This window comes from Fundulus heteroclitus, chromosome 13 (assembly GCF_011125445.2).
Source record: "Fundulus heteroclitus isolate FHET01 chromosome 13, MU-UCD_Fhet_4.1, whole genome shotgun sequence".
NCBI lineage: Eukaryota > Metazoa > Chordata > Actinopteri > Cyprinodontiformes > Fundulidae > Fundulus > Fundulus heteroclitus.
In genome coordinates, this window is record NC_046373.1 from 23088490 (window position 1) to 23218478 (window position 129989).

Genomic DNA, 129989 nt, shown 5'->3' on the forward strand with positions numbered 1-129989 from the left:
TTGTCTTAATTTTCAGCTCATCTCCACCTGATTGCTCTCACCTATTTCTGTCTCATCTTTCTCCACACATTCCTCTGTATTTCAGCTTCCTGGTTTTAAGTATTTATTGGTGATTTCTGCCTGTTGCTCTGTAGCTCTGCCTATTTTTTTCCCCAGTTTTTCCCCCCATGGCTTGTTTCCATGCCCTGTTCCTCGTTTCTGCTGTTAGTTTTTTTTTTTTCATTATTAACATCCTGCACTTACCATATAACTGGTAAGTGCAGGATGTATTTGGGTTGTTTCTAAACCAAATGTGACGACCTAATCTGAAAAGCAGGGCAAGTAGCGCGTTAATCTTTAAAAGTATTTGTGTTTTTTTATATATATAAAGAACTACTTTATGTTGCTCTGTCACATACAAATTAATCAGATACACATAAGTTTGTGGTTGTAACATGACAATGCTTGAAAATGCTCAAGGGGTATGAAAACTTTTACAAGGTACTGAAAATGTGTGTCAGTTTAAGCCTTCTTCTTGCTGTTTCTCAACCAGCGGTCTAGGTGTTGGATCCAGTAATTACTCCATCTTATCTCTGAGGGCTGGAAGCTGGAAGCTAAATGCCATCCTGTTCCTGATTCTGGTTGATAAAGCCACGCCTGTCTGAACGACATATTAAAGGTTCTCTTAATCAGACCCAGCTCACTCTGATTGGACGATTCGGGTAATGGAAACACAGCTGGAGGTGAGCATTTCCAGAGAATGATGACATCTATGCAGGTTGTCCTCACTAGAACGAGAGAAAAAACAACAACACAGAAACATGCCCAGATGAGAAAATTGCAGGAGATTTAAATTTCTGGACTGGGCAGTATTTTATTTCCAAACAACTATTCTGAGCTAGTGAAAGCTATTTTAGTGAAAACATCTTTTCAAACATTGAGCCATAGTGAGATTCTTACAGCACAATAGTTAATCTAACTAAATGAGGAAATAAAAATAATGCCTATCTCGAGCGGCCATTGGATGAGAGGTCAATAACACCCTGGACCATCATCCACTGTTTCATTAACGAATTAGGGCTGAAAGGGATGTTGTTCTGAGAAAACCAGCTGATCAAGCAATCTATCTATTTATAATTATGTTTGTACTTAAGACAATAGAGGCTAAAAAGAGCATTGTTATTATTTTTATCACAGTATTATTAAGGACATTCACTCACGTTAATCAACTCTGCTCAGCGGCTTTAGCTTCCACTTCAGTGAAAGCTTACAGTCTTTTCCCTCTTGGAACCATGTATTTTTTTTTGCTGGGAGATGCTAATAGCTGTTAGCCGCTTCCTTGTTTATCCCCTGCTGCACATGCGCAGTATCGTACTTCGGTTGTTATGATAAATATACACAAAAGGCTTTATTTAATAACATATTGAGCAAAAACAAAGCATAAAACAACAAAACAACTAATACAGCAGCAGATTGTGATAATCTTTTATAAAAAAAACCTTGTGTGACACCAGAGTGAGCTACTGACGTGTGAATTTAAAAAAAGTTAAATAACGTGGCTTTGTACCTTTAAAGAACAAATTGTGGACACTGATAAAACAGATGTGATAGCAGTAGCTACGTGTGTATACTCCTGCGCTGCTGTTTATCTTGGTTTAGCTGTGGGCTAAGCAGCTCTGGCGTTCGTCACAGCTGTATTTCTCACCTTAAACCGTAAAACTGCAACGTGATAGGCCCAAACCATTTTTGTGTTCAGTGATTGAGGCAGGGTGGAACCAGCATTGCCAACGTAGTGAATTTTTTGTTATATTTAGTGACTTTTCCAACCCCTTTCACAATTTTCTTTAAAAAAAAAAAAAAAAAAAAAAAAGCAACAACCGACAAGTCTAGCAACTTTTTTGTGTGTTATTGCCGATTTTAGCAACTTCACGTGAAAACACCAATCAAACTTGGGTTACTGTCTCACAGGCACAGAAAGTTACAGCTGTTTTGTCCTGAATGCTCAACCTGCAGTCAGAGCAGAGAGGAGACATATTCTGCTCCCTTTTCACATTGCAAATGAATAACCTGTGCAAAGCGTTTGGTGATCATGCCCTGGATTACAAAGAAGGATATAAATATAATGTAAATATAGTTTTTAATCTAGGCAAGGCAAATTTATTTGTAAAGCACATTTCAGTACAGATACAATGCAAAGTGCTTACATGATTAAAATATAGGAAAATAAAACAGAATGCTGCTTCTCCGTGTTTGGTTCTGGTTCTGGTTCTAGGTATGCAGAGCAGGCGGGAGCCAGAAGACCTTAGTGGTCTGGAGGGTTGATGCACTGATAACAAGTCTGTGATGTATTTAGGTGCTAAGCCATTCAGGGATTTATAGACTAACAGAAGGATTTTAAAGTCTATTCTCTGAGATACAAGGAGCCAGTGGAAGGACTTTAGAACTGGGGTGATGTGCTCTACTTTCTTAGTCTTAGTGAGGACGCAGGCAGCAGCGTTCTGGATCAGCTGCAGCTGTCTGATCCACTTTTTAGGCAGACCTGTGAAAACACCGTTGCAATAATCAATTCTACTAAAGATAAACGCATGGATTAGTTTTTCCAGATCCTGCTGAGACATCAGTCCTTTAATCCTGGAAATGTTCTTCAGGTGATAGAAAGCCGACCTTGTAACTGTCTGTAAATGCTTTTGGAGGTTCAGGTCTGAGTCCATCACTACATTCAGATTTCGGGCCTGATCAGTGGTTCCTAGCTGAAGCAGCTGAAGTTGTGTGCTAACTTTTGATCTTTCCTCTATTGGTCCAAATATTATTACTTCAGTTTTGTTTTTATTCAATTGAAGAAAATTAAGGCACATCCATGCATTGATTCCTTCTAAGCATTTACTCAGTGTTTGAACTGGTCTATAGTCACCTAGTGACAGGGTGATGTAGAGCTGTGTGTCGTCTACATAGTTATGGTAGCTGATGTTTTTTATGATCTCAGCATGTAGCATCTAGTCTATTTTATATCTGAAACTGCACTAAAATAATTCCCTGAATTTGATTTACACACTGCCTGATCACTTATTCACCCAGTTCACTGTGTGTGCCTCTGATAGGTTCTGATGTATGTTGAGTGGATGGCAATGTATAAACATTCATGAATTATTTCATAAAGTTTGTTTGTAGTGAGAGCAGGACATGATGGGCTCCTAAATACTTCTTTTGAGTGAGGACTCTTCCGCCAAAGCGTAAGTGTGTCAGCGGTCGCCATGATAGGTGCTGTCCGAATAGTGCAGTCAGTGAGGAAGGAGGTAGGAAAGGGAGTCTGTGTGTTTCCTCTCACAGCAACTTTAGCATAGAAACCTCACGACGTCCCTTACCAGCACCAAGGAAGGATAAGTAATCCCACAATCCTTTGCGAGCAGGAGCTAGGAGCTATAATTAGACCTATTTGGATGGAGCCATTGATTCTTGTGTGTTTGTGAACGCACAAATACTGCGAGAATTCAGCTTGCAGGCAAGGTTAGGCTGACTGACTCTCTAAAGAACAGTAAATCTCTGGACAGGGCACAAATCTCTTACATAAGGTACTTCTGTGTGAAAATATTTCTCCACTGGACAAATTACAATATAAAAGTTGATTGTTAAAGTGCACATATGTGCTGGACTCTGCTGTTACGACTCTTGTATTAGGTAGTGATTTTATAATGTATTGTTGCATAAGTTCAATGTTCTAAATGTGAAAATTGTGCTTGCCTGGTTTGTTGGTTTTATATTTTTGACTTTGGGAATTTGAATGAAAGCTAATATGGTACAAAAATCATAATGTTTGGACTTTGGTGCTGTTTATAAAGGGTCATAATGCGTATTTTTCTTATTCAGCGATATACATACACATGGGTGCCACACAAAAGGCTGTTATTATGAAAAAAACTCAGCATATGGCAAGAAGGATGGACTGAAATAAATAAAAATAATATTAAAAGGCAACTGTATTTTTATAACCTGGGTTGGTTAGATTTACTTTTCAAGCTCTTTAGGAGTCAAATCTACTGCACAATTCTTTTTTTCTCTTAACTTCACTGGAAAAATAATAAGTTTAAACAAGTAATGCATGTGTGCTCTTATTCTGTTGAAAAGAGTGTAATATTCATGTAAATTTAGAAATGATTTAAGTATGTAGGATGACACAAAAACAATGCAGTTTAGAAAACCAGAGGTCTTTGTACTGAGCTTTGTGGTACACCACCTTTTTATTTAACTGCAAAAAGATGAAGATTCACAGACAAAAACATACATATAGGCAAGGTAAAGTATTTCTAAACTCATTTAATTCTCTGATTCTACTCTCAGGAGGTGTTACCAATAAAACACATCAATAATTCCCTCTATAACATTCACCTGTTTCAAATAATATTATTATTAACTTCAAATGACAGACAAATAAACCATATACTCTTAAACATTGCATTTCAGATTTAAAAAAATTATTTACAACAAATAGAGAAAGACTTTAAACTTGAAATCAAAATAAAGATTTGACAACGTCTACTGCTGTGCTTCAAGCCTTAATACATTTATGTGTTAAAGACACAGTTTTAGGTTTATCTGACAATTATTTGCTGCTTCAACAGTCTGTGTTTGACCTGTCAGGTGAATAAATGACCTGAGATGTGGTATGAAAATCATAAAATCATTGGAGTCATGAAGCATTGTAAAGAATCTTTATTAACAAAAATAAATCCATCTGAATTACAGACACAGAAACCTTAAAACAAAGAGCAAACACACAGAGAAATCTGGGAGTGTGTGTCAGTGCGCACTTTTATCTTTGTGAGGACAGTTAATTAGGTCTGTTTGAACGCTACAGACCTGATTATAATTTAACAGGTAGATTTTACCTCCTCACAAGGATAGAAGTAAGTAAGTTTAAATGTTCAGTAGCAGCGCAGGAAGAAGGTGTTGCAGGCCGTTCCTCTCAGACAGTCACAGAGCCGACCGATCCGAGGTCCGTGCTTCATAGCACAGCGCTCGCCCACGTCACACTAAGAAAATCAATAACAGAATTATTTAAATAAGATTACATTTATGTCATGTAAAAAATATATAACTCACAAGAAATGTAAGGAAATTTTAGTTAAGAGGCTAAAAAAAACAACAATAGAATGAGACATTTTACCCTGTTTTGACTTATTGATTCAGGATTTCTCTTTTGTCCACCACAAAAGACAGCTTTTCTTATAAATTTATTTGTATGCTGTGTTTATCAAAGCACAGATTTAACACAATTGTGTCCTATGCGTGAGGGTTTGCAGACATTGTTACAAAGAAGAAAGAATGGGGAAAGGCCACGCATGAGATAACCTTTATATAATGAACACCTAATTCCGGAATGAGTCATATAGTTACTGTTGCAATTGTTACACAACAGTGCAAATGTCCCTTTTTAGCAAAGTCATCAACCCTTTTAAGTGACTACTAGTAAATGTAAATTTATTTGGTGCCTTTCGGGGCTATTTTTTTTTTACGATATTGTAACTATCAGGATCACATTTCTCTTCTCTTGCATTGACACGGGTATCTGGTATCTTCTTCTTCTTCTTTTATTAAACCTAAGGTTCCCAAACTTTTCATCCAGACAATAACAGTTGCAGGGACTTACAAGACAAATAAAGATCTGGTGGATAAATAAACTAAGATTTGCATTTAATACTAATATTGAGGTGACAGTAGCTGCCGTATCACTTTTGAAAGTTATCAGTCATGTTCTCACCCTTGGGATGACGCTGGCCTTCTTCTCCACAGAGAGACCAACTCTGCTGTCAGCTTCATCCAGGAGACCCTGCAGAGCTTCAGCCTGCTCGTGCAAATGCACAGAGTGACACAGAAATGCTGTCAGTGACACAAATAGACCTTGTTCACACTTGCAGCTGGCATGTGTCTGAGGTGTTCTGATCTCATATGGGCAGCTCGGACTATGTCTGTTAACACTGAAAACTTGTGGCATATTAAACACAAAATTATTTTCTTAAGCGCTGGACAAAAAACAGGTAACTCAACAATTCGTTACACATGTTTTGATCTGTTATACTTAGCAGGAACATCTAATTTAGTTCTCTAGAGGTGGCAAGAGAAAGAAAAAAGTTTGTTCTGCCTGAGCCATTTCACACACATTCACAGTAAGTCCTCATGGGGCCATCGCACAGCTGGAGAATTTTGATCAGTAACCCTTCAAATCTTTGAGCAATCAAACAATATTTGTTGGACACAACACAAGGAAGGTTTTGCCCAGATATGCCAGGCTGCAATATCTCCCAAATCAGAGCTGCAGAATGGCATTTTTTTAATTATTTTAGTCCTTATCTCTCTGTTGTTGTGGAGTATAACCATGTTTTGGCCGATATTTCAGAACAATTTAATTAGTAACACCTTGTCACATCCACTCCTATAGTCAACATGCAACCAGATACAAGCTTAATCAATTGCGACAGTAGCAGGTCATTTCTGCTAACAATGCCCTTTTAGGGTGATTGATGGACAGACATTTACTATTGACTTTTTCATTACTTAAGATAAGATAAGAGATAAGATAAGATAGTCTTTATTGATCTCACAATGGAGAAATTCACTCGTCACATCATCACATCGGCTCATACAAGAAGAAGGTGTACAAGAATACTTGAGAATTTCCTTGAGTCTTAAAAAAATATTAGTTATATTTCTTTATTTTGCAATTACTTTTGGACAAATTGTAGGCCTATTTATTTTTTAACACGGCACCTACTTTAAAATAGACAAATTAAAGTTTGTAGGTTGTAGGTTAAGTTACCTACTAACTTGCTAATTTTCAGTTCTTAAGAGCTGGAGTTGGTAGTTAGCTTAAACTGCCTGCAGAAAGACTCACAGATAACGGATCAAGTTGGAAACTTACTTTTTTTAACTTTTAACTACTATCCAGTTAAAATTTAACAATCAGAACTGACTGACTGAGTGTCAGAATAGGTTGACTTCTATAAAGCCAAGTGCTAACTCTGACTGCCAGGATTAGTTAGCATTTAACTCAAACTACCAACCAACTGCTTGAATAACAGCTAAACTTGGCAGTTTGCTTGATAAACTGTTAACTGCTAACAAGCTAAGAGTTAATTTAAGCTAACTCCCATCTCTAGACCTAAAAATTGACAATTAGCTAGTTTTCAGCTAACCTAAACTAATCACTGACTGCTTTGCTAACTGCATGAGTTAGCAGTTTGCTAACTCCTAACAAGCTATCAGTTCATTGTTTAAACTGGTAATTAGTTTAAGGTTACTGCTAACAAGCTAACATAGATTAGCTTGAACTGGTAATTAGTTAGGCTAACTGCTAACAAGTCAACTGTTAACTCAAACTACAACATGAGGCTAATACTTAAGCTAATCTTGAATAACCTAAAGAAAGATTTTCTCTAACTGACAAAATCTTTAAAAAATTGCCTATAAATTGAATCTACCATTTAGTCATTAAATCACAATGGTTTAATTTTTAAACCATTGTGATATAATTCTTAACAGAATATTGTTTTGTCAGAAGACAAGACAAGGCAAGTTTATTTGTATTTCACATTTCAGTAACAAGACAATTCAAAGTGCTGTAAATGGAAGGTCCGCATTCATGTAAATAGTTTAAAGATTGGAAATCATATTTAATTCAAATCATCTGATTGAAATGCTATCACCTAGAGATGTATTTCTAAAGGTCTTATATATCCATATTTTTTATTCTACAGTCTAATAGAGTATCTTACTGAAACCTAACATATGCTATGTTAGGTTTCAGTAACTCGTGACGAATATGAGATGTAGTTGAGCTAAACTTGGAGCCACTCCTTACAGACTGAATATACAAATTAAGTTTAGAAAGTATAGCATGACAACAAAAAACAAGGAAAACCTGTGATTAAAAGAGTGAACAGTTTATGTCATATACAGTTAATTAGAATATGCAATTCTAAGAGGCTTGCTTGTCAGAGTAAAAGTACTTTTTGAAAAAAAGCAACCTGTACGCCGTTCTTTTTTCTTTTTTGCTGCATGTTCTACTGCAACAACACATAGTATGTTTGGGATGCTACACTTTTGTGAGATTTTTAAGTTATTTATACCTGCAGCTTGGAATATTTGAATATTTAAAAAGATTATCACTAGGGGACAATGAAGATTATCCAATCTTAAACATACTTTTAATAAGGCCCCATTTCTGTATGAAAAATATTGCTTTTTTTATTGGTCTGATACAATATTCTAATCTTAAATGTTATATTTTTATTAGCTGGAGGTGGGAGGAGATCATAATTACTCAATTAACTTTTCAATAATATTCTTACTTATGGAATATAATAAACCAGTTCGCAGAAAAAAGTATTTCTGTACAAAAGCGAAACTGACAAATCAAACCACCATATTCTAAATATTTTCCAAAACAATAATTGGATTTTGTCTTATCTGCCTCATCCAATCACACCACCATGACCTTTTAATGACATTTACTTAACTAAATTTGAATCTTTGCTAAAAAAAAAAAAACATTGTCTGATAAAACATCAGTTTTCAGTCTTAGACTTGAATCTCAATGATTTTCGGTTTAAATATTTTGAGTTTCGTTGGTCTAACATAAAATAAGTTACGTTAATTATGTTTTATACATGTTAAATGTACATAACATCTTAGTCTAATCCTCCCTATTTATCACTCATTACTAATTCTGTCATTAAGGCAAACATTCATTTATAATTCACTCTTTCTAATATGATATATATATTTTTGTTATTTTACTACCTCAATTTACTTTAAATCCATTATTTTGTTTTCTATTTACCTCCGTATTATTCTCTTTATATATTTTTTCACAACCAGAGCTCCAGTCTGAGGGGGAAAAACTCACCAGTTCAAGCCCAAAGGTCGGCTCGTCCGGGGCAGAAGGCAGCTGATTCTCAGCAGACCTTTCACCCTGGCAAGCGGATGTCATCACTGACAAGAAGATGGACAGATAGACGACTGTTCGTAGGCTCTCCATCTTCAAGGACCTGTTAGAATTCCTGGAAAGTCAAGAACTGAAATGAAAATCGCACATTAAACCGATGCCAAATACGGTACATTTTCAAACCTTAAATCTAGGCAATAACTTACTTCAAATGCAACAAATAATTCAGAACTGCTAAGTTCCTGTGGTCCTGCTAAGCTCTGTGGTGTCTGATTTCACCTCCGTTTACTTATATCTTTCTGTCTTCAGGTTTTTTTGGCTTCTTCCTGCTCTTCACCTTCTTTCTCGTGACTTCCAGCTTCTCCCGCTCCTTTATTTATACAGTCTCCTCGTCCTCCTGCTCCTCCTCCTACTGCTGCTGTGATGCTCCTCACTCAAATTATTCATGTATTCGGCTCATCAGATAAAGCGTAACCCTGTGTTGTCCTGTGATTGATGCTCTGTGGCTTTTCTAAGTTATTATTAAACAGCTTGAATCCAGGCCTATATGGAGGTCAGTGGGGGGGGGGGGTCTTACAGCTGATGACGAGAACTAGTTGAGGGAAGCCGAACTCCATCTGCAATGATCACACAGACTGAACAAAGTGTCTGTTGATTGTTGCTGAGCACAATAACATAAAGTTGCTCTAAGTAGAAAAACACACAGGTGTTCATGTGATTTTTTTTTTTAGACCCTTTTTCACTTTATTGCCAGAGACGACCAGATTTTCATTCAAATTCGGTCTTAACAAGCTTGCCAGGGGCTTAGGAAGAGAAAACAGTCCCACAGCATCATAGTTCTTTCACCGTGCATAACAATGGGGACAAGACGCTTTTTAAGTGATACATTAGTCCAATGGCTGCAAATAGCCCTTGGGACACACTTTGGACAACCTTGCCTTTAGATAGAAACTTTTTTACTAATATTCATAATGACCTAACCTTGACTGCATTGTTTTCTCACTAGGATTGAATGTATGTCATTTGACTCGGACAATGGTTTTGATTAAACTCACTATATATTTTTGTATTGGCTCTGTTTGTTTTACAATGTGTCTCAGGATGGCATTTGTTGTGAATTGGTGCTACATAAATTAAACAAATGGAAAATTAAAATTATACACATATTGTTTAAGTGCATGAACGCAACTAAACGTTTGTTTAGTGGTACAAAATGGAAGCTGGCTGCCATGAAATGACACTACAGGAGAATGAAACTTATAATGGGTTGCATTGACCAGGTGCTTTCTATGTTAGTCATTTTAATTTATGATTATATTGTGGCCCTTTTTGAAAGTTTTTTTTTCTGTATGAGCCACTGACTGCACAGTAATTTAGTTAATTAGTATTACAAATTATTTTTGTTGCTTTTTTTTCTGTGATTGAGCCGAGTCTCTTTATTTAAATTTATTTAAAAGTTTTCAGTTAATTTTTGTCTATATTTCAATTAATGTTTTGTTTTTGGTGAGTAGCTTCATGTATTTTCCAGACCTTTTGGTCATCATGTGTCTTTGCTGTTGCTTTGCCTCTTGCACTCGTCTCTAGTAATTGTTTTTAAGGCTTTATCCTTTTAGGTCTCATTTCACCAGATCTGAACTGTATTATTGAAGTTATTCTTTCACTGTAAATGTGTTTAGGCAATAATTACAAATAGATATAGGTTGCAGCATATTAAAGTTTTTTTTTTAGTTATTTGTAAAATTACCAACAACACTAGAAAAGGTGAATTAGAAGCAGTAGGACACGTAGAGTGAGTCTCTGTGGGCTTGGTCTAATACCTAGAAACAAAGAGAGAAATCGTAACAGCAGAGACCTCAGTTTTCACCTGCTCATTAGACAACAGCAGAAGGTCAGAGGTCATCAGCCTGAGGACTCTCTGTTTGTCATATGAATGCTCCGTGTTGATAAAGTCACATCATGCAGCCCTGTTAATAGCAATTGGTTCGATTCGGCTGCCCTCAGGTCAGCTCTGAGGTTAATAATGACTCAGGAGGAAAAGGTTTGTGCCCTTTTCTTCGTCTGATTTGCATCGTGCTTCCACCTGCAGCTCGACCGGTTCGGTCACTGCTTTCATCTCAACTTTCATTAACGGCTAAATGTCATAGCACTGACAAACTTGTATCTCCAAACCAGCTCAGCTGTGGCTCTTCTCTCATTCGACAGTGTATTTCAAGCAAGGTTGAACGGTCGCTTTCCACCAGTGACAATCCAGAGAAATGTGAATATTATAAAAATCTAGTTAAAAAATATATGTGTTATACATTTAAAGCAGCATTAAACTTTGTAGTTTCGACTTTCCTAGGTATGAAACTAGCGTCTTGAATTCACCTATCTGGAGCAGCCAGAAACCACGTTTTATAACTTGTTTTGGTTGTGCAGAAAATAGCGAGCTAGTAGGAGGTGTGGAACAAGTCTTTCAGACCTTGTGGTGTCAGTTCAAGGCTTATTGATTCACTAAATTAGGCTGCGGCAATTAAGTAAACCCTGAAGGGCTCGGATGTGTCGATTTGCTAAGAAACATTTATAACACTAATTAATCAAACATGATGAGCTGTGTTAATACATAGTCTCTGAAGCACAATGCCCCAGAACATTAGACTTAAACGAAATGCATAAACAGGAACTAACTTTCATGCCAACCAACAAAATCCAGTGAATAACTTTAAACAGGACGGCTGACCTCTGAGTGCCGTCCTAAGGACTATAAATCATAAAAATCAAATAAAACCTTCTAATCAGAGATATTTTTGATAAGCAGTCATGTGAAAAAAGTCAGTGTTTACCATCAAATGTTAATATTTTTATGTCTGATCCTTTCCTTATTTATCTCTGGAGAGGTAAATGATTTAACTTGTCAAAAAAAATAAAAGCCCACATTATTGTACTCATTCACACAAAACATAAAAAACATACCAAAATTCTGTCTGAAGAAATGATAAAGACACCCGACCGCCTAAAAGCTACTCTTTCCCTCTTTGGTTAAGGTAACTTCACTCAGATGCTTTTTGCAGCCGTCTAGTCTCTGACCTCATGGCTGACAAAAGCTCCTGATCTTTATTTTTGAGATGTTTGAGACGTTTCCTGGATGTCCAGCCCCCTTGAAGTCACCCACAGCATCTCACAGTGAGATCAAGATCTGGGCTTTGAGCCGGCAGCAGGGCTTAGTGTCTGTAATTCTCTGCCAGCCTGACTTACTGCTGTCATTTTCATGTTTCAGGTTCTTGTTGTCCTGATGCACCCTCTGCTATACGAGCAAATTTACGATGTATTCTGTGATGGCGAGGTGCTTTTGGTTTAATTCAAATAGCCAGTGTCCAAATAACTCAGTTTTACACTAATTTGTTCTAAGCATTAGACTTAGACTTAGACAACTTTATTTGTCATTTTGTATGCACAGAGTGCGTACAGAACGAAATTTCGTTTGAATAAAGCTTGAAAATGACAGTAAATTACAGGATAAAGTGCAGCAGTGATTTGACAATAAACAATTTAAATGTAAACAATGCAGGAATAAGGGACAGTGTGCGTACACAGTGTACAGGTGAGTATTTTTAAAAACCATTTGTATTTGCAGAAATGATGCAATGAAGAATGCATTTTAGAAACTGAGAGTTCGGCAGCATTTGTCATGCTAGATAAGGATGCGATGATTCTAATGTGCAAATATGCGAATGTGGTACAGAGTCCAGTTTATAGTTCAGCAGTTCAACAGTCTGATGTCAAAAGGGAAAAAGCTTTTGCAGAACCTGGTGGACCTGCAGCGGATGCTGCGGAACCTCTTCCCAGAGGGCAGCAGGGACGTTATTGTAGAAGTCCAGGTGTTTGTCTAAATTTTCCGTGGCAAACTTCATTACTGGAGCCATGTTTCCCAATCCCATGAAAGTTACACCTCTGTAGGCTCTTTCTGATTGTACAGACATGTTTATTAAGGTCAACACCAGCGGGGGTCTGCTGTGGGTCCGATGGTGACATTTAGGGAGTTTGGAGACTTCTTTCAGCATCTTATGTCCTGCTTTCAGGGTTAACTTGCTAGAAGGATCAGACCTGGGAACGCTGGCATTTGCTTTAAATCTCTTCTTGAACAGTATTTTCCAGACAGTGGAATTCCTGACTTGTAGTGATTCCCATTTGTCCTCGGTAGTCGGAATTCCCGACCTCCGTGTTGGAAAGTTTAACTGGAACGACTCCTAAAGTCGGTATTAGGAGGCGGAAAGTCGGTGCAGCAGCATGGTAGCCGATAGTATTGTAGTACTCGAGTCCGAGTCATAAGCTAAATTTAGAGACTCGGACTTGACTTGGACTTGAGCACTGATGACTCGAACTTGGACTCGGACTCCTACATTCAGATCATTCTGACTCGGAAATTGAGAAAAAGACTCAACTTTTTTAATATCATTAGGCTATAATTTGAATATGTCATTAGAATATTATTTGGTGTATGATCTAAATTATTAGTGCGATGTGGTGGAGTGTGGATTTTTTTTTTTAGTTTAAAAACGTGTAGGCTATGCTTACTTTAGTGCGGAACTTGGACTCGGCTTGATCAATAAGGACTCGACTTGGATCAATAGTGACTTGACTTTGATGAGTAGTGGACTCGACTCTGATTTTTTTTTAATGACTTGGACTTGACTCGGACTTGAACACTGGAGACTCGAACCTGGACTCGGACTCGAGGCATAGTGACTTAACTACAACACTGGTAGCCGACATCGGCATTCATGATGGCTGCTACTTGCAGCATAATTGAGTAAAACCTCCTACTTTGACTGTTTGTAGCAGCTCTCTATTATTTTTGTAACATTTAGTCAGTCGTACAGGTGCTATCTTTCACTGGTCATCAGACGGGGTGTTTCAGCTCTGTTTATTTGCACAAAATATAGCCTAGAACAGCGTTATTGTCACTGTTATTGGTCCAAGCGTCCATATTTTTCACTACTGTCCGACGGAGGGAAACTGGGATGCAAACAGGCGGAGACGACGTAATCTGTGACTCCTGAGTTCGGCTCTCCAAGGCAAAAGGAACACATTAAAGTTCCCTGGAGGATTTTTTAAATCTCTTACCCTTCGTAAACGGCTCGTCTTCTTTTTGAAGCCCCCAGACAGCTCTTAGCATCTCACCATGGTGTTTGCTCTGACTTCAACATTCAGGAGCACCAAACTAAATATCCGAGGTTTTAAACGGTCGACCTCCAGCAAAATGCAGGATAGTGATGTTCTCATGATGTGCACCCGATGTGATTCGTTTATGTCATTTCAAATGAGAAGTCTTAGGATGTCCTAATTTATTCATCTCCATGGATGCGTTCTACGGAAAATTTTACAATGTATTTGGTTCAGTTTTTATTGTTTATTACGTAATATCACCTTAAAATCGATATTGATATTTTCACGCTTTTTACAAGCCCTGCATTGTAAAGTGCTAAAGTTTTGGAATTTATTCTGGTATCTTGAAAATCAGTGTTAGAACAGTTCATCGGTAGCATCTGTTTAGTCAAAAACGACAACGGAGACTGAGTAATTATAAATATAAGAAAAAAATTCAGTTGCTAGTTTGTAGTTTGAACTTTTCCTATTTGTATCCAGTAGTAGATGAATATCAGGCAAAGGGAAACTGCACCGAAGTCGTCGCTAAGTTTTTATCGGAGTCAGAATTAGTACAAACCCCTACAGTCAGAGATAAATCTCCACCTGACAGCGGAGGCTGAAGGTGACGTCACAAATGCGCTGTTTATTCAGGAAAAGCCAGGGAAGGAGAGGACGAAGCGACCTCCAGCTTCAGCCTTTCAGCTTCTGTCACCTTCAGAAGAAAAATGAGAGCTGCAGCTGCAGAACAAACTAAAAAAAAAAAAAAACACAGCAGCCGCAGCAGCAGCAAGGGATTCACTGACTCTTTAACAAAAACAGATAAAAGCCAGAACTTGTCAGAACTCTTCCATAATCCTCCTGAAAACTATTTCTTTATAATGATTTAGATCAATGAGCGTCAGTAAGATAAGTTCAGATCACCTGATTGGGAGGAGAGTTTGACTTTTTTGTCCTCTTTGGACTTAAGGTTGTGATCTCGTGCTCTGATATGTGTTCACGTCATTATTTTTGCTTTGAAAGATGCATTTTATTACAGACTCTCTGGATAAATCATTGAAAAAATACCAAATGCTCGTTTAATAGATAGAAAAATGTTCAGTAGCACCAACGAGGTGGTTACCCACACTGCAAAAACGGATCCAAAAACAAGTAAAATGTTCTCAAAGTTAGTCTATTTATCCTTAATTTGAGCAGTTAAATAAGATCATCTGCCAATGGAATGAGTATCTTTACCCCTAGAATAAGATAAATAGACATCCTGCACTTGAAATAAGATGATAGAGCTGAATTGTTCCTATTTTAAGTGAAAAAATCTTATTCCATTGGCAAATAGTCTTATTTAGCTGCTCAAATCAAGGACAAATACACTCATTTTATGAAAATTGTACTTATTTTTAGTTCTGTTTTTGCAGTGCAGGAGCTTCAGCTGCTCATTGTGCATGTTTCCTTGATAATTCTGGGTCTTTGTTCAGCTTTATTTGCTACAGTTCCAGGTTAATTATCCCCTGGACCGGTCTGTGTGGACAACTTAAGGCCCAAAGCTCAGTTTATGCACACTGAACCAAATGTCACATCAAGGTGCTTCGCAGGACAAATAAGCCCAGTTCACGCCCAGAAGCATTAAATAAATACAATCCAATCATATGAGACAGATTTAAATGCAACTAAACACTTTCTAATAAAAATCCAGGTTGGAATACAAAGAAGTCAAACTAAAAGTAAGTAAAATGTTCTTAAAATTAGTATATATTTCCTTGATTTCAGCAGCTAAATAAGACTATCTGCCAAGGGAATGAGAATTTCTACCCCTAAAATAAGATAATTAGACATCCTGCACTTGGAATAAGGTGATGGAGATGAATTGTTCTTATTTTAAGTGCAAAAATCTTATTCCATTGGCAGATAATCTGATTTACCAGCTCAAATCAATGAAAAATACGTTAATTTCAAGACGATTTTACCTACTTTAAGTTCCCTTTTTGCAGTGCAGGTGTCCAATCTGTTTTTGTGAACCGGTCCAGTTTCGCTCTAACTCTGACTCAAACTTAAAGCCGATTTAGAAATATTCATCCGAGTTGATGTAAAAAAAAAGAAGAAAAAAGCAACTGTGTGCCACACTTCTTGGCTCACTCCGTGACGACGTTTCACACGCACCGGCGATGTAATCCCTCCTGCCACCATGTTTGTCGTCTCAGTTTATCATCTTCATCAGAAGAACCCGTCATTGCCGTGCGATGAAACTTTGGGCTCCGTTTTAGCGTCTGGGAGCATCACGAGTCTGTGATGCTGATGTTGGTGTTTAATCAGCTGACGGGCAAGTTTCACCGAAGGTCACAGACGACCAAAAGCTTCAAACAAACCTTTCATCCTTTGCTCGGCAGTCACCGCTGCACGTTAGTTTGAGTCTGGAAGTCAAATCAGACTTTGAAGGTCGTTTCTGTGTTAGGAACTGAAATCTTTTTTATATATATATATATATATACACTGCAAAAACAGAACTAAAAATAAGTAAAATTATCTTAAAATTAGTGTATTTGTCCTTGATTTGAGCAGGTAAATAAGACTATTTGCCAATGGAATAAGATTTTTGCACTTAAAATAGGAACAATTCATCACCATCATCTTATTTTAAGTGTAGGATGTCTAATTATCTTATTTTAGGGGTCAAAATACTCATTCTATTGGTAGATAATGTTATTTACCTGCTCAAATCAAGGATAAATACACTAACTTTAAGAACATTTTACTTATTTTTAGATCCATTTTTGCACTGTAATCTTACCATCAGGGAGCTGAAGCAGGTGGAAAGAGGCTCATTTATAAATTTCCCCAATTAATGTAAACAAGTTCTGATTAAATATAATAAAGATTTAAAAATCTGACATTTAACAGTGGTAGAGTATGTTTTTGTTTTATCTTGTCGTGTAAATTTCTCCTGGACTGAAATAGCTCGCTCAGCCCTGAGGCGTCCATCACTTCCTGCTGTCTCTTGTTAAATAACATCTGCTGCCAGTTTTTGACACTGATGGACTCTTTCTCGTTAGAAGACACCTCAGATCACGATCAAACCCTCATCAAGCTGCAAACGTATCAACAATTGAAAGACCAGAAATAAACCTTTAACGTGAGAAGCAGCAGGGCTCCGAGCCGACTCTGACAGGAAGTCACGCTCAGTTTAAAATGAGGAAAATGGGATTTAAATAGAGAAAAATGTCAAGTTTTTGTCCCTGAGTCTGCTCTAGTAATGGTCTCAAACTTTATGGAGAGGAAAAATAGTTACTGACAGACTTGAAATTCATGTTTTCTAAATTTATGATTCAGTTAATAGAGACATTAGTTCATCAATAAATTAAATTTATGAGGACAAAATTCCATCTTACAGTAGAAACATTTTGTTCATAATCAGTCGACAACAATTCATCCTTGTTTTAGAGACAGTAGAAAAAGTTTTCTTATCATACGTTCAATATTTTATATTTATGCATTCTGATCACAATATCTTAGAAAAATAATTTAAAACGACGACCATTATTGAAACTTATGCCTCAATCTACTTATTTTTTTGTAATATTTGTGTGCGGTCCTTGGAACCCTGCAATGGTAAGCAGGTATACATAACTCTTAGTCTCATAAATATCTTTATCCTTTACTTTTTATCTATTTTTGTTATTTTTTGTTGCAATGCTATTTAAAGACAAACTTAAAAAGGGATTAATTTCAATAAAGTAGCAGACTGAACCTTACTGTAATTAACTAATAAACATCCATCCAAATCTGGTAAAAAAAACACATAAATAATTAACGGCACAGTAAAATAGAGCTTCAAAGACCAGAATTAAAACCAAAAATGAAAATCATCATGTAGAAAACCTGTGATCATTTAAAAAACATTATTAGTTATTTACTTTGTCAGCATTTGAACCATGTAAAACATTTATTTTTGTGTGTCTGATTCATGCTACACCAGTTCTCCCAGAGGATGGTCATTCAGTTCTTTTTAGAAAATGCCACAAAACTGTTTTATTTTTATTGCTGAGCATTGTAAAGCAATTCTTTTTTAACAGATAAAGTAGAGAAAATAATCACGTGTATAATGAGAGCATCGTTGGTATTAAGTTCTTTAATCTGTGTAAAAATATGATCAAAATGAAACTCAAACATCCTGGTCTTTGTTGCTGTGTACAAATCTAACGTTACGTCGTCAAAAGGTTTTAATTAAAGGTTGAAAAGTTTATTCGATAAAAATAAATTGTGTACATGCTTCAATTTGTACCGCTTGCTGAATTAAATAACGTGGAGTCTGTTATTTTGTATATTTTACTTCAAAAAACAGATAACAAATAAAGCACATAAACCTCTTTATTTTATCACATTTAAAACCAGTATTGCTTTTTTTATCACTTCAGCTAAATAACATTTTTAGATCAATCTTGTTTACAGACTCCCCCCCCCCCCACCCCCACCCCATCATGACTTTCCTGTTTGTTTTTTCATAAAGCTCTTTTAACAAGAATGTCTTTTATTAACACGTTTTGCAGCACTTTCACAGATGCTTTTATTTTGACAGGGCAAGGCATTTAATGTATATAAAAAATGCAAACCAAATAATGCAGAACGGTGCAAAAAATAAAGATTCTGAATAATATTTGAACATATTAATCTCTGCTTTAAATACAAACGTGTAGCAGAAAGACAAAAATGTGGCAGAGTGATGCTAATTGCATAAAAACTATAGAATCATACAGAAACAGCAGGAAAATTGGGATTTTTGAGTTAATATAATCCTAGTGAACAGTATTTTTTTAATTATCAGAAGTCAGAGCTGAAAAACAGGAAATGAAATGTTTTATATTTTTGCTTAAAGCTGAAACTTAAATCAATGTTTGGAGCCTTCGATAGCCAGATATTTGACTTTCCTTTACATCAGATCAATATTTAAGCTCATAATAGAGAAAACCTTGTCACATTCTTTGCTGTATATTTTCACACACGGTCACCGTTTAATCTCCAGGTCCTCATGAGCTGCATCAGAGTCCCCAGAAGGAGGTCATACGGTGTCCTTGGCCAGATTCATCAACAATATTTTCCCCGCATGCCTTCCCTCGCACACAATCCGGCGTTCAAAACAGCAACAAGGTGCTTAGAGATCGCCTGGATCGCTTACACCATTCATCTAACGCCTCCCTGAACAATTTAATCCCAGTATGATGAAGTGGAAAAGGAGAAGATAAGATATCTTTATTTATGGAAGCTGTAACTGCAGCCCTGAACCTGACTTCCTGCTTTAAGTTGTAACTTTCTTTATTCGCCTTTTAAAAGAAAATAATTTGGTTTCTTAGCACATTTATTGGTAGGCTTGCTTGTGACTATGTAAAAAAATGTTTTTATCTTTTATTGAGTAGCACAATCTAGCACTAAAAAATACTACCTTTACGTAATTCTAGTACAAGCATTCAGTGGGAAAATAGATCCCACATTAAGAAATTTGTTTTACTAAATTCGAATTATTGACACCACCATTGATTCCTATGTAATAAAAGTAAAATAAAATGTTTCATTTTTATTTGATCTTTTTAACTTTATCAGATGGTGGCACATTGCTAGTTCTTCAAAACGGGAAATACAAGAGACCATGCATTTCAATTATGTCTGATATGTAAATCCCTACAATAAAAATAGCTTCTCATGTTATCTGGGCCATATTACACCATTATGGTTTGGCTAATCCACAAAACAGAGTTTGTTCAAGCTACAACAAATAATCGCAGTCATAAAGCTGATTGTGATGTTGTCACAACAGTAGTTGGAACGTTTAAAGCAATTGAAACCAATAATGGGGAGAGCGCTGTGACTTATTTCCATTTTGTAGTTTTTCCTCCTGCTCAAGACTATGTATCCAAATAAAACAAATTATTTTTCATTCAAAAAACAAGATTCTATTTTAGGCAGAAATGTGCTTCCTCTTTGCAGTTACTTTCATTAAAGAGCATTTGTGTTTTTGCAGGGGAAATAAGATGTTCTAGATGCAGATCTTTATCAGACTTGTGCACGTGTGCATAAAAGAAAAGAGATCCAGGAAGAAAACAGTCACAACAGCTTGAGAGATTCTTACAATTGTGCCCATAATTATGGTTTGATGCATCCGGCTCCAGGGTTATGACAATAGACCAGGTTCATGTTTAGATGCAACAAAAAGCTCTTTGGATCTGTTTGTTGTGTGTTTTTCATTTCCATGACAATAACCTTGTTTCCCTATTTGCAAAACAACTATAAGTAGGAATAAGCTCATTTGAACAATAAGGACATTTCTCCTGGTGGGTGTTTAGTAAAATCTTAAAATTTAAAGCATTTTGTCTGTTTAATACTTGCAGCAAAGTTTTATATTTTTCCTGATGAAATGTTGTTTTTGTGGGGCATATTTCCAGTAACATGGTGTCCTTGAAAACAATAAAAAGCCTGATGGCTGTATGATATATCGAATACAAAACCGTAAAATAAGGGTTTTCAGGTGAAAACTTAACTAACGGCACAACATTTGGTTTTAGGATTTTAGCTCTTGATAAATATGTTCTTAAAAATAAAGTCCAGACCTCTTCACTCTAAAATACAAATGATGTTTGGTTACAAATTTAACATCTAGAAGTCCAGGTTCATGCAGCAGCATGTGGCATTATCAAAAATCCATACTTTTAAATATTTCTAAAACGCTCCCACAAAGAGAAAATCGTGCTAAAAAATTAGGCCGATTTCCCTTTTAAACGATTCAACTTGAGCTGCGGTTCAGTTGTTTTGGAGTCGATGACAAAACTCTGCTGCTGAGTGAGTGAAGCGGGTCTGAGACTGGCAGACGTCCAGCCTGACCAACCAGAGCGACGGGCCGTCCTGTTCGGATCAGGCAGGGCGGTCCGGGTTCGGCTGAAATCAAAGGGACCCCACCCACCGCGCTTCAGGTGCACCAGCAGAGCCGCCAAGACCTGGAAAACACAAACGATCCATCAAAACAACCATCTGGTGAAACTTTCAGCCAAGTTCAGAGCAGTTCAACCTCATTTAGACACACATGTCCAACTGTAAGTCAAACTTAAACATAAATCAGCTGCCATGCACTTTATATCTGCCTCACTCACACACAAAAGGGTAAATGTTAGAGGGCCAGTTGTTATGCTGTCAAACCGGACATTTTTTTATATTATTTTGAACAGTAATTTTTTTTATTTCTGTTTACGTCAAACGCGCTCATTGATGAGGTTTTTCAGATTCCATACAGTTAATATTTCAAATTATAATCTCTGCCTGAGATCACAGCCATCCTGAAATGAGGTTCATGCTTAAACTTTCATAAAAAAGATTTCTGCAAATTGCTGTTAAATTTAAATAAATAAATAAAAACAATCAGTCTAGGCAAATGACCGTTTATACTGAGCCTGGTTCTGGTTCTGCTGGAGGTTTTCCTCCCTGTTAAAGGGGAGTTTTCCTCTCCACTGTCGCCTCATGCTTGCTCAGTATGAATTATTGCTGAAAAGCCATGGACAATGCAGACGACTGTCACTGTGGCTCTATGTTATTTCAGGAGGAGTGAAGGCTGCTTAGAGAGACTTGATGCAACCTGCTGGGTTTCCTTAGAGAGGAAACTTTTTGACCAATCTGTATAATCTGATTGATTTTTACTTTGGAAAGTGCCTTGAGATGACATGTATCATGAACTGGCGCTATATAAATAAAATTGAATTGAAAAATTAATAAAGTGCTCATACTACCTGTGATTTTTTCTCATTAGCTTAAAAAAATCTACTTGTGCTTAATACCAGCCAGCTAACAAAATCCTGAATCCCATTTTTGCTCCACATGTCTCTGCAGACAAACTTTCGTATGAGTCTTCTGTCATGAAGCAGCAGCAGCAGCATCTGATAGTTTTTTTCGCCCCCCAAATGTCAAGAATATCCAGGATTTTTGTTCAAAAAGTGAATATGTCAGCTCAAAATGGTAACTACAGAATGAACTGATTAGATGCATGGAAACATTTAGTGAAAATCATTTAAACTTTTCACTTATAACATGACTTTTTGTTATCTGTCCAGCCGAACAGAGAAAAATGACCTCCTCTGATTCATATCGAACATTCAGTGACTCGGTTTCATGCAGATATACGCGTCCAGATGTATATTGTTGAAATAATACTGCATTTCTCCGAATGAAGTGAGTTATATGAAACAAAAAAAAGGCAGAGTGGCTTTAAGACGGCTTTAAAGTTAACTGTTGTTGCCAAAAATGTTATTTAGAAGGAGCTAAATTACGTCTTTGAATCTATTATTTGAGAGTAATGTTTGTGGCTGTAAAATGTCTGCATTGCCGCATCTAAAGGAGTTCCTGTTGTGTGGGAGAGCATTTTCCTTTGGGAGGACTGGGAAAATTATGAAACAAAACCTGTGGGAAAACTTTTTGTTTTCATAATGATTTTATCCTGGAGACGCTGGATTAAATTATGACCTGTAAACAAAGAATATCACGAGCTATTTAAATCTGAAACGCACGTTTCTTCTTCTGTTGTGGAAAAAGCGTGAAAACCAGAACATAAATAAAACCAGTTATAAAATGAGAGAGACGCAAATGTTTTATGGCAGATGTGAAACAACTATTTACAGAAATAAATGATTCAATTTGCATAACTTTGAGGCTGAATCATAGGTTGTACTCTGATTGGATTTACAAAAATATCAAATTCCCCTTGTTTTCATCTTGTGATAAAATGTGTGTCTGAAAACCTCTGAGGCTGAATTTCAGGATGAAGATGCTGTGGTAGTTTTTATTTTGCAAAGATATCTCTAAAGGTGACCAAAGTGCATCAAAGCCCAGAGTCTGTCTAATCTTCATCAGCATATTTTGCTGCCAAACATTAATTTGTATGTGCAGCAATTTCCAACTTTATATTAGTTATCTCAGCAGAGGGACATTTTTAATTTGCATTACAATCTGACTGAACAGGTTATTGAAAACCATTTCCTGGGTTCTTAGTAGAGTCTTGTGCTTCGCAGGGATCAGTGCAGATGTTTTAAAACAGAAACTATCAGAGAAAAGCAATTATAATAAATCTGAATTGGATCTGATTCACCGGTTTACCTTTAATGGTGAAGCTCAGACTCAGTCAGACTATTTTCTTTTGTACGACACTGAAGATCATCAGTAGCACCCTAATTTTAAACTTACAGTTTTCTGTAACTCATCTTTCAATGACTAAAAAAAAACTAAATTAACAAAAAGTAAATTTTAATTTATATTTACCACATTTTTAAACAGTCAGTTGTTTTTTTTTATTTTATGTTGTGGCTTACAGCATGAATGAGTATTAATAGGGGACAGCAGTGTTACAGAAGTGTGGGAGTTTTTCCTGCAATTGGCAGATTGCCGGTTCAATCCCCCTGTTCCTACCATCTAGATCATTATGTCATTGGACAAGACACTTCACCCGCATAGCCTGCTGCCGGTGGTCAGAGGGCCCAGTGGCAACATTGTATGGCAGCCTCGCCTCTGTAGGTCTGCCCCAGGGCAGCTGTGGCTACTAACATAGCTCACCACCGTCAGGGTGTGAATGGGTGAAAGTGGGACTAGTCATTTACCATTTAATAGCCCCTCTTGCTGTTTTTTATTTGGAAAAAAGTATGTTTTCTTACAGTAACATTAAAACTGTTTTTTGTTTTTTTTAACTTTAAGTAAAAACCTTTAATGTGAGCAGATTCAGTCATGGGAGAGAAAGAAAATCCCCTTTCACTTAATTATTCTTTCTATTTAACTAAGCCCCTTTGAAACTGATGCAGCTTCAGTATTGTTTAAATATAGAGATCCTTTCTCTCAGGGAGTTTAGTTCATTAAATAACATTACTGACGTTTTCAGCAGAAACTGTCCAGGTTAGTTTGAGCGGCGTGACAGGAAGGATAAACATGTGGAGCTGCATCTGGTGCCATCTGACTTTAGATTAAACTATTTTAAAAAAATCACAACAGAGGTGGTTTAAAACTCACACGCGATGCTTTTTGTGTCTCGTGTTTGTGTTTCACCTGGAAGTTTAGATTTCCTCCGTGAGTTTGTGTCACAGCTGCTGTAAGTTCAGAGCCATCAGGAACATGGAAGTCCAGAGCAGCTTCCTGAGATCCTGCAGACAGTAAATGCATCACCACCACACCAAGAAACCACAAACAAAACAACAACCAACTGATCAGGGTAAATATATAAAGTGTAAATTCAGCCTAACGAACAACACTTCATAGCAAAGGGTGTTAAGAAACTAAACAAATCTCTAAATCGGGTTAATTATGTGTTAATTAAATCTTTTCTCTAACTCTGACGTTTGCTCCACGTGGTCATATTCTGCCCCCTGCTGGTAGACTCCTAAAAGTCTCTTTACTATCCCAAATGTTTTCAAGTCTGTGAAGTTTAAAAGCAAACAGTGAGTTATTGCAACAATAAGAAGTGTTTCTAAAACATGTAAACGGTGCCTGTCATAGACCCTTCATTAGCTTCGTTCTTTACTAAAACCTTAAACAGACAGCTTCAGTGTTCCCTCCAGTGAACACGTGTCCTCCTCCTGCAGACTGCTGGGGTCTGTTTTGGGACAAAACCCCTTAGAAGAGACCAAACTCAACCCTTTTGTTGAAGGCAAATGTTGTTATAATTAAGTTGCCACGTCTGCAGTTTATAAAAACACTTCCTAAACAATTATTTTTCCCCTTCTGCGGCATGGAGAGAATTCATATTCTTTGACTGAACAGTGAGAATCATTTATCTACCAGACAATGCTGAATGCCAGACTGATTCAACCCAGAAGGCCCAAAAAAAAAACCCACAGCACTACATCCAATTCAATCTGGGTTACTTATATTAAAAACAAACATAGCTAGAGTGGATATATGCAACATGATGAGGGATCAACAGATGTCCAAGACTCTCCTTTGTTTTTAATAACCCAGTTAATGTTTCCTTGTCCTTTTATTCCCTTTAATCCTGATCCTTCTCAGTCTCACGCTGAGCCTGCTTGATGATATTTATTTGGCCCGTCCAGAGGACTGCTGTTTGTTGATGCTGGCAGAGATGGGCTCCACAATCGCAGAGAGCAGATGAACTCTCTGTGTTAACAGAAGCCACCTGCAAGCAGCTGCTGAATCAGCACTCTGACGAACAACACGAGCGCAGCTTTGATCCGGACCGTCCGCTGCTGCGGTCCGAGTTTGTCTTTGCTGCTGCTGGATCTCACAGGAAATCTCCAGGGAGGAAACAACGCGAAGAGCTCGACTGGAGACTGAGGTTTGAATCAGAGCCGACGTGTCTTCAGAGACTTCAGGTGAAGATCTACTTCATGTAAATCAGGTTTAATTATGCTGCAAAATGGCTTTAAATTGCATTTAGCTGGGTTTTAAAAACGGCATAGGCAGGATGAGTTCTTTCTTTTTAAATATACTTTATTTAAATTTGCATGGGCTGCGTGTTGCACTGTTGCCTTGCAGAAAGAAGGTCCCTGGTTCAAATCCTGGCCTAGTGCCTTTATGGATGGCGTTTGCATGTTCAGCTGGAGATAGGCACCAGCCGCCCACGGATAAAAAGTGACTTTCTCGCTGTTTTAAAATGAGCTTTTAATATTGTATTAAGCCATAAAATGGACTTTGTACCACATTCGTATATTGCGGTTTTAATAATACTCTCCTGGATACCGTGAATAGCACACTGTCTATTTCCCCTGCATTGTTTACATTGTTTTACATTGTTTACATTTCAATTGTTTAAATGAATCGCTGCTGCATCTTTATCCTGAAATTTAGTGCAATGTACAGTGATTTTTCAAGCTGTATGCAAACAAAATTTCGTTCTGTACGCACTTTGTGCATACAAAATGACAAATAAAGTTCTTCAAGTCTAAGGCTAAGTATTTGAACTTCTTCTCTCGGTCTGATATTAATATTTGTTTGATGATCTGAAAACATTTAAGTGGGACAAAAAAAAAAAAGAAGAAATCTGTAAGGAGGCAGATGTTTTTTTTCTTCTTACTTTCAAGATGTCGAAGCAGAATTTCTCAACCATGATTTCTAATGATCCGTTCAGCTAACCAGAGCGTAGATCCCTCCACATGCGGGGTCAAAAACAGCCACATTACCTGAGCCGACCCAAGGCATAAGCAAACAAAGCGGCTTCCTGCGGCCCCAGCCCATCAAAGTCAACACCATGATCCCCTGCAGATGATGCTCAACCATTAGCTCTAATCCACAATCTCCTCCTTTTCTCCCTTTATCGGGATTATACGGGTAAACTCAAGCCGAGGATTAGCAGTCTTTACAGTAACGCTTCACTAAGGTTTAAATCAGTTCCTGTTACGCTTTTTTTAGGGTTTTTTCCTATTAAACTCAAGTCAGAGATCGTAAAAGTAGTTAATCCGGAATTTAAATTAATAGTTTAACTCCGACATCTTGACATCCGGCTTAATCTGCTGTTCTTACCAGAGACACAAGAAGAGAGGCGCTGTTATCAACCGTGTCCTTGCTCCTCTCTGTGGTTCTCCTGAACGCAGTAGCTGTAGTGACAGATGCTACCACTTCTCCTTCCTCCCCGTCCTCCTTGACCCCTTCCAGCTCATCGATAAACCTTTCCAGGTCCTCGCTGCTGCTGTTACCTGCAAAGAGAACCTCCATGAGCAGGGATTTCATTTTTCACCAGGCTCCAGATACGAGCCTTTGACCCGCTTCAGGCCGTGTGAGGGAGCCCGACTCACTGAAGAAGCTGTAGTCGAAGGTGGCGTTGTAGTCCAGCCCGTCCTCCGGAGACGACGTGACGTCGTCGTAGTACTGAGCCTCGCAGACTGAAAGCAGACAGCAGCGGTGGGGACGTTAAAAACTCACGGTTGCACCCTTCAGGTTTCTGTAAAAACGGCTAAAGCAGAGTCAGAGCACGGCAAAATCTGGAGCTGATTCTCTTCTTTCAAGCCCAGCGAGGGTCTAATGTGGAAAAATGGTCTGAAATACTAATAAAATACAAACAACACTAAAACACAACTGTTCATTCAGTCCAATCCCAGCACAGTTTGAGTCTCCAAACAGAGAAGCCATCTTTTCAACATATTCATGGTTTTGGCAATGAACCAAATTCAATCAGTACTATAGAGATAAAGTATAACCAACACAGACTGCTTATAAGCTTGTTTGCACAGTCACAACCTGTCTTTATTTAAAATAAAAAAGGAAATAATGTTGGGTGTACATTCAGATACATGCACAAATGGTTCCCAAGTTTATATATTTATACTTAATGGCTGTGCATATGACCAGGCGCTCACTAATGTGGCCAATAAATCTGATTCATATCGGAGCTGCATCATAATTACGTCATATTTAGCCCCTAACCATCCGTCTCCCACTTGATCCAGCCATATTTCAAGAACACCAAGATGTTTGAGCTTTTTATCTGTGGTTGATTTGTCTGTTTGTGGCACACTGTGGAAAGAAAGACTAACCCAAACTAATTCACAGAAGCATCAAACACTTGTGTGAGCGTTCATGGTTGAGTTTTTACCAAAGAGGATCCATTAATGAGCTCTCCCTTTCTAACGTCTTGGTGGTTAATTTAGCCTTTTATTCTATATGTGCATGTATCAAAGCTATTTTCCAGTGGCCTACAGGAGGTTATGTGGGGAGTTAGAGGATTTTCTGGCTCCACATCAACTCTCTGCATGTTTCCACTTTATTGTAGAACAGAGTTACTGCTGTTGTCTGAGGGAGACGGTGAAATTCCAGCTGCTCGCATATACAGTAGACAGTAAAACTGATGGTATGAGTCCATAATTGTTGGTTTTAATTAAGCAACTTCTTGGGTTCAGACCTCTTAAGTTTCCTCCAACCAGTCGTTTGCTTTAACTTCAACTGAGGCTAAATTGAACTTGTTTTCCGTTGCCTGGAGATTTCCCAGAGGGATGAATGCACACAACTGCTTTGGCAGATTTGTGTTTAAATCCTTCTGACAGACATTTTATCCAGGCCTTTTCTCCTGTGCGCGCAACTCATTCGTCACCTTCCACTGTTTCAAACTAAGAACTCATCTCCTGTGTAGAAAAAGGAGGTAAAGAAAGGGGAATTTTGGCCAGTTTCAACTTAAATGCGCACTGTTTTGCTGGACAAAAAGGGTTGGATATTCAGTTGAAAGCTGATCTACACAATAACCAGAGGGAATTTCAAATAAAATAAAAAAGAAAATCTTTTTTGGCTGCTCTAAAAAACAAAAATTAAAACGTCAGACTTTCACGTTTTCTTCGTATCATAATTGATACGTTAGGCCAAAAATACGTTTTCCTCAGGTTTTCTGCATTTTTATATAGGATGTGTAAAATATATTTATGTGCATGTTGTAAATTATGTATTTAGAAAAATACTGACTCTGTTGAAGAGGTCTCAGAAATATTTGTATCAAATTTGGAGTTATTAGGGTTTTTCCTGTTTTATGTCAGTTCTGACTACAAAATGAATTTGTATTTATGACTGTAGATTTAAAAAAAGATACTTTCTTATAAACTCAGGGGTTTAGACATATAAATTATGTCATGATTTTGTAAGCCTCAGACCTTGTGGCATAATGAGAAGATTATAAGAAATTTAGACAACAGAATAAATAATGGACCTGAAACGTGTGAGAATTAACCCTAAAAGACGAGCAACTTGCTTTGTGAAGATGATGTGGCTCAAATGAAGTATAGAACAACTGCAACCCTACCAAAACATGGCGGTCCACCTCAACTGAGGCTAAACAAGGAGAGAATTCATTAGAGAAGGAGCCAAGAGGCCCACGGTAACTCTGGAGGAGCTGCAGAGATCCACACCTCAGGTGGGGGCATCGGATAAGAGGAGAAGTACAAACCTGGCTTTTATGGAAGAGTCTCAAGATGAAAGTGATTGTTGAACAAAACACAAAAAGACCTAAAAGAATTGAATCTCGCTACGAGACATATAGGGAATACGGCAAGAATGATTAAAATGAAGCACATGCAAAATACTATGTATGGCAGAAAACAGAGACTGCACAACACGCTGAACACACTGAGGACTCTGAAAAATGGTGGTGGCAGCATCATGCTGTGGGGATTCTTTTGCCAAAGGGACAGAGATGCAGGTCAGGGACGATGGATAAAGCCTAATGCAGGGTAACCCTGGAAGACTTAAACCAAGAAGGCTTGCAGATGTAAGCGCATTAAAAAGTGTCTCTCCTTTCAAAACAATGTTTCTTTTTTCTTCCACTTCCCAATCATGGACTACTTTGTGTAGGTCTGTCACCACAAATACCCGTAGGAGAAGTATGCGATAAGGCGACGCTGCGTATGAACAGCAGGTGGCGCTGATTCTCCAGTGAAAACACACTGAAGCAGGTGGGTTCACCCATTGACAGAGATGTTTTAAGACTGGACACACAGAGAGGAAAAGTGATGAGAAAAGCCTTTTAGTTACAGTCTGATGGGAAAGCTGCTCCCTCAGGACCCTCTCATCCTCCCGCGCATCCATCAGCTCCACTGGAGTCCGCACCCTCACAGGCTTTCCTGGGAAAATGTTCTCTGCTCTTCGTTTGAGCTGCGCATCATAATTCTCGTTTATCAAGCCCCACGTTAGTGACTGATAAGGCCTCAGAGAGGCATTAAAAGTGTTCCTCCTCCAGAGAAACAGGATTTATTTTTGCTTTTAGCGGGATTTCGCCGTCACTGTTAATATGAACAAAATAAAGCTGATGTTGCATTTGGCCCTCGCAGACTGAAAACTATGCACTGCAAAAACGGATCTAAAAATAAGTAAAATGTTGTTAAAGTTAGTGTATTTGTCCTTGATTTGAGCAAGTAAATAAGATTATTTGCCAATGGAATGAGTATTTTGACCCCTAATATAAGATAATGAGACATCCTGCACTTGAAATAAGATGATGGAGATGAATTGTTTCTATTTTAAGTGCAAAAATCTTGTTCCATTGGCAAATCATCTTATTTACCTGCTCAAATCAAGGACAAATACACAAATTTTAAGAACATTTTACTTATTTTAAGTTCCGTTTTTGCAGTGTATGCACTGCAAAAAGGGAACTCAAAGTAAGTAAAATTTTCTTGAAATGTGTCTATTTTCCTTGATTTGAGTAGGTAAAAAAGGCCATTTGCCAATGGAATAAGATTTCTGCACTCTAAATAGAAACAATTCATCTCCATCATCTTATTTCAAGTGCAGGATGTCTAATTATCTTATTTTAGGGGTAAAACTACTCATTCCATTGGCAAATTGTCTTATTTGGCTGATTCAATCAAGGAAAAATACACTCATTTCAAGAAAATTGTACTTACTTTTAATTCCCTTTTTGCAGTGTGAATGTAGAGAACGTTCACACTGTCGTACTGGCAGCTGAGTTTATGCGATGGGGAAAGAAGAGGTTCAAGAACTGCAATAAATGCAGAAAGCTTTACATATCTCTCATTCATTGTGAGTTACATTTTAAGGGGTGCATTTGGAGGGGTTGATGTCATTCAGGTGGAGATTAACTTTAAATCTAAAATTCAGCACTGTTTATTCCTCCTTTTAATCCTTATTTTCGGTTCTCCTTCTACGCAGATGACATAATTAACATCCAGCATGGTTTGTACAGTAAGGCATGTGTGTCCCTCTGACTCTTCAGCTACCTTCACCCTCTCACTCAAGTGTAAAAACAGCTGCAGGGCTCTGCAGGTGAGTCCTGACTGCTCCCTGTGGCTTTTTTATCCTCCTGTTTCCTCCCGCACAGTGCAAACACAAACACGCCGAAGACTCGAACCCTGAACCATAAAACCATGTCTCAAACGTCAAACATCCCTTTGAAGCTCTGTCCGCAAGTGTAGCCTGGAATAAGCATCCGTGTATCGTGGAAATGTCCCCACCTTTCTACGAATACTCTCAGAGGGTTCGTTCATCCACTCATCCATCTTCTCACCCTTATCTTTATTTTTAGGCACAGGGTGCAAAGCTCTGAGCATTGATCCCATGATCTCCCTCCTCCAAACTTTTTCTTCCAGCTCTGTGGGGGGGGGGGACTCTTAGCGTTCCCGAGTCAGCCGTGAGATATGATCTCTCCTCCCGTGGAGGACATCTGGAAGGCATCCCCACCAGATGCCCAAATTACCTTGGCCCGTTCTTTTCTTTCTGGCTTAGCAGCGCTTCAAAATATCTGAGCTGCTCACCTCACCCGTCAAGGCTGAACCAAGCAAACCCTTTAGAGAAAAGATATTTTGGCTGTAGTTCTCCCAGATAACAGAGCACACTCTTTCCCAGGATACTCACTGACCCAACGGGAGCCCAGGACATAACACCACCTGTCAGCTATTCTTAAACATGAGGCTTCAATACGCCTTATAGTTTTAGTGCACCTTTTACACCACAGACAACAGTGTTTTTTGCCATTACAGTATTTTACATCCTAATTTATTAAAGTAAATCCTTATTTTACTGCTAAAATTTTAAAAATTAAACTTAAAAATGCCAAGTAGCCTCTCTTATGACACAAAAACATTGGGAAAAACAGGAAAAATACACAGTTTATGACTGTTTGAGTAACACTTGCATGAATCAAGGGGCCATTGCAATCTATCTATCTATCTATCTATCTATCTATCTATCTATCTATCTATCTATCTATCTATCTATCTATCTATCTATCTATCTATCTATCTATCTATCTATCTATCTATCTATCTATCTGTAGAAGCCTGAATGAACATTTTGTGATTTTCTTTGTATGCATTATGGTTAATGTTTTGTGTTTAGTTTTCTTGCTAAATTTATTTGTTTGTTGAAATTATTAGATATTATTGGTAATTAATATTAATTTAGGGAATTTGAATATTTAACTATTGTGGACATTTTGTTATTATTTTTATTACTTTTTGGTTTAAGGATGCATACGTGTCACCTTTGAAGGATGATGCATCATGGGAGTTTGGGGTTTGGTTGTGGATCTGACAGAGTGGAGCCAAATGGTTTTTTGACCTCTGTCGCCCTCATATATTGAATGTTTGGCACCCTTTTTTGTTTTTGTTTTTCCATCTATTCACTAAAACATTTTTAAATGCAATAACGTCTCCTTGGATTATTTTTGGACCAATCATCTGGAGAACTTGTTGGGATTGTTGAGGGCGAGTCAGGCCGGCTGCACTTGTTTTTGAACTTTACACTATCTATCTATCTATCTATCTATCTATCTATCTATCTATCTATCTATCTATCTATCTATCTATCTATCTATCTATCTATCTATCCAACCCAAAATGGTGCACCCAAACAGACTCAGCAAATGAGGTCAGATGTGGATAATCTGCCATCCTAAATCTCTCAGATCTGATCTGATTCCTTGTTGGTCAACATTTTTCCACTGGCTCTTTTACATGAAGTGTTTTTTTTTTCCAGAGCAGAAAGGACGATCTGATGCACCTCCAGTGTGTTTGTGTCGGGATCAGACGGTGATCCAGGAGTGGACCTTTCGGTTGTTGTGTCTGATGGACCCTCAGACGACTTGTGTTGGGATGCGTCAGTGTTGTTTAAACGACAGGTGGTCTACATTTTGAAGCCCATCCCTTAATTGTTTCTGTAAGACTTTCTGTCTCACGCTCATTTGTCCCCGTGTTGACACGAAGCAAAAAACCCTGCTGGTAAAAACCAATCTGACCTGGCACAAAGGGGGGGACATGTTTGGTTATTTTAAAGTCCCCACTGGGATATCAAAACACACGCGTGACTGACGGGCGGCTAATAGTGATTATAAAAGGAGGTGTGTCATCTCTGAACACCCTGCCAATCACACAGCTTCATCTGGCCAGAGGAAATGAAAACCAGCTGACCCAGGCATACAAAAACACACCGTATGATATCAGCCGTCAATCATCCAGGCGAGGCAGGGCTGGGATGAGTCCACTTTGGGGGATTAAAGCACAATACATAAAACATGAGGGGAAAATGGGATAGAACCAGATGAAATGGAGACGGAGGAGGGGGAAGGAAAGGATGTCAGAAGAAGAGGAAAGGCTTTAAGATGGGATGGTAAAACTAAAGGGCGGGAAAGATGGAAAGTCAGAAATGAAGCAAGGAGTGGAAGGAAAGGAAGATGGTTGGAGAACGAAGTTAGGAGGAAGGAAAAAAGGGGGAGGAGGGTGACAGGAAGTTAGAAAAATAAAAGCCTGAGGGGGTCTGTGAGAGTGCGGGGGTGTTTGTTGGAAAAGTCACGTGGTCCTGAGAGACACTTTCACAAAAACCCAGCTGCACAACACAAACTAACCGACACCCACATGCTCAGAGTCAAACACGTCCCGCTTGAGTTAAAACTACATGAACGTCAAGCTGGTGTGCACTTTAAGGACTGTCGGATGTTTCTGCTCCGTCAGAAAGGGAGACGTTTGGGCGGCTGAAATTGAAGGCGCCAGAGACAGCTGTGCATGTCTGTCCTGAACAGTCAGCGCTTATCCCCGTAGCCCAAGAGGAGAGGGGTCAATCACATGAGCCATCTGAGAGGAAGCAGCTTATTAAGCCACATTTGGACATCAGAGCATCCCGTCGGTTGCAATTTGATGGATCGTTGCCATTAGGAGGAAGCGTGAAGTTATGGCTGTTTGAAATTTTGACATAGAAATATGTTGTTGTGACAAATAGCTGTTTAAAAGTGTTTGTTACTCAAGTCTGGTCAAGCACATGTTTGCATCACTCACTCCAGCATTCTGCTTTTTTGGTCGTCGGAGAATATTGCGAATAAAACCCACAGTGCACAAGCAGATGAACATTATATCATAAGTGGAAATAGTAAAAATAGTAAAGCAGCTTTTTATGGAAGACAGAAAAAAAAGATCAGGTCTACACTTGATGATCATATTTATATAAATGGCATTGTTACACCTTCAGGATATCTAGTTACCAAAGGAAGTTTTAACATTTCCAGAACTCTTTGCTGTACAGTGTGCAAGATATTAAAGGACCAGCGTTTTTGTATTAAAGAAGTGCAGAAAAACAACAAAAAGCCACCTTTAAAAAAAATCTCCACTTGTTCCGGTTTGTACTCACATGCACATCTGGATGCCGCTAAATGCTAACAAAAAATGTTGCTAGCCAGTACAGTTATTGAAGAGGATTTTGAATTAATTAGGGCAGAAATAGAAAAAGACAAATCTACAACCAACTCTGGTTTTCTTAATACAATTTTTGAACACAGCATTAGAATAAACGCAAAGTTAGCCTCTAAAAGCTAGATGCTAATGAAAATGTTGGCTAGCATGTACCAAAACAACATATCTTCAAAAATATAAAGGGGAAAGAAATTAGATTAATATATTTTTTTTTAAAATACAACTGAAACTGAACATTACTTTATGTTATAGTTATAGATGAGGACAAACATAAAAATTGACATGTTTCAAAGCTATTTGGACATAAATAGAAAATTCTTGTTCCTGCAGGCAATGTTGAATTCAGTTACACAGCAAAATAGACATTCCAAAAAAAAGTAAAAAACAAAGCAACTGGACTTGTTTTCCGTAGCTGAAGACGTTTCGCTTCCTCTCCAGGAAGCTTTCTCAATTCAGGAAGCTTTCTCAATTCATGGATGACTAAGAGTCTTCACCAGCATCAGCAAAATAGACAGTTAAACTTAAAAGAGGTAGTTTTTTTTTATTTAAGGAAGATTGCAGCTTATTTTATTGTTATATGTTTTACTGTAGTTGTTTTTTTCTTTGTTCAACTGTCAAAAAGATTGGTTGAAAAGTTTGAAAACTTTCTTTTAGATTACAGGGGGGGCCCACCCACCAAGAAATGTGTGGGAACCACTGAATATTGCATTAGCACTGCACTACATTTAGCCACTACATATAAATGAAAGGTTCACGCTCCAATGAGTTACTGCTTCAAACGTTAATAACACGTTGCAGTTATTTAGCTGTATACTTAGTTTAGTAATCTGCTTAAAAGTCAACATGGATCTTGCTGAGAACATCACCTTGACAAAAGTAGCTTCCAACCATTAATTAAATGTTGACAGGGTTTCTAGTAGGTATACAAAGCTGTGAAAGTAGTAGTACAATGGGAAGCACATCCTGACTTGTCAGCGCAAGTAGGATTAAAGCCTGATTAACGCACCCTGGACAAACTGTTTCTTTGCTTTTGAGGCCACAAATAAAAGTGACATCATAAAATACAAGGGGAAATCACTGCAGCCAAGCCCAGCCTTTAAATTAGCTGCAACCAATAAGCAAAAAAAATTTAAAGAAAAATCAAAAGAGAATCATTAGTATGTTAAACCTCTCCCTAAACTCAGCCCCTGCCTGCTGTAAGATGTTTGCAGCCACCTGCCCTTCCACGCCCTCCAAACCTGTCCACAAGCTGTTTTACATTATTTGGCCTTTTTTATTCGATATAAAACCAGTTATTTTTCTTATTTCCAAACGTTTGTATGGACTCACACTTTTCAACCTATTTTAAATGTAATCCGATCCCCCCCCCCCCCCCCCCCCCCGCTGAACTCATCACTACCCTCACGCCGAGAGCCATCACAGTTAGCACTAATTCGATTATACATGGATGCAAACAGTCTTGTGAGGACAGCAAACATTACAAACAGTTTTTCCCCACAACCTTCCAATCTAAGAGGTTGGTGTGAAAGTGGAAGCCATTCTTTATTACTAACCTGAGTAATACCTAGTAGTATTAACGCAATTCTCATGCAAAAGCTATCAAAGAACGAGCTTTAAAGTTGAACTCTGTGTGCTTGTCGGGGCGTTCGGTTGGTTTTTCGCACTAACGGTCTGCATGTTAACATGTTTTTTGGAGACTTTTCTCCAAGCCAGACGTACATGTTTTTTTGATTAAAGCTCCAATTTGCTTTAATCGAATAAACTGCCAAAAAAAAAAACAACAACAAAACATCTGAGGTTGTGCAGACAGAGACAAGGGCAAACATGCATGTGCAAAAAAGTTGACATGTGCGTTGATTCTGTCCCCATACAAACTGTTAAGGAAGACTTCTGATGGCTTCAGCAGGAGGAAGAGGAGAAGTGGGGGGGGGGGGGATTCACATGTCAGGTTACAGTTAAACAGTGAAACATGTTCAGCTGAACAGGAAGTTGAACAGCTGCAAGAGTCAGATAGTTAAAAAGCTTACCAGCAGTCAGCAGCAGCAACAACGGCAGCAGCAGGGAGCCTCCAAGCAGATGGACTGTCAGAACCCTGAGACTGGACATCATTCACATGGATGGACAGAGAGGGGGTGGGGGGGGTGGATAGATGAATGAATGGATGGAGAGACAGCTGGAGAACAGAGACAAAGGACAGAGAGAAGTGTGATGATCTGAGCCACTGAGCGCTGAATGAACATGATCACATTTAGAGAAAAAGGGGGAGGAGAGAGTGCAAGAGGGGGAGGAGAGGGATGAGGAGGGGGGGGGGGGGAGTAGTGGGCTGCTCTGGTTTTCCTGCCAAGTTTATTCCCTACGTGCCAAAAAATGAAGAAAAGAGACCTTCGCACACAAAGATCCACAGAAACAGAGAGATAAAGTCTTCTTTTTTTGTTGTTGTTCACTGTCAATGAAACCGTTCCAGACCGAGTTTACTTGAAACCAGAAGGAAAATCCCAGTTTAACCTCAAACAGTCTATTGTGTCTGCATGAGTCATGCAAACCATGCACACTCACCACCTCCGCCGTTGTGATCCACAGACAAAAAGGAGTCAAGTAAAGCAGAGCATATTGGAGGAGGAGGAGGAGGAGGAGGAGGGGGGGGGGGTACATGATGGTTGGAGTTGAAGAAAAGCGAATGTCCCGCTCTGGATTTTTCTCCGAGTCCATAAAACCCACATGTTCAGAATAACACGTGTCGAACAGTTTTTTTTTTCATTAACCTGTTTCAAATAAATCTTAAAAGAGAGGGCTTAGTCGTAACTTGACACCTTTAGCCTCGTTTAAGCTGCAGAGATCTGTGATTATGCAAATTGCCTGCAGCTGCACAACCTTCCCTTGATCAATATTCAGGCCCCACTTAGAGCCTTTCACCACCAAAATTAGTGACTGGATGTGTAGTTTAAACAAGTGCTGACCCTCAAAGGCGAGCACATTGATTGATTCATGCTGCAAAGAGCTCGGTGACAGCTTCTGATGACGATAATTTCGTAGGACGGGCGAGAAATGCAGCTCCAGACTTCTCATGCTGCAAGCCCCAGCTAGTATTTACATACAGGGCCCACATGTTTAGGAAACAGGCTGAATAATGGTCCCCGTATGGGATGGTCCACAGGTTGCACTGTGAGCCCGTTCAAACAGCACTGATCATCTCTTCATTGTGTCGTCTGTCAGTGGATGTAATGTTTTCTGCAGTCAGAGAACATTTTATACACAGAGTTGATGTGCTAGCTGCAGCAGCAACGAACAAAAAAAAAGGCCCAACATCAGAACATCTCCAGAGCTGCAGCTCTTCCTGGTATGCAGCTGTCAAGCGTGACATGGTCATGGTCCAGCAAGGCTCTGGGCTCCATGTGACGATACAGGCTGGCCAGGGTGGTCCAGTCCAAAGAAGAATTTAATGCTGGTTTTAATTTTTTAATTCAATTCAATTCAATTTTATTTATATAGCGCCAAATCATGAAACATGTCATATCAAGGCACTTTACAAAGTCAAATTCAATCTGATTATACAGATTGGGTCAGATTATACAGATTGGTCAAAAAATTTCCTATATAAGGAAACCAGTTGATTGCATCAAAGTCCCGACAAGCAGTATTCACTCCTGAAGAAGCGTAGAGCTACAGGGAGAGTCGTCTGCATTGTACATGGCTTTGCTGCAATCCCTCATACTGAGCAAGCATGAAGCGACAGTGGGAAGAAAAACCACCCATTAGCGGGAAGGAAAAACCTCCAGCAGAACCGGGCTCAGTATGAACGGTCATCTGCCTCGACCGACTGGGGTTACAGAAGACAGAGCAGAGACACAACAAGAGAAACAAAAAGCACAGAAGCACACATTGATCTAGTAATCTGTTCTACATTAGATGGTAGTAGCGGGTGAGCCGTCATCTCTGGATGATGTCACAGTTAACAGAACGCCAGACCAGGTGTACCTACTATGAAGAAAAAGAGAGAGAGCAAAAAGTTAAAAGCTGAGATGACGACAAGCAATGCATAATTGAAGAACAGTAGAACTCAATAGAGTGAGAAAATTAGATCCTAAAGTCCTCCAGTAGCCTAAGCCTACAGCAGCATAACTATAGAGATAGCTCAGGGTAACATGAGCCACTCTAGTTATAAGTTTTGTCAAAAAGGAAAGTTTTAAGATTAGTCTTAAAAGTAGACGGGGTGTCTGCCTCACGGACCAAAACTGGGAGTTGGTTCCACAGGAGAGGAGCCTGATAGCTAAAGGATCTGCCTCCCATTCTACTTTTAGAGACTCTAGGAACCACCAGCAGACCAGCTCCAGACCAGCTTCTTTTTAAAAAGAAGGTGCATTAGGGTTTTATGCTGTTATGTATGAAGGTTCAATTCAATTCAATTTTATTTATATAGCGCCAATTCATGACACATGTCATCTCAAAGTACTTTCCAAAGTCAAATTCAATCAAATCATGCAGATTGGTCAGAAAGTTTCCTCTCTAAGGAAACCCAGCAGGTTGCATCAAGTCTCTCCAAGCAGCATTCACTCCTCCTGAAAGAGCGTAGAGCCACAGTGGACAGTCGTCTGCATTGTCCATGGCTTTGCAGCAATCCCTCATACTGAGCATGCATGAAGCGACAGTGGAGAGGAAAACTCTCCTTCATAGGTGAAGACTAGTCAGGGTGCTCATGGTGACCATCCACCATGTAAAGACCCAACAACAGGCACGTAAGCATCAGAACTTGACCACTGATCATGACTGAAAGAAAGGACCCTGGACAGAAGCGGCTACATTTCCTTGGTAGATTAATGGTTTCTTATAAATGTTTATGCACAGTTCAGGTAATTAGTTGGTTTAAAAGATTGAAAAAAGGTGTAAAAATTTGACATTCGTAGTACCAAAAAAAAAAAAAAAAAAAAGTACTGAAAATGTTAATTTATTAGAAGAGTTTCTTATTTATCTATTGGTAGCACTTTACTATTGGATATGCAAAATTTGAACTTATCGTGTACTAATGGGTCGTTAACCAATATTTCCTGGGGAACACACAGTTTAGCCTTATTAGGAAACTATTGGTTTATTACCAAAGAATGTGGGTTCTGTATAAACCCTGCACCAGATTACTGATTTTATTGGATTCTTTGTCTTGTAAACCTATTAATGCAATTTTATATTCTCATACTGCTGTCATCTTAACTATCACTGACTGAGTACCAAATCATTGCCTGGCTGTTATTTTGTCCATCCAGATACATTTAATCAGAACCAGACTGTTACCTACTCTTTTTGTGAGAAACGTGCCTTCAAACGTGGGACCAGCCCTGAACTGTACAAAGCCACAAAAGATTAGAGCTAAAAAGGACTACTAAACAAATCTGGAAAATAAAATGGCTGCAGACAACTTGGGCTCAGTCTGGTCAAGTATGAAATCCATTGCAGTTACTGTTATCTTGGAGAATTTTGATTCAGATGCTCTTCATATATTCTTTTTCCTGATTTGACACTTATGACTTCAGTAGAGAAATACAGGAACTCGGTCATAATTTAGTCGATCAAAATCACTTTGAAACTGACGATGGCGATGTAGATAAATCCAAATAAAAGCTGTGGTCCTGATACTATCTGTGGTAGACTGCTTAAGTTTTGTTCTAAGGAACTGTGCACAATTTTTCATCATATTTTCAATAAGTCGTCACAAACCCAGCATGTTCCAAAATGTTGGAAGGATGCTCGGCTTTTATTTGTAGATTACTCCTCTGCCTTTAACACAATGCAGCCCCACATTTCAACTGAAAGACTGTTAGAGCAATTTGTGGGCTGGGATTTAGATTTTTCTCAACTTTTAGGACACAAAGAATGCGAGTCAATGGAGTAGTGTCTGACCAGATCCGTTCCTCCACTGGCTGCCCTCAGGGCTGCTTTCTGTCCCCTTTTCTGTTCGTTCTTCACACCAAAAGCAGCAGCAAGGAGGACAGATTAATTTCAAAGCATGCAGATGATTCTGTCATCGTCAGCCTGCTACAAGGTAATGAGATCGGCCATGGCTCAGTTGTCCAGGATTTTGTAGTTTGCTTTGAGCGGTCCTTCCTACAGATGAACGTTTCCAAAACAAAAATATGTATGTAGACTTTAGGAAACTGCCCAGGATTAAGGAACCAGCCTGTATAGATGGTCAGATAGTGGACAACTACAAAGACATTGGGACCATCATGGACAGCAAACTAAGCTTTGAGGCAAACTGTGAGGCTGTGTATAAAAAAGGCGAACCAGCGCCTACATTGTCCTCCTTCCATATCGACAGAAAGATGCTCACTGTGTTTTACATCTGCTTCATTTAATCTGTAATTTTTTTTATCATTCCCTCCTTTTTATCTCCTCTTTCTTTCACCTTTTCTCCTTTTGTTTTTTCTTGTTTTTCTTTTCCTCTTCCACTTTCTTATTGTAGTATCAATATAATATAAAATACTCCCTGCATGAATTATAATAAAACTATTTACAAGCATAAATCAAGCGGAGCACTGTGGCAAAAGCCGTACTACTCCGCTTGTGAAAGTAAAATCTGTTGGCCTTTTTTTGGCATTAAGACAACAATTCTTATTCCCACATTGACAGACAGGACACTAAAAAAAAAGAAAAGAAAAAATAATCTCTAATTTCGTTTAGCCTGGTGTCCTGGTTCGGCAACCTACCTCTAAAAAATAAAAGCTCACTGAATCAGATTGTGAGGTGGGCCAGTAGGTTAATTGAAGAGAGCCACAGCTGAACCGAGAAGCCCTTTACACCAGGCAGCGACAGAGGCTTGTGTCTCCCATCATGCTTGCATGTAAAACCAAAAAGTAGAGAGGTAGCTTTATTCCTTCAGCTATTAAGACCCTGAACAACACTTGATGATCTTTTTTAAATTAGGCACAGCCTTCCTAATCTATTTATTTTATGTAAATCTTTAAGCCTGGAGCACTTGCTGTTGTTGTTGTTGCTGTTATGTCACTGTTTTCTATCAATGTTGTCAGTGTTGTTTGTGTGTAGTGTGCGTATACAGCTCGCTTTTTTCTACCTGCAACCAAATCTACCCTCAGGTACAAATAAAGTTACCTTGACCCTAAATTAAAGTGAAACATCATACCAAGTACTGACTGAGGAACCAATCAGTACCTGACCATTACCAATCATTACTCAATCAGTCTATTATGCAATATTAACCAATACCTTTTTCATCTCTTATTTATAAAATATATTCTTAAATGATGTGTTAGATACAATTTCTATTAAAGTGGTTAATAAGGTTTGGGAGTGTGTTCTCCAGTAAGTACTGGTTAATTACCCATCAGTACATGATTAGTTTCCAGGGTGTACCCTATTAGTTAATCAAACGTAGGTTTAACCCAAATCTTTATCTCCATTTTTTTTTTTTTTGCCCTCATTTTTGTTTTGTTAGTTTTTACGCTTAATTTCTTAAAAATAAAATAAAAACGTTATATTGTGGTTAATATTGGTTTGTTTTCAGCGTTTTGCTGCCTGAGAGCTAATAATTACTTTCAAGTTTTGCTGCTTACAGGTTCTTTGATTTATTATTTCTCCAAATGATCATTTTGATGGTAAAAGCCCGTCATAGACCTTGGGTATATCTAGATTAACTTTTAAAGGTAATTTCCTGTTATCTACCCTTTTAATAATCAACCTGACTGGTCCTAACGTGACCAATTAGGCATTAAAAAAGTTGCAATTTTTTTTCATGACACATTTTTATCAATCTGGCATATTTCTGATTATTAGGCATATCTATCTGCGCACAAAGCGCTGCACAGCATCAGCTTCTTAGCTCTTCGGGCTAAATTCCTGCTTTTCTCAGGGTATTTGTTTTTCATTTTATTTTTCCTGTCTGGTCTTGTCACCCCCGCCACATCACATTGTCTTTGTGGGGCAAGAAGACGCAAAGCCGCAGACGCACAACACACAGCAGAACGTGCCAATGCCTCGTGTTTCAGGGACGCTGCAGGTTCAGTCCAGCAGAAACGAAATGATACCAGCAGCATCTGAGTCAGAGAGGCGTTAAACCGGTCCGGTTGGTTTGAGCTGTGATAAGAAAACCTTTTTTTTTTTTTTTTTTTTAAATCTGCTGTGTGGTCCTTGACAGAGTAATAAAAGCTCTTTGTTTCTTCGCCCACAGCTGGACGTAGAACAATAGACTCAGGTCAGCGTTTTCAGTTCTCAGGGAAATCCACCACGGGTGTTTTCAGCGGTGATGTCAGTCTTGACCACATAAGGACATCTGAATGTTTGCTCAGTGGGAAAACATTTTCAACTGTTGCGTCTCCATCCTGTTTCAGTCTGGAGGCAAGAGCTTGGTCACAAAGTTAAAAACACTAAAAAAAAAAAAAAGCTTAAGAGTACTTAAAAACAGGGCATCTTAGTCATCAGAACAAATTCACATTTCCAGTCATACTGACCACTCAAAGCACTAATATGCATGTCAGTGGGCAACTTCTGGGTTAATTACCTTGACATGATTGTCAGATTGACATGTCAGATAAGAGAAGCAGGAAGTGAACCTACAACCTTCCAATTGCAAGACAACTACTCTACTACACTGAGCCACATTCACCCCCAACAACAGGGAGTGGCCATTCAGAGTATTTTTTTAACATGTCCTGTCTGGCAGTGTAGCACTAAGAACTGCTGTCTTAATGCCAAAGAGAGCCCAACAGATTTACTTTCACAAGTGGAGCATTAATGCTTTAGTTTTAGTGTTCTGCTTGATATATATGCAAGGCAAGGCAAGGCAAGGCAAGGCAAGGCAAATTTATTTATATAGCACAATTCAGTACAGAGACAATGCAAAGTGCTTTACATGGTTAAAATATAGGAATAAAAGCAAGTAGGGATAGAATGTAGAAACAAAAAAGAACATTAAAAACAGTAAAACAATTTAACTAGAACATTCTAGTTAAATTGGCAAAAAATGCAAAAAAAAAAAAACGTTATTCAATATTATTTTGGGATTATTTCACCATCAGTGGACACAGAAACGAAAAGGTAAAAGAGAAAGAAAGGAAGAGAAAAAGTTGAGGTAAAATGCTAAAAGCGAGGAAAGGTGACAAGAACAGAGCAGAGTAGAAGATAATATCCTCGGAGTCTGCTTCTACACCTGCAGAGAGAGATATAAAAAAATCAACAAAACCAACTAAAAATGTTTCAGGTACAACCAACCAAAGCCTTTGATAACATCACTGAAAAATATGTGGTATTACTTAATACAAGATGTATAAAGTGACAGCTAAAGCTAATTTTAGGGTTTATATGTATAGAAGTTAATCTGTAAGTACCTGGATCCAATCACCTGTGGGTGTTTTCACTTGTGTATGTCAGGTTTATCCGTAAGAAAAATGCTGAACAGTGGTTGTGAGGAGCCAAAGACTCACCCACCAGGCAGAAACCAGAACCCCAGACGCCCGAAAGGACCCCCAGAGCAAAGGAGCCCAAGAGGGACCAACCAACACAGGGAAAGCTGCCTCCTCAATCCCAGGGAAGAGCAGAGACGAGACCCAGGAAACCCCAGTCAGAAATCAGAAATTCTGACTTCCAAATCAGAAGAATCAACCGGAACAACCCCCGAAAGTTGGACTTCCTGCTAAAAAAAACTCCGGAGAAATTTTTAAGGCCAATTTTCAAATCCAACATGGCTGCGCCTCAAATCATTAAGAGCGAGCTGTGATGAAATCATGTTTATTTTACAAGACGCAGTTTTGAGAGTGTGTCTAAAATCAATGTAAAATGTCGCGGCTGGAACCGGGAACCAAACATATTAAAGGTGGTGCATATATGTGGGAAGTCGAACTTTAAACGACGTTCATAAGAGTGTTGAAGCCGTCTTGCTTCTCCGGGTCCGTTGATTCGTTGTGCAGGACTTTAAAACAAAGTCACATTCTACTTTGAAGCATATAAAAGCATATAACAGCATATAAAAGCATATAAAACATGTTAAACCTTCATAAAAGTGTATGAAAACGGATCAAAGTTAATACATTCCACAAGAGTCACTACAAACAAAAAAATCTTTCCTCGCCATTTTGGAATCCTTAACCTTTTTTAATTTTGCTTGTTCGTGTTTATTTTGTAATCCCGACTAGTTTAAAATTCGGAGGTAAATAAATTCAGATAGATAAAGACATGTGCCCCGCCTCTCGCCCATTGACAGCTGTAGAATCGTCTTGTTACTTTATAAAACTATAAACTTGCCCTTCCTTGCCTCGATAGTCACCGATAGATGACGACATGTGCTTTTAGCTGATTACTAACCATTATATAGATAATTTGTTTAACATCCAGAAGGAGGAAAGGTAGCAGACAGGGGCTGGCAATAATGGGATTGTTCAGGACAGTTTAAGTTTTAATAATTACAAGCAGCAAATACCACCTGCAGCAGATAACTATATTTGGCGTCTTCGTTTACTAGAAATCCAGAACAGTAAGTCCCTGAAGCTAAAACTAAGACCAGGTAAGGTCAAAACAACCCAGAAACAACATGAGAATATGTAAACTCTATTTTATGGACATTCATAAAATATTATCACTTTCTAGGTGGTTATTTAGACAAAAAAACTTATGGTTTTTTAAAGGGTTAGGTTAGGTTAGGAGGTGGTGCATCAATAATCATCTTCCCATATTAAACAAGGACTGAGAGTGAAACACTTAAAGTGTTTCCCAGTAAAGTCATCGTCTGATGTAAAGATAAAACAGTGTACGGATCAAGAATAGGACAGTGTTGATGTTTATGCACTTTAATTGATTTTACAGTGCTTTAGGGTAGCTACTCTGACCAGAAATATCTGTTTGGAGTACATGTTTCACATAGGAAGATTATTGGTGACGCACAACACCTCCAACCTCTATTTCCTGTGTAAAAACTGATTGGCTCTATCCGAATACCCTTAATATTAGCTCCTAGCTCTTGTTATTGGCCTTTCACGGGGTCAACAATAAGTGGTTCCTAGCAAAATTAGCCACGAGAGAAAGCTTACAGGCTCCTTTTCCTTCCTCCTTCCTTACTGACTGCACTATTCGGACACGACTTAGAGTCCTTAGTGGGCAGGAGTATTTGGATGGAGCCATTGGTTTGTCTATGAAACTTCCTGCAATGAGTTAAAGCAGTGGTGTCCAAAGCGCGGCACGGGGGCCACCTGCGGCCCTCAAAAATGATTCTTTGTGGTCCCAAGACAAATTTGTGGCCGGCAGAAATTTAATCAGCGCAGGCAGTTGATGTAGATACACTTAAAAAATAATTAAGGTGATTTTTGTACTTAGCAATCAGCCCCAAAGTCAGGCAGTGCAGTTCTAAAGGAAATATAAAACACACACAGGGTTTATCTCAGGCTGTTATAGTCTTCAGTCAACATGCTGAGTGTTGAAGTTCATCGCACTGGAGAAAGACTAAAGATGTTTGTCTTGTGTGGAGCTTTTGTTTGCAAAGTTAGATCTGAATGAGCACCAGGACTTCTGAAACAACGCCCTTTGGACGGAGGAGAACAAATTAGAGGCGTTTTGGAGAAGCAGCAGCAGATCGGCACAATCCACATGCTGACTGTCGAGCTTGGTGGTGGAAGAGTGATGATTTGGGTTTATTTTGAACCACTGGCTTCCACGACTAATCTTAAAACTTTCCTTTTTGACAAAACTTATAACTAGAGTGGCTCATGTTACCCTGAGCTACCTTTATAGTTTTATTGCTATAGGCTAAGGCTACAGGAGGACATCAGGGTCTAATTTTCTCACTCTACTGATTTCTACTGTTCTCCAGTTTTGCATTGCTTGTCGTCATTTCCGCTTTAACTTTCTGTTCTCTCTCTTTTTTCTTCATAGTAGGTACACCTGGTCTGGCGTTCTGTTAACTGTGACATTATCCAGGGAAGACAGATCATCCGCTATTACCATCCAATGTAGAACAGATTACTGGATCAATGTGTGCTTCTGTGCTTGTTTGTCTCTCTTGTTGTGTCTCTGTTCTGTCTTCTGTAACCCTCAGTCGGTCGAGGCAGATGACCGTTCATACTGAGCCTGGTTCTGCCGGAGGTTTTCCTTCCCGTTAATGGGGAGTTTTTCTTCCCACTGTCGCTTCATGCTTGCTCAGTATGAGGGATTGCTGCAAAGCCATGGACAATGCAGACGACTTCTCCAGGAGTGAATGCTGCTTGTCGGGACTTTGATGCAATCAACTGGTTTCCTTATATAGGAAATTTTTGACCAATCTGTATAATCTGACCCAATCTGTATAATATGATTGAACTTGACTTTGTAAAGTAAATTGAATTGAATTGAAATTGAAAATACATCTGGAGTCAAATTTCCCTCCCCAGTAGTTAGTGCAATATGATCTCATCAAATGTCCCATTTCTTCTTTGCCTCTGTCCCTTCCTGCTCCCCCCTTTAAAGTCGGCCACCAGCTCAAATCGGTTCAGACGGCAATCTGGAATGAGAGCTGGATTAAATCAGATTAAAGACAGACTCCCTGGCACACAGGCACAGCGAGGTTTGCTCAGACGACACAGCGGCAGAGAAAACCACACAGCGCTTTAATTTTCACATTTTTCTGTGCAAACCGAGGACAGACAGATGAGTTGCGGAGAAATTTCCTCTGTAATTATCTCAGATTAAAAGGGTTTTATCCATAACGAGGCAGCAGCAGTGATCAGATTAAAGCAGCTCTGTGCAGCAGAACATCTAGTTTAGGATAAAGTGAGTCACGACATCAAAGCCGCTGTAATCGACTCAGACACGGTTGATTTCTCTGTCCCTCGCCTCAGACTGCATGCTGGTCCACACTTTACAATGCTAATCCTGCTCAGAGGGGAGGCTAACAGATGCTAATGAATGCTAATACAGGTCTTGTGATAAATACACTGTTCCCAGATGTGCCGGTGAGGGGTCAGAGTTTTTAGATTCCCTTCTGAACATCGTCACAGACTCCTCACGCATTCGTCTGTGAGCTTTCACAAGCACTGCCGTCAAGAAAACTGTCTTGACCGTATCAAGGCACGTCAGAGGAAAGTTGAGTGGAAGGAAAAAATGTGGTAGAAGGCGCACACGATAGCAATTACTGCAGCCTTGACAGGATTTAGAAGCAATTAAGCCCCGATTAAGAGATTGTGGGAGCTTCATAAGGAACATGGGATGCAACAGGGTGGATATACATGTGCAGTTCATGGACATTCCTGTTAGTAGGCGCTCACTTTTGGATTAAAATCCTACTTTTATTGGTCTAACGTATTTTGGGAAAAATAATTTTGCAATTTTGAAACATCAACTTGTGTTAGGGCTGGACGATATAGGGAAAAAAACATATTGATAAGATAAAAATGACATTGATCGATGGCGATAATCATCAACAAATGTCATTTTATGCTGCTGCTTAGCGGTCTGTTTTTAGATGCAGAATACGCAAACCACTGAACTCAAACTTTATTCAACCAACTTTTTAGCAAACCTGCAAGTTTTTAAAAAAATTAAAAAGAATGCGCTTTTTGAACTCCCAAAAATGGGCGGAGCTTGGTGACGGAGCGTTTCTGGGTCTGATTGTGATTGGTTTGGAGGATGTAATGACTGTAATATTAACCTACATCAGGGGTTTTCAATCACTGAGCTATATAATACACTGGAGTGCTGATTTTGCCGAAAAACTGAAGTCACTGGCCGCCATCTTGCTACTCCCTACTCTCACAGAATCCCATAGGATTTGCTTGCAACAACAAGCAGTTTTCTGACTGTGTGAAAATATTTCACAGGTAATTCTACAGTCAGTGGATGTACTAACACTATTAACTACTAGGAAATTAGGTGCTGAAATATTTTACATGTTATTCATATTAAATATATATATATGTATATATAAGTATGTGTATATGTATATATATATATATATATATATATATATATATATATATATATATATATATATATATATATATATATATGTGTATACACATATGTAAATATATGTTTTTGTACATTGTTATTTATATATTTATAAATGTTAAACATATATATTTAAATGAATAAAATGCTAAATATTTCAGCACATGACTTTCTCAGTACTTCATATTTTTAGAACATAACATAAAACTATATGGCATTTGACATTTTAAAAGTCTTAAGCCCCCCCTGAACATGAGAAAATCCTCGTTATTCGATGCTGTAGCGCACATATTCCCTAGTTACTGGGGGGAAATAGGGAGTACCAATATGGCGGCTGGTGGCTTCAAAGCGACTCGTTCAAACAGACGGTGATTAGCACTCCAGTGTATAATATAGCTCAGTGTTTTCAATAGGTGAGGCTCGCCTCCCCTGGGGGGCGCGAAGAATGTGCTGGAGAAGAAGATATTTGTACCTTTTGTTTGAGCGCGCAGAAACCAATCCAAGCGCGCAGTGAGACAACACGCGCCCGCTCAAAACCGGTCTGGCACGCACTCAACTCTGAAAAACTCTTCTCAACCCACGCTCTGTCGTCGCGCTCAGTTCCATCTCTGCACGCGCACGTGACTTTGCTCGCGCGCTGGACCTGCTCACCTGGCGCGCTGGACCTGCTCATTGAACGCTTAACACCAGCTGTCTCTTTTCTTTCCAGCTTCTGGGAGGGGATGCAAAAGTTTATTCTGATCATAATCATTATCATTGTCATTTAAAGAGCACTTTAACAAAAGGTAAAACAAAGTGCCAAACATCAGAAATACATCAGATAAGAAATAATATCTAATAAAATGCTTGGTTGTTAAAATAGCAATAGGTTTAAATTGTGTATAATTAGCCTAAATATGTAAATCGGAATATGTAATATATTGACGTCTGTTAAATTCAGGTTATCTTTTTTATTATTATTATTTCAGTTGACGTCTCCTTTTGACGTGAGTTCAGTTTGACATTGGCGTCTGTTTAGTTCAGTTTGTCTGCTGCTGAAAACAATAGTTTATGAATTTGCTCTAATGACAGTTCAATTTTAAAAGTAGGCCCTCTGTCCGTGATGTGTCAGTAAAAGTAGCCTGTAAGATGGAAATATTTGAATGCATATTTTATTCATAGGCCTTTTTTTAATGAATGTACTTTGTTAAAAGAAATACAATAAAAAACATGTGTTGGGCTATCAGTTGTTTTTGAAACACAGCATTCCAGGAACACGAAAGAAAGATGCATTTACTGCAGGGACCTGTGCGGGGTAGGTTTGTGGTTGGGGGGGGGGGGCGTGGTTATCTTTACCTATTCCTAGGGGAGGCTCACCTTCAACGAATTTGAAAACCCCTGACCTACATAATAGGTTAGAATGCAAAAAGGAAAACTTATCCTATTGAATTTTTTATTGACCTTTTTTCTATTTTCGATATACGTCTATCAATTGATTTATACTGTTATTGAATTATCATCCAGTACTAACTTGTGTTTAATGTAAGTTTTCACTTAATTGAATGCAATGAACTTTCCAATTATATTCAGATTTGGACAGATGCACCTGACGATGGAGGAATGATGCATTTCTCAGGATCTGTTTCTACTGAACTGGCTCATCTTTCAGGTTCTATTTATTTTCTGCAGACAGTAATTCTTCAGTCCCACCAACTCAAACGCCCTAATATATAAACCTCACATGCCTTAATGTTGAGATATAGGAACCAAACTGAGTAACAAAAATAATCCAAAAACCCTCAGGAAGCCTGAACCATTGATCAAGACCACTTGAAAAAGTTTCCACAATGTTTGGTTCCTTGCCAGGAGATGACGAAGAAATTAGGGATTCAAAGTAAGATGAATGCGTGTTGGCCCCGTGGGTTTGGCCCAATTGGGATTTCCAAAGCCTGGTGTTCATCCTCAATCCTAAATTTAAACGGAGGACAGTCAAGGTCGTGAAATCCTTCCCATCCTGTATCCCCCCGCCGGTCAGAGCCGTCCTTGGGGGTGGAAGGGGGTCGTAGCTGGCGCTCGTAGACATGCTGGGAAACGGGTTCTGTTCTCATGGTTCTATATTTAAGTGTCAATGGGGGACGACAGGATTTAAAGAACTGCAGTAGACCCGGCTCGGCTTTATGTGGTTCTTCCTGAACATTTTAATAGAGGTAAATCAAAAAGACCTGTTTTCCAACCTTTGCTGTATGAAAGATGAACAAGTTTATAGAAAATTTCATTCAATTTTGAACGATTTATTAAATCAAAAACGTCAGAGTGAAGATAATTTCCTTTATTTCACTACAAAACATCACATATTTCATGTTACAGTAAAAAAAAGGTAACAAAAATAAAGTTTATCAACAAACAGTATCCTCAGCCAATCAGTTATTTTAACAATTATGCAATGAAAAGAGGAATTATTTCCCCCATTATGTCAGAAACAGTATTTTAATCTTTAATGTCGCCTTTTACATTCTCATTCATGATTCATTGTTTATGGTTATGGTTTTATTTTTACATTTTTAAACAATGGCATTGGCCACTATAGACATTAACAAGAAACAAAGTTTGAAACTTTTCTTTCACCTTAAAACAACAAAAACAATACTGATAGCATGATGGTAAAAAAAAAAAAAGCTTCAAAATATTGGAACGTTAAATTGCCTGATTATTTAGTGATAAATGTAATATAAAACACTTGCAGACTGTCATTTGTTAACGTTTAAATTATAAAGTACAGTTAAATAAACTGTGTTCAGTACAGGATAGAAAAGCATGACCAGAGTCTTGATTTGTTTACATATATATATACATATATTTTCTTAAAATAAAATAAAAGCTCTTCAGTTTGTGGTCATATCATGCATGAAGAACTGGTCAGTGTTTAGTTTAGTTCTTTATTGTTTCGGACAACAAATATTTTCTGACTGATACAAATAATTAGATAAATTCAAGATGCAACAAGGCGTTAGCGCCTATTTGACTTCAGATTTTTATTTCAGTTAACTTATATTTAAGACATTTCATGACTGAGATCCATATCACCACATCTAAGACAAGGAAAATGTCTTAATTTGAACATTTTTCTCGTCTTTAGTGCCATTTATTGGCGTCCGTCCTCGTTTCAGAGCCGGTTTAATACGCAGCGAGGATCTGATCTCTAGCAGCGGTTCGTGTTACAGACGTCTACATGTGCGATGCTGAGTCGGCGTCGCTGCCGCTGTTGAACAGAGCAGACGGGCTGCTGATCTCCCGCTGTATGCCTCTAAGTTTCCCCGCTTCATTCGGGCCCTGTTTCTTCTCCTCCTTGATCACCAGCAGCAGCGGCGGCGGCATTCGTTCCTGCTCCAGTCTCCGCGTTGGTAAATGTGCCGGTTTAGGTCCAGGTTCTTGTGACCCAGACTCAGGGGGCTGGGTCAGGGCTTCGGTTAGGGCTGTGATCATCCTCGCCGCCTCTCCTTGATTCTCCAAGTGCTGCAGGCTGCATGCTAACGTGAACGACCTGAAAGCAGAACATATCGTAATTAAAACGTAATTAGGTCTGGCCCACCTCAACACATGCTGGTTTGCTTTGATTTAAAGGCGACATTTCGTGCTTTTTTTGGTTCTTCATTTGCATATTGAAATCATTCAGTTCAAAGTCTTCAGCTGATCCAAAATGTTGCAGCAAGAGTTCTGATGAAAATCAACAAGAGGGATCATATTTCTCCAATTTTAGCTTCCCTTCACTGGCTTCCTGTTAAATCAAGAATAGAATTTAAAATTCTCCTTCTAACGTATAAAGCCCTTCATAATCAAACTCCATCATATATCAGAGCTCTGATTACCCCGTATGTTCCTAACAGAGCACTTCGCTCTCAGACTGCAGGTCTGCTGCTGGTTCCTAGAGTCTCTAAAAGTAGAATGGGAGGCAGATCCTTTAGCTATCAGGCTCCTCTCCTGTGGAACCAACTCCCAGTTTTGGTCCGTGAAGCAGACACCCCGTCTACTTCTAAGACTAATCTTAAAACTTTCCTTTTTGACAAAGCTTATAGTTAGAGTGGCTTATGTTACCCTGAGCTATCTCTATAGTTTTGCTGCTATAGGCTTAGGCTCCCGGAGGACATCAGGGCCTATTTTTCTCACTCTACTGAGTTCTACTGTTCTCCAGTTTTGCATTGTATTACATGAAATGACACCTGGTACACCTGGTCTGGCGTTCATTCTGACCGTTCATACTGAGCCCGGTTCTGCTGGAGGTTTTCCTCCCTGTTAAAGGGGAATTTTTCTTTCCACTGTCACTTAATACTTGCTCAGTATGAGGGATTGCAGCAAAGCCATGTACAATGCAGACGACTCTCCCTGTGGCTCTACACTTCTCCAGGAGTGAATGCTGCTTATCGGGACTTTGATGCAATCAACTGGTTTCCTTATATAGTAAATTTTTGACCAATCTGTATAATATGATTGATTTTGACTTTGGAAAGTGCCTTGAGATGACATGTTTCATGAATTGGCACTATATGAATAAAATTGAATTGAATTGGTCTATATAAAGTAGAACTACAAAGCTTTGGTGTGAATTCGTCGTTATTGTTGCCCCTTTAGTGCCCCTGTTCTGAGGTCGTTTGTGAGCAACTCGCTGTGGTGCTGTCTCTTTAAATGCAAACAAGGCTCCCCCTCAAGATCGCAGAGCGTTTCACTCCACACCGTTCAGACATTTTTGTTGTTTGCTGGGGGATGGTGTATCCGGTTAGCTTAGCGGTTAGCCGTTTCATTGTAGCATGGAGAGTCGAAAGAAGCAAACCACGTTCATGTTTATAAGAAGAAGAGGAAGGCCACAGTAGAAAGAAATAAGACCAGAGTGGATTTCGGAGATTTTTTTTCCAAAGTTCTTCAAAAAGGGACTTGGGTAAACTTCTGGAAAAATCACAGATTCTACCTTTATGCTGATGACATTCTTCCATATACAGGACTGTCTCAGAAAATTAGAATATTGTGATAAAGTTCTTTATTTTCTGTAATGCAATTAAAAAACATGAAATGTCATACATCCTGGATTCATTACAAATCACCAGAAATATTGCAAGCCTTTTATTGTTTTAATATCGCTGATTATGGCGTACAGCTGAAGAAAACTCAAAAATCCTATCTCAAAATATTAGAATATTTCCTCAGACCAAGTAAAAAAAAAATTATAACAGCAAAACAAAATCAAACATTTGAAAATGTCCATTAATGCACTCAGTACTTGGTTGGTAATCCTTTTGCACAGATTACTGCATCAATGCGGCGTGGCATGGAGGCAATCAGCCTGTGGCATTGCTGAGGTGTTATGGATGCCCAGGATGCTTCAATAGCGGCCTTTAGCTCATTTGCATTGTTGGCTCTGGTGTCTTTCAGCTTCTTCTTCACAATACCCCACAAATTCTCTATGGGCTTCAGGTCAGGGGAATTGGCAGGCCAATCAAGGACAGTAATGCCATGGTCAGTACACCAGTTACTGTGAGAATCTTATGTCGTCTCTTAACCACTACCATACTTGTGATTTAGTTTACTGAACCAAGCTGAGTGTTTTTCAAGGCTCAGGAAACCCTGCAGTGTTTCGAGTTAATTAGACGATTCAAGTGATTAGTTGAATAGCCTACTAGTATACTTTTTCACGATATTCTAATATTTTGAGATAGGATATTTGAGTTTTCTTCAGCTGTACGCCATAATCAGCGATATTAAAACAATAAAAGGCTTGCGATATTTCAGTTGATTTGTAATGAATCCAGAATGTATGACATTTCATGTTTTTTAATCGCATTACAGAAAATAAAGAACTTTATCACAATATTCTAATTTTCTGAGACAGTCCTGTATATTGTTTTGCTTGTAAGGCAGGGCGACAACGCTTGTTGCAAATTGCAGACCAAGCTTACTGAGGCTTTTGCTTTAATCAAAACACCTTTTTTCCCGTCTTTGGCTTACAGTTGTAAACCAACCATGTATTAGTGTATTTGCAGCTGTGCCACCCTCTTTCCATGTGCAGATGATGGATTTAACAAATCTCTCTAAGATGGGATGTTGTTTTACAACCTAACCCTGCTTAACTCTCCATAAGGTTCTCCCTGACCTCTCTGCTGTGCTCCTGGTCTTCAAGATGCTCGTTCACTGATGTTCTGCAACCAATCTTTGAGACCCAGCCCCCTAGAACAGCTGGACTTATCCTGGCATTAAATTGCACGCAGGCAGCCTGTATTCACTAGTTAGGTGACTTCTGGGGGTCATTGGTTGCAATGAATTGTATTTAGCAGTACCATTGTAAAGAATGTATACCACGCTTTTAGATATTTATTGTAGAAAAAAAGGGGAAAAAAAACAAAAAAAAAGGAAAAAGAGAAAAAAAGGGAAAAAATAAAAAAGGAAAAAAAAGGGAAAAAAGAAAAAAAAGGGAAAAAAAGGGAAAAAAAAGGTACAAAAGGGAAAGGAACAAAACATGACACACCCCCCCACATTTTTGTTTCCCACCCTCCACCCTTTTTCCCCCTTCCACCCGACAACTGTACCCACACCACCCCCACCACTGGGTCTTCTGCCCCCCTCTCTCCCACGTCCACCCACCTTTTCAACCTACCCCCACGCCCACCCCTGGACCCTTAGGCCCCCCCGCACACCCCCCCCCCCGGGGTGGTGCTTCCCAGACGCCCGGCCAAAAAGGGGGGGGATATTTATTGTAGAAAGAAAGTTATTATCATTCATCATCTTCCTTCAGTTGGTTAATCACAAGAAATGTGATTAACCAACCATAAAGACCATTAAAGTTTGCATTTAGAGTAACTAAATTAACCTTTTAAATAATTGTAATTAATGGAAAACCTTCTCACCTGCGCAGGATGTCTGTCTGCGAGTTGAGAGTAGAGGAAACCTCGCTGAGCCAACAGGCCATGGTCAGAGCCAGCTGATCCAGTCCCAGACCATCCAGACCGCCGTCAGACACCAGCTGAGACCACCGGGCCTGGAAAGACCAGAGCCCCCAACCAGAACACGTCGTCCGTCAATCAGAACCAGGAAATGAAACAGGAAACATGGGAAAAAGAACAGGTGGGGTAAAGCCACCTCCAGCGCACCTGCAGAAAATCCCGCAGCACTTGTGTCACGCAGATTTCCAGCGGCTGCAGGCGACAGCTGCAGCCTGCGGGGATGAAGGCGACGTCGGTGTTGACGGCGGCCAGGCCGTCTCTGAACGTTTCACTGAGGTGACCTCGATGGACGTCCATCACCAGCAGAGACTCGTCGTCCTGTTTTGACGCCACACAGGGGTCCCACACCTGCAGCGACGGGGGAAGGACAGCGACGTACGCAGAGTTACTACACAGCTCTCTTTTTTTTTACAATTCAAGACCGTTCCACACTGAAAACCTCCTGATTTGTATGTTTTAAATATTAATATAATATTATATATTTAGATATTAATAATGTTCACTAAGAAAGTGCATGGATGAGAGAGATAGACAGATAAATGAGAGATGGACGGATGGATGAGAGATGGACAAATGGATGAGAGGTGGACAAATGGATGAGAGATGAAGGGATAGATGAGAGATGGACAAATGGATGAGAGGTGGACGGATGGATGAGAGATGGACAGATGGATGAGAGATGGACGGATGGATGAGAGATGGACGGATAAATGAGAGATGGACAGATAAATGAGAGATGGACAGATAAATGAGAGGTAGACAAATGGATGAGAGATGGACGGATGGATGAGAGATGGACAGATGGATGAGAGATGGACAGATAAATGAGAGATGGACGGATAAATGAGAGATGGACAGATAAATGAGAGATGAACAGATGGATGAGAGATGGACAGATGGATGAGAGATGGACGGATGGATGAGAGATGGACAGATAAATGAGAGATGGACGGATAAATGAGAGATGGACAGATAAATGAGAGATGGACGGATGGACGAGAGATGGACAGATAAATGAGAGATGAACGGATAGATGAGAGATGGACAGATGGATGAGAGATGGACGGATGGATGAGAGATGGACAGATAAATGAGAGATGGACGGATAAATGAGAGATGGACAGATAAATGAGAGATGGACGGATGGACGAGAGATGGACAGATAAATGAGAGATGGATAAATAGATGAGAGATGGACGGATGGATGAGAGATGGACAGATAAATGAGAGATGGACGGATAGATGAGAGATGAACGGATGGATGAGAGATGGACAGATGGATGAGAGATGAACGGATGGATGAGAGATGGACAGATGGATGAGAGATGGACGGATGGATGAGAGATGGACGGATAGATGAGAGATGGACAGATAAATGAGAGATGGACGGATGGATGAGAGACGGAGAGATAGATGAGAGATGGACGGATGGATGAGAGATGGACGGATAGATGAGAGATGGACGAATAAATGAGAGGTGGACGGATAGATGAGAGATGGACGGATAGATGAGAGATGGACGGATAGATGAGAGATGGACAGATAAATGAGAGATGGACAGATAGATGAGAGATGGACAGATAGATGAGAGATGGACAGATAAATGAGAGATGGACGGATAGATGAGAGATGGACGGATAGATGAGAGATGGACAGATGGATGAGAGATGGACGGATGGATGAGAAATGGAGAGATAAATGAGAGATGGAGAAATAAATGAGAGATGGACGGAGAGATGAGAGATGGACAGATAAATGAGAGATGGACGGATGGATGAGGGATGGACAGATAAATGAGAGATGGACGGATGGATGAGGGATGGATGAGAGATGGAGAGATAAATGAGAGATGGACAGATAAATGAGAGGTGGACAGATAAATGAGAGATGGACGAATAGATGAGAGATGGACGGATAAATGAGAGATGGAAGGATGGATGGACAGACAAATGAGAGATGGACAGATAAATGAGAGATGGACGGATGGATGAGAGATGGACAGATAAATGAGAGATGGACGGATGGATGAGGGATGGATGAGAGATGGACGGATGGATGAGGGATGGACAGATAAATGAGAGATGAATGGATAAATGAGAGATGGACAGATAAATGAGAGATGGACAAATGGATGAGAGATGGACGGAAGGATGAGAGAGATGGACGGATGGATGAGAGATGGACAAATGGATGAGAGATGGACAGATGGATGGACATAAAGACATGGAAAGGAGGAATGAAGGAAACAGACGGATGATGGATGGGAAGACCAATGGATGAATGGATGTCAGTATCAGTAACTGTGTCTAAAATGATAAAATGAGCTGTCGTGGTAAACGAAGAGGATAATTTACATTTTTATTGATGCATCTTCCTCCCACTCTGATCATGAAAACCTAAAACCAGGTTTCGTCTCACTGCTCTGAGGCCGCTGACCTTATTGATCCAGATCTGCAGACGCTCCTCCTCTGTGAAGCCCTCCTCCCGGGCTTCCAGCAGCACGTTGTCAGGAAACCCGTCTGGGATGCTCGACGCGGTTCCCTTGAAGAACAGCAGAGGGGGCAGCAGGCGGCCGTCCGACAGGGCGCAGAGGACAATCTCAAAGACGGCTTCGTCCTCGGGGGACGCGAACAGCTGGAAGGCTGAGGTGTCTTGTTTGGAGAACAGGTCCAAGTTGATGAAGATGGGAAGCTCGTCCATGCAGCCCCAGCAGCTGAGAGGCAAAACCCCTTTTTGGATCTAAAACCAGGAAATTACATCAGACAAGATTTAAATGTCTCCCTTTAAGTTAGCGCTGGACCATACAGACAAGAAGCATGTCGATAAAATAGAAATCTTATTGATAGATATCGATAATTATCAACAAATTGAAAACAGCCCTGGCTACACAAACACTGAAAACAAACTCAACCATTTATTCAACCAACTTTTTATTAAAACTGCAAGTTTTTAAAAATTAAAACTAATACTCTCTGAACTCTTTGAAGGGGGCGGAGCTTCATGGGTCTGAGTTGTGATTGGTTGGGAGGATTTAATGCTAAACTCCAAAAGGAAAACTGTTATTGTATTGAACTTATCATCGACCCTGTTTTTGTATCAGATAGATAGATATATGATAGATAGATAGATAGATAGATAGATAGATGATAGATAGATATAGATATAGGATATATAGATATATATATATAGATAGATATATGATAGATATATGATAGATAGATATATGATAGATAGATAGATAGAAGATAGATAGATAATAGATATATAGATATATATATATATATATATATATATATAGATATAGGATATATAGATATATATAGATAGATAGATATATGATAGATAGATATATGATAGATATATGATAGATAGATATATGATAGATATATGATAGATAGATATATGATAGATATATGATAGATAGATATATGATAGATAGATATATGATAGATAGATATATGATAGATAGATATATGATAGATATATGATAGATAGATTGATAGATAGATAAATATATGATAGATATATGATATATATGATAGATATATGATAGATAGATAGATATATGATATATATATAGATATATGATAGATAGATGATATATGATAGATAGATGATATATGATAGATATATGATAGATAGATGATAGATGATAGATAGATGATAGATAGATGATAGATGATAGATAGATACATAGATAGATAGATAGATAGATAGATAGATAGATAGATAGATAGATAGATAGATAGATAGATAGATAGATAGATAGAAACCTGTGCGTAGATGGCGTCTATGAAGCTGCGGCTGTTGTCCCTGATGCTCTTCAGCCTGTTGTTGTTGGTGGTCTGCAGGCCGAGGTCGTGCCTCAGCATGAAGTCTATCGTCCAGCTGTAACACTCCTCCACCTGCGTGCTCTCGCCCAGCGTGGCCCTGGCCGTCAGCAGCAGGACCGTTTCCGTCACGCTCAGCTGCTGCTCTCGCCGATTCAAGACCCACTCCGCCATCTTGTCCGTTTTCCAGCCCCACCTCCTCTGCGCCAGGCCGCGCTGCTGCAACGCGATCCAGGACCGGATCATCGCGGGAGACACATTGTTGCGCCGAGCTATCTCGGATATGCCGTGGCACAGGGAGGAGAGGACGATGGCGAGCTGATCGTGCGACAGAGGACTGGCTCTTTGCTTAGGAGGAAGCGTAGAGAGAAAATATATTTAAGGATCACCACCGTCATCGACGTCTTCTCTATCAACAGCTTCACATTAGGATTTCATCTCACCTTTCCAACCCCCATAACCTTGATGGTCATGGCCGGTCTGAAGGGCGGCGAGGCGGCGGTGCTGAGGGCTTTGACCGACAGCTGGGGGGACGTCTGACCAGGAGGGAGGAGCTGAATCGGGACGAAGGATCCTTTACCGTTGCTTAGCTTCTGACTGACTGGGGCGCTGAAACACAAGATTCAAAGAGGATTAAAAAAATAACGTTTTCTGTATGAAAATGATTTAAAACCCAAAGAAACAGAAACTTTTAGCCGCTAAGATTCTGAACAAAGGATTGATGATTGTTGTTCTTACAGAAAATAGGCCTGCAGCTAACGAAAGTTTTAATAGTCGACTAATTTTTTTTTGTATGATCTCCATCATCACTTTAGTTGTTCGTAAAAAATATTTTGACTCATCTGTGACAAAAACAGGCCTCTTTATTGCCTTGTCTTGTCTCTATCCTTTATTTAATCAGCGTTATAAATGATCCTCCAAATTTAAATTTAACTCAGTTTATTGTTAATGTTTTAATAGTTGATTTATTTACCGTGAAAATGTTTTTAAAACAATCTTTCGACCTTCAAACTTTTAACATTTGCTTAATGTTTAAAAGTATTTTTAACTATAGCGTAAAAAAAAAAAAAAAGAGGAGCACATTAATATGTTTACAGACAGGTTTGTTCTCCTTAATTAGGCAACATTTCCAGCATCAATATTAAAAACTGAGAAAATTATTAATTTCCAAACAAACTCCATCGCTCTACTCAGACATTAAAGTTAAATAAAACTATCCCATCATGTAGCTTCACTTTAATTTTAACCATTCATTTTAGTGTTAAATGAAACACTGAAATAAACCCAATAATAACTGTTAGATATCATCCGGTTGAATTGCAGCGGTAGATTTAAAACAGCCACCAAGCAGATATTTCGGCTTTACAGCTACATTCTCGCCTAAAATAAAGCAAAAAGATTATTTTGTATTAAAGAAAGAATTATGTACAAAACTTTACCAACTTTAACTTATTCTTCTTCTTCTTTCAGCTGGAGCTGCAGCCAAGTGATAGAGGTGCTCTTTGCTCACCAGATAACAGACGCTATACTGCCCTCTGCTGCAGCCTCAGTGAACTGCATGTGATCTAAACTACCACTGAAAGTGAAATATTGAGACAGCAGCAACGTTTATGTATTTTTAAACGACGAGCCGACGCAGGAATTTTTGCGTTGATAATTTTTTCACAATCGACATTGTCGATAACGCTGACTAATCGCTGCAGCCCTAAAAGAAAATAAATCATCGATAAACACATTTGTTTCAGTACGTCCAAGTCAAACATTAAACTCATATATTCATTGCATTTTGCTATTTTCAGAGCAATTGCTTCTGTTCAATTGAAATTAACTTTATTTTGCTTTCAAGCTTCATTTTTCTTCCTTTTCATCAAGACATGAATCCAAGAAAAACCCAATTTTTTTTACTTTCCTGTTCAATCAATCAATATTAACAGTATTATAATTTGAAACTGTAATTATTTCTCCTCTTTTGTTTTATTGTGATGTTTTAGCTCAGAGAGGTCATTTCATTGTTTTTACCTGTCAGGGATGGGATCCTTAGAGTGTCTTAATATTCTCTCTGCGGAAAAAAAAATGCAGCCAAGATGCAATGAGACAGAAATGTTTAACAGCAGCTGGAACACATTTTGAACACAGTAGATATATTTCTAATACAGTCTTTCTATCGACACCAAGTTTACACCAGATGCCCATAATAACACAAATAATCATAACATGGAAAAAAGCTAATTAATCCATAAATGAAGGTATGTGTGATGAAATTGAGCGGTACAAGGATCAAGTTCTGAACACATGAAGAAAAAGATATGCAAAACTACATGAAAAGCCCCAAAACCAGCTCCAAACTGTTGGTATTTAGAAAGTATCTTGCTGCTGTCTGAAAATCTGCTGGTTTAATAATATTAACTGATGGCCTATAAAAAAGGTTTATAATAACAAAAGTATTGCAACAGGTTGGATGATTGGTTAAAAAAAGGAAGGAAATTATAACATAAAAGCTCTTACTGATGCAACACAAACTCAAAGGTTAAAGCTGCATTTCCAATCGTCTGAACGCTCCAGAGAGCGCTTTTAGAGCCATAATCCAGAAGTGGAAAGACCATAAGTTCATAAAGCAGCTGCTGCTGGTTGCCCCTCGTAAGATTTCTGACAGCAGAAAAAAATAAAACAACTGTCCGGAGAACTCATTACCTTCAGAATAACAGCATTACTCTTGAAAGCATGGAGTTCCAACCTAAAATGCACATTTACTATTCAAGACTCCACTGCTGAGGACAAAGACTGGTTTTGGCTTTTTGCAAAAGAGGAAGGAGAATCTGACTAGCCAGTGAACTACTGCTTATGTATGATCTGGTCAGATGGGTCCAAAGCTGAACTCTCTGGATGTCTTTGGAGGAAGAACGGTTCTGCACAACAAGCCAGAAACACTGTAACAAAAGTGAAGTTTGAAGGTGGGATCATCAGGGAGTGGGCTATCTGATGGATCATGGCCGACTTCATTAAACTGAAGGTAGGATGGAAGCAGAATGGTGCCTGGATGCTTTTAATAGGAATCTGAAGATGAGATGAGTGTAGATCTCCAAATAAGACATTATTCCCAATAAATGGAGACAAGTTAATTGGTTTCAGAGGAAGAAAGCAAAGCTGTTACAGTGGCGCACGTCAACAATCTGACTTGCATCCAACTGAAAATCTATGGAAAGAACTGAAGGTCAGGGTGCATAGAAAGGAGCCCCAGAAGACAAATTATATGGAGGAACAAGTCAAAACTCTGGGCTTCCACCACTGTTTGTAAGCCTTGCTTGTTTATTTATTTTAAATAAAAATAATTTAATACCCCAGCAACAGTTATGCCAAAGATGGTATATAGTAGGTAGTATAATCGATACCTCGATGTTTGAGAGGAACACTTATGGCTGGGCGATAAATCAATTAATTCTAATTTAAAGAATTTTAAGATTTAACTTTTGGAAAAATATGGATTTTATTACCCTAATTGTGCTGCAATGACGAGAACAGCTTGCAATGCTGAATATATGTTTATGAAAATATATCAAATTATTGAAAGGAGGAAACTTTTTCCATAATACCAGGAACTTTAATTAATTTACTTCATTTACTTTCAAGTTTAAAGTTACACCAGTGAAGCCTGTTTTAGCTCATGGTGTAAAACCACTAGCAGAAAACATTTTGTTATATTTTCATTATTTACAACGGCAGGGCGGCCATCTTGTTTTACAAGCATGTTTCACAGCTTGTATTTATTTGCACTTTAAATTCAGGTCAACTCCCAGACAAAATTCTTTACATAAAAGTAAGTTTATTTTTTATGATTTCTTTAATTTCTTTTTATGAAACAAAAATGAAGGGGGGAAAAAAAAAATCGATTAATTGGATTTGAGATTTTATTTTTAAGCCACATTGCCCAGCCTTACAAAATTGCATTGATTTCTTTGTATGTGTGGATATTTGATTTGTTACCAAAATGTGGAGTGGCTTTCATGTCAATAGAAACATTAGAAACAAATATATATACTGAGAAAAATGTTGCAGTGTTGCTGCTCTATGAACCTAAATGTAGACGGATTCATGTCCAGAGGAGACTTAATGAGCCAACTGGGCTTCACCTTCCTGCAGAGAACCTTTGCAACTATCTGCCAATTCCCATAAACAGTTACGCAGTAAATTCACTAAAAACAAACATGACCAGGGTAGATTTTACTCAAACACATTTTTTTGATGTGCTGGTCTTATACCTTTATTCGTTATGCAAACGTGATCCGGTCTCTCCGTCATGTGATTGGCCATCGCATCCCCTCTGAAGGTGGAAAATGTGCATGAATCGCATCTTAAAGCCTGCGGCAACCTGAAGAAGAAACACACACAAGCAGAAAGGGTTTCAGATTTAACTGCACTGCATCGGGTCGGACCAGGATGATTTAAACCGATCAGATTCTCGTCGCTCACCTCGGGTTCAACTCGTAGATGGCTGGAAACTGAGGCTCTTTCCATACGGTGTGATTACTGGGAAAACACACACGAAATCAATGAAGACGGGCAAAAAAAGTCAATTACCAAAGTAACACAGAGGAAATCTGACAAACCTGAAAAAATTCATAGCATGAATTTGGTCTTCTGAAGCCTTTATCAACTAAAAGAAACAATTACTGTCCTTTCTTTTTTAATTTTGAGGTTTATAACGATCCGATTCACTCTCCAGGTAAGAGATCAAGAGATTTAAACCTCTCACGTATCCCTGCATTCAACTTTAGCTCCAGTTGTGCTTCTTCTGCAGCACAAACAATGTCACAAGTTCCTCATGCTGTTGCTTTTTTATCAAAATTATAAACAAACTTTATTTTTCACTTATTTTAGTAAGAAATCTATCATGAGGCTCCGATCAGTATTTATTTCCATGGGAGAAATTTTGACTAACTTGTTTGTTTAATCTTGTCCAAACCACATGATATAAACCTTTCGATACTATTTGATTGAGGCCAAAATAAAGCCTTTCACATGTAAAGTAGATGCATATAAGCAGCAGTTTTTTTAATTATTATTATTACAGCCTCTAAATATGAAAGAAAACACACGGGAAAGGTCCCACTGTGGACTGGAGGACTGAAGACGGCAATATCTGCTATAGAAATTCGAAATGAAATTTGAATTTGTGAAAATTAAATGTGCAGTTTCTTGCAAAAGTATTCACACTCCTTGAACCTTTTAATGTCTTATCTTACACACCAACTTCAATGTATTTTTTTACAGCATTTTATGCGATAGACCAACGTAAAAGTAATGGAGTCAATACGTTGGAGAACCTCCTTTTGCTGCAAATAAATATCGACATCTTCTGGGGTAGTCTCCATCAGCTTTGTGCATTTGAACTGAAATTTTTTATTCAAACCTCAACCTACACCGCCCTGTTTCTAACATAAAACCAAAATAAATGTAACGTTTATATTGAATTAACTAACTTGGATTATTGTTGCTAGCGCATACTCTGGGTGCCTTACATGAATGCAACTTCTAGTTTAGACATTACAGTCAGGCAGTCTTGTAGACAGCTCAGGGGTCCTATCAGGTAATGACACAGTGTACCGTGATGCTCCTAATATCCATTCAGCGGAGCGGCTTTGTTGCTCATCAAAGTTGTACTTACACATTTTGACAGATTTGTTCACCTCATATAATCAGTCAGTAAGCACAACAAGTGCGGTGATCACATATAAGGCGCACCGGATTATAAGGTGCACCATCAACTTTTATGAAAATGTAAGGATTTTAAGGGAGAGACAGGTGTTTTCTTCAGTGAGGGGTGCAGGTTCCAGGCTCAGCATGGTGCGTCTCGTGACCTGAAACCTCTGAAGCGCCGTACGGGCTGACGGCCTCAATACGCTCCAGGGCACGGGGATAAGTACTGACAGTACGTACCATCAGAAAACAATGACGTATGACTGTAACCCTTATTATATTTCTGTAATTCACTAAAACCCAATTACCGTCAATCAAGTGTTGTTTTGGACACATTAACGCGAGTGAAGCGTTATTAAGGCGTATGGTGCCACTAATTCAGTCACGGAGCGTTCGTCTAACTAGATTTATCAACTTTTCTCTGTTAATCCTGGACGCGTTTCAATTATCTAATAAGTGAAGGTGAGCAAAATAACATTTCTGTCTGGTTGATTCACTGTTCTGTCTCTCTGCTCTCTTCCTCTTTTGGTTTTTGCCTACAGGGCAGCGGCCCTGAGCCTGACAGCTTCCTCAGAGTCAAGACTAGAGAGCCTAAAGAAAGATGAAGATTAGACACAATAAATGTGTGCAAAAAAAAAAAAAAAAAAACAATTTTAGTCCATCTTTTACGCCCGTCTGGATCTTTCTTTTCTGTCGGGAAAGTGAAGAGTGAACAGAGGTTTACGGCTGCATTTCTTCTTTGATTCTTTGGGTGAACCCAGTGGAGCCAAAGCAACGTGTTTTTTTCCGTTAAAGATTATAAAGTCCATATTAGAGCAGCTGAACATGGCACAAAGTGCACCGGTCATTGTACAGCACGCATATTAAGGCCTTAAAGCAGGGGTGTCAAACATGCGGCCCGCGGGCCATTTCCGGCCCGCCGAACAGTTTAGTCCGGCCCGTTGGCTAAATGCATTATCATTATTCCAAAAAAAAAAAATTTTTTTTTTTTTTTCAGTGTCCTGTCTGGCAATGGGGCAATAAGAATTGTTGTCTTAATGCCAAAAAGAGCTCATCAGATTTGACTTTCACAAGTGGAGCAGAACTGCTTTGGCCATAGTGCCCCGCTTCATTTATGAATGTGAATAGTTTTATTATGATTCATGCGGGGAATATGTCAAATGATATGGACACTACAATTGGGAAGTAGAAGAGGAAAGGAAGAACAAGAAGAAAGAAAGAAAAGGTGAAAGAAAGAGGAGATAAAAGGAAGAGAATGATAAAACAATTATTGAACAAAATATGTACTCCATTTAATTGAAATTCTGCAGTTCCTATATTGTCCACGAGGGGCGCTGTGTTTTAATCAGCAGATGGTAGCACTGAGCTTCAGATGTGGAAAATTGATTTTAAATCATTTCTTAATTTTTATCTGTTTGATGTATTTTGTCATGCAGGACAGTGTTTTTAAGTTCCAAAAAATGTGAATACATTTTTCTATTCATAATGTATTGTGTAAAAGTGAAATTCATTTAATATAAAAAACAACAAGTCCACTTTTATTAGTTCTATTTAATCTTGCAATGAGTTTACTCGTGTGGCCCTCTTGACATCAGATTAAGCTGTATGCGGCCCCTAAACCAAAATGAGTTTGACACCCCTGCCTTAAAACCAACGCCTGTGAGCCTTATGCTCACACATAATCTGACCCAATCTGTATCTGATTGAATTTGACTTTGGAAAAGTGCCTTGAGATGACATGTATCATGAATTGGCGCTATATAACTAAAATTTAATTGAACAGAAAAATGTAATCTGTTACCTGCACTCCACACAAATCACAGTGACAGCGGGGTTTGTTTGGTAGCAACATTTGCTGAACACGTATGAACCGTGCATGCGCAAATGCAACGCGCATTTCATTTATAAGGCAAAGCTTTGTGATCCATCAAATAAAATCCAAATTATAAAACTTAAATGGTCACAGTTTGCACCATCTGCTGTTGTGAACTTCAAGGCTAAAATTAAAGGCTTCCTTTATATTTGTTACGCCTGTACCAGCATCTTTAAAGGAGGAGGGTGGTCGAGTCTCCTACAGCAGCCTGAGCTGCAAAGAAATGTTTTCTCTTAGCAGGACGGCTTGCTTCAAAGGTTTCATTCGGCACACTGTGTGAACTTGTCCTCTGAAGAACGCATGCTGGATGGAGTCTACACTGAGAGGCACACATACTTGATCATGTGGTTGGCGTAGGAGTTGGAGCAGCATGTGGTGAACTTGCAGAACGAGCAGTGAACCAGTGTTGGGAAATGGACCTCCGGGTCTGGGATCGATTTCAGGCACTCGATGCAGCGCTGAGATCGGTCAAAGTCACTGAAACACAGGGAGGAAAAGGATATTTAGACGGAGACATCTTTTCTGCGCAGTTTGTTCCTATATTCAGTTAAATTTTTAGTTCAATGTATACAGTTGTGTACATATATGAATTTTCACTTGAAAAATAATCAAAATAAAAAAAAAGAATAAACACAAAATCTGTCAGAAGCCAAAAAACAAAACTGTAATCTCTTAAAATTCATACTTATGGACAGATTTATGTGGAAGAACAAGTCAAAACTCTGGGCTTCCACCACTGTTTGTAAGCCTTGCCACACGCCAAGTTAAGCATCGTTTATTTATTTTAAATAAAAATAATTTAATACACTAGCAATAGTGATGCCAAATATGGTATATAGTAGGTGTTATAATCGATACCGCAATACCATAATACCAGGCACTTTAATTTATTCATCTACTTATATTTTTTAAAGTTTAAAGTTACACCAGTGAAGCCTGTTTTAGCTCATTGTGTAAAACCACTAGCAAAAAACATTTTGTTATATTGTTTACAATGGCAGGGCGGCCATCTTGTTTTACAAGAATGTTTCACAGCTTGTATTTAGTTGCACTTTGAATTCAGTTCAAACTCCCAGACAAAATTCTTCACATACAAGTAAGTTATTTTTTTAATGATTTCTTTAATTTCTTTTTGTGAAACAAAAATGAAGGGGCGAAAAAAATCAATTAATTGGATTCGATAAAATAAAATCGGATAAAACCAGCCCTACCCTCACCTTCATTTGTATTGTAAATGCAATTTTGCAGTTTGTTCCTATATTCAGTTAAATTTTAGTTCAATGTATACAGTTGTGTACATATATGAATTTTCACTAGAAAAAAATAATCAAAACTAAAACAAGATTAAACAGAAACTCTGTCAGAAGCCAAAAAACAAAACTTTAATCTCTTAAAATTCAGACTTATGTTGATGCAGCTTTCAGCATCATCACTAATAGACTCAGTAGCAACGTCTGATATGGGCCACATGGTGCTTTGTCCAGGGTGCCATTTGTCCAGGGGCAGCAAAGATTTTTAGTTGCTCTTTGACCAACTTTGTATGGATTTAATGGCGCTGCCAGTCAGTTAAAGAGAAGTGGGAACCTCCCCTGTGTTACGGTGCACCGTGCTCGGGTTGGAAGATAATATAGCTGCCCACCCCGGCAACCTAATAATGCTCAGGTTGGTATCTGATTCCTGTTGTTTGCTAAATTAAAAGGACATTAAACAGTTTAAGACTTGACTGAATTTGGTCATCAACACAACTGTATCACTAAAAAAAAGAGATTCAAGAAGTCTTTCGTCTTTTCGTTCTCTCCTTTCACACAAAACTTCCTTTTCTCCTTTTTTTTCCCCGGCATAAATGCGACTCAGACCAGAAGAAAAACTGCAGCATACATAGACAGATCACGAATGGACTGAACACTTTATAACAACATATTCCACTTGGGTTGGGGAAACCCTTCAGAGAAAGTTTGTTTTCTCAAAAAAACTTTCAACAGTAAAAACTCTTGCTCCCATTCACAGACGTCCGGCCGCCCAGGTCGGCATTAATTCACAAACTGTCACATGAAGGGTTAGAAATAAACCAAAACAACTGTTTATACTGTTACATTTTGTTTTCATTGCATTGAAATGATCCATGTGGACATTCAAATAAACCTAACCTAACCCCAGCTGCTGACTTAAGTTTGAGAAACTGGATAAATGTCAAACAAATCTTGAAAAAAAACACAACTTGGACATTTTTGCTTCAGTCTGTAGAACAAATAGAACCAAATACAAATCAAACTTTGTGTACTCAGCGTTTAATTCTGCGTAGATATAAATTAAGCAATGTTTATAAACCTAACAGTCCGAGACTCTTCCATAGTTAAGAGTTATTAATCACAGATCTGTGATGTTTACTTTGGGAGCTGTTCATTATTAAATTAAGAAATGTTAACGTTGCAGCTGCTGGGGGAATTTACATTGGATTTTAAACTGTGTGGACGCTGAAAGAAGCTGGAGTTCACACGGGAAACAAGAGATTTGTGTGAATTAAATTAAATTATGATCAGAGGATACTGTTCACATGCTGTTTAGAGACTGTTTTATAGCAAAACATACAGAGGCATCATTTCCAGCCATCAATTATTCATGAAATGCAGCATAAGTCCTCATGATTAAAGCTCAAATAACAAACGATGTTAACCAAAAGGTTTAGTTATTTAAAAAACTAATAAGAGTAAAGCAAAATGTAAGCTTTAATTATCTGATTATCTTTTTTTGGTTATAGTTGTTTCTTCACATGTCTATTTAGTCTATTTACTGTGGCATTATTTATTTATTTATTTTTTAGAATAAGATAAGAGATAAGATAGGCTTTATTGATCTCACGTTGGAGAAATTCACTTGTCACACCGGCTCAATAATCAATCAATAGTCAGAAGAAGGTGCCAAAAGTAGGAAAAGATATATATATATATATATATATATATATATATATATATATATATATATATATATATATATATATATATATATATATATATATATATATATATATATATATATATATATATATATATATATATATAGTAATATTTCTGGTTGATACTCACACTGAGGTGACTGGGATGTAGAAACTAAAACCTCTCTTTTTCTCTTAAATTAAACTGAATACAGTTTTGAGGTTTTACTTTGGTAAAAAGATTAAGAAATCATGTTCTAGTTTATATATTTGGCAAATCCAAAATCTTTAGGTAATCCTACCCGTCAGCGCTCAGACCGGACAGAAGCGTTCCCAAACGCTCGACTGTCCTCTGCTTGGGAACCTCCTGTTCATGGGCAGGTGGGGCGACATCTACCACCTGAAAATGAAAAACCAGCGGCATCACAACAATAGCATGACATCAGGATAAGCAGAACGGGAAAGAAAAACAAAATACAATCAAAACCATCAAACACTTTAATATGTAAAAGATAACAACAGACATGTACAAATATGCACATATACACTTTGGTAAACTCACAAATTAGATACCACTGAATCAGGAAAATACTCTGTCAACCTACTGCTGGAGTACATAGCAGAAATGAAGGCACTGGATGAACATTTTGCATTTTAACGATAAAACCATACTCTGCAAAAGCGGGTCTAAAAATAAGTAAAATGTTCTTAAAGTTACTGTATTTGTCCTTGATTTGAGCAGGTAAATAAGATGATTTGCCAATGGAATGAGTATTTTGACCCCCAAAATAAGATAATTAGACATCCTGCACTTGAAATAAGGTGATGGGGATGAGTTGTTCCTATTTTAAGTGCAAAATTCTTATTCCATTGGCAAATAATCTTATTTACCTGCTCAAATCAAGGGCAAATACAATAATTTTAAGAACATTTTACTTATTTTAAATTCCGTTTTTGCAGTGTAGTTTTGTTGTTTGGGCCAAGAGTTCACGTTAACCTGGGCTCATTAAGACAACATATGACAGCTTCAGTAACAAACCTTAAATGTGATGCCTCGGTTAGCTCTGGGGTAAACTCCTGCCTTTTTATTTAAGACAACTGGCCAAAGTAAAACTATTTATTTTCCTGGTATAGAGATTTTAACCCATGGTTTTGTCACTACTCCTTCAGACTAACCCAATGCACTTTATCTGGGCTCAATCAGAAGTTTCTTACTCGACTCCATTTGGTTTTGAACGCTGCTGCTCTGCTTGTGAGTGGTACAAGGACTTCAGAGTTTTACTGTTTTATTGTGTTTTGTCATTTAGGCTTTGTCGAACTGTGTTGTTTTAAATGTGCTTTTAAAAAAAAAAAAAACAAGGTGGATTGGATTGGATGAGTCTTTCCTGAAGCAAACAGATTTGAAAACAGTGAAAATAGTTAAAATACTTTTTGAAACTTTTTGTATTAATATGTTTTTAAGAGTTGCTCCATGTCAAGCCTGTTTTCCTCTTACTTTCAACAGCTGTCACTTTGCATCCGCATGTAATTTGACTTTGGAAAGTGCCTTGAGATGACACGTTTCATGAATTGGCGCTATATAAATAAAATTGAATTGAATGTTGAAATCAGGCCTGGTCTTATATATACTGAGCAAATAAGACTAACATTTAGACATTAAAGAGTAAAAACAGGTACTTCCACATGTGATGGATGTGATAACAGTTGTGTGAGGTGTTTAAATAAATAGCTCACCTTTGAGGGAATATAAACTTTGTTCAATTCCTCCTTCCTTTCAGGTCCTCCAACTACAGAATACATCCTTACAGTTACCTGCAGAAAGAACAGAAAAGGTGAAGTCACGATGCAAAGTTTACTTTAAAAAAAACTTGACAAAGAACTTGAAGGATCCAATAATTTTTTTTTACTTTTGTGCAAGTTTTAGTAAAATAAAAACATTAAAGCTGCTGCTCTGTCACACTTTTAAAGTGACACATTTAGGCCTGCAGAGGTTTTTGTCTAAAAGTATCAAACATACTGATGACGTACAGATCGCAAATGATTCAATGGGTTCCAACTTTTTCTAAGGGAAAATACACAAATATTTTCCAGATTTCTAAATCTCTGTTTTTTGTTTTATAATGGACTTACACAAAACGTTGTTTGTAAATTTATGGGAGCTATTGCTGTAGTGGTCTGTTTTTAATAGGCCCTTAAAAAACTAAAATGAAGAAAAACCAAGGTTGAAGAATGGGCGGCTGAATAAAAAGAAGCAAACATGTAATCGATGAACGTAGGAATGGACAAACTGACAGTGGGATGAATGGGCCAATAAATAATAGATGGGTGTATGAATGAACGGATAACTCAATGGCTGTGTAAACAAATAAAAAGGGCTTGATGAATCGATGATGGACAGACAAATCGATGGTTACTGATGAATTCACAGAGTTCAGATGAACGAAGCATTGAATGAAAGACTGGTTGGCTGGATGAATGAAGTCTTTGGGTGGATGAGCGGATAGATGGGTGAACATGGAAAAACATCTTATATGCTCATCCAGAGCTGGAAAACACTATTTTATTTTGGATATGAATTAGGGCTGAACGATTTTGGAAAATAATCCAATTGCGATTTTTTATCTTAATATTGCGATTTAACGCAATTATTTATTTTCAGTTTAATTTATCATGTCTTTTTAAACATTTTAGGGCTGTACGATTTTGGCAAAAATCTATACTGCGATATATTTCAACCAAAATTGCGCTTCAATTTTGACTTTTCTCTGCATTAACCACAAGCAACAAAAATGGCCTGTAGGTAAAGATGTTTGTAAACAAGGACGATTTAAAACAAGTAATTTAACAGTTTTTATTAATCTGAATATTATCATTCAAGAGAATAGCTTGTTGAATTGGACATCAATCCTTGTGAAATCAACAAACAAGTCTATGTATTAATCGGTTTCATCGTACTTAACGCTATGGTGAGATTCCTGAAAGTTTCTGGTAAAACAGTATGATTATATAAACTCTAAAACAAATAATAAAATTAGATTATCTCACTGCTGCAACTGTCTTCCCTTCCATGTGGAGCCAAACCCACTTTAAACATATTAACAACAGCAAAAGGACGTGTCTGATCCATTAATTGTTACATTGCCAAAAGTTGCAGACCTCTGCCATTTGAAAATTGCGTTCTTTAAAATTGCGATTAATTGTTCAGCCCTAATATGAATACAGTCTAATTCACTATTTTTTCCCCAACAGCTGTTAAGTTCTTCTGGAGCCAACAGTGGGGGAAAAAAAATAGTGCAAACCGTTTATTTGCAGACCAGCTCATCCATTGGGACAAAAATCAATTTTGTTGTGGGTTAACTAAAATGTTCTTTTTGGGTCTGAATAACAGAACGATGAAAGATGACATTTAGTTGAGAAAAATGTAAAGAGATAAGTTTTCATCTCTTGGTAACTTCTTTGCAAGAACGTGAGGATTTTGAATGATAATTTGACAGATTCAGAGCAGATTGAGCAGAGACGTACCTTGGTTCCAGGTTTGAGTCCGCTAAGCTGTGGGGGTGCGACGTGAGTTTTATGACTTAATGCTTTGTGTTCTGCGCGTTCTCTGACATACAGGAAGTGAAGACGACACTTGTCGCAGCTGAGCTTCTGTTTCTTCTGAAACGCAAACAGGAATATTTTACAGTGGCAGATCTCAGAGACAGACGGATGTTTTTTTTCTCGAGTTTTCGCCGAGTGACTCTGCTGCAGTACAGGCTCTACCTGATGCCGAGCAAAGTGCTGCTGGTAGCAGGTGTTGCTGTGCAGGACTCTGAGGCAGTACGGACACAGCAGGTCTCTGGTGTCGGAGTGAGCCTCTCTAAAGTGAGACCAGACGTCCGAGTAGAAAGACGACCGAAACTCACACACCTGTGGAAAGAGAGTGGCGGACGGTAAGGAGGAGGATGAAGAAGAAGAGGAGGCATTACTATGGCCGCTCAGTGACGGACCTGACAGGCGTAGGGCATCTCCCCTGGGCAGTGGGTGCCCTTCATGTGACAGAGGAGGGCGGGTTCGCTGTCGAACGCAAGCTCACAGATCTTGCACATCACTGCAACAGCAAACAAATCATCACGAAGCATCAATGAGGAGGAGAACTGGGAGATAAACCCAAAAAAACGACATTTACGACAATAACTGACATCATTTTGCCCATGTCGGTATTTTTGGTATTAAAAAAATTAAAGAGAAAGTCTTTTTTTTTTTAAACAGGTAAAGATGGGCTGTGCTCCTGTCGCTTTAAGACGCTGTGCTACGTGTTCAGTCTATAATCATGTGACTCCACTCCGTCCCGTGTGAAAAAAGAAGCGAAGGAGACGGGGAAGTTGAGAAAATGAATCCGTACGTTAGTCTGTCTGTAGATTATATCAATGACGAATGGAGACTGCGCACCAGAGCGTTTAAGACGGCATACTTTCCAGCCGATAGGTCGGACGAGGTTTAAGCTATGGGACATCAAGGAAGAGGCCCTTGTCGGTTTTACTACTGGCACAAACATATTCAAATCAATTGGTGGATGCTACTGCAGTGTTTTGGCCGCAGGAACCACAAACACGTAGATGAATAAGTGGACGGATGCATTTTTCTAGGAATAATCTAACAAATAACCCGAAATTCTCTGAACTGTTTGGTTCCCATGAGGAGGTTAAAAGTCAGTTTTCTCGCCTTTGTGGCCAAGTTTATGTTCAAAAAGAGACTTGGATTCAAATAACACATTCTAGCTGGATAATGAAAGGACACAATAATAAAAATGATAACCATGAGTTAAGCATATGAGTATAAGGCTTGAAAGGGCCTGCTAAAAGCTCCATGTAAAAAAAGCATAGCAAGCTTTGATAAACACAAATGTCCATTATAACTTTTAAAACTACTTCTGTTAGAATGAAATATCACAGATAACCTCCAAGGAATAAGGACAATTTATGATGTAATGTCTAAATTAATCTCCTATGCATGGAGGAAATAGAGGCTTTCTTTTACTCCAACTGTTTTTGCTAGCCTCAGCTGGCTAGGCCAGAGCTAACAGCTTGCTTAGCTCAGAGTTAAAAAGCACAACAAGCTTTGATTCAAACTTAGCAGTCTGAAAATACCCTGAACACGCACACACATATCGGGTTAAAAATTATGTTTGGCCGTCTCACGGCTGCTATCCAGACTCCATTCGGCATCTTTCTATTAGATCAGAGCTCCTTGGCTTTGATTCCATGCTGGTAAACCTCAAATCTCAATCCATCGTTGTTTTTCCTGAAAGGTTCGTGTGAGCGAGTGTGACACAGCTCATTTATAAACACGTTTTTACCTTTTGAAAACCAGAAAACAAACACAGCGTTTGTTTTCAATCATCACCTCAATCCTCACCCTCATACAGGTGATCAAAACATCGTTCCTGCAAGCCAGGCCAATAACGACCCTAACAACTCCTCGTTACAGAGGAGTGGACCAGTTTTGGTTCAATCTGCTGGTTTACAATGACTTTAACGACTTCCCATTACTAAGGGTCTAATTTGCATGTTATCTAAGCCGTTACAAGGCCTTTGTTGGGCAGTAGTATAACGCTTGGTACTCCACATTACTCCAGACTTTTTGAATTGAGAAAACTTTCTGGAGAGGAAGCGAAACATCTTCTACCTTCGGAAAACAAGTCCAGTTGTTTTGTTGTTTACTTTTTTTTGGAAAAACATAGCGTTGTGGATGAACGCTGTGTCAACAAGCAGAAGCCGGTTTTTCCAATGCCCAGGTATCCCACAATGCAGTGCAGTCGTTACGTCACCCTTTCCAGCCCCATACAACAGAAACACCACAGAAGACATTAAACTAAAATATGGAGAGATGTAAGAGCAATACAGCAGGGTGTGAAAACCCTGAAAAACCCAAAGTATTTATTTTTGTACCAACAGACCTGCGGACTCATACTGGCTGTGAACATCTTTCACGTGGCACTGCAAACTGAACGGAGACGGGAAGTGACGAAAACAGCTGGGACAGGTGGGCCCGGTGTCAATGTGTCCATCTTCCTGAGACAACATGGACACATGCTGCTGCATGTGATCCATCAACCTGCAACACACACATCAAACTCTGACAATTAGTGTTTTATTCAGGAGAACCGAGTCATCGCCACGTCACACGACTGATTAGATAGCTGACTCTGGACTTCGGGAGGTCTGGAAGAACCCTCCTCTCTGACCAGTAGGGCTGAACGATTTTGGAAAATAATCTAATTGCAAATTTTTTATCTTAATATTGCGATTTAATTTGATTTTTTTCCCCCAAGTTTAATTTATCATGTCTTTTTAAACATATACAAACAAGTCAATTTGTTTCATCGCCGTGCGGATTACTTGCTAAAAGACCCACAGCATCTAAACTCAGAGCAGAAATGATTGCGTTCAGCCTACGAAATTTTTCAACTAAAATCGCTATTTTGACTTTTCTCTGCATTAACCACAAGCAACAAAAATGGCGTCTAAATAAAGACATTTGTAAACAAGGACTATTTAAAACAAGAACTTTTAATGTGTCTATTAATCAGAATATTATTCAAGAGAACAAATTTTAATTGATTTGGACATCAATCCTTGTTGAACATAAAGTGCAACCAACGAGCAAGTCTATGTATTAAACTGATTGACCTGTACTTAATGCTATGTATGATTATATAAACTCTAAAACAAGTAATAAAGTTAGATTATCTCACTGCTGCAACTGTCTTTCCTTCCATGTGGAGGCAAACCCACTTTAAACATTTTACCGACACCTAATGGACACGTCTGATTCCCTAATTGTTACATAGCCAAAAATTGCAGACCTCTGTGATTTGGAAATTGCGTTTTTTTTTTAATATCGCGATTATATTGAAAATGCGATCAATTGTGCAGCCCTACTGACCAGTGCAAGCCCCTGAGGAGAAATCAGAAAACAAATTGACAGCCGTGTAACGACGGACGGGCGGATGGAAGGAGAATGGGTGGAAAACGGATGCAAAACTTTCCGGCCTGCGTGAAAACGTCAGTATCAATATCAAGACATTATCTATTCAAAGAGAAGAATACACGTCCAACTGTGAGACATGGGATTTCCTCCCTGTGCTACAACCACCTTCATGCCATCATCTCTTGTGACGTGCATTTGAATCTCACTTGATGTTGGTGCTGAACACCGCGGAGCAGTGGATGCAGTGGAACTCGTACTTCCCCTCCAGCTCGCTGCTTTTATCGCCACTGTTTCCAGGGGCACGGCCATAAAAGAAATCCTCCACCATTATCACCAGTTTGCTAGGAGGGTAGTCGGTTGGTAGCAACATGCTCGGCCGCGAGGGGCTGAGGGGGGGCGACGAAGGGCTGCTGATGTCGTCCGACTGGACGTCATCAGAATGTCTGCGGATCCTCCGGGGAGGAGTGATGACTTTAACCTTAAGGAGACAAAACAATAACAAACTACATTTCCAGAAATTAAAAAGGTATTTAAATAAGTTTGAGTGAAAGTGTAAACTCACATGAGAGACAGCCGGTTGAATCCGGGGCGGTTTGTTGAAAATCGGATGTTCTCTGCTGAGATTAAAGGCCTTCCTCAGCAGCCTGGCCCTTCTGCGGCGTTTGATCTTCTGTTTTCTCAGATTTACCAGAGAGTCGGCGATGACTGGGCAGCACATCTGGAGAAGCAGGAGGAGGGACGTTATTTGTTAGGATAAAAAAAAAAACTAAAAAAAACGTACATGTCTGTAATGGCTTTACTGCGGGACTTACACACATGAAGCCTCGTAGCTCTGTGATGAGTTTGTACTGAGATTTACAGATCTGGCAGTCGGGAGGAGTAGCAACACCAATCTCACCTGAAAGAAAAAAAAACAACTATAAAACAAATATAAAACCACTGGGTCTCAAAGGGAGGCGCCATATCAACAGCAGCATTAACAATACATCTAATAACGCTGCATATTAACAGACAACAGCTTCACACAACAATATTTATTGACCGTTGTTGGCAGAGAACAGATCAGCTCTTTTTAAAAAGCACATTTTTATCCACCACAACAACACCATGACACCTGAAAGACCGCAAATCGCTTTTTGACTCTAGTCTCGAGTCTTTGGAAAAAAACCCTGAGCTGTTAAACGAATGCTTCCCACGAGTCGCGCATGTTTAAGACAGTTTGTCCTGCTTCCTGCAGTTTGAGATTTAAGAAGCCTAGCGCTAGTTCCAGAGTTTTTACACAAGTCTGCCCCCTCTGGCAACAAGTTGAAATGACACCAGTGTTTTGCACATGCATGGGAGGGGGGAAAAAATCATCTGCCAGACTGCACAGGTCCTTTGTTTAGAGAAATAATGCCTTCTGAGGTATGAGTGTCCCCCCACCTTTTTGAAACTAAGAGCTATTTCTTACTAGTGTTGCACCGATACCAGTATGGGACAGGGCCCTGATCCAGCACTAAAATGGTGGTATCGGTATCAGCGAGTACCAACAAATAGGCACCGATACCATTTTGATGTTTGTATGTCACTTGAATGCAGCCTTCTCTCTCCCGACTAGTATTATACATGTTATATAAGTTCATGAAAGTTGCACTATTTTGGCATTTTAGAGCCAAAACTCAGGGTTTAAAAGAGATTATTCAATTATTAATGTCATTTTACTGTCTTACTGTTGCACTACTTTTTATACATGTTATAATTTCACGAATGTTGCACTATTTTGGCCTTTGAGAGCCAAAAGTTTATTCAACTATTGTCACCCATTCCAGGTAGGCAATAAAAAGTTCTACTACCCTAAGTAGTATGTAGTTCTTCATATATACACATGGTATCGGGGTCAAAAAAAATGGCATCAGCGCAACACTATTTCTTACCACTGTGGCCATGACAGCATTATTATCTGAATTCCACATCTTCCTGCACTAAATCCCAGTCTTCCAACCACATTGCTATAAAAGACTTGGTATCACCTTATTTTGCTCTGACTGACGAGCTCAAAACTAATTTCCCATCGTTAGGCAAAGCAAATCAAACTGGTCAGCACTTTCTAACCAATCAAAAGTCGAACCCACCAGACAGGGAAGACACGGCCATTAGGAAGCGGTGGCATTGGTCATGTTTCCTTTATTATTTTGAAATATCGTACGAGCAAAGGTTGATGGAAATGTGCATCCAATATGGATGTAGCTTTCCTCTTGAAAAAGAACTGCTGAGAACCATGATGAGGATGCTGTAAATTTGAGTCTGGCTTGCATTTAGAGAGATTTGTGAGGTTGTTAAATAAATCTCACTGCTCTCATCTCTGCAACAACATATTTCTAACAATATAAAGATTGATATAAATACACATTTAAAAGCAGGAGAGATACTTCAGTGAATAACCCAACTGCATCAATGAAATCACTCAGAAACAGTAACTACTTCTGGTGTCTCTAAACACAAGTGAGTCTTTCTCCAAGAGTTACTTATTCCCACGTCTACGTGGACTTTGTTAATATTAATAAACTCCGGCTCATCAGAATTACTTACCTGCGGCTCTCTGTGACCCTGTCTGACTGTCCCTGCCTGTCTTCATCCAGCTCTGCTCTCTGCTAACCCGCCTAAGAACACCATGATGAAACAATCCCATCACCACTTCAGCTCCATTTTTGGTAAGACTGTATCAAATTGCCTTTCATAATACAGAGTCTCACTTCTTGGGAGTTTCACTGCAATGAAAAATAATCGGATGTTTTTTTTTTAACACTGCAGGTTACTTACAGGGTTGGCCAGAAGCAGCCCGTATCACCTGAATTAAAGCTGATTTACGCCAAACAGGACTTTATTGGGAAAAGCTGCCAGAGACTCGGTTTGTCATGTCTTCACTTATATAAAATACTATGCACAAAATATTATCATGGCAGCTACTTTACAACTGCCAAAAAAATAAATAAAACTTGGAGAGCAGGTAAATAAGTACTGTAAATGAAACCTCAAAGCAGCAGCGTCTTTTTCTATAGAAACTCTCAGGTTTCAATTCACTATTTTAAAAAGCTGTAGCTTGAAAGTTGTGGGAGATAAAAGTTTAATGTAAATGATAAAAATGTTCTTTAGGATCCAAAGTTTGTAATGGGAGTAAATTGACTCATCAAATTTGTGTGGTTTTGGTGTTTTTCACTCCTTTTCTGCCTCTTTCTGTGTTCATATGCTCTGCTTTTCCCTTTGTTTTTATTAAACCTCAATCTAACCTGATAAAAGACGCAATGGGATCAAGACCTCTTTCACAAGAGCCAAGAAAGACGTCAGCACACGTCATAGTGGACAAGACAGACAATAACCAAACAGTCATTAAAATATATACATTGCGAGCAATAAGCCGAATAAAATGCAGTCAAATGGAGACGCTCCTCTGAGTTTCAGCAATGTTCAGTCGCTGGCAATAAGCTGCCCCTCCCTGCCGTTTCAAACTCTTCTCAGAAACGTCCCCTTTTTAAAACTCGTTGCTTAGAGAAATAAAATGTATAGACCTGTGTATTACCATCAACAAAAAAGCTAGAATCTGTCAAAAACTTAGCCAGTTTGGCTAGCTAGTGAGCCAGGCAAACAATAAGCCTAACGACTCTTTATTGTGAGGCGGACCAGTTTCAGGTGAATCAACAGGAAAATCCGAGCTCTAATGAGGCCTTTCTACACACTACTCCAGACATTTTGAATTGAGAAAGCTTCCTGGATGGGAAGCGAAACGTATTCAGTTTCAGAATAGAAGTTTTATTTTGTAACCTTTTTTTTTTTTTGGATTGATCATGACCTGGACGACTGAGAATCCTCACCAAAAGCTCCAAAAGGTTTTAGATTGGGGAGTTTGTAGTCTTCCAGCAGACTATAAACATGTAGCCAGAGCTACTGTGAAAGGATATTCATGCATTTATGCATTTGGCCCAGTCAAAGTCCAGACCAAAACGTAATTAATTATCTGTGGCAAGATTTAAACAAAAGAGCATCCAATCTTTCAATCTCTAGATGTCCTAATCTGGTAGGGATGCACCCTGAAAGACTTCCAACGGTAACCAGAACTAGAGATGGTTTTATGCCACACTTTTGGATGTTTATTTGCTAAAAAAATAAATAAAACTAATACTATACCATTACCTTTCATTTTCCCCACATTTGCGTGAAATTAGCCAGTGCCAGGAATATATTAACAATACGTAGGGAGAGACGGACCAGTTGCATTAGGGCGGTGGTGCCCAAACTTTTCGGCTCATGGGCCAAAATTGTCAAGTAAAAAAAGCACTCGACGGCCAAATAAATGAATTCAAAAAGACAACATAGCCAAACAATTGCAACATTTTTTGACTTGCTCTAAAAAAATCTGCTCATTTTATTTGAATAAATATATTCCTATCAGAGTTCAGTGCACCAAAGTCTGCATTTGAGTAAAAGTCGCTGGGTAGATGTAGTCCTATTTGAAATTTAAAGTGAATGTGTGGTTATTATAGGGCTGGACGATAATTCAATAACAATATATATCGATCGATAGACGTGTGGCGCGATAGGAAAAAAACGGGTCGATAAAAACAGCCTAAATTAATCTAAATAGGCTATTTTATTTATTTATTTGGTATATTTATTTTGGTCATTTTACTGGTCACTTTAGTTTATTCTTTGTCAGTATTTAATAACATAACTCAGGTCTCTTAAGTTATTTTTCTTTAAAAAAATTCTGTTATGGTTAAAAAAGTTGGTTAAATAAAGATTTAATTGGAATTCTGTGTTTGTGTTCTTTATTACAATTAAATCATTAAGCAATATCATAAAATGTCCAGGCAGAGCTGCACATAAAATATGGTTTTAAATATTTTCAATAATTATCGATATCGATTCAATATGCATTTTTTTTTTTATCGATAAGCTTTTTTTCTATATCGTCCAGCCCTAGGTTATTAGAAGACAATTTCTTGTGTTGTACGCGACATTTAACAGTAGGATTTTAACTTGTCTGTAGTAATTATAAATAATAAAGTGTAGGTTGGTCAAATCTTTCTTGAAATGCAATTCTGGGGCCGGACAAAGTCAGCACAGGGGCCACAAATGGCCCCCGAGCCGCACTTTGGACACCTCTGCATTAAGGTATACAACATAAATCTAACCTTTTCGTAGCAGTTTGTCAGGCGCTGCGATTCTGCTCGGACAGGGTCTGGTCCTCCCTTTCTTGGGTTTTGGGCTTGTGGCTCCAGGAGAGGGGGGAGTTTTGTCACACTTCTGGAAACTGGAGTTAAGGTTCACGCTGTGGTCGTTCAGAACCTTCTTTGCTGCCTCACCAGAAACAACGCCTGGACCAGAAAAAGACGAGCAGGAAGAGTCGGGTTTAAATCGAACAACAATCGGGTGTTTGTGGATATGAGGCTGGTTGCGGGACAGTACCTGTGATAATGGGGATGGGTTCGGGTCCAGGTGGAACAACAACCGGAGGAGGAGGAGCCATGGAGGAGCTGGCTGTCAGCGAGGCTGTGGTGGTGATGTAGCGAGTACCTAAGGGACTGTGGAGGGTCAGGGTGACGGGGATCTGGATTTTGGTGAAGCCACTGGCTGAGCCTTCAGGATGAGAATGCAGCCTCAGCTCTGCACCGCCACCTGCAGGACAGACGCAGAACACTTTGGATGAAAGGTGGAGCTGAACTAGGGCTGGGTGATATGGATTAAAAAATAAATCTCTGATTTTATCATACCAAATCCGATTAATCGATTTTTTCCTCCTTTTTGTTTCATAAAAAGAAATTATTTTAAAACTTTGCTTTTATGTCAAGCATTTCGTCAGGGAGTTGACCTGAATTCAAAGTGCAACTAAAAACAAGCTGTGAAACATGCTTGTAAAACAAGATGGCAGCCGTGCCATTATAAACAATGAAAATATAACAAAACATTTGCTGCTAGTTGTATTACACATTGAGCTAAGAACAGGCTTCACTGCACTTGTGAACTTAAAACTAAGTTAAACAAAAAGTAAATAAGTAAATGAAGTACCTCGTATAATGGTAAAAAAAAGTTTCCATTTAACAATATTTTGACAATATATTTGCCTAAATATATATTCAGCATCACATGCTGTTCTCTTGATGGAAACCCAATGAGTGTATTGGCAAAATAAAATCCAGATTTTCCAAAAATGAAATCTTAAAGAATTGTAAATTCTAATTAATCGATTAAATCGATTTATCGCCCAGCCCTAAGCTGAACTGCACCTTTAATTCCTAAGCTACTAACTCGTGGCAACAGAAGATGGACTAACCAAAATGTGCTTTCTGAGGATGAATTACAATTTTAATACCATGTTTCTAAATTGAAAAGTCATTGATGTACCAAAAACTGTTTTGCCAGGTCAAGAAAACCAGTGTGAAGGATCTGGGAACCACATCTACATTTATCAAACATACAGCTGATATCTTAAATCTATGCAGACAAGAACCTGCTATGCTTTCCTAAGAATACCCAATCAGAAAGTCTGGGACTGACCTCCAGGCAGAAGTTGGATTGGTTGGCCATTGACCGTGAAGCCCAAAGGGGATCCTGCAAGCTGAAAACAATAACTCTGTTGTTACAACTTGGAACTGAACATAATTTATTATCTATAGATTTTAAACTGCAAACGTAGAACTCATCAATGACTTAAGTATGCAGAGATCTCATTACCTTCACGGTCTTGCTGGAGGCGGAGGCTGTGGTCGTGGGTTGGGCAGGGATGGGAACGATCCTGACTGGTTCTGGGCTCGTTTCCCCCTTATGGTTTTTCATACTGACGGAAGTACATGTTTCTGCAAAAGCACACAATGTAGGTTTTAATCTGACACTCCAGAAATACTAATTTTGGTAAAAAACCAGACCAGATTTATGGTAAGTAGAAAAACATTGACTTTCCTATAACTGTTCAAACAGGGGTTGTTTTATATTTAGCACCAGAAATTAACCTGAGGGTTAAGGACGACCTTAAGCAGAGGTGGTTATAATGCCAGTAAAGAGAAATCAGAGCTGCTGGAGTCGTACATTTACCAGATTAGCTTTGATCCGTCAAATCCCCTGCAGTACATTCAAGAGAAACGGGTCGTGGGCAACAGAAAAAAAACAAAAAAAAAGACAAACGCTCCTACAGTCCTACAACTTTGGTCTCAACAAAAACTATTCTCTGAACTCTTACCTTGATCCATTCTCTCGTCCTTTTCGTTCGGTTTCACTGGCGTGGCAGAGAGCTTTTCTCCCTGCTCCTCAAACTCCATCAGCCGGTCGGCAACAACTCCTGCTGCAGTTCTCACCTCCATCACCTTCCACCCCTCACCTGCAAGAAAAACATCCAGAACATTCACTATATATTTAAAAAGGTAAAAAATAAAAACAATGCAGCTGTGTAAAGTCCTGTAATATCAGAAAGCTGAAATACACTACGGGCAAAAAAAATAAATAAAAAAAAGACAAAATATAACAGGATTCTTTCATGCTTTATTTTTTTTAATTAAAGCAGGAGCGACCAAATCCTATCCTTGAAGCCAGTCGGTCCCCCTGCACGTTTTAGACGTTTCTTTAATTAAACACCCGATACTAATTAATGGGTTATTTGCTGGCTCCTGCAGAACTTTCTGATGGTTTGTGTCTAAAAAACTAAAAATAATCAAGCGCCGTTCATTGGAGGTCCAAAGTGCCCATCTCTGATTTAAAGTTCTGTCAAAAACGTTGCATTAGCAGTTTTGAGTTTCTCTTTTTTGCTTCTCTTTTAAGAGCACAAACAGTAAACACTAAACGTCTAAACTTATTGCACAGCTGATACTATCAGCGACTAAAACAAAAGGACTAATAAGGACACTAAATTAGCATCCCCGTGCCAAAATTAAGACGTCATCTCAAATCGCAACCATTGCTGCTGTACCAGCTTATACAACACAACAATCATAAAGGATTGATCTGACGCAATATTCTATTGCACTGTTGTATTTCAGGTAACATGTATTAGAATTCTACTTATAAATATTATACATAGCTGAATTAACTTTTTACTGCCTCCAGCCTAATATGTAAAATGTTTAAGCTCATGAATTCAGGAGAATTTAGGATAAAAGGAATGAGGAAAATATGACATACCAGCAACTTAAGCAGCATCACAATATTAAACAATACAGCATCTGCATCTCATCCTTACATTGTGAAGGCTCAATTAAGACTTATTTGTTTTGTATCACAAATAAAGAGCCTTTTATTTAGGAAGTGCCCAAACTGACTGACCCAGAAGAATCCAGGTGTCAGCAATGATAACGGCTTTACAGATGACCTACATTGTAATAAAAGTAGAATTGCATGTTTTATCCCCTTAAGATCATGAAAATCCAGCTACCGCTTTTTTTTTTTTCTTTAAACGTGACATAAATCTCAATCAGAAACCACAATATTTTTCATACCCCTATATGTAAATAAAAAAAGTATGTTGCTGGAAAAAAAAACTTTTTTCAAATTGCCAAACCTTTATAAAAGAGGTATATTTATGCAGCTGTGAGATCTATTCAGATAAACAGTGCGATTGGACTGGATTTACCCAAGCATATGAAATATCCAAATGTTTTCTCTCTTTTATTTTTAAAAAATTAGTAACACAGACCCAAATCACTGATTGGTGTGTATTACCAAGCAATGGAAACTATTTAGTGCTGCAACTACATATAAAAATAAAGAAGTCTATGTTGACTAGATTGTTATCATTTAATAGTGAATGTTGTCTATATGAACGGTGGTTTAATGAATCAAAAGCGAAGCTGTAAAACTACGGTGTTAAATCGGTTTGGTTGAACCTCCCCCCTTGTGCACCTAGGGGAAAAGAAATTGGGCATAAAATTAAACCAGAAAAAAAACACAACTTCAGACAATCAAATAAACCACCATCCCATCTCAGACTGTTTAAGCACAAGCTGCATTTTATGTAAATACTACATGCTACATTTGTCCTTGTGCAGATTTTTCTTCCAAGGACGTTTTTTTCTATTAGCTTTTTCTCATTTTTCTGGGCTGGTTTACGATCCATAATCTGATCAGCCTCCATCTAAACACTTGTTCTGATTAACTCATAAACATTACAGCACATCATGCATGTGGAGAGAGTCAGAGAGTTTCCCCTTTGAATAAAGCTTGGGTCAAGTAAGCGCACGTCACGACCGGATTATAAATATAAACATATAAACTGTACATTTCAACCTGATCAGAGAATGTTGCGCATGTAAAGCTATTGTCATTAACCATCTAACAAGCTAACAGCCGTATTAGATGCTGTTGGGGTTTTCTCACTTTCAAACGGAAGAAACCAGCCCTACTTAGGACCTGATTTTGATTTAGAGCTATTATTTGAATTCTGTTGCTCCCACAGCAGAACACTGCTAGATAACAAATGATGAATTCTTTCTAGCTCTAGGCTACATTTATCCAATCCCATGTTGTACCCAGCTGTAGTAATTTAGTCACAATTTACTTCAGTTTTATACCAATGTGTTTACCATTTGTCTTTCTCTTGTATTTTGACTGATTACGGGATAAACATGTACACAAAACCTCAAATGTGACTTATATTTTTACCTATTTCTTTTTCTGGAGATTTTATGTATAGTACTTCACCTAATTCACCTTCCAATCCCATTTGGAAGGACGAAGAAATATTTTTTTGTCATTGCAATTTTTACATTTCAATGAAATTTAACCCTTAGGGAGCAGTGGGCAGCTTTACAGCACCCGGAGACAAATCTGGGGGTTAAGGGTCTCGCTGCAGGACTCATATTAGCAGGCTGCAGGGTTCAAACCGGGTATTTACAGCCTTCTCAGAACGCAAGCGCACTGCTCTAACCCCTAGGTCACCATCCCTTCATTTGGGCTAGAAGCCTCTAACAATAAAAGATTTCAAACTCAGATAATATCAGAACGGCTTTAAGCAAATACACGTTAGTAGAAATTACTCACTGGAGATTGTTTGCCCCATCTCAAAGCAGCTTTCTATATAAGTTGCCAAAATATGGAAAGCCAGTGACTGTTTTAAACCTGTTTTATTTAGATATAGATGATGGAAATGACTAAGAGATGTTATTAGTCAGCAATAAAAATCTGCATATTATTGCAGCTGCACAGATCTTTTGTCTTAAATCAACACAAAAACTATAAAACATGATATCCTAATCTTAAATACATGTACAAACAGTGAGGACAGAACGAACAAGAGAAAAACAGCAGGAAAACAATCAGTTTATAAATTATTCATCTACTAAATCGGCAAATGTAATTATTTTCGCTGCTTTGCACAACATGCAACGAGCTGTCAACTATAAACCACAAAACTGTATTTCACACCTGTCATATGCACGATACTAAGGGGTGTTAGCACCGTGCTACAGATGCAAATACTGTTGTTAATGAGTTAGATTTGTAACTTTTATCGGCTCAATTTTGCAAACTCGGTTTAAATTGCATCTATTACCTAATACTGTTTAAAACTACGGTCACAGAGATGTGGAGTTTTTACCTATCAAGTCGCCTTCTGGCTCTTTAAGACTTAGCTTTCGAATTAGCAACACATGCTAACCGACTAATGTACCGTTCAAAAACAGCCCAGATATATTAACCCTACATAACGGCCATAAAGCATGCTAAATGCTAAAGTTAACGACTTTACACTTACTTTCGGGCTAATAATCCTGGCGTGTGGTTATGAAAACCACCGCTAATGCTGTGTTTCACAACAGAGACGAAGGGCTCTCCCTGCATGCACGATCTTGCCCCCACCGCAGCCCCCTCCTTCCTGAGCCAGTTCGGGGTTGAGCTAACAAAGCTAACAACTAGCCGAGCAGCTAACTCTGACTTCATAAACTCTGTGTGATAAACGTTTGACAAGTATAAATCGCGTACACTTACCTTCTCTTCGCTTTTGATATTGTGACTAAATATTTATTCCATTAAAATTCAAGCCAATAAACGTCTGTATTTTTTAAAATAATTAAGACTGAATGTCTTACCTACACAAAATTTCTACTGTTAGCAGCTAGCACATACAACACGTTTTTGAGGCTTGCTTGCGTTGTGAAAGCGTTGCAGTATCCCTCCGCCGTCTGTGTTTATGCTGCTATTTGTCTTCATAGGTCGGCACTATGTTAAGACAGGGCGGAGGGATATGTGTTTGTGGGCATCAAGAAACCTTTCGACTAGTATTAATTTGTTGAAAATGTATTTTTAAAGACCTCATTCTCTCTCTCTGCCATATTTTCATTGACGTAAAGCACATACTAAACAAGAAGCTTTGGCTCAAATCTTTCATTTAGTACTATGTGTGTGAAGGTTTCACGCATGCTAACATAGATTAGCTTGCACATTCCAATAAAATCATATCAAATGAAGTGATGCAGCCAACGATTCACTTATTGCGTTAAATGTGACTCTTAGAACGCGACTAAACAATATAAACAACAATAAAGCAGGTTAATGTTGAACCATTTATGGATTTCGTAAGAGAAAGTTTAAATACTTGGCATGGTAACAGGGATTATAGCATGAACATCATTGTCCCAAGGGCATAACCAATGAACTAAGATATCCAGTTATTTCATGGTTGTATTAGATTTTTGGGGGAAATTCGGAATGTAACTAAAGCTTTATAAAAAAATAAATGCACCAAAGTTTAGCAGTTTATGCTGTTTAGTGATAGAAAGCTTTGTGGTGCCCGTGCAAACAGGGATTAGCATGCATGCACCACCTTTCTGTAACAAATACTACTTTCAGTGATTCTTTATCTGCATTATATGTAATTCCCCAGCCTAACTGCCAGAACATAGCAAAGCTGTTTAAAAAATAAAATAGATCAAAATTTAACAGCTTTTGGTTTCAGCATGAAATAGGTTTGTGTATATTTGCATGCAAATAGAGATTACAATGGACCTTCAATTCATAAAATCATAACGAATGAATAATATATAGCAAATAACAACATCCAGTTGTTCTTAATTTTGTTATTTGTGGTTTTCAGAGTGCATCCGGGCTGTTTAAACAATAAGAACATGTAATAGGACTTAATAAAATATCATCCACTAACCTACTGGTCCAAGCAATAAAAACACTGCTCTCTTCAGTATGATTAAGAGACGTGGAATTTTTAACTTCCTTTATTAATGTTAATATTAAATATATTGGTCAAGTGAACATCAAAACACCACTACATTATACAGCAGCTATGTGCAAAATTGCACTTGTTTCATTTTCCGAGCAACTGCTGAAAAAGACTTGCTAATTTGTGAAAAAACAAAAAAATGGATAGGTCAGTTTAAAAGGAATTCCCTGCAATAAAAATGCTCTTATACAATTAGTGCGAATACTTTTGGTTGCTTTGAAACAAAACACTTACCATCTTATTTGGTTGAATTTTGGAGATGTGGGATTTCCAGATATGGGTGAAGTCCCCATGCCACAAAGTAACTTCTGTTACATTATTGCATAATTTTAAAACACAAACAGATATTGTGTTTATGCAAAAAAGAAATGTAACAAAAATTATGAGCTGCTTCCTGTTCATTATTCGCGTTGTAAAATATCTTGACTAACATTTTAATCCAATGTGGTTAAATGTAGTAGAAATGACTAGAATGCAGTTAGTTTTTCATATAAATCCACAGCTGGTGTAAACAATGCATAAATATATCTTGTGCCCAATTTCATTCGTACTCATAAGTTAAATTTTCTAAGTACCTTGTTGGAAATACAGCAAAAATATCCCTTAAAGTTGGTATTTGAATTAGACAAATCAGCGACTCCTATTCAACTTCATGTTAAGATTTTACATTGCTACTGTACATGAATAAATAGCTTATACGCACTTGTGTCATTTTTTTTATCTCACTACACCAATGACACATATACTACAGGTAAAATCTTGATTTGTTAACATGTTACTTTAATGTTTTAATTTTAAAGCATAACATTTAGACATATGTTGCTGTGGGATTGTAATGCTAATAGCAGTTTACTGGACATGCGTTTGACATAATTCCCAGACCTTATCTCTGACTTCAGAGAAAATCTTAATGCAGGATTATTCTCAATGTTTTGAGTATAATTAATGAAAATAATTAGTTTGATTTAACATTAGAAAGTTTGAACACGGGACCGCTGCACAATACTGCTTCAAACTTGTATTTGTTATCCTTTTGCAGTCATTATCATCTTTTCAATTATCACCTCAAAAAGAAAAATAAGTAACATGAAAAAGTACCTAATTAGGAAAGAAAATGACCAACCATTTGTGCCAGTTCATGAGATTTATACATATAAATACAGCTTCTGACATTTCTATACAACAGAACTACCTAACATGTAGCAATTTTAAATTTGTCTAATAATAGTGGAAAATTGCATAAAAATGTAATTTTGCTCCTATTTTTGTGCCTTGTAAATCCAAATGCAATGTCCCTTCCACTCACAGCCAAAGGGTCATACATTTTGCTTAAAATAAAGCAATGAATGTCTTCACATTCAGATAAGATCACAAGTTTTTGTATTTTCTAAAAGGTAAAGCGTCAACATACATTTTGGGTTATAAAATTAAAAGATGACATTTGTGAATCATACAAAATCTAAATCTACTTTAGTTTTCTAAACAAAATTAAAAATAACTGAGCCATGTTGTTTGGTTCAACTAAGCCTTGTTTACCGTCAGACCTCTAGAATCTCAAAATATTTTAAACAGGACCTGCATGGTAACAGCAGTTAGGCTGAAAATAACAAAAAAGCAGAACATCATGCGAAGATCTGAATAAACTCAGGAACAGAGGAGAATCTAAGACATTGACATCTATTACTCAGGGTTACAAAGTCATTTATGAACCATTGGGACTCCAACAAATCTAGTGAGTGCTATTATATAGCCTGGAAAAAAAGCATAAAACATTTGTGAAACTTCTCAGTGGGGACCTGCCTATTAAAATCAATCCTTGAGTGTCACCAGCTCATCAGGAGGTGAGGACAGAACCCAGAACAACACGCAAAACACTGCAGTTCACGCTTGCGTCTGTTGAATGAAGCATTCGTGATTTAATACTGAGGAAGAAATCGGGCAACATATGTATGTTTCATTACACATAGGGTAAAACAAGCAAATTCAGCTCGTAATGACTAAACAAATAAAATAAGGTTATTGAGTGGCCTGGTCAAAGTCTGGACTTGGATCCAATGGAGATGCTACAGAGTGACCTTGAACATGTTTGAAAACTCTCCAGGGTGGCTGAGTTAAAACAATTCACTAAACAAGAGCGACGCAAAAGAGTCATTACCAACTTTCTTTTATTAATTTCAAATGTTGCCACTACCAGTTATTTGTAAGTTTGTTGCGAGATTACTTTTCACAGAGGGCCTGGTTGGTTTTAAAGGCTTTCCACCTTAAAACATATGACAATTTAAAAATATGCTTTTTGTATTTTAATTGGGTTATTTTCCTCTGGTGATTTTTTTCTTCTGCTGACCCTGAAAGGCAAAAACAAAACAATTAAGTCAACGCAATAAAACGCCGGTATTGCTGTGTAAAAAAAATAACTCACAAATACCCTAAAGTGAACAATGAAAACCTGGACTTTTCTGTACATCCACATCCTTTTTTTATTTTATTTTTTTTACTTAAAGTCAACAACAATATATAAAATATACAAATAAACAAATATGCCAGGGGGTATGTCACAATAAACAAGTACAGTCAGGAGGAAAGACAAACAAATTGACAAATATATGCCCTGGGGAGTGTCATATATACATGTGTATGTATTCTACAAATAACCATATCTTCTACACAACATTAAGTTGTCCAGAATTTTTAGTTGGGAACAGATTGCTATGTTTTTTGTGCCTTCTGATGAGAAGAGAGTTGAATAGTATGAAAATATTGCTTGATTTCTGTTAAATAAACATTAAAGTCTGGCTTTTTCTTTAGAAATTTAAATTTATGCTAGTGAAATTTGGCCAAAATAATTAAAAGATTAATAAGGAAAGGTCTGGGGAAACATTTTACTATGCAGTTGAAAGTAAAATAAAACGTTTTTCCAATGAAGCTGAGTACATCCACGTCCTTATTTTCCATCGCGCCGGCCCTCTGACGTGTAATACGTAACACGTAATGACGTCGGAGACCCGGAAGAAGATCGCATCGGTGTTGTCACAAGGGCTCAGCTGATAGATCTTCACAACAAACTGACGAAAACTGAGCATATAACACCCCGGGAACGGCTGCTGCTGATATTTTCCAGCTAATTCAGACTCTTTCTGCTTGTTTTTGTCGAATCTGTGTCCCAGCGTCGCCATCATGAACGTGACGCTCGCGGTGAAGCAGTACATCTCCAAGATGATCGAGAACAGCGGGCCCGGGATGAAGGTTCTGCTCATGGACAAAGAGACGGTGAGGACCCGCTGCCTGATACAGAACCTGGGTGGTACCGTGTTGTCTTTGGGAGACTCTGGGCCCACTTCTTACCGTGTACAGCTGCAGTACTACTGTGTGGCATTGGTTGTAGTGTTGCAGTAAATCAACAGTGGCAGCAGCGGTTTATTACTTGTTTTAATCAGATTTGTATGTTAAGGTGTTAACAGGGCTAATGCTAAATATAGTCCGATGGTTCATACAATCATAGGCGCGGAGAGGCTCCTACAATATTTAGGCGTTAGGTCAGTGAAAGCTCTGGATGATCGCACATATTTCTTCTTCTTCTTCTTCTTCTTCTTCTTCTTCTTCTTCTTCTTCTGTCCGTCCAGGTTTCATGGGCACCTCCTTTTCTCTCTCCTCCTCAGTCTTGCTCATACCAGGATGTAATCAAAGAGCGTGCTATAGCCATTTAAGATAACACTACTCCTAATCTTAATTGTTTTTTTTTTTGTATTTGAGTGTATTCATATCCTGTCAAATTTTAGCTAATTAACTTTTAGATTTTTAAATTTACATTGTTTAATCAGTGAGGCAGGGTTGCACAGTTGGGCAGTGGGTAGCACTGCTGTCTTGCAGCAAGAAGGTCCCTCCCACAGTCCAAAAACATGACTGTTGGGTTAATTGGCCTTTTTTAAATTCTCCTTAGGTGTGAGTGTGTGCGTGAATGGTTGTTTGTTCTGTCTGTCTCTGTGTTACACTGCGGTAGACTGGCGACCTGTCCAGGGTGTACCCCGCGTCTCTCGACCTATTGACACCCCTCTCAACCTCAGCAGGGATGATCATGTTGGAAAATGGATGGATGGATGGAATCAGTTAGGCAAAAATGGCCATTTATTTGTCCCGTAGAGACAGACTGCAGGGGGGCAATCACCTTGGTGCTGTGGCTCTGTGGAGGAGCAACGTTTAAGCCAGCCAGGATTAGGCTGGAGTTTCACTTCCACAGAAACCACACAGAACATGGAGGGTTTTATGTGATGTGTTTTAAAAAGGAACTCCTAATTTAAGTATTTAAACTAAATGACACTTGTTTTTAACTAAATTGTTTTATTATTTGATCTTTCGTAAATATGGTTTGTTAAAAGTCGGAATTATTGCTAATTTTCTCCACTTACAACGACAAGCACTCACATATCTTATTGGGGGTTTTTCTGTGAGAGACCAACCCGATGCACTGTAAACAAAATCTAAAAAGTGTGACAAGTATTAGTTTTCAGCTCCTCTCAGACAATACTTGATAGAACCGCCTTTCAGTGACATTAAAAAAGCAACTACAGGTGCTGCTACCACCTTGTTTCACCTTGGGGGAGGTGCATTCAGGGTCATGGGCATGGTTAGTTTTCCGGCACACACACAACTTGTCCTTTAACCAAAGATCCATGGTGTGTTAGAAATTGCTGAACAAAAGTTTTACGGCTTTCTTTCAACAATGGCTATATTTTTTTGCTACTCTTCCATTATGGCCGTATTAATATGATGCAATAGTTCTTTTAGTTCTTTCAACAGATTCTTCCACCAGAGCTGTGGATCTCTGCATCTCCTACACAATACTGTGGGCTCTTTGGCAGCTCTTATAAATAAGGTTTACCTTCACAACTTGATCCCATCCTGTCTGCTGCATTCCTTGGTCTTTATTATGTTGTTTGGTCACAAATTTTCTCCAACAAACCTCTTAGGTGTTATGGGTTAGTGTATATATATATATATATATATATATATATATATATATATATATATATATATATATATATATATATATATATATATATATATATATATTATTATTATTATTATTATTATTATTATTAATAATTTTATGTTTTTTTCTCCTTCAGGCCTGATTTGTCTAGCATGTTTGTGCTTTATGTAATATTAAGAAGTTTTGACCAATGTTTCCTTGTGTGCCATGTGTAAAATAGGAATAAAATAATAAAAAAAATCCAATAATTAAACAATTATTACTGTGAGTTTAAAACCCCAGTGTGAAAGACTTACACCCATCTAGTAGTGCGCTAAGTTTATCACGACCGCCCTCTACGTTAAGCGCGTAATAACAATTACAGAGACCTCTCCTCTGTCTTAACATAGTTCAGAAGATATGCGCTGCCGTGCACGGACTGAACTGAACGTGTTTGTGTCTTTTCAGACCAGTATCGTGAGCGTGGTGTACACCCAGTCTGAGATCCTGCAGAAGGAGGTTTACCTGTTTGAACGGATCGACTCTCAGAACAGAGACAGCATGAAGCACCTGAAGGCCATCTGCTTCCTTCGTCCAACTAAGGTACCGAAAACCCGAGGCTCGCCTGTGAATCGGAGGGAAGGTGCCTTAAATGGAAAAATAAAAGTGAGATTAACATTAGTTTATGTGTTCCTGCAGGAGAACGTGCAGCACCTAATCCAGGAGCTAAGAAGACCGAAGTACAGTGTCTACTTTATCTGTACGTCAGAGCGGTAACGCTGATGAGGCTCTAAGCTAAGTGTGATAGTGTCAAACACGCAGGGCAGGAGGACACTGATTGTACTTCTTTAATGTTAAAATATATTTACCACATGTGAATCAAAGCAGCAGTTCCTTTGAGGTAATTCATCTGCGGTGTTCTGTGTGTCTTTGTGTCGTTTTCAGACTTCAGTAATGTGATCAGCAAGAGTGAGATAAAGAGTCTGGCTGAGGCAGATGAACAGGAGGTGGTGGCTGAGGTCCAGGTGAGATCTCGAGTTGCTTCCTGGGAGGATCTGTGCTACTCAGGTGTCCTTTACTGCCTTCTCTTAGGGATGGAGGAAACCTTCGTGTCTCTTATTGATTGGATTGGGTTTCTGAAAATGAAACTGTGAATTTCCTGCAGCTTTATACGTGCACCTATTCCTTTTTTTTTTTTTTTTTTTTTTTTTTTTTTTTTACAGCTATGCACTTTATTGTAAAGCACATCTTAGACATGAACCCTGGGTGGCAAAATGTTTAACATAACAAGTGGATTTTGTTTCTAATTAAAGGGTTTTGATCTCCACAGAGATCACTGCAACCTACCGAAGCATTTTCAAGCAATGGACATTAAATTCTGCACAGAAATTTATATTTTTGACAATCACATGTTTCTATGCTGCAAAAATTTACAAATTAAAGTCCAAATACTTTTAAAATGGTGGATATGTCTTTGGCCTCAGTAACCGTCGCCCTACCTTTTGACATCCTTGCTGTTTATAGTTTGTTCTACCCATAGTTAGAAAAAGACTGGACTTAATATTTTTTCTAATAGTATTTCCCAAATTTGGAGCAACCAGGTTTGGCTCACCAGCACAGAAGGTTGATGCAGATGGAGGCTTTTCCCTTTTAATTAGGGCCAACCTATTACAGACAAGTTAAAATGTTCTCACAATTGAACATGCTAGATGCAACATAAAGTATTCGTCTTTTTAATATCAACACTTTAACCATTATCTTTAATCTCGTAGTAAATTAGAACACATCTGACTTTTACTCAAAGGCAGACTTTAGGGCACCAAATGAAGCTTTTAATTAATTTATTAAAATTTGCTAAGTGCAGCAAGTGTTTTCAAAGAAAGACCAACCCAAATTCTGTTGCTGAGAATAGACTAAAAGTTTTTAAAATTTTGTCAACTGAGGCGAAAAGCATTTTAAAACTGGATGATTATAGTTTTATACGGCAAATGTACAAAACCCCTTTTAGTTTTGGATCTACAGTGTTTCATAGATCCCTTGTCTGCATAAAATCTGACTAATTTGTTTAATTTAAATTGCATGCATATATGTTATGGAGCAGGTAAAAAAAAGAGATCACAATATACATTTTTTGGTAATTTTAGTAGTTATTTTATTAATTTTTTTTAATCCTTAAGTACTTTTGATTTGACAAATTTGACAAAAGTGTGGTCAACGTTTCTTTAGACAACCCGCGTCCTGGATCCCCGCTCTTATGCTCACCTACGTTTGTTTACGGTAAACCAGTTTTGTGTTGATTTTAAAATTTAAGCTTGAATCACGGAGAATTAAAGGCACTCTAACAAGGTTCTCTGGGCATTTGAAAGAGAAACGGCTTCATAGCACCGCATATCCTCCACCGTACTGAGCAGTGACCCGGAGGAGCTTTTCCACAAATTCTTCCTTTGTTTTACACCCTCAGAGTGTTTGCTGTTGCAGTGTTCAGTGGTAAACTCATCTGATCAAAGCTCATGGATCCAATTAAAAGGTTTGGGGAATATACAGTACATGTATGTTTGTGGTTGTAGTACAGAAAACACACTTATAATTGATTTATGAGAACTTGTTGGGGTGCTCACAACTGTGTAACTATTGATTTAGGGGAAAAAAACAGGTTGTGTTACTGCACTTACAAACTAAACGTTGTGGGATATTAGCATAGTAATGTTTCGAGGGTAAAGACAACTATTAAAAACAAACGTTTAAAATCTTTTTCTTCCTTTTCAGATCATATTAGCAGAAAATACGCGTTCGTTTTACTGTTGTTTATTTTCTTACATCTCACCCAGAAATGAAAAAGAATCCTGTCATTAGACAATAAATGAGATCTAATTTATAGTTTGTTAAAAATATTTTAAAATTTAAACTTTTTCTCAGAAATCTAAAGGTTTACTCAGATTAATGTTTTTGACTCAGGATTGTAGTCATCTTTGTAAACTGCAGCAATTTAGTATTTTTTTCTCTCTCATAATGTCTGCATACAGTCTTTTGCTCTATTCCAATTAGGTTTTTTTCTTGGTTTTTAAGCTGCTCACAGAGGCCTTCATTATTATCAGGGGTGTTTCTGGCTCAGTCTGGTACCTAATGAGGATATTAACACTGTGAGACAGGCTTTAACAGGAATTAAATATTAGATAATAACAAAGCAAGCTTTGAGATGTTCTCCTGTGAAATAATTGGTTTGTGGGATAATTTCATGTTTGTGTGCAAACTAGAACATTAACCTAGGATGTTGGGGAAAACGTTGCGTTTCAACCACAAAAACCCATTAATGAACGTGTGTGTGTTTGTTTTTCACCAGGAGTTTTACGGAGACTTCATTGCTGTGAATCCTCACCTGTTTTCCCTCAACCTGCAGGGTGTCTCCAGGGTAAGAAAGACGGAAGATCTTTGGTTTCTAACAACACACTGAGCCTAAACGGCAAACTATTTATTATCATAAAACATAAATAAATACAAAACCAGAATAAAAAAATAAATATGTTATGAATTCTTACATAAAACCCACATTTTTAGCCCTTAAAACATTTTGCTGTGTACTTGGGAGTCTCTAGGAGTGCAGAAAATGTGAATGTAGTCTGTCCAGGACCTGCGTAGATATCTTTATGTTCATTTTGGGTCGTATTTTTCAACCTGTTCAGTTTTTTCAGTTGTCTATTACATTTTTTTAACAATTATGTCACAGTATTTGTTGCTGAACTGCTAAACAAGGTCATGGACCTCCAGCTATCCAGTTTCACGAATCTGACCCCTTTTTTTTCCCTTGTATAGATTTTTGTAGTCTAAACGCTCTGCGATATGAAGGCGGACGGGGTGTAAATTTTGATTTTAGATTTAGGGAGACGGTACTAAAATAGTTGCTCTGAGATGCACCTCAGAACAGCGTTAAAAGGGAGATGTGGGGGTAAATTAATGAGGAATTCAAACCAAATCATTGCAGCTCCACTTTATATAGACCACAACTGAATGATTTCAATGTGAAAAGGAGGAACAAAAGCATGATATGTATGGGGTAAGATAACTGTCAATATCAACGTATGCGTAGGTCTCTGAATTTGTAAATGTATGTCAATAAATGTGAATATATTTTAGATTTGTTCTTGTCCCTAGTTATCAACTCATACATACGTGTGACATCAGATTTTTCATGTGTGAGAATACAAGTTACACAGTTCCAAATTTGCGAAGATACGAGTACAAATCACAAATTTACAAGTACGACTCTACAACCTCTGATGAAGCTATTACACACCCTACCAGTTGGTGGCAGTAATCACATGTGATTACAGATGTTTCATCTGCGAGAATGCGAGTGCTGTTTTCTTCTTCTTTCTCTTCTTCTCATTTAATGGTGGTTGGTGAAAAACATTCAAATGCATTACCGCCACCTAGTGGTAAGGAGTGTAAAACATCTTCATCAGGGGTTGTAGAGTCGTCCTCGTAAATTTGTGATTTGTACTCATAAATTAGCTTTGTAATCGTAAATTTGGGATTCGTAATCTGAAGTTTGTGATTTGTACTCGTAAACTTGGGATTCATACTTGTAAATTTATGATTTACACTTGTAAGTTTGGGATTCCTTATCGGAAGTTTGTGATTCGTACTCATAAATTAGCTTTGTAATCGTAAATTTGGGATTCGTTATCGGAAGTTTCTGATTTGTACTTGTAAATTTGGGATTCGTTATCGGAAGTTTGTGATTTGTACTCGTAAATTTGGGGTTTTTTACTCTTAAATTTGGGATTCATACTCGTAAATTTGTGATTTGTACTCATAAGTTTGTGATTCGTACTTGTATGAGTTGACAACCAGGACGTCTGGCTGGGGAGAGGGAAGTCTGGGCCTCACTACTGAAGCTGCTACCCATGCGACCCAAACCTGGATAAGTGGAAGAGGATCTAAGAAGAGTATCTTGTAAATTACATTTACAAATTCAGACACCTATGCATATGTTTATATTGACAGTTATCTTACCCCGTAGATATGTCCCCTTTAAATGATCTGTGGTTCTGCCCCTGTTCAGAGGTGCAGCTTCGACACTTGCTGTCGTTAAATCAAGTGATCATCAAACAGAAAAGATGCTCTGCTTACATAATATGTCGGTGCTGATGCACAGAGACAGCTGCCAGAACACCTCTTGTATTATAGTTTTTCTGCAGAACTGGCTCTGTGTCGACGTTGGTGTCCGTCATCTCAGCCGCCTGCAGTGTTTCATTCAGAATCCCAACTGGATCGCTTAGCAATTAAAATGTTGCTCTTTTTGGGTCTATGTGAGCAACTTAAGATGTTGTGCGAAGATGCACTACTGAGAAGGTCCAAATAGATTGGAGAAGTATTGTATTCTTGACAATTCTTGGAAAGGTTGGGTCCACGCATTCATTTGAGAGTTACTTATACATGTTTGTTGTGTTTATGTTCGTCATTTTTGTGTCTCAACTAGAGACGCACCGATCAGGCTTTATCTGGCCGGTACCATTTTCCGGTAGGTGGGACCTGCCGATCCTGACTTTGACCGATTCTGATTTAAAAACTGTTTTGGTACCATAGTCAAGCCTTGACTATCGTACATTAAATATAATAAACTGCTCTGCCAGTTATTTGGTAAGGTTGGTGGTTTTGAATCTAACGTTTATCAGATTTTTACGAACCTCAGGAAAAAGTGACTCAATGTACCTGTTGGTGGTTGATTCATTTACAGATTGAAACTGGTGGGAGTTTTTCCTTCTGATTTACATAATAAATTGGGTGAAAAGATCAGTTCTGATCGCTGCTTGATTAACTGGTGACCTGCTAAACTCCAGGGTGGTGGTGATAGTACTGTCTGATTGGTGCACACCACATCTGGATGGCTTTTATGATAAACCGCATGTGTGTTTGTGTGTTTTAGGGTCGGACCTGGGAACCCACCATGTTGTCCCGCTGCACTCAGGGTTTGACCTCCGTCCTGCTCGCGCTGAAGAAATGTCCAATGATCCGCTACCAGCTGTCCTCTGATATGGCCAAAAATCTTGCAGAAAACGTCAAGGTTTCCACCACAGTGATGTTTTAATATTCTCCTGTTCCATCTGTGCAACATTTGATCCAAGGGTTCCAGCACTATCTCGTAAAGTGGAGTTAAATTTAATTTAGTCAAATGCTTGACACATTAAAAGAATAAAAGCTAAACAACCAAAACAATAAGATAATAAAAGGAACAAAAAACACACAGATGTCCTGCTTAACTAAATTTCAAAGCCTTTATAAAATATAGAATTCGTCTGGAAAGTAATGGAAAAAGAGTTAATCAAGCATAAAAATGTTTCGGTTTCCAGATATCTTTCTTATTCTATTGTCTAAATCTGCTAATTTATGACCAGATAAATGGTTTTAGATTTTTAAATATGTGCTTTACCTTAAGTTTTTGTCCAATTTAATAATTTTATTGTATTGTTTTAAATAGGAATAAAGAACTAAAAGTGAAATGCACACTCTTCAAGAAAGGAAAAGGCACATTCTACTGTGTTCTGGACTCTAGTCTAGATCCCTTTGTTTAGGGTCTTAACAAATTAAATAAATAGATAGTTGTAGTGCCGATTCTAATGTTTATCAAACCAAACACCAAAGTTTAATGAGCCGCTGCTGCACCTCGGGGTATTTCATACACAGGCAGACGGACGTGCCGCTGCCAAAACATGAAAGTTGCCTTTTACGGTTTATCCACTTTGATCATCAATAAACAAAGATCAATTTTATATGGTTTCCTGCTGCTTCTACTGCTCTGGTTTAAAAAACAAAAAAGCAACATATATCAACCCCAGTGGATGCTGCTCCTATAGCTGTCACTTTACTAATAGAAATGGCAACACAGTTCTACCTGGCTGACTTAAAAAACAAACAGAAACAACACAAAAAAAGTAATAATAATTAGCTTGCAGAATAAACCTGGTAAATAGCTCAGAAATATAAAGTAACCCATGAACAAATTTTTTCCAACTTTTTATAGTGATAAAGAATACATATCTACAACAATAACAATAAACTTTGCTTTAAATAGTCAATCAGTGTAGATCAGTATAGTCCAGATTCGACTGGTGTTGCAGATATTGAAATAGAATAAAAAAACATGAAATAGCCCTTTACCCGACTGCTTGATCGTATGTGAACTTCAGCGTTTTATTCTTTCTTGATTTCTGAAAGGCACAGAAAGTAAAGCTCAACTAAATAAATGTTTTATGCAGAAATGTCCTCCTCAGTTCATATGGAAATATTGCTTCTTTAACAAGGAAACTCAGCATTTTTATTTTTTTATTTTTTTTTTACAATTGTGTGTTTGAATTATTATTATTATTAAACCAGATCTGTCTGCTCTCAGCGAATCATCACAAAGGAGTACGAGCTGTTTGACTTCAGGAAGACTGAAGTTCCTCCTCTGCTGCTGATCCTTGACCGCAGTGACGACGCCATCACACCTCTGCTGAACCAGGTAACCAATCACAGAGCTCCTTTATGAGGTCACAGGAAGCTCATTTAACTTTAGTTTCTTATAAATACACTGAATCTATACAGAACTTTATTAGTCATACTGACAACTCCAAAGTGCTTTTCACTAGAGCTACATTTATCCAGTCACTCTGAAGAATGCACACATTCATACACCGATGAACAGCTCGGTAGGAAACGTGGGGTTAAGTGCCTTGCCCAGGGGCACGTCCACATGTGACAGGAGGAATCGAGCTCACGATCTGCTGATTGACAACTACTCTACCCACTGAGCCGCAGTTGCCCTGGTATTGATTAGATCCTTTTAAATATACATGTGTGTATATATAGACTTTTATCAATTTCTTATTTATTTCTTATTTACTTATACATTTCCTTTTCTAAATCCCATTTTTCAAATTAAGCAGAACCCGATTAACAGCCTGTCTAATCCTTATGACATCTCTTTATGTTTACGTTTAATCCTTTTTTGCATAACTTAAAAAACAGATTTTCGCTTTGATTCTAACTAGTCTTTAGCAGCTTCATCAAGTTAGCAGTTCAGTGTTTTTTTGTTTTATTTATATCTCAGTTTATTTTGATCTTTTGAAAGAATTTACAGAACGTAAACTGTAATAAAAAAAAAAAAACATCTGAAAAAGAGTTGAAGTGTATCTTCTTAATCTCAGCTTCTTCATAATTCACCATTTGTGATCATAGTTTAGTTTGTTAATGATAAAATCTGAGTCAGAATCCCCTTTATTGGTCACGATTTGTGTGCTCTTTAACTTTGGTGAAAGTGCTCACACTGTTCAGACAGACATTTAGGTATAAATATATAAGCGGTGGTATGGGTGTGTTTTTTTTTGTATATGTACAGAAAAATAAAATAAAGGGAGGTTTTGGTTGTGCAAATATTCTAATTTTGTTCCACAGCAATGCAGCGGACTCCTCAGGCTGTGATGTTGATCATCAGAGAGACGGCACGGGGGAAGGAACTGTGTCGATTGAAATGAGGAAGAACTGTTTGTTTATACTGAAACCCTGATAATGTCTCATAAATGTGATTCTTTTAGGTAAAAATTAGATGAAGGTTAAAGACTGCAGATGATAATAAATGTGCTGCCTGGAGGTTTTTAGTCAAACGGTTTCTCCAGCTCACCAGGCATGCTTGTTGTGTTGCAGTGGACGTACCAGGCGATGGTCCACGAGCTGCTGGGTCTGAACAACAACCGGATCGACCTGTCCAGAGTCCCCGGGATCAGCAAGGACCTGAGGGAGGTGGTGCTGTCTGCGGAGAACGACGAGTTTTACGCCAACGTGAGTCCTGACACTGGGACAAAGAGGACAAACGACAGCTTTCTATCCTAAAGCTGTTCTCACTGACTTTACAAATTTACTCTCGCCTATGTTGGTTCTGACCAATAGCGCCTACAAGCTGATGAGATTTTATTCTGGTTTACAACTTAAGGAACAGAACAAAGTGATCTGACAGCTCTTGTTCTTTGCCGTCCTGTTATGGCTCTACCTCTGTATTCTGATTCAGGCTCATCTATGCTGGTCTTGAAAACAGAGGATATTTTAGTATTTACACTGCTCAAAAATAAATAAAGGGAACACTAAAATAACACATCCTAGATCTTAATGAATGAAATATTCTTAGTAAACACTTTGTTCTTTACATAGTTGAATGTGCCGACAACAAAATCACACAAAAATGATCAATGGAAATCAAATTTATTTGGAGCCATGCTCTAAATTAAAGTGGAAAAACACACTACAGTCAGATCCAACTTTGATTTAATGTCCTTAGAACAAGTCGAAATGAGGCTCAGTAGCAGATATGGCCTCCATGTGCCTGTATGAACTCCTTACAACACCTGGTCATGCTCCTGATGAGGTGGAGGATGGTCTCCTGAGGGATCTCCTCCCAGACCTGGACTAACGCATCCGCCAACTCCTGGGCAGTCTGTGGTGCAACGTGGCGTTGGTGGATGGAGCGAGTCATGATGTCCCAGATGTGCTCAGCTGGATCCAGGTCTGGGGAACAGGCGGGCCGGTCCATAGCATCAATGCCTTTGTCTCTCAGGAACTGCAGACACACTCCAGACACATGAGGTCTATTTCATTCCAAAAAAAAAAAAAACAACCAAATCAACTGGATTTGTTTTCCGTAGTTGAAGACGTTTCGCTTCCTCTCCAGGAAGCTTTCTCAAGCTCATGATGAGTACCAAGCTACTCATCATTACTCCAGACTTTTTCAATTGAGAAAGCTTCCTGGAGAGGAAGCGAAACGTCTTCAACTACGGAAAACAAGTCCAGTTGCTTTGTTTTTTACTTTTTTGGAATGACCATGACCTGGATGACTGAGAATCTTCACCAGCATAGAGGTCTAGCATTGTGTTGCATCAGGAGGAACCCAGGTTCAACCGTACCATTATATGGTCTCACAATGGGTCTGAGGATCTCATCTCTGTCCCTAATGGCAGTCAGACTACCTCTGTTCGGCCCCCTAAAGAAATGCCCCCCCCCTCTCCCCATACTATTACTGACCCACCGCCAAACCGGTCATGCTGGAGGACGTTGCAGCAGCAGAACGTTCTCCACGGCGTCTCCAGACTCTGTCACGTCTGTCACATGTCCTCAGTGTGAACCTGCTGTCATCTGTGAAGAGCTCAGGGCGCCAGTGGTGCATTTGCGCCCTGGACTTGGTGTTCTCTGGCAAACACCAAACGTCCTGCACGGTGTTGGGCTGTAAGCATAACCCCCACCTGTGGATGTCGGGGCCCTCATACCAACCTCATGGAGTCTGTTTCAAAAAGTCTGAGCAGACACATGCACATTTGAAGTGAGACTCACTACATCAGCCAGAAAGCAGAGGAACTGAGAAGCGGTCTGTGGTCCCCACCTGCAGAGTCACTCCTTAATGGGGGGGGGGGGGGTGTCTTTCTAATTGCCTCTAGTTTTCACCTCTTGTCTATTCCATTTGCACAACAGCAGGTGAGACTGATTATCAGTCTGTGTTGCTTCTTAAGTAGACCGTTTGATTACACAGAAGTGTGATTGACCTGGAGCTACATTGTGTTATTTAAGTGCTCCCTTTATTTCTTTTGAGCAGTGTAGTTTCAACAACATGGAAAACAATCATGTCAAGTTTCTGAGACCCCATTTTTAATTAAATATCCTGTAAAATATTCAGATAAACTTCTTTGCGCTGCTGCGCTGTTTGGGTTTGTTGCTCTTGTTGCCGTTTTCAGCGTCATTTTCAAACTTTAGAACTTGTACCTGAATTTCGGGGAGATCGGCACCAACATAAAGAACCTGATGGAAGATTTCCAGAAGAAGAAACCCAAAGGGCAGCAGAAGCTGGAGTCCATTGCTGACATGAAGGTAAGGAATGGACCCAGTGTTTGTGCGAACATCGATCCAGCCGAGTCTGCTCTAGACGTTTGACTTTTTGTCGCCCCCTGCAGGCGTTCGTGGATAACTACCCTCAGTTTAAGAAGATGTCGGGAACGGTGTCCAAGCACGTCACAGTGGTGGGGGAGCTGTCCCGGCTGGTGTCGGAGCGGCAGCTGATGGAGGTGTCGGAGGTGGAGCAGGAGCTGGCCTGTCAGAACGACCACTCTAGTGCTCAGCAGGTGACGCTGCCGAGCATTCGCTTTCATCACAGTCTCTAAATCTGAACCGTGTCCTGCTGTAGCAGCAGGAAAACAAAGTAAATACAGAAAGTTGAGACGTGTTTTCTTTCAGAATGTCCGACGGCTGCTGCAGAATCCTCGCGTTTCGGAGCTGGACGCCGTCCGTCTCGTTATGCTCTACGCTTTGAGGTATGAACGCCACAGCAGCAGCATCCTCCCCTCTCTGATGGAGGAGCTGAGCAGGAGAGGAGTGTCTGAACGCTACCGCAGGGTAATCACAGCACTTTTTTTCCTCTTTGTTAATTTTATTTTACAGGTCTGTCTCAGAAAATTAGAATATTGTGATAAAGTTCTTTATTTTATGTAATGCAATTAAAAAAACATGAAATGTCATACATTCTGGATTAATTACAAATCAACTGAAATATCGCAAGCCTTTTATCGTTTTAATATCGCTGATTATGGCGTACAGCTGAAGATAACTCAAATATACTATCTCAAAATATTAGAATATCGTGAAAAAGTATTCTAGTAGGCTATTCAACTAATCACTTAAATCATCTAATTAACTCGAAACACTGCAGGGTTTCCTGAGCCTTGAAAAACACTCAGCTTGGTTCAGTAAACTAACTCACAAGTATGGTAGTGGTTAAGAGACGACATCAGATTCTCACAGTAACTGGTGTACTGACCATGGCATTACTGTCCTTGATTGGCCTGCCAATTCCCCTGACCTGAACCCCATAGAGAATTTGTGGGGTGTTGTGAAGAAGAAGCTGAAAGACACCAGAGCCAACAATGCAAATGAGCTAAAGGCCGCTATTGAAGCATCCTGGGCATCCATAACACCTCAGCAATGCCACAGGCTGATTGCCTCCATGCCACGCCGCATTGATGCAGTAATCTGTGCAAAAGGATTCCCAACCAAGTACTGAGTGCATTAATGGACATTTTCAAATGTTTGATTTTGTTTTGCTGTTATAATTTTTTTTACTTGCTCTGAGGAGATATTCTAATATTTTGAGATAGGATTTTTGAGTTTTCTTCAGCTGTACGCCATAATCAGCGATATTAAAACAATAAAAGGCTTGCGATATTTCAGTTGATTTGTAATGAATCCAGAATGTATGACATTTCGTGTTTTTTTAATTGCATTACAGAAAATAAAGAACTTTATCACAATATTCTAATTTCCTGAGACAGTCCTGTATGTTGACATAATCATGAATTTACTGCTTTTTGTCTCTGGAGCGCAGCAAAACAGCCAGCTAGAGGTTTTTATGTTGTGCCTCCTTGTCACAGATGGTTCAGTCAGTCGTGGAGTACGGTGGAAAGAGAATCAGAGGAAGTGACCTCATTACACCGACAGACGCTGTCGCCATCACCAAGCAGTTCTTCAAAGGCCTAAAGGTATAAAAACATCTGATATCAAGATTTATTTCAATTTTAAGGACATTTTATCAAATACACCTGCAAAAATTCTTATTTACATGAAAGAAGCCGTGCTCAGAAAAAAACATACCGCATTTGTGTCGTGTACTTTGATGTTTGTTCTCAGGGCGTAGAGAATGTGTACACACAGCATCAGCCTCTGCTGCACGACACTCTGGATCAGCTGATTAAAGGTCGGCTCAAAGACAGTCAGTTCCCGTATCTGGGAGCCAGCAGCCTCAGAGACAGGTAGCGCACCTGGAAATCTGTTAATGCACGCCTTAAATAAATCACTCCTCCATCACTGCAGAAAGGGAGTTAAAAGTAAGTGCAATTGTCTTTAAATCCTTGTATTTTTCCTTGATTTGAGGAGCTAAATAAGACTATTTGCCAATGGAATAAGACGTTTGCACTTAAAATAGCAACAATTCATCTCCATCATCTTATTTCAAGTGCAGGATATCTAATTATCTTATTTTAGAGGTCAAACTACTCATTCCATTGACAAAAAATCTTATTTAGCTGCTCAAATCAAGGAAAAATACACTAATCTCAAGACAATTTTACTTGCATTTAGTTCCCTTTTTGCAGTGCAGATAGAAGTAGACACACACTCACACACTTTCATGTCGGTTATGTAATTTGGGGCTTTTCCGTAAAGTCAAATTATGAAAAATATGTTCCAGGCCCCAAGACATTATGGTTTTTGTGATCGGCGGAGCCACGTATGAAGAGGCGTTGACGGTTTTCAACCTGAACCGTAACACACCTGGGGTTCGGATTGTGCTGGGAGGAAGCGCCATCCACAACACTAAGAGGTGACAGATGCTCATTTTGTCATTTTTCTTTTTATCAGACCGATTTACTTCTCTACAAGTAAAAAAAAAAAGAGGATCTAACAACTAATCCTTGTGGAACTCCAGACCTGAAAGAAGCAAAAAGAGACATCTTTCTGACCTTACTTATATTATTATTATTATTATTATTATTATTATTATTATTATTATTATTATTATTATTATTATTATTATTATTATTATTATTATTATTATTATTATTATTATTGGACAGGGCTCCAGAAGAAAGGTCATATGTTTTCACTGCTTAACATTTCTGGTTCTAGATCTTTTTGTATCTTAGATATTTTTACTATTCTACAAATGATAACATGAATTAAACATTAAAACATATTCAGTCCAAAATCTGACCGCCATTCAGTTTTATCTTTTTTTAAAATCAGACTTTTTCTCCTTCTTTTTACCAGTTTCCTAGAAGAGGTGATGTTGGCGTCGAGTCACAGTGGCGACAGAGCACAGGGAAGTGGTCGTCATTCCACCAGGCGTTGAACACTGACTCTTATACTGACTTTTCGCCTCCTGTAAAATAAACTGTATCATTCCCTCCGCTTGTTTATGTCTGTGTTTAAAGGAACTTCAAGACATCTGTGAATTATCTGGATGTGCTTTTTTAAATACCAAAAGGTTTGTATTTGATAAACACTCCTTAAAGGCAAGCAAATTAACAACTGCTAAATCAAAAAAAAAAGTGTTACATTACATGGCATTTGAGCTCAATATTGTTTTCAGCTAGCTAGGTCTGTAACAGTACACTCAACTTATGGTTGAATATTCATCAAATAGTCTTGATCTGGGTTACTCAAGTTAAATAAACTCATGAATAATTCTAATGATTGTTTTCCCTGGTGAAATAGAGGTTTTTATTATAATTAAATAGTCAATTCTGCACTCTAATTGAAAATGACATAAAGGAATGGTAAATGGACCGAGTTTATATATCGCTTTTCTAGTCATACTGACCACTTAATGTGCTTTACTCTAAAGCCACATTAACCCAATTGGACTCACAAACGCACACAAGAGCACATCGACATGAAAGCTGGAATCAAGCCAACAACCCAAAATTGCAAGACAACTACCCACTGATCCCCAGTTTCCCAAGGAGAGCTTGTGAATCCTGAAAGGATGACATAAGACCCTTTAATTCTCACTGAAATCTATGCTTTTTATAGAAATTAAAAATCTTTGAAGTATTTTTACTCTGATGGAAAACTAATAAATCAGTTTTTCTCCTGTTAATCCCTAGCATTAACGCAACCTTCTCAGAAACAGACTAAAAACAACTGAACCCACTGTAATTATCTTTCTAAAGTGTTGCCACAGGGAAGGACAAATATGGCAAATGTTCATTAGTGTTCAACAGCTACTTTTCTAATTTGCTGTTTTAAGCTAGCTCTGCTGCAGTAATGGTAGCTTGTACAAAAGCAGTAAAATATTCAGTTTCAGATGATTTTTTTAAAAATAATTTTAGTCCTCGTGAACAGAGCCATTTTTGTGCATCTCCACAATCTGACAACAAGGTGAAATGACTTAAAATTTTGTTGTTTGAGCATCGGAACAATTTCAAGACCTAAGTGACACAGGCCTAAAATATTCCACAAAAAACAAAAACAAACCTTTACTTTAAAAAAACACTACGTTTTCTTACGTCCTGCGGCAACTAGCTGGTGTAACTGCACCTGAAGGTCTAGTTTATTTTTCTTACTGTGTTCTGTAACAGAGCCAAAGCTATAATTTTTTTTGTCAATACCTCAAAAATCACAAAACATATGATGCGATGACTTGTTATAGTTTTAAATTGGTACTTTTCTAATTTTCTGTAGCAGATAGCTTTGCTTCAATGCTAACTATAGCGTAAATATAAACAATATGTTCGGTTATCTTTTCTACTACTGAAAACATTTTTATTAGTGTCCCAACAGTCCTACAACCTCTTAGGAAATGGCTAAATGGGTGTTTTAAACCGCTTGCTAGCCTGTCGAGCTGTGCTAATGCTAGCCTGCATACAAAAAGTAATAGAATTGGGAAAATTATTTTATGTTTTTAATCTTAAGTCATAGATAATAGCAGTCCATCTAAAAATGTTTTCTTAACATCTAAGTTTAAAATTAAAATCAATTTTGCTTTTTATTTTTATTTATTTTGTTTTTTTGTGAAAGGGTGTTTGTTGAAAAACTATATGTTCCAAAGTACCCCAAAGACATAGTTTAAATTGTACAATATACTTTAGTCAATAAGTGGAGTGCTGCAGCTGACAGGACCTGACAGTGTGTACTGTAACGGACCAGAAAACTGAAAATATCTTCAAATTGAATTCAGATATAATTAACTGATGTCATCTTATCGACATTTCTAAATCAATTGTTCTACATTTAGAGCTTTTGGACCCACTTGTACCTTATTCAAATTGCAGTTCTGACTTATGTTTATCTTTTTTTGTTTAAATAGAAACAATCTGGTGCTGTCATGCAGTGATTCTCTTGTTACATCCTTAAAATTTCCATTTTGTCTCTTTCAGTGTGTGTAACTGGATGTGTACAAAAACACCAGTAAAGAGATTTGACATTCTTTTTGTTTTTGTTGATAAATGTGTACTCTAAATTCACTTAAACTGTACCATGCAGAAATTATTTGGAATATGTGTAATACACTGGTGATAATATAATAAAATGTATTTTATAATATATTTGTTTAGTTCTTAATTCGGGGTAGCTGTGGCTTCAAAGCTACAGCAGTTAACTTCTAACCAGACAATGGAGTGTTTCTTTAACTATCACATATTAAACATTTTTGTAAATTAATCATCAATATACATTTATACCAATAGGGTATGAAAAAATAAAAAAAAATTCTAAAATCAGTTTATTTCCTTTTTAAAAAATGCTTTTATATTTACAAATCTGTAAAAATTACAAAATATACTAATTTTAAGTAGGTCAACTGAGATGACGTCAATTTCAATATACACTGCAAAAACATCTGACTTGATATGTTTGACTCTTCTAATTCAAAGGTCAGTACTGGTAGCCCTTCGTATGACACAACACCAATGAAGTAGCTCTCAGTTTCAAAAAGGTTGGTGACCTTTGCTGTAAATGATCCTAAAGAGTTAGTTTTTTCTGTGTTTTCCAGTTCCATCAGCTGGTACTGACCTTTGTTCAACTTATCAGAAAACCTGTTCACCAAACAAATGTGGATAAGGTGAAAACTTATCAAAAAGTTCAAGAAAACCCTGAAAAATGTCTGAAAGGAGGTAGGAGATAGAACAGCTGAATTAAATAGGTAAAATGCAAATTAAAATATGTGAAGATGTCCAACCGGAATTTATTAACTGCAATGATGTTGCAGAAAAGGACAAAACAGTTATAAATTAAACAATAATTTACAACTGGACAAACAACTACTGTTTATATTGGGAACTGTGTCAGTCTTGCAAAACCTAGAATGATTAACACAATTACCCAAAGAGATGCAAAAAGGAAAACAAATTTGATTATTTCATCACAAACGATGCAGAAAAAACTACATTAACACACATACGGAGTAAATCTATTCTGGTAATAACTAAATTTAAGATAAGATAAAACATCCTTTATTGTCCAACAATGAGGAAATACGGTTGTAACCGGGGCAACGGCACAGACATGTACACGCAATTATTAGCAATGGGGAAAAAAATAGAAGAAAAAAAGAACAAACTAGTGTAATCCAAAGCTAGCTTTGAAGAAATGCAAAGAATGGAAGATAGAAAAGTAAAATTCAGAGTAAATATTGCATAATTTACAAAATGTATTCATGTAAACTGGTGGCAAACACCCACTGAATGAACAAAGAAGATAAAAAAAATGGTAAGGAAATTTTTAACTTCTGTTTATTTAAAGCATCACCAGGATGACAAAATGGAAAAAATAATTCAAGAAAAATGTGACAGAAGAAGTAGAATTATAATAAAAGCTGCTATTAGAAGGACGGGAACCCTTTCCAGCAGTAAGGAAAGATGCTGATCAGTTTTGACATCAGGAGCAGCGAGTTTGTTTTGTAGTGACCAGGGTCAAGGTATCGTTAGAATCAGTAGCTGATTGGACGGCTGCCACTTTATCTTATAAAGAGCAAACAGACACTTGGAGCTTGCAGTGGGCAGCCAGCAGTTTCCAGGTCAGTCTTTATAAACACACGGCTGTCTTCACTGGACTCCCTGCAACTTCTCTCCAGTTACTCGCCCTCCTGCAGCTCCTGCCGATCCGCGATGAAGCTTTGGACCACAGGAACTCTGCTGGTTGTGCTGCTGCTGAGCTGCAGCACTCCATCTTCAGCTCAAGAATGCAACCTGCCAGCAAAGATGCAGCGAGAGGATTTGCGCAAAGTGAGATTGCAAACAAGAGCATCCATGTTGTTGTTGTGACCCCCATGAATCCTCATCAGATGTTTTATATGGTTTAATTTCTTAAGAACAACAGTGTTCCCGCTTTTTCTCCTGTTTGTCCTGTTTCCAGTTGTCAGAGGTGCGGTGGGTTCTGGTGGAGAGTTTTGCAGACTATCCAGCTGGTGTGGAGCTGTTGAGGAACGCTAACAGCTCCATTATCGAGATGCAGCTCAAAGACAACAACGACAGCTTCCTGTTTATTGAGCGAAACACCATGTGAGTGTAATTTAGGACATATCTGGACTTAATTACCTTTTCTCAACCTTCTGAGATGTTTCTGCTGCACTCCATTTTGAAGCAGGACACAATTTCAGCATCCTGTCCCAACAAAATCTATCAAAAATGTGACTTTTATTGTTTTCTGCTTCAATGCATCAAAGCATTTATCGTTTTGAAGATTACCCAGAATCCCTGTTAAATGTATAATATATATATATATATATATATATATATATATATATATATATATATATATATATATATATATATATATATATATACTGTATATATATATATACTGTATATGCACCAGCACTGCTCGTGACCCCACTAGGGATAAGCGTGTTGGAACATGGATATATATATATATATATATATATATATATATATATATATATATATATATATATATATATTTTAACAGGGATTCTGGGTGCTTTTATAACTACACAATATTAACAACACTATAAATGGCTTTTAGCCCAACTTGCTTTCACCTTTTAACTAGCTGTGAAACTCATATGGCAAAAATTATATCAAGCCATTTTTATTAAAGACAAACTTCAGTTACATTAAATTTTATACTTTTTTAGGAGTTTGTTAATACTATTCGTCATGCTACTGACCACAGGTACTGACCTAACAGCAGGGGGTGCTGTTGTCCCAACAGCACCCCCTGGCAAGCAGTTAAGGAGAAAGAGCACAGCAAAGGTGGTGTGTGTGCCTGTGGGTTTTAGTGTAATTAAGTCTTAGAGCCAAAGCCGAGCTTCCAACTTCTCCAAGATCTATTTGTTACACAGCATTTCAGTCTGCGTGCTAGTAGTGGACATATCCCTCACATTGTTCAGGATCCTTGACATGGGCCGAAACAGCTGCCAACTTTTTCAGAACCTCTGTTATCAAAAATCCAATTTTGAACACATTTTCAGCATCCTCGACTGACGAAATGTACAGACACACAATCCTCCTCCCACCGTGTGTCCTGCTGAGCACAGGGGCTCTCCTTCGCCCAGTCTTCACGTTGAAAAAATGTTATCAATTGATGGTCCAGCTGACCAGATCCATAATCTACAATTTATAAGATATGTAAAAAGAGGCTCCAAAAAGGTTTGACAGAAGCACATGAAGGGCAGATATGGGGAAGGGAGAGGGGAAAGGAGAAAGAAAAGGGTCCACCTTCACCAAGAGCAGGAAGAGAAAAAGATCATTCATTAAAGTCTGAGAATAAATGAGTGATTTTTAATGCATTTCTCAGCCCTCCAACCTTCAGTTTGAGGCCTGTCGGCCCTCAAGGACGATCCCACAATCTTTATATATTGACAGACTGCTTGAATAGGAGACCTTTCTAGGTAAAACTTGAATTATGATGTTTAAAAAAATGACCAGAGGAAATATTTGAAGCAGACATAAAGGCCCACCTTTTCACCAGCAAACAGTACAATTTAGCTGTATTATTTATTTAACTTTTTAAAGGATTTGTTATCCTTATCCGTACCTTGCACAGATGCAATACTCCACTTCTTTTTTCAGAGCTGGAAAATGTCTCGTCTTCCGTGTGAACCTTTCAATCCCAGATGAGGGAACCTCCAACCATACTCTCGTTCTAGATGGTGCAGGTGAGTGTGAGATGATCCTTTGTAAAGATAATTAGGAGAAAGCTGATCAGCGCAGAGCAGAAGAGGTCTGAAGGAGAGCGAAGGGATAATGGGACTTCCGTATTCACAATTTGTTGTTGCTGTTTCTTCAAGGAGTGCAGGAGCTTGATGGTGTGGTGACTCCATATGATGACCAGGCTCGAGTAAATGTCCATCAATCTTGCCCCACCTGTCTGCTTATTGTCTACCATGGGGTGTTTGAGGGAACACCAGGCAGGATGCTACTCATTCACAGTAAGACAAATAATTTAATACTGGCAACCATATTGTAAATGACACGTTTACGGCATGCTTGGCAGTGGATAAAGACCATTTCATAATGTGCAAACCTTTATCACAGTTGGGAAATGAGGAATATTTTGAAAAAAAAAAAAAAAAAAAAAACAGGTCACCTGTTAAGGCAACCATGATTTTTGCACTACTAGCATTCACCTAGCATCCTGCTACTTTCTTGGCCATATTCCTGACACACGTATCACAGACTGTTTGAGAAGCCGCATTTATATTATATCATATAAAAATGATCATATATTTCTAAATTTGTATTATTAAATTGAAGATTTCTGCAACTCTACGCATGATAACCTGACTCTCGCCGGATGGATTTTGTTCTGCAGAGCTCCACACGTCCATCTGGGATTGCTTTATAGGAGATGTGTTTCAGAAGGAGGGGCCTTATCAAAAATCCTTGCATATGATTGGATAAACCACTTGTCTATCATCCTGACTGACGTTCCACTTCAACCACTCACATTGAAACAACCCCTGATGCTGATGTTAGGAAAGATCAAGCTTCTGCCAGACCCGGTCGGGAGAAGGGCAAAAACATCAAAAGCCTTAAAAGCCGTTCTTTGGTGTTCTATTAAAGAATTAAAATACCTAAATTGGACAGCTCTGATGAAACAGCAGCATCAGTGTTACCGGTGGCTTCCTCGATGCATTCTGCCATTGTTGTCTGAATCCAAACAGTCGCTTCTCTGATATGTCATATCCCACCTGGCGATCCTGATTGGCTCGTCCGTTTTATGTGGTATTGAAATCCCTCCCAATAGCAGCGATTCCAGATGGATGTGTGGAGCCGTGTGGAGCTACATCCATCTGGTGAGAGTCCTGTTAGGGGCAAGAAGCTTTGATTATTTTCATCTGGTTTACTGCAATGTGTAAGGATGCAAATTAAGGAAAAGTCATTGAGTGACTGTAAAGACATTATACTAAATGTTTTACCCATTCTCTGCCTTCCTCTCGTTGCTAAAATGTGCCAGGACTTTGGAAGGTGAATTTTGCATTTAAACTAAATTCAATTGTTTTATAAAGCACAACTTAACAAATGTCATCTCAATAAGTTAAGTTAACAGGGTGCATTACGTTCTCTTCATATTTCTGAGCTCATTTTAGTCAGAACATTGAAAACCTCTTTCTGTTGGAATTATAATTTGGAACATGTTTAATCAGAGCTGTGACTGCCTCACTAGTGTCGCCATCTGCAGAAAGGTTGCTGACTTCCTGTCATTTTCTCCGACACAGGAAGTGAAGGGAAACACCTGGACGCTGAGGAGCTGAAAGCCGCTGAAAGCGAGCACAGCAGGATCGCAGAGTGTCTGAAGTTCAACGTTGAGACAAGTTTCCGCTATGATGGGAAGGCAGGTCAGGGGCATGATTAAACTCACATATGATGCTGAATTTACTGTCTGATGTCAAATAATAGTTTAAAATGTGTGATGCAGTTTTTTTCTCAGGTTTTTGGTGACGTGTTAGCAATATTCTTCAAATAAACCCCAAATTACCAGAGTGAAAAGATTCTTAAATCATAAATTGAACATGTCTCTACTGCTAGAACATCTATGACATTTTAGAAACCTTTAAGTTCTCTTCGCCCTCAGTGAATCCCTTTACAGCAAAATAAGAACAAACTTTTGTCTGTTTCTCTACAGATTTCTGTCTGGAAAAGACGGAAGAAACGGTGAAAGCCTGACAACATGTGGGTTTATGTTAGTACAGGTACATTTGATCTGTTAACTACATTATTAAAGTCATTTCCTTCAATCCTGTGTGGTTTGATTTGTAGCAGATTGTGAATGGAAATCACTTAAATGTTAGGCTTATTGTTTCAAAATATATGGTAAATTGATTTTTCTTATGTAAACTGTGGAATCAACCAGACACAAAGCTAGTCCTTGTAATCAAATTTAACCAGTGTGGACTATAATTAAATAAAATACTTAAATGGATAAATTTGAAAGGCCCCAGCAGAATTGGCACCCACTTATCCTGCTCTAGAGATTTTACCTACACTAGCTGAGAATAAATGTCCCAATCAAGCTAACTAGAGTGGGTGGGATTAAAATAAATAGAGAAAAAAATAAAACAATCAAAAATGAAATCAAATAAAAAATGGCTGGTCTAGACATAAGACCCTTTGAAATAAGAAGAGATTTATGATCAGCGAAGGGAATGAGGTAACCAGTTGAGAACAGAACCAGGATCACTACAACTCCAGCAAAACAGGCATCTGTGTCATTTTTTTTAATGTTTAGGAAGAATAGTTTTCCCTGTAGTTTCTGGACCATCTCTATTTAAGTTCTGTATTCCTTTACAGAAGACACCCTCTTTGTCCCGTACGGGGACATACAGTGTAACTCCAGGAGGGAGTTAAAACTAATTCACCCTAAAACCTCAGCATGTGCCTTTATTTTATTACGCAGTCAAGAACCAAAAACTTTATCAAAGGATGGAAGGACATTTGCCAAAAGTTTAAACTCCAAGAGATGAGGTTGTTAAGTAAATAAAATATGATAAAAAAAGGACAAAATGTATTAAAGATTAAAAAGAACAGATCCAAAAATGAGAAGGTTATAAAAAAGATTACAAGGATTTAAAAGCGTCTTCTTCAGGTGCTTCTAAATGCATCATGGGGTGGGCACTCCAAATCTTTCTTGCCCTCCAAAAGTCAAGAAGTGAAATCTATCAAAAAGAACTCACTCTGGTTGCATACAAAGTTTTATTAAATATCACATTCTGCTGGCTTAATAGTTGTTATTTTGGTGTTTCATGCTTTGTTTTTGCTCAATTTGTTAGTAAATAAAACCTTTCGTGTTTATTTATAATATAAACGGAAGTATGTCACTGAGCATGCACAGCAGGGGATAAAACAAGGAAGTGGCTAGCAGCTACCGGCTATTGACATCTCCCAGTGAAACAATGAAGAAAGGTCGAACATGAAGTGAAAAATAATGCAAAAGAATATATGATTCCAAGAGGGAAAAGACTGGAATGCTTGTGGGAATACAGTATAAATGTTGTTGTTCACAGAGACGGATGCTAAATCTGCCAACTGCTCAGATGTGACCGCAGAGTGGAATGACATACAAGTGGCCGTGCTGCAGCAGAGAAGAGAGCTTCCTTCCCTCTCCCTCCTCAGAACCCGTTTGGTTTGTATCTTGTGATTGGGTTTTGTTAGGTTTGTTTTGACTTTTGCTTATTTCTAGTTGGTTAAAGGTTTTGTATTAATCTATTTTGGGTTCTCATTTCAGTTATTCATTCTTCCAAGTTTTATTTCTTAAATATAATTTAATAAATTCCAATTTCATTGAATCATAAAATCCTTGTGTGGTCTCCATTAATGTTACCCTACCAAACGGGCCTGGTGGACGTAACACTGCACTTTGTAAAACATGGAGCCAATGCCGTGATTTAACAACTGGTGTGATGGGATCCATTTTCCTGGTGTTGGTCAGGACTGTAAAAATGATATTTGTCATAGCAACATATATTCCAATGAAATTATAGTCCTGCATTTAACCCATCCAGTCTGTGGGAGTTGTACCCAGAACCTTCAGAAAAGTGCAATACTCTTCGTCTTTTTGTTTTATGGCCCTGGTGGGGCCTGGCCCCAAATGGCAAAGATTACACAGTTCCTATCTCCTCCACTCATTTTAATGACAAAAGAATGGCAACTAACTCGCCTGTGTACAGTTTATTTTCCATAATATTTGTCTCAGGTATTCTAAAAGCTATCTATACTCTCCCATCTACCATTTTAGAACTGTCTGTATAAATTTTTATGTATTTTTTGAATAGACTGTGTCTATATATTTATTCACCTCTTTTATTTCCGTCTACCTTCCCTTGTTAAATTAATGCAAATCCACAGTAATCTCTCTAAAGGTCCATGTTGGGAAGATGGGAAAAGCTACAGCTGGGTAAACTGCTAAGTTATTTAGTCCTATTTCAGTTGTTTTATCCTGAATTATCCATCCAAAGCTATGCATTTGTCTCTTTTGTCTTTCTTGACAAGGTTTGAGAACATTCTGTGGAGGATGGAGGATGTCCTTTCAGATTGGCCCAATACGTTAATGCTAATTGCAGTCTCCTATGTTTTAATGGTATCTCAAAAAAAGTGTAATACTTGGACCACAAGGCCATTCTTGTTAAGTTCTGTTTATTTCCTCGTCTCATGCCATTTCATTGCACTCCCTCTCCTTCAACTCATTAGAGTCATGTTATTCATCTGTGCTAATTATTCCCACCTCTGTTTCTTCCCTTATTTAACCTCCCGTCCTTGTTGGATCCTCCATTTACTGCAGTTAAAGCAAAAACAAGAAGAAAGAGCCTCTGTTATGCAAAAGAATGTGGCAAGTGTGTGAAAATTATACTTTTGCCTTTTATCCTTCTGTAGCAACTTGCTTGTTTGCGGTAACAGCATGAGACGATTCAGTCTCAGATTTCTTTTTCTTTCTATGCTATAAAACGGAGCCAAAGCCATGATTTTTTTTTATTGTTGGCAGACATCTCAACAATCCCCAAACACCTGAGGCAATGGCTTATTGTACTTTTAAATATCCATTTTTCTAGCTTCCTATTGCAGATAGCTTCAGGCCGAACGCTACTTACACATGAATATCATGTTTATTTAATTTTTTGTCTATATTGTTGTATTGTAGCTACTATTTTTATTAGGGTCTCAACAATGTCTGAGGAAATGGCTTGAAGGAGTTTTAAGAATACTAGCTAGCTGAACTGCAGTTGTAATGCTAGCTTGCATGTGAAAAGTATTAGAACGTCAATATTCAGATTCAGATTCGTATTTATTTTTTTAGTTTTTGTATTTATTTGTAAAAAGGATGATGCGTAATAAAGAACACAGTGTAAATATGGAATATTATGGCCAGAGCTAATATCCATCTGAATTCCCTCAGCAATACAACACAGTACAGTAACACAAAACAACAGTAATACTAGGATATAAAAATTAAATAGCTAAAAGCACCACTACCTGAGGCTATACCAAAATGTAGTTGTTGAAATGGAAAAAAATATGCAAAAATGTATCACATAATCAGAGATTTTCACTCTGTGATGTCGGTGCATATTATCGCAGTCAAGTTTGACTCGATTACTGGATATTGACCTAAAAATAAAACCATTAAAAATGCACATAAAGAAGTTTGGAAATTTATTAAACAGTTAACATGATTACAATGGTAAAAGTAATTGTCAGGTCTAAGCACCTAGAACATCATACTACACAAGGAAAGAAAGACACAAAGACAATTAGTTTGGTTTCATTCTCGAGGAGAGTAGGAAGAGACCGTTGCAGTTACAATCTCTAACCCACTCTGCCGGTCTCAGCGTTCTCCTCGGTTTTATTAAGTTTGGGGCGTTTCCCTAGTTACAGGACTGAGGCTGTACTGAAGGGTGGGGGAACAGATAGTCTACAGCCTCAGTTGTCAACAAAGATACATTTTTTAGAGAAAAGGTGTTTGTTGAAAAACTATATGTACCTAAGTACCCCAAAGACATAGTTTAAATTGTACAGTATACTTTAGTCAATGCGTGGAGTGCTGCAGCTGACAGGACCTGACAGTGTGCAATGTAACGGACCAGAAAACTGAAAATATCTTCAAATTGAATTCAGATATAATTAACTGATGTCATCTTATCGACATTTCTAAATCAATTGTTCTACATTTAGAGCTTTTGGACCCACCTGTACCTGATTTAAATTGCAGTTCTGACTTATGTTTATGGCTACAAAGTTTTAGCAGTTAACTTGTAACCAGACAATGGAGTGTTTCTTTAACCATCACATATTAAACATTTTTGTAAATTAATCATCAATATAAATTTATATGAACGAGGTATGAAAAATGAAAAAAATCTTCTAAAATCAGTTTATTTCCTTGTTAAACTAAATGCTTTTATATTTACAAATCTGTAAAAATTCAAAAATATATTTTTATGTTGGTCAACAGAGATGACGTCAATTTCAATATACATTGCAAAAACTTTTGACTTGATATGTTTATGTATAAGTATATATAAACATGTAATATAAAAGTATTCAGAAGAAAGCCAATAATATTCCCCTACAGGAGTAATAGATTTTAGGTAAATGTGGAAAGTATTAACCAGCGTAAACATATTTTATGCAACATAAAATATGTAGAAGCCTGCATATTTTATGCATGCCCTTGACATGGACCATATGTGGCACCCACAAGCCTGTTCTAAAACATTCACAATCCACCTCTAAAACTTTATTTTATTCCATTACTCTTCTAGTTTAGTTACACTTGCAATTATATAGATCTATAACAGAGCATGAAACATTTACTTATTTTACATAAAGTTAAGATTAACTTTGACCCTTCTAGTTCAAAGGTCAGTACTGGTAGCCCTTCGTATGACACAACACCAATGAAGTAGCTCTCAGTTTCAAAAAGGTTGGTGACCCCTGCTGTAAATGATCCTAAAGAGTTTGTTTTTTCTGTGTTTTCCAGTTCCATCAGCTGGTACTGACCTTTGTTCAACTTATCATTGTTTACAGTCATTATAGATCAATCAGGAAAAAACGCTGTTTGTGTGAACTCTAAACTAGTTTGCCGTAGGCATACCTAAATGTCCTTAACTCATTATCCTTTGTAAATAACCTGCCGAAGTTTACTTTGAATAATACAGAAAACAGTTTAACATTTCCACTTTAACATTTCAAAAGATAAAAATATAGATATATTCTTATAGTTACCATACAAATGTGCATAAGGTGAAAACTGAAATCTAAATAAGAGGCAATGAACAACTTCAAGAATCCCCTAAAAAATGGCTGAAAGGAGGTAGGAGATGGAACAGCTGAATTAAATAGGTAAAATGCAAATTAAAATATGCAAAGATGTCCAACCTGAATTTATTAACTGCAACGATGTTGCAGAAAAGAACAAAACTGTTATAAATTAAACAATAATTTACAACTGGACAAACAACTACTGTTTATATTGGGAACTGTGTCAGTCTTGCAATTACCAATTACCCAAAACATGCAAAAAGGAAAACATATCTGATTATTTCATCACAAAAGATGCAGACAAAACTACATTAACACACATATAGTGTAAATCTATTCTGGTAATAACTAAATTTAAGATAAGATAAAAATTCCTTTTTTGTCCCACAATGAGGAAATACGGGTGTAACCGGGGCAAAGGCACAGACATTTATACTCAATTATTAGCAATGTGAAAAAAATTGAAGAAAAAAAAGAACAAACTAGTCTCATCCAAAGTTAGTTTTAAAGAAATGCAAAGAATAGAAGATAGAAAAGTAAATTTCAGAGTTAATATTGCACAATTTCCTAAATTTATTCATGTAAACTGGTGGCAAACACCCACTGAATGAACAAAAGAGACAAAAAAATGGTAAGGAAATTCATATCTCCTGTACATTTAAAGCATCAGCAGGTTGACAAAATAGCAAAAATAATTAAAGAAAAATGTGACAGAAGAAGTAAAATTGTAAAAAAAAAAAAAAGCTGCTATTAGAAGGACGGGAACCCCACACCAGCAGTAAGGAAAGATATAGATCAGTTTTGACATCAGGAGCAGCGAGTTTGTTTTGTAGTGACCAGGGTCAAGGTATCGTTAAAAGCAGAAGCTGACTGGACGGCTGCCACTTTATCTTATAAAGAGCAAACAGACACTTGGAGCTTGCAGTGGGCAGCCAGCAGTTTCCAGGTCAGTCTTTATAAACAGACGGCTGTCTTCACTGGACTCACTACAACTTCTCTCCAGTTACTCGCCCTCCTGCAGCTCCTGCCGATCCACGATGAAGCTTTGGACCACAGGAGCTCTGCTGGTTGTGCTGCTGCTGAGCTGCAGCGCTCCATCTTCAGCTCAAGAATGCAACCTACCAGCAAAGATGCAGCGAGAGGATTTGCGCAAAGTGAGATCGCAAACAAGAGCATCTATGTTGTTGTTGTGACCCCCATGAGTCCTCATCAGATATTTTAAATTGTTTAATTTCTTCAGGACAACAGTGTTCCCGCTTTTTCTCCTGTTTGTCCTGTTTCCAGTTGTCAGAGGTGCGGTGGGTTCTGGTGGAGAGTTTTGCAGACTATCCAGCTGGTTTGGAGCTGATGAAGAACGCTAACAGCTCCATTGTGGAGATGCAGCTAAAGGACAACAACGACAGCTTCCTGTTCATTGAGCGAAACGTTGTGTGAGTGTAATTTGGGACATATCTGGACTTGTTTACTTTTTCTCACCGTCAGTGTTTCTCAAATGTTTTCTGCTGCACGTTTTAAAATGCATTAAAGCATTAATCATTTTGAAGATTACCCAGAATCCCTTTTAAAATGTACAACATATATATATATATATATATATATATATATATATATATATATATATATATATATATATATATATATATATATATATATATACACACACACACACACACGTATGCTCATTATAACATATAACACTGCTTTCTAACAACTAGAACACACTTTTTTTAACTACATAATACTAAAAACAGCATAAATGGCTTTTATCCCGACTCGTACCGGCTATCACCTTTTAACTAGCTATTAACCTCATATGGCAATAATGATATCAAGCCATTTTTATAAAAGATAAACCCCAGTTACATTAAGTTTTGTACTTTTTTAAGAGTTTGTTAATAGTATTCATCATACTACTGACCACAGGTACTGACCTAACAGCAGGGGGTGCTGTTGTCCCATATGGAATAATTTAGAAGGCCTGGAGTTCCTGGACAAAAAATAAGGCAAAGCTTCAGTTAGCAGCTTCATTTTTCTAATAGTCAGAGCGTTCATAACAGTAATAATCAACCAAATTAAACTCTAATGTTATGCAGAGCTTATCAGACTATCTGAACACTTAAGAATAGATTTCCAGTTTTATTCAGGTTCTAATCCCTTCTATTCTATAGAAAGGAATGGGGATAAGGAAAGGAGGTTTAATGTCAGTTTTTAAAGCACCCGGGTTCATCCACTGAAAACAGCAGAACAAATGTGAAGTGCCCCGAACTCAGGTCCAATTGGAAATGTATTGGTACCAACAAACTCCCGTAGACAGTCCGGGAATCCCCTCGACCTCTTTCTCAATGGGGAATCTCCCCACATGGTTCCTTTAATCAGCCTTGGAGGGTTTCTTCACCAATGGCCCAATGCCCTTTGAGTCTTTTTGGTCGCCTTAAGGCAGTTGTTAGTGTCACCGACCTAAAAGGGCGATACAGGGGCTGCATCCGAAATGTTCTAATTATAGCTCCTAGCTCCTGTTCCATGACCTTTCACAGGGTCAACAGCAAGAACTTGATCGTGGGTTGGAAAGGAATTTCGGACTGCTGTGTCGATTTGGGACAGCCTTTAACTCCGATGTCATTACGTGACAGAAACACACATGGACAATGTGAGACAAATCTGGGCCTTCAGCCTTCCGAAAATAAACTGCAAAGTTCGCCCGCTCTTCTCTCCGGGAAAATTTTGTTTATTTACGTGAGGGTGCTGTGCTTATATGTAGCAAAAGGATTGTGGGATTCCTTATAGCTCCTTAGAGCCGGTAATGGACCTTGCGAGGTTCCCATGCTGAAGGAGCCATGAGAGGAAGCATACAAGCTACTTTTCCTGCCTCCTTCTCTACTCGTTGCACTTATCGTCACCGCTGATACACTTCTGCTCTGGCTGAAGAGTCCTTACCCAAAAGACGTTTTCGGATGCAGCCAGAGAACCGCAGGAAAGACATGCATGCACACGGTGTAAGTTTAATAGATCTCTCTAAGTTGCCCCAAGGAGGCAGTCCTGTGTTTGGACTGTGGGAAGAACCCGGGGTACATGGAGAGAACATGCAAGCTCCATGCAATATGAGGATTCAAACCCAGGAGCGGACCATCTGGGCACCAACCATTCCTTAGAGCTGTCTAGCTTCCATACTCAGATGAGAACAGATATTCTCTGCGTAGATTGACTCTGTCGTCTGTGAGGGGATAAACCACAGCTTTCTCTGTTCCGCTTCCAAGAAACGAAGGAGGATGAGGACTTGGCAAGCAAACGTTGGCAGGATGCTTATGGGCTGAAGGTGGGGGCTGACATTTTTCAAAGCCATGCCAGCTTTCTCTTTAAGCAAATGACTAAGTGAGGACTGAGTCTGCATCGATATCCAGACACTTTAAGCAACGTTTCATATTGTTAAAAAACATCACATTATCAGAGCAAGGCAAGGAAAGTTTATTTATAAAGCACCTTTCGGTAACAAGACGATTTAAAGTGCTGTACATGAACAGAAAAACATTACAGAGGGATATATTTCATAGGAAAAGCAAAACATTACAGTAACAAAGAAATAAGCAAAGTAAAAAAGTAATTCTTTCACCAGACGTATTTCATACATTAACAAACAGACAGAAAGCATAAAATCACAGTACTTTATTGTTTCTATTCAAAATAACAAAAAAAAAGCTTAGTAAATCCTTGCAGATTTCTGATCTAAAGTAATTTTGTCCAACTTTTCCAAAGTTACAACTAGAATAACTTATTTTGTTTCTTTGTTTCACTGGAACGGGTTTCATCACTAACATTTTAAAGCTTATTTGTTTCTAGTCACATATTACCAATAGAAAAACATTTCACTAAGCTAGGTAAATCCTTGACTAGACTTCTTTAGTTTCTCTGAAACAAGTTTCATCACTAAAAACTCAAAGTTTAATTGTTTCTATTCATACATTAACAAAATCCTTAAAGCTACAACTTAAGGTCTCTGATCTGACCTTTTTCACCTACAGCTAAAATAGGAGGCAAGCAGAGTAAAGGGGGAAAAGCACAGCAAAGGTGGTGTGTGTGTGTGCCTGTGGGTTTTAGTGTAATCAGGTCTTAGAGTTTTACTGGTTCTTCTTAATGGCGATTCCAAGCAGCCAGATTTCTGGTCATTCTACCAAAGCCAAGCTTCCAGCTTTCTCCAAGATCGTTCCCATCCTGCCAGCAAGTTCATAAACAGCAGCTGGCCTGTAGTTCTGCTTACACAGCATCTCAGTCTGAGTGCTGGCAGCGGACATATCTCTCACATAGTTCAGGCAGCCTTGACATGGGCTGAAACAGCCACCAACGTTTTCAGAATTTCTCGATACTCCAGGTAACCACTAGCTCCAAAAAGCAGGAATCCTGTTATCATAAATCCAATTTTGAACACATTTTCAACATCCTCGACTGACAAAATGTACAGACACACAGACACTCCTCCCACCGTGTGTCCTGCCGTGGCACAGGGGCTCTCCTTCGCCCAGTCTTCTTGTTGAGAAAATTTTAATTCACAGTACAATTGAGCTGTATTATTTATTTACCTTTTTTAAGGATTTGTTATTCTTATCCGTACCTTGCACAGATGCAATACTGCACTTCTTTTTTCAGAGCTGGAAAATGTCTCGTCTTCCGTGTGAACTTTTCAATCCCAGATGAGGGAACCTCCAACCATACCCTCGTTCTAGATGGTGCAGGTGAGTGTGAGGTGATCCTTTGTAAAGATAATTAGGAGAAAGCTAATCAGCGCAGAGCAGAAGAGGTCTGAAGGAGAGCGAAGGGATAATGGGACTTCCGTATTCACAATTTGTTGTTGCTGTTTCTTCAAGGAGTGCAGGAGCTTGATGGTGTGGTGACTCCGTATGATGACCAGGGTCGAGTAAATATCCACCAGTCTTGCCCAACCTGCCTGCTTATTGTCTACCATGGGGTGTTCGAGGGAACACCGGGCAGGATACTGCTCATTTACAGTAAGACAAATAATTTAATACTGGAAAACATATTTTAAATGACAACTTTAAGGCATGCTTGTCAGAGGATTAAGACCATTTTGTAATCTGCAAAACCTCCATTACAGTTGGAAAATTAGGCAAATTTGAAAAAAAAAAAGAAGGTCACCTGTTAAGGCAACCATGTTGTTTCTGCACTACAAGCATTGACCTGACAACCTCTTCCCTGCTGCTTTCTAGTCCTGCTACAGGTAGCACATCTAGATTGTGCTACCTGACGTTAGGGTAGATCAAGCTCTTGCCAAAACCAGTCGGGAGAAGGGCGATAACATCGTTTCCACTAACAAATGCCTTAAAAGCCGTTCTCTGGTGTTCTTTTGAAGAATTTAAATACTTAGATTGGACAACACTGATGAAATAGTATCATTAATGTCACCGCTTGCTTCCTCGCTGCGAGCCGCCATTGTTGTCTGAATCCAAACAGTCGCTTCTCTGATTCGTCACATCCCGCCCAGTGATCCTGATTAGCTCGTCCATTTTATGTGGTATTGAAATCCCTCCCAATGGCAGCGATTCCAGATGGATGTGTGGAGCCGTGTGGAGTTACATCCATCTGGCGAAAGTCCTGTTAGGGGCCAGAAACTGAATATTCATCTGGTTTACAGCAATGTGTAAGGATGCAAATTAAGGAAAAGTCATTGAGTGACTGTAAAGAAATTATATTAAATGTTTTACCCATTCTCTGCCTTCCCCTCATTGTTAAAATGAGCCAGGACTTTTCTTTGAAAGGTGAATTTTGCATTTAAGCAAAATGCAATTGTTTATTTATAAAGCACAAATTAACAACGAATGTTGTCTCAATGTAATTTATATAAAAGTCAATTAGGATGGCAATAAGTTAACAGGGTGCACTACGTTCTCTTCATATTTCTGAGCTCATTTTAGTCAGAATATTGAAAACCTCTTCCTGTTGGAATTATAATTTGGAACATGTTTCATCAGAGCTGTGACTGCCTCACTAGTGTCGTCATCTGCAGAAAGGTTGCTGACTTCCTGTCATTTTCTCTGACACAGGAAGTGAAGGGAAACACCTGGACGCTGAGGAGCTGAAAGCCGCTGAAAGCGAGCACAGGAGGATGGCAGAGTGTCTGAAGTTCAACGTTGAGACAAGTTTCCGCTATGATGGGAAGGCAGGTCAGGGACATGATTAAACTCACATATGATGCTGAATTTACTGTCTGATGTCAAATAATAGTTTAAAATGTGTGATGCAGTTTTTTTTCTCAGGTTTTTGAATAAATTCTTAAATCATAACGTGAACATATCTCTACTACTAGAACGTCTGTGACATTTTAGAAACCTTGAAGTTCTGTTTGCCCTTCTTGGATCACTTAACAAAAAATTTGTCTTTGTTTCTCTGCAGATTTTTGTCTGGAAAAGAAGGAAGAAACGGAGAAAGCCTGACAACATGTGGGTTTATGTTAGTACAGATGCATTTGATCTGTTGACCACATGATTAAAGTCCTTTCCTTCAATCCAATGTGTCTCGATTTGTTGCAGAGCGTAAATGGAAATCACTTAAATTTTAGGTTTATTGTTTCAAAATATATTGTAAAGGGATTTTCCTTAAATAAACTGTCGAATCAACCAGACTCTAGTTAACCCAAAGCTAGTCCTTGTAATCAAATTTAACCAGTGTGCGCAATAGTTAATCAGATAAATCTGAAAGGCCCCAGCAGAATTGACACCCACTTATCCTGCTCTAGAGATTTTACATACACTAGCTGAGAATAAATGTCTCAATCAAGCTTACTAGAGTGGGTGGGGTTAAAATAAAAAAAATAAAACAAATAAAACAATCACAAATGGACTAAAAATATAAAACCTAGGCTCTAGACATAAGAGCAACAACTCCAGCGAAATGTGTTTCTGTGTCTTTTTCTCTTTAGGAATAGCAGTTTGTCTCTCATCTCCCTTTAAGTTCTGTATTCTTTTACAGAAGACACCCTCTTTGTCCCGTACGGGGACATACAGTGTAACTCCAGGAGGGAGTTAAAACTAATTCACCATAAAACCTCATCTTGTGCCATTATTTTATTACCCAGTCAAGAACCAAAAACTTTATCAAAGGATGGAAGGACATTTACCAAAAGTTAAAACTCCAAGAGATGAGGTTGTTAAGTAAATAAAATATGATTAAAAAAAGGACGAAATTTATAACTATTAAAAATAACAGATACAACAATAAGAAGGTTATAAAAAAGATGACAAGGATTTAAAAGCTTCTTCTTCGGGTGTTTCTAAATACATCATGGCGTGGGTGCCCCAAATCTTTCTTGCACCCCAAAAAGTCAAGAAGTGTGATCTATCTAAAAAAAAATAACAACAACCTCCAAAATAAAAACAGACAGCCCTCTTCTAACAGCACTCTAAGCATATGTGAGAAACATGATTAACACATGAGGAGGGTTTAATACACAAATTACACTGTGAAGAAAAGAAGCAGTCTAAGGCGAGGAGGGTGTGGCTAGTGTCTTGTTACACTGCAGGCCATATAAGGACTTCCTTTCTACTCTCCTCTTTCCTGCACTGTCTTCTTGGATGCTGAAAACTTTAATTAGCCTTGGAATGCACCACGACTCCCCCACATGGATGGCCTCTCGCGCCCGTACTCCATAGACTCCCTCTCTCTCTCCTGGAGCTGTATCAGGTGGAGTTTAAGAACCTGGACCTGGGAACCCTCTGCACAGCAGACAGAGAGCTGACCTCTGACCCCATGCCTCCTTCCCACAGCAGCGTGCTGTGCCTTTCTTGTGAATCTTGTGTTTCAGCGCTGAAATCTCCAGCAGAAAGCTAATACGAGATGCTTATTTTAAATTATCACATGTTGGAATTCATAACATAGTTTACAGAATTAAAGGTGCATCGTCACATTATTTGGCTCTTTTTGTTTTTATTATTCATCAGTAGCTCACTCTGGTTGCATACAAAGTTTTTTTATATTAAAGATCACATCCTGCTGGCTTATTAGTTGTTATTTGGGTGTTTTATGCTTTGTTTTTTGCTCAATTTGTTAGTAAATAAAACCTTTCATGTTTATTTATAATATAAATGGAAGTACGTCATTGCGCATGCACAACAGGGGATAAAACAAGGAGGCGGCTAACGGCTATTAGCATCCCCCAGAGAAACAATGAAGAATGTTCCAAGATCCATTGAAAAAAAAAGCAAAAAATATATGATTCCGAGGGAAAGGACTGGAATGCTGCTGTGAATACAGTATGAATGTTGGTGTTCACTAGTGATGCTATACATATATATATATATATATAGATATATGTTTATAACAGAACTTTATTGGTGAGGGAATTGATCTTTTTGAAAATATTACTCTATCAAGAACGATCCTGTCCCATTGATTATTGTTAAGATAGAGCTCCACAGCGACACCTGGTGGGGCCTGGCCCCAAATGGCATAGATGCCACAGTTCCTATCTTCTTTACCCATTTTAATGTCTTCACAATGGCAACTAATTCGCCTGTGTACACTGTTTGTTTTCAATAATATTTAACTCAAGAATTCTAAAAGCTATCCATACTCTTCCATCGACCATTTTAGAACTCTCTGTATAAATATTTATGTATTTTGAATAGACTGTGTCTATATATTTATTCACCTCTTTTATTTCTGTCTCCCTTCCCTTGTTAAATTAATGCAAATCCACAGTAATCTCTCTAAAGGTCCAAGTTGGGAAGATGGGAAAAGCTACAGCTGGGTAAACTGCTAAGTTATTTAGTCCTATTTCAGTTGTCTTATTCTGAATTATCCATCCAAACCTATGCATTTGTCTCTTTTGTCTTTCTTGACAAGGTTTGAGCACATTCTGTGGAGGATGGAGGATGTCCTTTAAGCTTGGCCCAACACGTTAATGCTAATTGCAGTCTCTTATGTTTTAATGGTATCTCAAAAAAAGTGTAATACTTGGACCACAAGGCAATTCTTGTTAAGTTCTGTTTATCTCCTCATGCCATTTCATTGCGCTTCCTCTCCTTCAACTCATTAGTGTCATGTTGTTCACCTGTGCTAATTATTCCCACCTCTGTTTCCTCCTTTATTTAACCTCCCGTCCTTGTTGGATCCTCCATTGACTGCAGTTAAAGCAAAAACAAGAAGAAAGAGCCTCTATTATGCGCCCCTGTTCTGGTTTGTGTCGTGTTTGGTTTCCTGATCCTTGGGTTTGCCTGTCCTGTGTGTAAGTCTTGCTGTTTTTATTCAAGATATACAATCTTTCACCTCGGGCCCGTTCTTCGTATGTCGCTAACTCAGTTAGCTGGATTTGGTGGTTGATAATTTGGCATGATCTTGGATTGTTTGGTTCTTTGAAACTCATCCTTGAATTGCTGTCGTAGCAACATGTGTGCAAACTTAAACTCGAGCAGGTTTGTTTCATGTAAACAGGATTAGACTGCAGCTTTAAAGCAGTAAAAATGCAAGTTTTAAAGGGATAAAATGTGAGTTAGAAAATGTAAAGATGTCCAAGCTTAATTGATTGATCATAATGATGTGGAGAAGAACAGTTATAAAATTGCAACTGGACTTTTTTTTTTTTTTTTTTTTTTTTTTTTTTTTTTTTTTTTTTATTGAGGAAATGTTAGTCTTGCAGTACCTAGAATGATTGACCTAAAGAAATTCAAATGAATCACAACTGTTTACTTCCTCA

General features: G+C 38.3%; 6 protein-coding genes across 10 annotated transcripts; 3 read left to right on the forward strand and 3 right to left on the reverse strand.

Annotated features, from left to right (window-relative positions):
* Nucleotides 1–4671: 4671 nt before the first annotated feature.
* On the reverse strand, nt 4672–9262 carry cart4 (cocaine- and amphetamine-regulated transcript 4). Of its 2 annotated transcripts, none has more exons than XM_021324866.2 (4): nt 9124–9262; nt 8879–9032; nt 5735–5818; nt 4672–5006 (listed from the first exon to the last, which is right to left on the reverse strand). In XM_021324866.2, the coding sequence occupies exons 2-4, from the start codon at nt 9008–9010 to the stop codon at nt 4899–4901; spliced, it is 324 nt and encodes a 107-aa protein (XP_021180541.1). In that variant the 5' UTR covers nt 9011–9032; nt 9124–9262; the 3' UTR covers nt 4672–4898. The 2 variants fall into 2 exon arrangements, with proteins under 2 accessions (XP_021180541.1, XP_012734745.1); XM_012879291.3 differs by having other exon boundaries at nt 8879–9047.
* A 10437-nt stretch (nt 9263–19699) lies between these two features.
* On the reverse strand, nt 19700–36404 carry si:ch211-191i18.2 (uncharacterized protein LOC564095 homolog). Its single transcript, XM_036145446.1, has 5 exons — nt 36204–36404; nt 26797–26883; nt 26525–26697; nt 24098–24192; nt 19700–21018 (listed from the first exon to the last, which is right to left on the reverse strand). Exons 1-4 carry the CDS (start codon nt 36283–36285, stop codon nt 24130–24132), a joined length of 405 nt encoding a protein of 134 aa, XP_036001339.1. The 5' UTR covers nt 36286–36404; the 3' UTR covers nt 19700–21018; nt 24098–24129.
* Nucleotides 36405–50988: 14584 nt separating this feature from the next.
* pogza (pogo transposable element derived with ZNF domain a) lies at nt 50989–87456 on the reverse strand. Of its 3 annotated transcripts, none has more exons than XM_021324867.2 (25): nt 87298–87456; nt 83564–83701; nt 83062–83183; nt 82885–82945; nt 81796–82005; nt 81522–81704; nt 77166–77251; nt 76916–77071; nt 76560–76831; nt 75320–75477; nt 73371–73471; nt 73144–73290; nt 72904–73038; nt 71116–71193; nt 69684–69781; nt 66786–66926; nt 63350–63406; nt 63139–63248; nt 60902–60941; nt 59326–59491; nt 58826–59230; nt 57489–57791; nt 55200–55400; nt 54957–55087; nt 50989–51607 (listed from the first exon to the last, which is right to left on the reverse strand). In XM_021324867.2, the coding sequence occupies exons 2-25, from the start codon at nt 83682–83684 to the stop codon at nt 51292–51294; spliced, it is 3798 nt and encodes a 1265-aa protein (XP_021180542.2). In that variant the 5' UTR covers nt 83685–83701; nt 87298–87456; the 3' UTR covers nt 50989–51291. The 3 variants fall into 3 exon arrangements, with proteins under 3 accessions (XP_021180542.2, XP_036001340.1, XP_021180543.2); XM_036145447.1 differs by lacking the exon at nt 87298–87456 and adding an exon at nt 87065–87174 and having other exon boundaries at nt 72904–73035; XM_021324868.2 differs by lacking the exon at nt 87298–87456 and adding an exon at nt 87065–87174.
* A 4070-nt stretch (nt 87457–91526) lies between these two features.
* vps45 (vacuolar protein sorting 45 homolog) lies at nt 91527–107481 on the forward strand. Of its 2 annotated transcripts, XM_012879303.3 has the most exons (16): nt 91527–91810; nt 93978–94112; nt 94209–94269; nt 94455–94534; nt 96850–96918; nt 98989–99030; nt 99436–99573; nt 100900–101010; nt 102192–102326; nt 104283–104396; nt 104480–104647; nt 104760–104918; nt 105950–106057; nt 106206–106327; nt 106765–106896; nt 107343–107481. In XM_012879303.3, exons 1-16 carry the CDS (start codon nt 91718–91720, stop codon nt 107422–107424), a joined length of 1749 nt encoding a protein of 582 aa, XP_012734757.2. In that variant the 5' UTR covers nt 91527–91717; the 3' UTR covers nt 107425–107481. The 2 variants fall into 2 exon arrangements, with proteins under 2 accessions (XP_012734757.2, XP_012734758.2); XM_012879304.3 differs by lacking the exon at nt 98989–99030 and having other exon boundaries at nt 91528–91810.
* Nucleotides 107482–111093: 3612 nt separating this feature from the next.
* Nucleotides 111094–115275, forward strand: LOC118565251 (saxitoxin and tetrodotoxin-binding protein 1-like). The gene is made up of 6 exons (XM_036145449.1): nt 111094–111298; nt 111429–111574; nt 113108–113193; nt 113326–113466; nt 114757–114876; nt 115164–115275. Exons 1-6 carry the CDS (start codon nt 111182–111184, stop codon nt 115202–115204), a joined length of 651 nt encoding a protein of 216 aa, XP_036001342.1. The 5' UTR covers nt 111094–111181; the 3' UTR covers nt 115205–115275.
* A 5848-nt stretch (nt 115276–121123) lies between these two features.
* LOC105937798 (saxitoxin and tetrodotoxin-binding protein 1) lies at nt 121124–126803 on the forward strand. Its single transcript, XM_012879305.3, has 7 exons — nt 121124–121238; nt 121314–121446; nt 121577–121722; nt 124931–125016; nt 125149–125289; nt 126343–126462; nt 126692–126803. Exons 2-7 carry the CDS (start codon nt 121330–121332, stop codon nt 126730–126732), a joined length of 651 nt encoding a protein of 216 aa, XP_012734759.2. The 5' UTR covers nt 121124–121238; nt 121314–121329; the 3' UTR covers nt 126733–126803.
* Nucleotides 126804–129989: the final 3186 nt, after the last annotated feature.

Bases quoted from the DNA above. Each gene is read 5' to 3' on its own strand.
- LOC105937798 (XM_012879305.3), top strand. From the start codon at position 121,330: ATGAAGCTTTGGACCACAGGAGCTCTGCTGGTTGTGCTGCTGCTGAGC. The intron at 125,017-125,148 runs GTGAGTGTGAGG...TGTTTCTTCAAG, and splicing joins CCTCGTTCTAGATGGTGCAG to GAGTGCAGGAGCTTGATGGT. The intron at 126,463-126,691 runs GTCAGGGACATG...GTTTCTCTGCAG, and splicing joins CCGCTATGATGGGAAGGCAG to ATTTTTGTCTGGAAAAGAAG.
- vps45 (XM_012879303.3), top strand. From the start codon at position 91,718: ATGAACGTGACGCTCGCGGTGAAGCAGTACATCTCCAAGATGATCGAG. The intron at 96,919-98,988 runs GTAAGAAAGACG...TGTCTCAACTAG, and splicing joins ACCTGCAGGGTGTCTCCAGG to AGACGCACCGATCAGGCTTT. The intron at 99,574-100,899 runs GTTTCCACCACA...GTCTGCTCTCAG, and splicing joins ATCTTGCAGAAAACGTCAAG to CGAATCATCACAAAGGAGTA.
- LOC118565251 (XM_036145449.1), top strand. From the start codon at position 111,182: ATGAAGCTTTGGACCACAGGAACTCTGCTGGTTGTGCTGCTGCTGAGC. The intron at 111,299-111,428 runs GTGAGATTGCAA...TCCTGTTTCCAG, and splicing joins AGCGAGAGGATTTGCGCAAA to TTGTCAGAGGTGCGGTGGGT. The intron at 113,467-114,756 runs GTAAGACAAATA...TCTCCGACACAG, and splicing joins CAGGATGCTACTCATTCACA to GAAGTGAAGGGAAACACCTG.
- pogza (XM_021324867.2), bottom strand. From the start codon at position 83,684: ATGGAGGTGAGAACTGCAGCAGGAGTTGTTGCCGACCGGCTGATGGAG. The intron at 73,291-73,370 runs GTCCGTCACTGA...CTCTTTCCACAG, and splicing joins AGATGCCCTACGCCTGTCAG to GTGTGTGAGTTTCGGTCGTC. The intron at 57,792-58,825 runs GTTTCTATCTAT...TCCTGGTTTTAG, and splicing joins TAGACGCCATCTACGCACAG to ATCCAAAAAGGGGTTTTGCC.
- cart4 (XM_021324866.2), bottom strand. From the start codon at position 9,010: ATGGAGAGCCTACGAACAGTCGTCTATCTGTCCATCTTCTTGTCAGTG. The intron at 5,819-8,878 runs GTGAGTTTTTCC...TTGCACGAGCAG, and splicing joins CGACCTTTGGGCTTGAACTG to GCTGAAGCTCTGCAGGGTCT. The intron at 5,007-5,734 runs GTGAGAACATGA...TGATTTTCTTAG, and splicing joins AGGCCAGCGTCATCCCAAGG to TGTGACGTGGGCGAGCGCTG.
- si:ch211-191i18.2 (XM_036145446.1), bottom strand. From the start codon at position 36,285: ATGATGTCCAGTCTCAGGGTTCTGACAGTCCATCTGCTTGGAGGCTCC. The intron at 26,884-36,203 runs GTAAGCTTTTTA...GTCTGCTTTCAG, and splicing joins GTTGCTGCTGCTGACTGCTG to TCTGCGAGGCTCAGTACTAC. The intron at 26,698-26,796 runs GTGAGTCGGGCT...TTCTCTTTGCAG, and splicing joins CTTCGACTACAGCTTCTTCA to GTAACAGCAGCAGCGAGGAC.